At 46.1% G+C, this 122,507-nt stretch overlaps 4 protein-coding genes across 9 annotated transcripts; 2 read left to right on the forward strand and 2 right to left on the reverse strand.

The window, feature by feature from the left end:
* The first annotated feature begins 1,712 nt into the window (after positions 1-1,712).
* LOC134395476 (zinc finger protein 883-like) lies at positions 1,713-3,794 on the forward strand. Its single transcript, XM_063121638.1, has 2 exons — positions 1,713-2,832; positions 3,022-3,794. The coding sequence occupies exons 1-2, from the start codon at positions 1,713-1,715 to the stop codon at positions 3,792-3,794; spliced, it is 1,893 nt and encodes a 630-aa protein (XP_062977708.1).
* Positions 3,795-12,887: 9,093 nt separating this feature from the next.
* SH3BP5L (SH3 binding domain protein 5 like) lies at positions 12,888-23,591 on the reverse strand. 3 transcript variants are annotated; one of them, XM_063122130.1, is made up of 7 exons: positions 23,540-23,591; positions 20,666-21,309; positions 18,689-18,751; positions 18,025-18,153; positions 16,162-16,323; positions 15,514-15,687; positions 12,888-14,287 (listed from the first exon to the last, which is right to left on the reverse strand). In XM_063122130.1, the coding sequence occupies exons 2-7, from the start codon at positions 20,870-20,872 to the stop codon at positions 13,886-13,888; spliced, it is 1,137 nt and encodes a 378-aa protein (XP_062978200.1). In that variant the 5' UTR covers positions 20,873-21,309; positions 23,540-23,591; the 3' UTR covers positions 12,888-13,885. The 3 variants fall into 3 exon arrangements, with proteins under 3 accessions (XP_062978200.1, XP_062978199.1, XP_062978201.1); XM_063122129.1 differs by lacking the exon at positions 23,540-23,591 and adding an exon at positions 23,423-23,443; XM_063122131.1 differs by lacking the exon at positions 23,540-23,591 and adding an exon at positions 22,888-22,908.
* Positions 23,592-31,865: 8,274 nt separating this feature from the next.
* Positions 31,866-102,393, reverse strand: LOC134395940 (zinc finger protein 271-like). Of its 2 annotated transcripts, none has more exons than XM_063122224.1 (5): positions 102,206-102,393; positions 98,674-98,786; positions 93,808-93,840; positions 60,723-61,974; positions 31,866-35,311 (listed from the first exon to the last, which is right to left on the reverse strand). In XM_063122224.1, exons 2-5 carry the CDS (start codon positions 98,705-98,707, stop codon positions 34,582-34,584), a joined length of 2,049 nt encoding a protein of 682 aa, XP_062978294.1. In that variant the 5' UTR covers positions 98,708-98,786; positions 102,206-102,393; the 3' UTR covers positions 31,866-34,581. The 2 variants fall into 2 exon arrangements, with proteins under 2 accessions (XP_062978294.1, XP_062978293.1); XM_063122223.1 differs by lacking the exons at positions 31,866-35,311; positions 60,723-61,974 and adding exons at positions 90,330-91,280; positions 92,527-93,198 and having other exon boundaries at positions 102,206-102,372.
* Positions 102,394-107,651: 5,258 nt separating this feature from the next.
* Positions 107,652-120,391, forward strand: LOC134395921 (zinc finger protein 436-like). Of its 3 annotated transcripts, none has more exons than XM_063122181.1 (7): positions 107,652-107,681; positions 110,176-110,243; positions 111,602-111,722; positions 113,562-113,650; positions 115,100-115,226; positions 116,500-117,135; positions 117,747-120,391. In XM_063122181.1, the coding sequence occupies exons 2-7, from the start codon at positions 110,229-110,231 to the stop codon at positions 118,664-118,666; spliced, it is 1,908 nt and encodes a 635-aa protein (XP_062978251.1). In that variant the 5' UTR covers positions 107,652-107,681; positions 110,176-110,228; the 3' UTR covers positions 118,667-120,391. The 3 variants fall into 3 exon arrangements, with proteins under 3 accessions (XP_062978251.1, XP_062978249.1, XP_062978250.1); XM_063122179.1 differs by having other exon boundaries at positions 107,659-107,681; positions 111,596-111,722; XM_063122180.1 differs by lacking the exon at positions 107,652-107,681 and adding an exon at positions 108,135-108,191 and having other exon boundaries at positions 111,596-111,722; positions 115,106-115,226.
* The last annotated feature ends 2,116 nt before the right edge of the window (positions 120,392-122,507 follow it).

A 122,507-nucleotide genomic window follows, 5' to 3' on the forward strand; every position in this document is an offset into this window, starting at 1 on the left:
TACCGGGGCTCCTGAGTCAGCAGACTGAAATAGATTGGGATCCAGCTCTAAACAACAGTAAGGGTATTCTCCAGCACAGTCGAACCACTACCAAAACCGTTTATACCTACACGATTGTGTTTATTCCTGGTGTTTTAAAATATCAAGACACTCAAGTTAAAGAAAGCCAGATTCCAGCTGGACATCAGGAAAAACTTCCTGACGGTTAGAGCAGTATGACAACGGGGCCAGTTACCTAGGGAGGTTGTGGGCTCTCCCACCCTAGAGACCTTCAAGAGGCAGCTGGACAACCATCTGTCGGGGATGCTTTAGGGTGGATTCCTGCATTGAGCAGGGGGTTGGACTCGATGGCCTTGTAGGCCCCTTCCAACTCTGCTATTCTATGATTCTATAAGAATGCACAGTCACAAGCGTCTATCCTTTCTGTCCTTGGGCTATGAAGGAGGAGCTGAACTATAGATGGCCAGGTTGTAATAAGTACCCACGCGGCTTGGCATGTGGTGGAGGTGCTTTGATGGTTGGAAGAATTCACGTGATCAAAGAATGAGTAGGAAGATTTCCACTTGGCAACAAATCATGCAGAGCTTAACAAAGTGAATTCCCCCGAGGGCTTGAAATCCTATCACACATTGACTTGAAAAAGACTTTGTGTCATCGAAATGGAATTCTGCTGGTACTGCGAAGTGGATATACATGTTTGTAATTGCATATTGGTATTTAGTGTATTGATATGTATGTTTGCCAGTCTGCATTTTGAAACACCTAGAGTAAATGTACATAATAAAGGGGTTTGGTTGTGGTTGTGCTGAAAGAGATTGGTGACCAGACCAGCAACAAAAGAAAAAGGGGGCTCAGGTGTCTGCTATCCATGTGGGAATGGCTTTAAAAAACATACCGTGCGGTGGTTTGAACCATTTCGCAGATGGGGAAACTGAGCCAGTGGCAGGGGAGCTTTGCCAAGAACGCACTTAGCCTTTGGATCTTTCAAAGGAGCAACAAGTGGGGAGGATTGGCTGAGCACAGGAGGGCAGAAGATCACTTGGAGGGGACGTAGTCATGATGGCAACATGGAGTCATCCAGTTCAGAGGTGGTATCCCAGTAAGGGCCTGTTGCTGTGACTAACAGCATAGGAGGGTATTCATGCCCTGCCCAGGATCTTCCCGGAGGCCTCTGCTCACCATCCTGTTTCCTAGAGTGGCCAACAAGTTCAGCTTTCCCGCAGCCTGGTGCTCTTCAGATGTGCCAGACCACAACTCCTATGACTCCCAGCCAGCATGGCAATGCTGGCTGGGAACCATGGGAGTTGTGATCCAACACATCCAGAGGGCACCAGGCTGAGGGGAGGATGAACTAGACGGTCCCCTCTTCTCAAGCAGCAGGGTTCTTCTTAGGAGATGGCAGGCGGTGGGGTGGAGGAGGGTCAATGGGGCAGAGGGTGGTCTTAATAATGAGCAGTGATGTCAGGTCTTATCAACCCATGACAGCTTTTTCAATTCCCTTCTCCCAAGTTTCCTTTCCCAGACCTCAGGAGTTACTGGATTCTCTCGTTGTTCCAGCAGATGATGGGATGATGAGTGACAATGAGAATGGTAACAAAGACGAGGAAGGAGAGGACGAGGACGAGGAGGAGGAGGAGGAGGAGGTGCCACAGCAGGCTGGAGGAGGAGGAAGAGGAGAAGAGGATGGCGGAGGAGATGTCGCAGTGGAGAAGATGGATACTCAGCAGGACCCACCGCCAGAGAAGTCCAGGGAGGCCCTTGAGCCTGAGCAGAAGGCCAGCGATGAAGCCCCAGACCAGCCAGTCTTAGATGAGCAACCAAAGAAGCCCCTGGGGAAGAAGCAAGGCAAGCCAGTCCCTCACCGTGGCTTCAAGAAGTACTCCCCACGTGGCCACCATGGGCTGCTTGGCCATGCCGGCCGGTGCCACGATTGCGGCAAGGGCTTTGGTTTTGGCAAGCGCTCGCGGCTGCACGCCGGCGCCGGCGCGGAGAAGCCCTACAAGTGCGCCGAATGCGGCAAGTGCTTCCGGCTCAACTCCACCCTGGTGACCCACCAGCGGCGCCACACCAGCACCAAGCCCTACCGCTGCGCCGAGTGCGGCAAGAGCTTCAGCGTCGGCTCCGCCTTCATCCAGCACCAGCGCACCCATGTGGGCAAGAAGGGCGGCACCGGCCCGGCCCGGCCCTGCGAGTGCAACGTGTGTGGCAAGACCTTTGGCCTCCCTGCCCATCTCATCAAGCACCAAAAGCAACACCTGGAAGAGAAACCCTACAAGTGCGGCGAGTGCGGCAAGGGCTTCAACTGGAACTCTCACTTGGAGCGCCACCGGCGCATCCACACCGGTGAGAAGCCGTACGTCTGCGAGGACTGCGGCCGGGCTTTTGCCTGGAGCTCTCACCTGGACCGCCACCGGCGCACGCACTTCGGCAGCATCCCGGCGGCCGGCCCTTGCAAGTGCTGCATGGCGGAGGCGGCCGGGCCGGCTAGCAAGGCCAGCACCAAGCCCTACCGGTGCGACGACTGCGGCAAAGGGTTCAACAAGAACGCAGCGCTGTCCAAGCACCGGCGCGCTCATCACGCCGCCGAGAAACCCTACGTTTGCAAAGACTGCGGCAAGGGCTTTGGGCTGAACGGCGCCTTGCTGCAGCACCGGCGCACACGCCATCCGGATGACGCCGCCAAGCCGCACGCCTGCAAGGACTGCGGCAAGAGCTTTGCCTGGAGCTCCCACCTGGACCGGCACCAGCGCATCCACGCCGGGGAGAAGCCCTACCACTGCGCCGACTGTGGCAAGGGCTTCTCTCAGAGCTCCCACCTGGAGCGGCACCAGCGCGTGCATAGGAGCGCCGAGCGTCCGCCCTGCCGCTGCGCCGACTGCGGCTTTGCCGGGACCAGGCGGAAGCGCCGCCGCGGGACCTTGCTGCCCTGTAAATGCAGCGACTGCGGCAAGAGCTTCCTGTGGCGGCGGCCGGCCTGCCGGGAGTGCGGGAGGGGCGGGGGGGAGGGCGTGCGCCACCAAGGCACCCAGACGGGCGAGAAGCCCTACTCCTGCGTGGACTGCGGCAAGTGCTTCGCCCAGAGCTCGGCGCTGGCCAAGCACCGGCGCATGCACACCGGTGAGAAGCCCTACAAGTGCGAGGCCTGCGGCAAGAGTTTCAGCGTGCGCTCCAACCTGCTGAAGCACCAGCGCACCCACCTGGGCGAGAAGCCCTACAAGTGCGGCGACTGCGGCAAGGGCTTCATCCAGAAGTCGGACCTGACCAAGCACCAGCGCATGCACACCGGCGAGAAGCCCTACCGCTGCGAGGCCTGCGGCAAGTGCTTCAGCGTCAGCTCCAACCTCATCAAGCACCAGCGCATCCACCTGGGCGAGAAGCCCTACGCCTGCGGGGAGTGCGGCAAGGCCTTCATCCAGCGCTCGGAGCTCACCATCCACCAGCGCACCCACACCGGCGAGAAGCCGTACAAGTGCGCCGTCTGCGGCAAGTGCTTCAGCCGCAGCTCCCACCTCAACCGCCACCAGCGCACTCACGGCAACGACAAGGCCTCGGCCGGCCCTGGGGCAGCCCCCGCCAAGCCCGCCCCTCCCCTGCCCGCCTCGGCCTTCTCGGCCTCCTTTGCATCGCCTGGCCCCCTCCCTATGCTGCCCTCCTTCCCTTCTTCCTCCTCGCCCCTCCCCATCCCTTCTTTGGACCTGCCCTGGGCCCTCTCTTTCCCATCCCGGGGGTTCCCACACCCATCCTTCCCTTCCCCTGCCCCATCGAGTGCCCAGGCCCCTTCGCTGATAAACTAGCCCACTTCAATCCCTAACCCCTACCCCAAGGGTGCAGAACCTCAGACTCAGGGGCCACAGCCACCCCTCTGGGGTCCCCGGGAGACCACCCCATTCCCCAAACACCACCCGCTTTCCTCCAACCATTGATCGTGTGTACAGTCCCCCCCCCCATTCTGAAAAGTTGAAATGCCTCTCCTAAGGCAGTAAGAGCTTGAAGCTGATGCTGCTGGTGTTTGGGGGCATGTTGGCCCTGCCCCCTTTGCCTTTGGCCCCACCCACCATTGGACTCAAGGGCTTCTCTGAAATGGAATTTCAGCCTCCGGCTGAAAGAGCTTCTGCATCCCTGTTGTCCTTCCTTCTTACTTATAAACTCTCTCCTTCCATAGAGCCCACTTCACAGAGTACAGAGGCCACATGGGTTGCCCTTCCTGCATTCTACTCCAGCTTATTTGGCCATGTAACTCCCTCCCTATTCCTTGCATGCCCTGCTTGTAGACTTCCTGGAGGCCTCTGCTTGGCTACTATAGGAAACCGGATTCTGGACTAGATGGACCTTTGGTCTGGTCCAACAGGGTCTTCTTATGTTCCTTACCATTGTTCCTCCTGGCATCAGGAGTTTGGCTCAGCAGACGTCTTCTGTTATATTCTTTTCACCTCTTACCTCCACAGCCTGCAATTCTTGCTATGCCCCTGGGACTGCATCCACATTTAGGCTTGGTTCGCATGTCAGAACAACCCACAATAGTTTTCAATTATGGCTTGCCATGAATGAGGCAGTGTGCTGATGCTTGCTGTCTGGTCATTCCTGCCACAGGTGGGAACAGCAGCTGACCCCGAGTTGCTTAGCATTGCATCCAGACCCAGATCTCTGGCTTGTCTCTCTTCTGACGAGCCAGAGAAAGAACCCGTGGTTTGTTCTAGGGTTATTTCTCTGGCTTCTCAAGGGAGAAACAAGGCAGAGATCCATGATCGGACACAACACTAAACAACTCAGGGATGGATTTTTTTTTAAAAAAAGCTATGGGTTGTGGTGGCAGGCAAGCCACGTCTTCTCATTAATTTCAGTGAGTCATCTCTAAGTATGACTGAGGCCATGGCTAGACCAGGCCTATATCCCGGGATCGTCCCGGGATCATCCCTGTGCATGCAAATGACACACACGGGATCCCGGGAGCAGGCAGGGACGACCCCTCCATTTGCCTGGGAGAATCCTTAGGTCTAGCGAAGGACTAAGTCTGGATCCAATCCCTGGTTTCTCGTGTTCTTCCTTGGTTAGAGAAATTCTAGTTCCTTTGTTGTTTTTTACAACCTCACAGTTGCTGTATATCTTTTCATTTCCCTTCTTTATTCAGCACACTTGTAGTATTCATCCCTGTGAATTGCCTGTTTTTGTATCTCCTCTTTTGAACTCATTTTTCCCATTCACATGGCAATGCTGAATTAATTTCCTAGGTTTATAACTTCTTTCAATACACACACACACACAGAGAGAGAGAGAGAGAGAGAGAGAGAGAGATTCTCATACCTGACCTTAACCTTGCGTTCCTATGAATCTCTTGTTCTCCAGCAGTCAAGATTCTGCCCATCGTTATTGTGAAAGCTCTGCCTGAAACCATGGAGGCAGCATCTACAATATGCTCTCACATTTATGGGGGGAACGGAGCTTCTGTGCCTGGCTTCATACATGACCATTCTTCATGAGTTCCACTCTTGTTCCTAGAGCTCTCGCTAGCTCTCTGCCTGCCAACTCTTATTCAAGGCTGAGAGAGAGTTGGTGTGCATGTCAACTGAACAAATATGCACCATAAGAAAATATGAAAATAAGAATTTTGAATGCAGAATTAGGGTTTCCTTACTGCAGTTTTTTTTTAAAGTGTGATTAATTTCAACCATAGGCCTAATGAACAGTCCTGTATTATACTTTATTTTTGATCTTTCGATCCTTCACTATCAGCCAAGTAGGCAATCTTGCTTTCCTTCCATCTGCCTTCATACAGAGCCGTCCCAAGAAATTTTGGTGCCTGAAGCAAATATGCCCCCTCCCTTCACTGGCCCAATTCCATGTTCAGAGTCACCTGAACTGGCAATCAGGAATTACTTCCAAACTGGCAACTGGACAGCATCCTCCATTGCACCTGAGGGCAGCAAGCTAGCTTAGGGGGTGTAGGGGAGACCATGAGCCACACACAGCTTTGTCATCCAACCTCTCACCACAACTGCCCACCTCCTCAATCTGTGCCGCCTGAGGCAGCTGCTTCACTCTGCCTAATGGTATTTATGTGTCCTGCCTGTCCTCCAAGGTGGCATACATGATACTCCTCCTCTCCATTTTATCCTCACAACACCCGAGAGGTAGGTTAGGCTAAGTGTCACCTGGTGAGCTTCATGGCTATGTGAGGACTAGAACCTGGCTCTCCCGAGTCCCAGTGCAGCATTCTGTACTATACCACTACAATGCACTCTACATTACACCACTCTACACTGCACCACACTGGCTGGCCCTTTGGATTCATTAATGCACCATGTGCCACATCCTGTGCCCTCCCTTCCTCTATCACTTTTGACAGTTTATCCCAGTACCGGTCCTACATACTCCCCTTTCTTCTACTTTTTCTCCAACTCAATGGCCAAACAGATGCCTCTAGGAAGGCCACAAGCAGGACATGAGGGCAACAACCCTCCTTATTGTCATCCCCACCATCTCGCTGTCTTCACTCAGCAACCAGTGCTCCGTGCCATATTGTCCCTGAGGAATCATAGAATAGTAGAGTTGGAAGGGGCCTATAAGGCCACCGAGTCCAACCCCCTGATCAATGCAATAATCCACCTTAAAGCATCCCTGACAGATGGTTGTCCAGCTGCCTCTTGAATGCCTCTAGTGTGGGAGAGCCCATGACTTCCCTAGGTCATTGGTTCCATTGTCATGCTGCTCTAACCATCAAGAAGTTTCCCCTGATGTCCAGCCAGATTCTGGATGGAGGTTCCATTTAGTCACTGTGGCTCATAGCTGCTGACAAACTTTGGCTCTATGTATTTCTCTAATCTGCTTGTAAAGCCGGTTACACCAGGGACCTTCACAACATCGTGCAACAGTGAATTCCATAATATAGTTATAAGTTTTGTGCTGTTTTCTCTTTACTGAATTTACTACCTATTAATTTCCAGTGATGCGGGAGAAGAAGAAAAATGTGTCTCTATCCACAACATGCAGAATTTTATATACCTCTATCATGTGGCCCCACACAGACATCTTTTTCCTAAATGAAAAAAAAATCCCTCAAATGCTTCAGCGTTGCTCATAGGGGAAATTATTCCAACCTCTTGATTGTTTAATATAGCAATCTGTGCAGATTTACTCAGAGGGAAGACCCATTGAGTTCCATGAAACTTATTCCCAAGTAAGTAGGTATATGATTGCAGCCTAAAGAAATCAAAAGAGCTGTACAATGGGATACTGTCCCAACAAGGGTTTGAAAAATTAGCTCAAAAGAATACTGATTTCTCCTGCACATGTTTATATTCAGAGATGGTGAAAGAGTATATTTTAAGCATGGTCAACCTCTTGCTCTCAAAATAGAGATTTTGTGGAAAATATAAAATTCGCCTCATGCTGGGAAATTTGTGGGATCCTCTTGTATCCACGCAAGTCAGCAAATTGCCAGACAAGTGTTAGCATTAGATGCAAATTGTACATAACTGCAAAAAAAGAGGCACTGTACCAAGGTCATGCAGAATTCTTTCTTTTGGGAGCACTAAGGTAACCAGAATGCAAAAGAGGATAGGAACTCCGCTACTTTAATTATGGCATGTGAAAAGAATTTTTTTTTAACAGGGGCAGCTCTTCCGGGTGTACTGCTGCCCAAACAAATAAATAATTGTAGTAGCGTGTGGTTGTAAACATGAGCTGCCAAATGGAAGTTCAGCCAGGAAATCGTTTTCTGGCCTTACGCATTCTGCTGTCTCATCCTTCCTTTCCTCCCATCTGTGAAAAAATATTCACCTACCTTAGAAGATTGTCATAAAGGTTACTGTGATCATGTCTGCAAGACACTTTAAGCACTTGGAAGAAGCACTTTTATATAACACACTCTACATAGTACATAGGACTATGCAGTATATTATTATACTGGGGTGCGTGGGAGGGGAGCCTTAGGCTAGGGTGACCATATGCCCGGATTTGTCTGGGTTTTTGATGGCAAATCCGGGAGGGGGAGGGGAAATCCGGATTTTTTTTCAAAGAGCAGCTCTAATGGGAATTAACAAAAATGCTTATAACTCCGTCATTTTTTAAGATAAAGACATGAAACTTGGCACAATGGTAGCTCTTAGGAAGGGCTTTAGTCATACCAAATTTGAAACAGATCTGTTCATCCATTGATTTTTTTAAGGAATTTTTTAAAAATTGAGGTTTTAAAATTATTATTTTTTAAATTGTCATTTTTAAGGATAAAGAGATGAAACTTTGTACCATGATAGGATTTAGGTAGAGCTTTAGCCACACCAAATTTGAAACAGATCCGTTCATCCATTGATTTTTTTTAGGAATTTTTTTAAAATTGAGGTTTTAAAATTATTATTTTTAAAATCGTCATTTTTAAAGATAAAGAGCTGAAAGTTGGCACCATGATAGCTTTTAGGTAGAGCTTTAGCCATACCAAATTTGAAATAGATCTGGGGCCAGTAGCAAACCCTGTTAACAACAACAGCAGCTTGCAATGAGTGAAGATACAGTCAGAAAAGATATTTGAGGGGAGAATGTAACACACAGAATATAGCAAAAGCTTCAAAGTACAGAAAAACCTACAAAAGTAGGAATGAGTGAAGTTAATTTCAGATACATTGAATCTCTCACTTGTTCTTTATTTCAGTGATTTTAACATTAAGATGTTACGTAGAACAGATTTGTCTTAAATGTGTGCTGTAAAATCAGACATGTGACCAAGGCTATGTTCGGGTGGACACGCCCCCTTGGGGGCGACCATGTTGTCCTCCTTTTTGGTTTCCAAAATATGGTCACCCTACCTTAGGCCCTGGTGGCCAAGTCAGGCCTTCCTGGGATCCTAATCTGGTCCTCTGGGATTCCCCAGATGGCCACCACCTTCCCCTGGCTCCACCCCCTTTTCACCAACCACCAATGGTTGGGTGATATCCCATCTTCTGTAAAGTTTTTCCCCCTTTCGAAAAAGTTTGAAATGCCACTCCTGAGGCTCAGTTGCGGAGAATAAGAGCTTTTAAACTACAACATGGTGGTATTTTTAGTAGGTACTGGAGTCCTGTCCTTGATAGCAGTCTTTCCTTCCTTCTTTCCACAGAGGCAGCCATATAGACAGCAGGCCCTCTAACAAAAAAAGTAGGTGCTAGGCAGACGAGCCATAATTTTAAGTTTAATACTTCCCACAGCTGGAGCACAGATATGTTTTTTTTCTCTCATGGGCATCAGTAGGACCAAATCCAGCCAATGGATGTATCCAGCCAACCATGGCTCTCTAGCTTCATGGTTCTCAGCAGTGTAAAATTACTGGGGGGAGTAAAAGCTCCTTCTTGCCTCCCCTTTAATGTGTGTGTGTGTGTACTTGCTGGCTGATCTGCCCCTGCCTAGTCACTGACTGTACCCAGCCACTCATTGAATGGATAGTGCTGAAGGCTGATGGGACTACAAGTTACTTGCCATCCTCTTTGTTTCTCTTGGATCTCACCTAGGAAGTCTCATGGGCTGCTCTGGCCCTGACTCTTGCCTTTACTTTTAACCTGCTTCACCCCAGCTTGAATACTGCCAGCTGACCTGTCATTATTTTCCTATAACTCAAAAGATGAATCTCCCCACACTCACATGCACTTTGGGATGTTTTGGTATAAACTGCTTGATAACTGCCAATCTAATTCCAAAACAGCCCTGGAAAACGTTAGGCCTGGATCCATCCTCCTTTGGCATGTTGTTGTGAAGTTGCTGTTCCAGTGGCCTTATGCAGATGTTGTGTTCTCTTGATTCCTTTTTCTCCTGTGCTCTCTTTATTTCTTAACTTGTAAGCTCCTTGAGCCAGGATCAGGTCATCTTTTGGATTAGGTGCTGCATGTGCATTTTATACCTGGGGAAAGACTATAGAGCACATGCGTTACATGTGGAAGAACCCATGCATCTCCACTGAAAAAAGGATTGGGTAGTGGATAATGGGTGGGTGGGGGAACCTCTGAGTTCCCAGAGAATGACTGACAGTCAGAGCAAATAATGCTAGACTAGATGGACAAATAATCTTGTATAAGGCAGCTCCCTAGTTCCTGTGGCTGTTAGATAAACACCCATAAATAACCAAGTTGGTGGTAGTGTGGAAATGCCTCAGTAAGGAGCTATTTCAATGTCAAAGACTCCATGTAGGAAAACTGTACAAAGTGAAGGGATGGGGAGAAATTCTAGTACAACTTTTCCCTGTTTTGTGGAAAAGCCTAGAGCGCCCTCCTAACTAAATCTGGCTGTAGTGATTCTTGTTGATATTCAATTGTGGAGGATACATCATTAACCCATGCTCCTGTGTGGACAGCCCCACTTTCCCTCACTTCTCTTGGGCAGGATCTACACTACTGCTTTAAAGCGCTTTATAACAGTTTTGACAACTGTTGAGGCCCAGGATACAGTTGTCAAAACTGTTATAAAGCGCTTTAAAGCAATAGTGTAGATCTGGCCTTGAACTTTACTTTGTCCATATAGGTTGGCAGATGTGTGTGAGGGTATAAGAGACTCTGTCTGGTCTCTAGCCAAAAGTCCCTCCTTTGACATCAAGGAACCTAAATTCATTTGCCTTTTCTCTGAAATCCTTCAGCTGCTGCTGCAGTTGAACTTACACTTCCATTGCCTAGATGAATCAGGAAAAAAGGACTGTGAGGTGAGCATGAGTGGTGGTTACAAATGGTTTCCCTTTCTAGGCAGCTTTCTATCTTGAGCTTTTGGAGGCATTTGCCATTTCTTTTTTAATATAGCACTTTACAGTGCTTTTAAAAATGCTCAAAAAGCAAAAGTTTGTGTGGGGTGTGTGTGAGGGATGGAGGTCTTCCTTCAACAAAGCACCCCCCAGGACTACAAGAGGCCATTTGCCCCAGAGCATGCTGGGAATAACTGGTTCTCAGATTGTTCTTATTTTAAGACAGCATTCCTTTGGCATGAAGACAGAGGGAGAAAACAGCAAATTCCCACCTCATCCAGCCCATGAATGCAGGCAGATAAATATGGGCTCCACCGTAGTGAAATGTGAAGAAATAGCTTGGGGTGGCAATCAAATAATGTTATGTCAGTATGAGTCTCTGTATCATGGGAATGGCCTTTGTAACTGGGTTGTTGCAAGACATTTGGGAGGGGGGGGGAAGAACCAAACTGTTAAATATGTGAGCAGCTGCATTGTAAATATTGCTTCAAAACATTGTTTCACCCACAAGGAAATTGCCCTGTCCAAAGGAACTGTGGGTTAATATGTCCAATAATACATCAAAATTGGTTAGAACAATTTGCTTGAGGCACAATCCCCCATCATATCTTTGCCCTCTTCCAGGCTGTGCGTGTGAGGTAAGAGGCCTACTTCTTTGTTCATGAGGAAGATGGTGCCCCTAGTAAGACTGAAACATCCTAAAGTACCCTTGAGAGCTGAGCTCATCCACATATCCTATATGGGCACTAAAATGGCAGACAAATATCCACTCACACAATATGCAGAACTAACGACCAGTCCTCATCTGTGAAAGCAACGCTGGAAGGCTGCGGTGTTCATATGTCAATATCAGAAGGCAAAAAACAGTTCTATTACGATTCCTATGTTTTTCTCTTATATGCTTCTTTGCTTTTGTAACTCTCTGGTTGTCTGCTTGATCGACTTGGAAATGTCATTCTATTGCTTTGTTGAACAGTGTGCCTACATGGGCTTGGTATGCAATGGATTGAAACTTTGTGCATTTAATTATTATTTTCCTTTGGATAACCAAGGCATAACATTGGAAGTTCATTATACTATCAGTGCCGATTTAGACTCCTTTTGTGGGGATAATGGAAAGTGAAGGTGGTCTTTCAAGAAACAAGGTGGTTCCCTAAGAGAGAAGTGTGTGTGCACGGCTATTTCAAGAAAGCTCAATGACATTGGGGTGTTGTTCAATTTCTCCCCAAATTGACTCGTGGCACTGTTTTTTTCCTGCTGCTAACACAGCCAACTTCACAGGCGTATCATTATCAACAGCAATCCTGGGCCTGCCAGAGGCTGGCTGTAGCCATCTAGGACAGCCACGTCAACGTGCTAAAAAAGAGGACCAGACACACCAATTTGGTTTTGCAAGCTTATATGAATAGGGGCAGATTTAGCAATAATAATTCAGACAGAAATCTAATATATCTCACTGTAGTAGAGACGAGTGACAAAGTGACCGGTGTGTCTGCTCTGTCTGGTGCCCAGGTGCTCACTTTGGATGGGGAAGTTTAAGGGCCCCTCCCTGTGGTTCTTGCTCTTTAAACCAGATTTGAACTGGACAGCCCTTCAAATAGAGGATGCTTTTAAATAGATGACTGTCCTTTGACAGATCTTAAAGTACACAGTCCTCTGTAAAGTAGGGCACCTGGCCAGCCTACATGCCATTCCCTCCCTACAGAGGGCAGGGACATGGCTGGGTCCCTACCATTAAGGCAAAATGATGTGGTCACCTGAGGTGGTAGATGGCTGGAGGCAGCAGAGAGCTGTGTGCCACTTGGAATGCCCTGTGACTCCCCCCCCCCCCCATGCTAGCCTGCTGCCTTCAGGTGCAGTTCCCTTGCAAGTATTGAAGAAAGACTCGACTGTCAGTCATTTGGCTTTTGGACATGAGATGGGAAGAGCACCATTTTGTTCTTCTCCTCAGACAGCGACATGTCTTGGGCTGGCCCTCCTTGCCCGTTCATGGTCCACTCACTCAACACATATGGAAAATGTAAGGTGAGAGCTAATGAAGAGCCCCCCTCTCCCGGTCAATTGGTCACATGTCCCCCAAACCCACAACCGCACTTTCAGAACCACAGCCGGGGGGGGGGGGGGAACACATTGTTCCTTGATATACTTGGTCAAAAAGAGAGAGAGAGTGAGAGCGACTGAGAAGAAAAGACTCTCCATAGGGCATAAACTTTACTTTAAATAAAATACACAGCAGAAGCCGGTCATACAAACACGCATACACAGAGTCGCTATCAGGCTGCCTCGAACCCGCAACCGGTTCTCATCACAGCCGTTGTCCAGCAAACCTGTTTGAGAGGCAGGAGTTGCCACCATCCACAAAATGCTGGGAGCAGAGAGAAAGAGAGAGACTTCCCAGCCCCAACGTTTGCCACTTACTAGTGCAAATCACATCCCAAGAAGCACAGGTGGCAAACTGGGATGAGCCGAGTGGGCTAGGGAGGAACAAACGGCATACCTCTTGTTATACTGTAGTGTCAAGGCCCCGGGGAGGGGGAAACCAGAGTTCCATTTAAAAAGGCCATATTGTATAGCCTTGGGCAGTGGGGGGGGCAATTCAATGAAAGCGGAGTGGGGGTGTCGGATACAGTGACAGGAGCTGGGGAGCATCTGTACAGGAGCACCTCTGCAGCCCACTTGGTCTTGCCTTTCCCCAACCACCAACACAAAAACAATCATGTAAAAACAGCACATCGCTCCTCCTCGTTCTTGGCCTCCGCTCAGCTGAAGACGGTGGCACCACCAGCGATAATCCAGCAAGCTAGGAGAAATGTGCAAGAGTGCAGAATTACATCCAGCATGCAATGCTCCCGGGAAACAGGTGCATGCTGGGGGGGGGGGGGGAAATGGCAGCCTTACGGACTAAGAACAGTGGGGCTCAAAAGCCAACGTCTACAAGCAACTGGGGCCTGTATGAGCCCACCGTGCTGGTAGCAGGAGAAGCGTCCGGGAGCCGGGGTTGCACCAAAGGCTACACAGGGGGAAGGATCCCTTCAGATGGGCCAGGCCAAAGATGCTACATGACCCGCCCACTCAAAGAGCCGCCTCCCCCTGTGACTCCTCCTTGTGCCTCTGTTCCTGGCTGCCTCCCACTTCTCCAGAAGGACAGGCTTTAAAGGGACTGTGGCAGGAATATGGCAAGGGGGAGTGGGGATGTCAGAGGCTGATGCTGCGGTGGTGCTTGAAGGAGTGGGGCTGGGCGTTGCGCCGCTGCTCCCTCTCCTCCAGCTCGTCGCTGTTGAGGCTGGCGGCGTCGGACAGCCCCAGCAGGTGCTCCACTGAGTCAAACTTCTGCAGGTCGGAGGCGATGGTCTGGAAGCTGAGCACCGAGAGGGTGTCGGCAGAGGCAGCAGGCTCGGGAGGGAGCGCCATCCCTCCGTACATCAGCGCCGGGCTGGCTTCGGCACCCACCGGGGAAGCCCGCCGCCCGACCAGGCGCTGGAGCCGCCGGGCATGGATCTGCTCGCTGATCTGTTCCAGGTTCCGCAAGGCCACGGAATAGCGCATCTTGGCCTGGGCTACCTGCTGCTCCAGGGACGTTACCCTGGCCTTGTGCTCCTACATGCCAGAAAGTCAGAGGTGAGAGACACTGTTAGCATGGTTGACACTGCACCATCAACATGCATGGCGCTTTAAAGCAAGGGGCGGGAGCCGGATAGTTCCAGGAAGCAATCCAGACCTCCTGACATGATCCAGCCCCATCCTTGCTCTTTGCATGCAGAGGGAGGCATGGAGAAAAGCACCCAAGCAATGCCCGGAGGTGCAGAGTGGATTCAGATGGCAGCGCAAGGCCCCAACAGAGTCCTGGGCCAGCTTCCCTCCCTGTCCTCCTTTCTGATCGAGAAGTGAAACTAACTGGGCCCATCTCAGTTGCTCTCCCGCTCACTTCTGAGAGAGTACGGCTTCAATGAGCAGGGAGGGTCTCTGTGGGCAGCTTGATGGGTCAGATTTGGCCCGAGGGCCAGAGGTTCCCCATCCCTGCTTTAGAGAATACAAGAAGACAGAAACCTGCCTTGGGGAGCTTACAAGAAGAGAATTCAGCATTCGGGAAAATATAGAGGGAGGGAGGAAGGGAAGGAGGGACACCCACATGCATGGCTGACTGTGATCCACTGTTCCAAAGTCACTCCCTGCATTCTCTCAACTGCACACCTACACCTGGAATTCTGGACACCCGAGTTCCAAGGCTGGAGTTCCGGTGGATACAAATGGCTACCATGGAGACAAAAACATTTGCTCCCGGCTGGGAATGTTTTACACCGTCTCTCCGAATATGAAAAGGGATGCTTGACATTGGCAGCCACTTTCTAGGCAAATCCACAATAGTTATGATTTTTAAAGTTGGTTTTAAAGGAATTCAATTGACTATTTCATTGATTGTGTTGTTATTTTTATTATTATTAATTATTATTATTATTATTGTAAACCGCTTTGATTGGGTTTTTTTCAGAAAGTCAGTAAAGAAATGTTTTAAATAAATAAAATCATACTCTAACTAGAGTTGGAACTATGAGGCAGGCAAAATTCTCCAACTCCAAACCTGTGGAAAGTTTTCTGACCCCAAGTTCAAATTTTAGGTGTGGGTGTGTCTCACCTCCAGGAAAATCTGTGAAGTTAAGTGTTCCGATGTTCGCATGTGCTTCCTCGATCTCAGGGACAAACGGGAAACAAACACAGAACGATTGTACGAAGGTCAAGCTCTGCTCCCTGCAGATTAGGCCCGCTCCACAATGATCCCCACCTAGGGTGGGTTAGAGGCATGGGAATCAAGTTAGAGGCCTCACCTCGAGGATTTGGTTGAACTGAGCCTTCAGCTCAAAGTAGGGCTTGCTCTTCACAATGACCCGCTTCAAGGACTTCTGCAGGGACTGGACCTTGGCCTCAGCTTGCTGGCAGAGCTGGGTGACGCGCTGGTGCTCTCGCTCGCTGCGCAGCCGCTCCTCCTCAGCCTCGTTCACCTACAGGGAAAAGAAGGGAACAGGTCAGAGCCGAGGTGCCCTCTGTCCCCAGGAGCCCACACTGGGCATGATCTTCTGGTCCTCCTGGCCCGCTCTATGGCCGCTCTGGCTCCACCACCTAGGATGTTCTGAAACATGCACAGAGCTGCGAGTTGACATAACAAAGCCCAAGAGATGCCAGCTCACCCAAGGACACCCAGGAAGGTCTTGGCTGAAGAGGTATTTGAATCCAGCCCTAGTCAGCAGGTAGGCCTCCCTGAACAGTCTTGCAGTGTTTATGTGACTGCAGAATAAGAGGGATTTGGGTTGCAAGCATTGTGTCTAGACTGTTAACTTGTATCCCGGTTGCCCTGTCCTGCCCTCCCATATTCCCCACAACTGGTGGATTCTTCATCCAATCAGCAGAGAGGCGGCGGCACCATGTCCCATGCCAGATGGGACGGCCCAGGTCACCTCCCAGAACAGGGGCTTCACCTTGCACGTTGCGTGGTTGAGCATCTCCTGCCACGTGGGATCCAGCCGGTTCTTGTCCGCCATGACTCCCTGCTCAGCCACGAAAACCATCTCACGGGCCGCGTTGTGCATGCTAACTGCCCGTTCGTACCGCAGCGCGGCCTTCTGGGTCTCCTGCTGCGCCTGCCGGGATGGAGGGGAGGACAAGGTGTCAGTGAAACAGAAGCCCTAACGTTCCCTGCACGCAGCTGAGGAAAAGGACTAGGGGCCTTTGTGCCCTACCACACCCTCCCTTCCCCCAAAGCACCACCTTCTCCCCGACTTTTTCATACACACTCTTTATCCAGAGGGTGCATCTAAGAAATCGTTCTGAGACCTGGAACACATGATTGGGAGAACCAGACAGTGCAGCTCTTGCTGGGCTGAACCATTTCAGACTGCAGGCCAAAGGATGGGATCTTCGATTGCTATCCCACTGAATCAAGCTTCCTGCATATATAAAACTAGCAGGTCAGAGAAAAGTCTGGATAGGAACCCATCCTTTCCAACAGGCTAGTTGTGTATATTGAGGTTTCATTTTGGACAGGGGAGCAGTCAATCCTGTGACACCCCCCAACCTCGCCATCTCTGCTACAGTCCATGAACAGACACATTGACTGGGCTTGGATGACATGGCACAGCTTGTCGTGGGTTATTTACCCCCGCTCATGTCATGTGAACCCAGGGAGCATGGGTTATATGAGGGTTAAACAACCCTCACATAACCCATGGTTTGTTTAACCCTCACATAACCCACACTTGCTGGGTTTGCATGACATGACAACCCCCAAGCAGGAATTGCATAGTCAAAATGGCAGCCACATGCACCTTGCAGCCTCACCATGGGTTAAATAGCCCATGGCGGGCTAATACGTCATGCAAACAGCCCCATTCTGTGGGGCTCCTGGTGGTGAGTTTTCGTCTCAGCCTTTCTCCACACTATGAACAGGATACGTCTGGCCCTTTAAACCTGGAGCTGGATCAAATGATGCTGTTGCTAGGCAACCACTGAGCTTTTTAGGTTGCTCAACAGGTAAAGGAAGGGTGTGGCTATGGCATGGCAGCCCTAGTCCCCCTGCCAAAAGCAGCTCAAAACCCAAGTTCCTGCCAAAAAGGAGTCCCAAACCAACCTGCCTCCTCAAAATGTTTCACAAAACAGCTTAAGGACTGCTTATCCTGTGATGAGTTCAATGGAAAGAGAATCTAAACCCCCTGGGAAGGTCAGTGGCCCTCTTCCATCCCAGCATTAGTGGATCCAGCTGAATCCCTTTTAAAAATTGTACCGACTGGCAAATCTTATATTTTCAGGGTGTAGGGGTAAAATTAAATAGATAGTTTTTATTTTATAAACCACCTTAGGGGTCGCTGGAGCAGTAGTTCCCAACCTTGGGTGTCTGGATGTTGTTGAATCAGAACTCTCATCAGCCCCAGCCAACATGGTCAGTGGTCAAGGATGATGGGAATTGTAGTCAACACTCTCCGGGGATCCACTGCCCTGAAGGACCACGATATAAATTGAAGAACAACACCACACAAAGCAGCGCAGTTATTATTTTTGTTCTTACAGGGTGGAGGTAGGAAACGATTCATAAATGACCCAAAATAGGGCCAACGAGGGATGTGTGGGGCTGAAATACCCAGAATTCCTTGCTCATACAAAGAGAGGCTATTACATCAGGACAGTCCCTTCTGAGCCTTGATAACCACTTGGGGGCCTACTGCACGGAACGAGTCCAGGGGAATCCTGAACCCAAGCTCTAATCCTTTAAAACACCTTGCTCTAAGACGGCTGGGCCTAGCGACAGACTCAGCAGAGCAGTAGCGCAAAGGCAATGGCACGTATACCTCCTTGGCCAAGCGCCTGGCCTCGTAATAAGGGCGTGCTTTCTCAATGCAGTTGCCCAGCTGGGAGCCCTGAGCATTAAGCTTCCTGGCAGATTCCGACAAGATCCTTCGGTATGTGGTACGGGCCTCCTGTTGAAACCAACAGCACAAGCTAGGTCAGCGTGGAGAGAACAGCCCTCGTTTTAAAAATCCCGATTCTTGGTCGATTTGTACACTTTATGACGTCAGCAACCCCAAACGTCCTAGCTGGAGGGAGAGCAGAGAATTTCCCCACAGTGGAGCAGTGCTTACAAGCGCATTGCAGCAGTAGGGACAACCCTTTCCTCCCCCACCCCCTGCTCACTCTCGCCAGAGGGCAGCAAGTGATACGGCGTACAAAGCAGCGCTGCCATTTCCATTCCACAGATGTTGGCTTTGCGCAAAGCCTCACACAAACACATCCTAATCCAGCCTTCCCCGGCTTGGTGCCCTCACCAATGGGTCATACTGGCCGGGGATGATGGGAGTTGCAACCCCACAAATCTGGAGGGCACCAGGTTGGGAATGGCTGCACGAATCCACTAAGCAGATTGCTGGCATTGGGGAGGGAGGGAACGGAAGGCAGGGCGCGTTCGGAAGGAGACGGGAAAGCCCCAAGGGCGCGGGGAAGCGCGGCCTTACTCACATCCAGCTGCAGTTCCACGCGGTTGATTTCCTCGTTGGCCTGATTGAGGTGCTCCAGCTCCTCCTGCAGTCAGAAAGGCAGAGACCAGGGCTCATACAATCATCAAATAGTAGAGTTGGAAGGGTCCTATAAGGCCATCAAGTCTAACCCCCTGCTCAATGCAGGAATCCATCTTAAAGCATCCCTGACAGATGGTTGTGCAGCTGCCTCTTGAAGGCCTCTAGTGTGGGAGAGCCCACGACCTCCCTAGGTAACTGGTTCCATTGCCATATTGCTCTAACAGTCAAGAGACAGGCACCAGCAGAAGGGCCCATTTGGCTCTCATGAGCCCCACAGCCCTTTCTCAGCCAACTCCTCAACAGGGAGGGGCTGCACGTACTTCCGTATGCAGGGAGAGAACATCCTCTATTTCTCACCCTGAATAAGTGGTGGAAAATTGCATACAGCTGTTTGCCAGACATCTTCCATTCTGGTTAACAGATGCTAGCTTCCAAAATGATTTCAGAAGAATGGATGGAAAGGACGGAAGGGAAAGAGAGATGGCCAAGCTCACAATTTCAAACACACACACCCATCAAATATAGATTGTAGAAAGTCACAAAGTCTCTATACTTTTGGCTGGCCATATGTAAAGGAGGACAGGGCTCCTGTATGTTTAACAAGTATATTGAAAAGGGAATTTCAGCAGGTGCCGTTTGTATGCATGCAGCACCTGGTGAAAGTCCCTCTTCATCACAACAGTTAAAGCTGCAGGAGCCCTGCCCTCTGGTCACTAGTATAGCTCCTGCAGCTTTAACTGTTGTGATGAAGAGGGAATTTCACCAGGTGCTGCATGCATACGAACGACACCTGCTGAAATTCCCTTTCCTATTCAAGTGTTAGATACAGGAGCCCTGTCCTCCTTATCACATGGTCACCCTACTACCCTTATTTTATTTAAAACATGTGTAACCCCTCTTTTCTCTGAGGAAATTCATAACAAATAGTTAAAACAATGACATATGAGATCCTTTCTTGTTTTTTTTTCCAAGTTTGTAAAAAAGGATTTCCCAACCTTCCCCCCCCCCTTACAAAACCACAAGGATCAGAAACTTGCTGGCTGGGGAACGCTGGGAATTGTAGTACATTTTTTTCTGACTGAACCCGCATAGCCATTGCACCCTAAATGTGCTCCATTTTTTTATTCCATCTTTCTTCCTTGGGCAGTGTGAATGGGGTGAGCTCCTATTCACATAGACAGTAGTGCAAACAGAGCCGATTTGTTTCTACAGGGTTGCTATATTATGGCCTTTGGAGGAAGACGGTGCAGTCCAGGTGACTACACTATTTTGGGTTGGCCACCTAGTTCGGCCCAAATGCGTGGATGACAGAGTCAAACTACCGCTGCTGACCTTTGCTCAAAGAAATGTATTTCCTGTGGCAACTAGCCCGAGACCAAGCTAGCCCCCCAGCCCCCAACCTGCTGGGAGATTCTATGTCTGGCTAGTTGGTTAGCAATGACATGGCTTTTTATAGCAACAGGGCAAGGGGAGAGCCATGACAGTTCAACCAGTTCATGTTTGCCTTTTGTATACGGCAGGGGTGCACAACCTCAGGCCCGCGGGCCAAATCTGCCCTCTAGAATTCCTTGGAAGGCTCCGACCCATTTCCCCCAACAATGGGTTCCATGCATTCTTGACTTGTGTGTGTTTCCCAGTTGAAATGCATGTCCCAGGGCTTAGAAAAGAGCTCAAAATATGCTGGTAGTTTTTGGCCTCACCCTCTTTAGGCTTAGGCCCCACCCACCCCTGGAAAGGCGTCATCGAAAGTGTCTCTGAAATGGAATTTGGCTCTCGGGCTGAGAGAGATTCTGCACCCCTGGTATATGCCCTTAGAGTGAACCAGACTAGAAGCTCACATGTGGCAGTCATGGGAAAGATGCCTAGGCGTGCCCTCCAGGCCTACGCCATAAGGAAGAAAAATCTAGCTTTGTCTCACCTGGATGCGAGGGTCCAGCTCTTCCTCCTCCTCCTCTTCTTTCCGCTGGGGGATCTTGGCATCCCCACCACCATCACAAATCGCTTCAGGCACAGGTGTTCTCTGCTCCTCCCCTTCTTCAGTGGGTGTCCGCAGCTCCCCGGGAGGCGTCTGCCGCCCATCGCCCATGTTCATGCCCAGCACCAACCGCTGGTCAGAGCTCTCCATGCCAGGGCCTCCACCACCCCTCTGCAGCCTCCCTTTCTGGGTGGGTCAGCCTCGTCACAGAGATTCAGGCACCATTTTAATGCCAGGCCCATCGGCAGAGAGCTGGCACTGGGCTTGTCGGTTCACAAAGTTGCATTTGGCACATGCGGCAAAGGAAGGAGGCAGAAATTACAGCGACGGCCTGGAGAGCAATGGGGGCCCTCCAGGGAGGTCAGATTGGCTCGAAGTCTTTGGGCAACTTAAGTGCACTGGTCTGAAAGATTCCCTAGCTGAGGGAGGCACACGCAGCAGAGGTTCACTCACGGAGGGGGTGGAGAAAATTCCCCCCCAGGCATATCCTCCACCCCCCCATCCACTGCACACCCTTAAGGCACCTCTTCCAAGGCCGCGTCCAACAGCAAAGCCTGGAGAACAGAAGCAGCCAAGCATAGATGGGGCTGGATGGGAAACAAAAACAGGAGAGAAGTTTTAAAAAAATACTTTGGAAGAGGCAACAGAAAACAGACGTCTCATGTAGAGGTTTAACAACATTGGGAACACAATCAAACCCTGTGGGACCCCACAGGCCATGGATGGGCAATTTGTGGCTCTCCAGATGTTTGTGGACTTTAACTCCCATCAGCTCTCATTATTGCCTATGCTGGCTAGGGCTGGTGGCACTTGCAGTCCAACTACATCTGGATGGTCACAAGTTGGCCACCCCTGCCATAGGCCAAAGGGTGGAGCACAAGTCCCTCAGCACATCTTTCTGAAACCTACCTACAAGGAAAGGCCTGAGCCACCATGAAATGGTGCCATCCCCCTGTCTCCCAAGCCTCAGCCCTGCAAGATGGCCTAGAAGGATACCACGGCTGAAGGTATCAAAAGCGGCTGATAGGTCCAGCAGAACCAAGACATGCTTCCGTTTGCAATGTTACACCCTGGGGGTTGGCAAAGATCCAAGGGTCCAGTTGTCCCATAATTTGGTAGTGACATCTAGGAATTTTATTCAGCACTTTATTGATCTGGCACAGGAAAACATCTTTCTGACTCCTAAAAAAGGGATGCAAATTGCCACACTGTTGACTTGTTACAAATGGATTTTTTTCAGTGAATGGTTTTAGCTGGCTGACTCACTGGCTCCAGCAGTAAGAGATTGGTTCATAAAGCGTTGTCATAGTTTTTTTCTCCCTTTCTTCGGGTCATCAAGTGCTGTTACAATAGAAACAGGCTGCTGGAGGGGACAGGATAAACGTACAGCCTATCACAGGTTTTTTCTAGGGAGACTGTATGGCTGTACGTCGTGATCAATGTCTAGTAGCTGACTCAAACATTACAGCCCAAATATGTAGGCTGCAGAAACACACTCCCGCATGGAGATGGTTCCAAACAGGGACCATAGCTGTGTACGCGTGTGAGATATATATGCATGCGATGTGTGCGTGTTCTGGAAATTACCATTTCTAATCATGCTTAAACAATAAACAATTTGTCCCTGCCCATTACCAATTCTCTCCCACCCCAGATGCTTCAGTATCTGAAATGGAAAATCCACATTTTTCAGGTTCCTAGATGCCAGCACCCCATTTCCATGTGACTTAGACTCCCTGCTCAGTCCTGTTTCTACCACTTTTTATCAACAGCACACACTGTGTTCAGCTGTTCATTTATAGAGGGGCACATACATACAGCCTGCTACCTGGAACTATCAAGATATAAGCCAAATTAATTTCCAGGAACCATCACCATGCCTGTAACACAAGTTGCTTATTTCTTTGTGTTAGAGCTATGAAATAAAAACTGCATAAACTTCTCTTTATATGCCTAACGAAGAAGAGAATGGGCAAGCTGTACATTGCCTTCTGTGTCTAGAATTGATCCCCTGATTCCCTTTCCTCCCTGGGTTTCTTTAAATCCCTCTTCAAAGCCCACCTTTTACATGAACCCTTGGGTATAATCCCCCAGTCCTCATCCAAAACTGAAGGGAAGCCTAAACACGTACAATTGAACTGAGGTCATATCCACCTCCCATTTACCATCACTTCCATCTTCTTTGCATCCCTTCTTCTGTTATCTCCGCATACATCCTGATAAAATTTTAAATTGTAAGCTCCTCAAGACAGAGATCTATCCTTTTTTCTTATTACTCTGTAAAGCATGGGGAGATAACGGGGAACCTCTGGCTCTCCAGAAGTTGCTTGACTACAGCTCCCAGCATCCCTGACTACTGCCCGTCGTGCCTGGGGCTAATGGGAGTTGGAGTCCAACAAACATTTCCCCACCGCTGCTGAAGCACTCTATACGTTAATGGCACCAAATAATGATGATGATAGAATCGCATTTCATGTATCTGATGAAAGCTTATACCATAATACATTTGTCTTTTAAGGGGCCAACGGGATCTTTGTTGTTTCCGCTGCATCACGGGCTTGGAGACGAGGAGCGGAGGCTACAAGCCCAGCCCGTTGAGCTTTCGGGCTCGACCGTGGTTTTGAACCCGACCAGCCCCAGCCTAAAGCCCAGCGCCCTCTCCCCACCGCTGGGCCGCCCTGGCTCAAGGGTCCCGGCTACCTTTTGCACCGATGCCAACGGAATTCTCGTTTCTGCATTATTTTCCCGTTTCCCTGAGACGCTCCCAGCTAAATGCTTACAGAGAAGGAAGGAGGGGGGGGGAATTGTTCTATTTACCTTCAGCTCCAGTTGCAACCCTCTCCAACCCCAGCCCAAGCGGAAACGGAAATCTTGCGCCAACGAGAAGCCACCCTTCCCTTTACCTGTCCCTTGTCCGTACAACATGGCGGCTTCCTGCCATCCATCCATCCATCCAGCTTTCCCGTTTTGCGCATCACGCCGGGGAAGAGGGGAGTATAAAAGGGGTCTTCAGGGCTGCAAGAGATTTGCCAGGTTGCTCGTCGCTGAGATTTGTAACCACGAGTGAAAATGGGAAAATATTAGTCTTCTCCACGACGACTTGATGCCTCCCACTGGGAAGCGCCATACTGAGTTACGGACATGTAACAACCTGAGATTGAAATTGCTTTCGCGTATAAACCCGGCCAACTCCGCAAGATGGCCTCGTCTACGGAGTGGAAATTCCTATAATTATAAAACACAAACTGTAGGGAATATTTTCGATCTCTAACGCTGCAATCCTTAAACGCCCTGAGTTTGGTGGAATATACTTCCGAGTAGGCATGGTTTACGATTGCACTGTCAATGTTATAAGGATGCAATCCTATGCATGTTTAGTCAGAGAAAAATCCTACAACTCCCAGTATTCCCCAACCAGCCGTGCTAGCTGGGGAATGCTGGGAGTTGTAGGATTTTTCCTGTCTAAACAAGCATAGGATTACATAATCCTATGCATGTTTAGACAGAAAAAAGCCTGTCAGCATGTTTGGCTAGAGGAATGCTGAGAGTTATAGGAATTTTTTTCCTGTCTAAACATACATAGGATGGCACCCTAACTGAAGTTAAATTAGCCTGGATGACCAATTGCCAACGGATGCTTATCAATCATTTGTTAATCTCTAACCAATTTAAAAATATAAATAAATGTAATAAAATAAATACCATATTGTTTTTATGCTTTTAATTGTTTTACATTTTTGTATATCTGTTTTTAATGCTCATTGTTTTAAACTTTTGTAAACCACCCAGAGAGCTTCAGCTATGGGGCGGTATATAAATGTAATAAAATAAAAAAATATATAGTTGAGAAGGGAAAGAAACTTTCACATTGTAAAATTATTAAGTTTTTATGTAATTTTATTAAACTTTTATGTATATTTAGATGGTAGAAATGCAGGGTACAAATCAAATAAATAATATTTAAAATCACTGTTCATAGTTATATTTGCTTATAATCCTGTTTTCTAAATAAAAATGCACCCAAAGTGGAGTACAAGAAGAATATTATTACAAATACTAAAAAACAGTTATGAGAATGCTCCCCCCTCCACCCAACAATTTGCTGGTACCAGGTTAAAGCCTTTCTTTTTCTCATCAGACATTAATGTAGTATTTGATTAGGGTGACCATATGAAAAGGAGGCCAAGGCTCCTGTATCTTTAACAGTTGTATAGAAAAGGGAATTTCAGCAGGCGTCATTTGTATACATGCAGCACCTGGTGAAATTCCCTCCGCATCACAACAGTTAAAGCTGCAAGAGCCCTGCCTAGTGTGACCAGATGCAAAAGAGGGCAGGGCTCCTGCTGTTTTTGCTGTTGTGATGAAGAGGGAATTTCACCAGTTACTGCATGCTTAACAACGACACCTACTGAAATTCCCTTTTCAATACAACTGTTAAAGATACAGGAGCCCTGTTCTCCTTTCCATATGGTCACTCTACATTTGAGTTTTTCACTTTGATGAATGGATGGTGACATTTTGTTGGCTGTCTGGTGATATTGTATTAATAGTGTTTTAATAGTGTTTTGTAAGATCCCTTTGAGATGGGATAAAAATACTTCATATAATACCACCTGTCTGTCATGTGCCCTTGCCCTGGCTTCCCCACCTGACTTCCTGTGAAACTACCCAGATGTGAAGCCCTATATATACCTTCACTGCAATAAATGGATCTCTATGAGTGCCAGTCTCAAGTTATCAGAGAGGCTCCTCTGCACATACGCACATACACACACACACACACACACACACACACACACACCAAATATGGAAAAAGCTTTGGTCAGACCTCCATACTTTTAATTCATCACAGAATTCACATGAGAGAGAGAGAAGCCCTATGGTGAGAATTCTTTCATCTACAATCAATCCTAGACTCTACAGCCTATGATGCCTTAACAGCTGCAGACTTCCAAACTGCAGAAAAGACCCAGAAAAAGCTACACCACTTGGAAGTAGTCTTGTAGCCAGAAAAGTTGTGGTTGAAGACAGCTAGGAGTTCACCATGGCCAAGGGGAGTGAATCCAGAATAGGTAGAATGTAAATCCAGGTAGCCAATTTGTTTATAAATTATTAGAATGAATTAAAGATGAATAACACTTCTTCAAAATTAAAAATTACAAATGTAAATGAGAACACTTAGTGGTTACCTATTTTCTCAGTGCCTTTGCACAATCGACAGAACATGGGAAGTAGGCTTATTTCTTAGTGAGCAATTGAGTGTAATATTGCCTCCATACCTTACATTATTTTATGATTCAGTGACTTTCTTTCAAGGGGTCTAGGAGGTGAGCTATTTGTCTGCTGGGATTTGTGTCTTCCCGCCCAATACCACCTATGGATTTTTTCCCTTAGGAAATTGTAGATAGGTCAGTGCAGTATATAATGACAAACATCTTCCATTTCAATGATACTGTGTCAGGGACAGGGAACATGTCCAGCTCTTGTGAAAAAGTTCCTTACAAGAGTCCTTGGAGAATCTGGAGCAGTTGGAGGTGAGCAGGTCGTGATCTGGAGAATTTGAAATAGCTGTTTCCCAGAATGCTCTCCCAGGAAACTCCAGAGGGGAACATAAAGAGAGCCCTGCGGGATCAGACCAAGGATCCATTTGTCCAGCATTCCATTCACATAGTGGCCAACCAGCTGTCAACCAGGAACTCACAAACCAGACAGGAGCGCAGCAGCTGGTGTACATAAGCATTCTGCCTCCAATAACAGAGATAGCACATAACCATCAGGACTAGTAGCCATTGATAGCCTTCTCCTCCAGGAATTTTTCTAACTCCCTTTTAAAGCCATCCAAACAGGTGGCCATCACTGACAAAATGGGGGATTTCTACAAGTAATGGTACACCGCCATCTAGTGGCTTTATAATGAAACATATAGAACTTTCTGACAAAGAAAAAAAGAACCACGTGGAAAGGCATCTGGAAGCAGAAGCCTTGGAAAATCCCAGGATTTTAGCCTGGTGTAGAAAAGCTCTTTATAAAATTATTATTATTATTATTATTATTATTATTATTATTATTATTATTATTAATAATAATAATAATAATAATAATAACAATAATATTTTCAAAGCCATCAACACCTACGCAATACCCATCCTCACATTCTCATTCGGAATCATAGACTGGTCACACACTGAACTCAAAATAAACAGACTCTGTTGCACTGAACTCATGAAACACCACATGCTCCATCCCAATTCATGCAGTGAGAGAATAACAATCAGCAGGAAAGAAGGAGGAAGAGGTTTGCTGGACATTAACACAATTCATACCAAGCAGATAAAATCTCTCGGAGAATTCTTTCACACCAAAAACACCCCAATTCATAAAGCCATAGTAAAAGCAGATAAAAATTACACCCCACTCAACCTAGCACTACAAAATGAAGACCAAATACGACCACTCACACTAACAGAGAAAAAAGAAAAATTGGCACAAAAAGCACTACATGGGAAACATTACAGCATAATACAGAACCCACAGATAAACAAAGAACAATTGTATGAATGGCTTCGGAAGGGCAAACTATTTCTTGAAACAGAAGGATTCATACTAGTCATACAGAATCAAGTTATAGCAACCAAAGACTACCAAAAAGTATCATAAAAGATAAGAGTGTAACAGGAAGCCAGATTCCAGCTGGACATCAGGAAAACTTCCTGACTGTTAGAGCAATACGACAATGGAATCAGTTACCTAGGGAGGTTGTGGGCTCTCCCACACTAGAGGCCTTCAAGAGGCAGCTGGACAACCATCTGTCAGGGATGATTTAGGGTGGATTCCTGCATTGAGCAGGGGGTTGGACTCGTAGGCCCCTTTCCTACTCTACTATTCTGTGATTCTAACAGATTTGTACACCATTGGCTATGGAAGTTAAAGAACTATGGCAACAGGAAAAAGTTACAATTATTTCGTTAGTCAAATCATCACATCAAAAAATTTACAGAACACTTTCAGAAACTGGGCCTATGAAAATACATCCACACCAACATCCAGAAAGCAGCCATACTTAAAACATGTTCAATAGTCAGGACATTTCTGAATCAGTAAAAGACAGCATGACTTGGCAAAGCCCGTCATGTTCATCTGGAACAAAACGACACGAGCAAGCAAAAGGAGATAATGATTTTATTGGTTTTCCAAAACAAAATCAATCAAAAGAATGAAAAATAAAGTAAATAAATAAAAAGAAATATGTTGAATTTAAATAATCTTATTGACAGAGGGGGGTACATTTAATCTCTTTTTGTATTTTTCGCTTTGCTTTACAGACCAAATTATATGTAGAGTCAATGGGCTGCTTAGAAGTTATCTTTATCATTCTTCTTTATATCAAAGTTATATTTAGTTTCTTTTCCATAATCTGAGGAAAGGCTTTGACATATATTCCTGTGCTTGTCCCTGATCAGTATATGGAATAAAATCCTTACATGGTTGATAGAAGTTAGAAGTTTTGACTTTGTCTTTATCTAATTTTAGTTGGTATGTCAATTTTTCTGTCCTGTCTATTTGCCATAATTCCATATACCAAGATTTTAATGTTAGCAATTCTGCAGTTTTCCAACTTTTGGCTATGAGACTTTGGGAAGCCATCAGCATGAACTCAATTAAGTACGCAGATGTCACTTTTGCATTTGGTTCTTTCCCAATAGTTAATAAAGTCAATGCTGGTGTGACATCTATGGTTTGATGTGTAATATTTGCCATTTCTGAAAATAAAATGTTTCAGACTGTGACACAATTGAACATGCCCACCAGATATGAATATAAAACTCTTGCTGATAGCAGTTTTTTCAACATTTTGAGTTGTTTGTGTTGGCTATTCTTGCCAATTGTAGTGGTGTGATATACCATCTGTGTCACCATTTCAACATGCTCTCCCTGAGAGTTATTGATACAGTTTTCCTTAGTTGTGTCACCCCTAGAGCTCCGGCTATTGGACAGTATAGAAATGTAATAAATAAATAAATACTTTATCCCATAACTTTTGCTCTATTGATATCCCAATACCATCTTCCCATATTATTTTCAGCCCATCTGTGCTGAATGGCAGCATAAAAATGCTTAAATAATAAATATTTCAATAATTTGTGAATATTTTTTCGAAACCAATCCTTTTGTATTAACCATATTTCAATAATATACTTTCAAATTTTGTCAAGTTTTTGTTTGCACTTTGTTTTACTAAAGGATTTGTAATAAAATGATGTATTTGATGAAGGAGCATGCAATTCACTTGCATTCTCTGGAGCCTTTCTTCTAATTTTGTGACAGTAAGGGGGATTTTTTTTTCATAGAAATCGCTCATTCCACAAAGTCCTTTTTGTTTCCATTTTGTAATTGCTCTTGTTAATCTATAGAGATGAAATTTGGATGCAATAAATATGGAAGCTCTTTGGCTCACTTTGACTAGCCAGGCCCTCACGGCAGCCATTACGTGACTAGCCACATCCTCCATGGGAGCCATTTTGTAGCGGTGCCCATAGTAGTTTCTCAAATTCCCAAATGTGCCCTTGGGTCCAGAAAGGTTGGGGATCCCTAGTCTAATCTGTCATCAAGGTCCTAGATGGGCCAGGAAACAGACAGAATACAATTCAAGATGAAGTTCCATGGAGAATAACAGTCAGAGCCAGGCATTTCAGGACCATGGACAGATCAGTGGACTTTGTCTCACTGCCATCTGAGTCCTTGTATCCCTCCTGGACCAGATTATCCCTCTTGGGTTCCACCCCTTGGTTGAAGAGGGAAGATTTTTAAAGGGGCAACCCTCAAAGGTAGATCCAAACACTCCCATTGCCTTTCTGCCAATTCCCATCTGGCGTGATGCCTGCATCTGTGAGCAGGCACTGGTGCAGAGGGGTCTGGTCCCTCAAGTGGATCTGGCTCAGGAGGCACTGTCTCTGGGGGGGTGGGGGTGGTCCTGGCTCAGAGATCTGAAGCTTCAGGGGGTTGTTGTAGCTGGCAGTTCATTGGTAGGAACCACCAATCTGGAATTCATCTCCCCTGCCCACCACCACTCCAGATTCCCAATCTAGGCCCTCTGGTGTTCCCTTGACCACTGATCATTTCGTTGTTTCCCAGCTTTTGTTCGGTTTCCGCCCATTCTTAAAGGCTGAAATGCCTCTCCTAAGGCTTAGTTACTGGGAAGAGCTTTAAGCTACAACATGCTGAATTTTTGGCCCATTCCTTTTGCCTCTGGCTCCACCACCATTGGAATGCAGCTCCCAGGAGTATCTCTGATTGGTACTTGGCTCTCGGGCTAAAAGAGGTTGAACACTGCTGATCTAAGAGAACGTGCATATCAAAGACTACACATGGGAGACGGATGGCTACTTCATCTCTCACTTTATCATGAATTGGAAGGTACAGCACAAACCTCCTGCTCTGGCAGTCCTTTGCAAATTTCATCTACAGCCAGGGAACTGTTGGGTATTTCTCTCCCTGCCCCCCATTTAATCAGGTGATCATGAAAATCAAGCCAGGCTGTGAAATGCTGTGTTTGTTAACACTTCAAATACTGCAAGGCTCGTAATTGCTTGCATGGATTTTCTAGTCTTGTAATTTTTCTTACAACTTTTAAGGCACGCCTACAAGTGAAGTCCAACATGTGAAATCCAACATGACACGAGTGGAAGCCCACTCACATGCCTCTTCAGCTCCCCACTCCCAAAAATCTACTTGGGAAGGTCCACCAAACCCCTGGAGCTGATTTTGGGGCTGCAAGGTAGAGGGAGAATTGCCCCTTCCCTGTTCCATTGACGGGAGCAATTGGTGGAAGGTCTTGACTGAATTCCACTCATTATCTCCTTGCAAATGAAGGAAGCATAAAAACTGGGAAAGAACCCCAAACAGATAAAATTCCAAAGTGGTGTGAACAAGAACCTTAGTATCATAAAACCTGCATATGTATATATTTTGTTCAGCTTGAAAATGGATCTTTATTAATTGATCCCATTTCTTCTCAAATAAAATGTGCAAAATCTGTGCTGCAGACACTTTAATCAGTGCTTTGCAGGAATCGAAACAAGAAATGTTTTCATACTATTACTAACTAGGATTGCTGGTTGGCGGGTGTTGTTTTTCCTTTAGCACTGGCATGGCAGGTAGAAGTCCAACACTGCATTTTTCAGCACACAGAAATTTCACATGCTGAAAGTTTGTCTGTGATGCAGTTGTTGTTATCATTGCTATTATTAATTTGAAAAGCACTGCAAAAAAGTATTAAGAATATTACCAAAAACTTTCTGTTAGTTTTCATCTTTAACTGTTTAGGATGCAATCCTATGCATGTTTAGACAGACAAAAAAATCTCCTGCAATTTCTAGCATCCTTGCTGGTTGGGGAATGCTGTAAGTTATAGGATTATTATTATTATTTGTCTAAACAGGCATAAGATTGCACCCTCACTGGAGTATAAAGCATATTAATTCCCACCAAATATTTACGACATCCTCCAAATACCAACTCTTCCTACTGTCATCCCTCAGCTGAGGGGCATTACAATTGGGTTTGCTTCCGTGAGGTCACTGGAACGTGCTTCTTTGTAAGTGTGCTTTGCGTCAGGATGCTGTCTTACTCAGGACGACATGAATAATTAATGGGGAATACTTCCACATAGGGTTGCCAACTTTCTAATCAGCCGTCGCAGCTATGCCTTTAAAAGCAGCTGGATTTGCAGGTGTTAGCAGGTGACATTTTGCTCCATGCTGTGGAAAGCTCCCCAAGCTGATTTCTGCATACTGTACATCTATTAAAAAAAAAATAAAAGAGCAGGATGTTCTATTGTCCTGGTCAGTTGGCAACCCCACTGAGACACAGAAATCGAGCATCCAGAGGGGACTGTTACATCAAAAACAGAGGGTCTTGTGGCACCTTAAAACCACCAGATTTATTATGGTATCAGCTTCCGTGGACGTGAGTCCACTCCACCAGAGGCATGAAATGTAGATGGTAACGCTTAAGTGGTAGGAAAAGCTTCCCCTTGTTTAGATGCTCTGAGTCACGCTGTTAAAAGGCACAATAGCCGGGCTGCAAGCTAAAGGGAAATGCATTCAAACCACTCCAGAAAAACAGAGAGTATAACATTCTCGACTCGGCTGCAGTTGCTTTGGGTTTGCCTATTTTATTTTATTTTTGCTAAACAACAACAAACAAGGGGGATCCTTTCCCCCTGAGACAATCAATGGCAGTTGGCAAAGATACATCCCCATCCCACTCAGAGCCAACCTTCTCTTCACATTGCAATTATATCAGCGCTGGCGTCACTGGTGGGTATGGTTGGGTACCTGGCATGGGCCCAGACCCCAGCCAGGACCCTACTGACAAAAGGCCCCAGGAGTTGCTCCTTCTTTTCACTGTTGCAACCTCCTTGTTCACCTGCCTCTCGCTCTGGCCCACACCATAGTAGTGGTAGTAAGAAGGAGCCAAAGATGCCCCTTCCTACTTGCTCATTGGCTCTCTCCCTATCAAGTAAGCCAATGGTAGCAACGAGGAGCAGCAAGAGCAGTTGATGACAATGCAGCTGAGAAGGTAGATTTACTAAAGGAGGGGGGGGGGGCATTGAGGATGTCTTGCCTAAAAGTCCTCAAAAACCTGGAGCCAGTACTGCAAACAGTGGAGGCGGGTGGCTCCAAGGTCAGAGGGGTGGTGAATCCACTCCGGGTTTCAGTCACAACCTTAAAACACCTTGGATAGATCCTTTCGCGTTCTGCCTGAAACGGATTCACCACCCCACTGACCCTGGAGCGACCAGCTTCCACTGCCTGCCAAGTACACTCACTTGGATTTATAAGCACTTCGGGGAGGGGGTGGGGCTTAAGAAGCTCCAAATGATCTGCAAACCGTGTAAACCTGTCTCTGGTTCTTCCCAAGGGCCAAGCCATTGGTGTGATATGTGGATGTATATATCTTTCAGAGGCCTGTAGCTGCTAGTCTCCAGGTCCTCATCGAAGGCCTGGGCGGGGCCTCTGTTTCAGCCACTTGGTGTGGGCCTTGCTACAGGGTTTTGGAGTATCACTGTTCAAGGAGGTTTTAGTAATAAAGGAATCCAGCAAGGAAAAGACTCTGAAGTTATTGCCTGGTAGTCTAGGGGCAAGTGGCAGGCTGAGCAGGTAAGCTCACCCGTATGGTCCCTATGCCTGAGGGATACTACAATTGGCACATTCCCGTTTGTGGGAAGGGGAGGGGCGCTTTCCCACACCACATGACAGCAGTCAAAGCTCAAATTGCACAGCAATTGGAACATCTGAAGGCAAGTCTGCAGATTGTTAACAGGATTAGGTATTATTTCAAACCGGGCGCACCGACAGATAATTTGAACATGCAAAACTGCTGTTGAGAACCAGCACTTTATAGCATATTATATCACATCCACAGTTGTCTAACAACAACACTACGCATGTTTACTTGGAAGTAAGAACTGCTGAAACCAATAGGATTTACTGCCTAGCACAGCCTTCCCCAATTGAGTGCCCATCTGGAGGGCATCAGGATGGGAAAAGCTGCCCCCCCCTAGTGAGTTCAAGATTACAGCCCAAAGGTGAGGTTGGAGGTCACGAACAGCTATTCTCTGCTCCAGTATATCACAAGTTAGTCTTTGACTGAGAAGGCCTGTCTTCTTCGGTGTCTGTCTTTGCTGTAGACTTGTCGTGTAGATTTGGGCAAATCTGTGTTTCTCAAATCTTATTAAAGTTGAGAAACAGGGATTTCCCAACTAGTAACAGGGGCAGGGGTTTTTTTATAAGTAAGGGACTGTTCAGGCTGTGCCACATATTGTTTCTGCACAGTAGAATCGGCTCAGAGAAAGGACTAAGTTTTTATCACGAAGGCATCCGTCTTCAATTCCACCTCCTGGAAAAAGCAGCCATTTCCTGGGGATGCCCCTTAAAGAGCATTAAAGCAGGGTGACCATACGGAAAGGAGGACAGGGCTCCTGCATCTTTAACAGTTGCATAGAAAAGGGAATTTCAGCAGGTGTCCTTTGTATGCATGCAGCACCCGGTGAAATCCCCTCTTCATCACAACAGTTATAGATACAGGAGCCCTATCCTGTATCTTTTCATATGGTCACCCTAATTAAGGGTATCTCACACCTCACAGTCTAAGGTGGGGATAGGCAACATGGTGCCCATGGACACCAGTGCACCCCCAGTCACCAACAAAATGCCCTACCAACGGTGGTTGGTGGCTTTGATGTCAGTGGGGCGGTGAATCTGCTTCGGGTTTCAGTCAGAACTCTGAGGGAGCGATCCAAACTGCTTCAAACCTTGGCATACATAGCTCCTTTGGCAGTCTGACTTGTTCTGACTGAAACCCGGAATGGAGTCACCACCCCACTGACATTGGAGCCACCAGCCTCCACTGTACCCTACCCCTCCCACCTCTGTCTTGAACTCAGCCTTTTGGGCAGCTCTTATGTGTCCTTTGTGGCAGCCATTTTGTGGCGGCGTCCAGGACATTTTCTCAAACTGCCAAATGTGAGCATGGGACCAAAAAGGTTGCCTACCCACACTGGTCTAAAGGGGAAATTGACACGATGGGTATTTTAAACCTGATAGAAACACTGTGCTTGAGTTCCATGATGGACATTGGCAGCACAGTTACAAAAGCCATTGTTCAGAAAGCAGGAAATCTAGAAAGATGAACCATGTCCATACCACAAGGTGGCAATATAGGAGCACGTCACATCCCTGATCAGTTTTTGCTTCCTTTGGAGACAGTAAGTGGTGCAAGATGGTGAAGCAAAGGCTAGAAGGACAGATGGGAGACCTCCTCCTCACTGATAACAATGATAAAAATAAACCTAACTTTCAGTCTCTGACAGCGAACTGTTTGAGCACCTGCCTGGCATTTCTTTCTGCTGTGTGGATTTTCTGGTGTCTAGTAAGATGTGAATTCCTACTGAAGCTTTTCCCACATTCATGGCACTCATATGGCCTCTCTCCAGTGTGTATTCTCTGATGTTTGGTAAGACATGAACTTTGGCGGAAGCTTTTCCCGCACTCCAGGCAGGTATATGGCTTCTCGCCTGTGTGAATTCTTTGATGCAGAATAAAGTCGGAGACCCCACGATAGTTCTTCCCGCACACGGCACACAAATAAGGTTTCTCTCCGGTGTGAATTCTCTTGTGGACGACCAGGTGAGAGCTCTGGGTGAAGCACTCACCACACTCCCGGCACATATACGGCTTTTCCGCCGTATGGATTCTCTGGTGCCTGATAAGGTGGGAGCTGACAAGAAAGCTTTTCTCACAGACCGAACACTCGTAAGGTTTTTCTCCTGTGTGGATTCTCTGATGAGCCACGAGGTTTGAGCTGACGCTGAAACCTTTACCACAGACAGGGCATTTATAGGGCTTCTCTCCAGTGTGGATTCTCTGGTGAGCAATAAGGGTTGAGCTCTGAGAGAAGCTTTTCCCACATTCAGGGCAGGTGTAAGGTTTCTCCCCTGCATGGATCCTCCGGTGCTTCACAAGAGCAGAGCCATCGCTGAAGCATTTCAAACACACACGGCAGACGTAGGGCTTTTCCCCCGTGTGGGTTCTCCGGTGTCGTATAAGGGGCGAGCACCGCTTGAAACATTTCCCACAGTCGGGACACTTGTAGGTTTTTCTCACTTTGGGAACATTCTTCTGCGCTGCTGTCTTACTGAGGTCAATGGCGGTTTCTTCAAGATGGGAGGATTTACATTGCCTCTTCCGTGGCTGGTACGTATGCTGCATTTCTGGCTCGCACTGGCTCTGACGGCATTCTTCCTGATCCAGACTTTGAGAAATATCCATGTCAGATCTTTCCGGTAACACTTCGTGCAGCACCTCCTGTTTGGGACTTTCCTGGAAAGAAGTTTCCTCCTCACTTTCACTCAGCATCTTTCACCTGCTGGAAAAGAACAAATCCACACCTGAGGCATATTATATAGACTAGCCGTCTATATACAGTTGCAGATTCACATCCAGGACTCAACTTTAACCCCAACTTGTAACATGAGACTGGGTTTAACATTTTTCAATGTGTAAGTCCCTCTTTCTGTGGTGGTGGACAGCTCAATGAAAATATCCACCCAGTGTGCGGCCGCTGTAAAGAAGGCAAACTCCATGTTAGGCATTATAAGAAAAGGAATTGAGAATAAAATGGCCAGTATCATACTGCCCTTATACAAATCTATGCTATGACCACAGTTAGAATACTGTGTACAGTTCTGGTCACCACACCTAAAAACGGATATGACAGAGCAGGAAAAAGTTCAGAAAATGGCAACTAAAATGATAGGGGAGCATGAGGGAAGGTTACATCAACTGGGATTGTTAAGCTTGGAAAAAAGGAGGCTAAGGGGAGACATGATAGAGGTGTACAAAATTATGGTATGGAGAATGTGGATAGGGAGACATTTTTCTCCCTCTCTCAAAATACTAGAACCTGGGGTCATCCCATGAAGCTGATTGGTGGGAGATCCAGTACAAATAAAAGGAAGTACTTCTTCATACAATGCGTAGTTAAATTATGGAACTCACTACCACAAGATGTAGTGATGGCCACCCATTTGGATGGCTTTAAAAAGGGGTTGGATAAATTCCTGGAGGCAAGGGCTATCAATGGCTACTAACCCTGATGGTTGTGTGCTATCTCCAGTATTCGAGGCAGTAAGCCTGTGTGCGCCAGTTGCTGGGGAACATGGGCGGGAGGGTGCTGTTGCACCATGTCCTGCTTGTTCATCCCTGGCCGATGGCTGGTTGGCCACTGTGTGAACAGAGTGCTGGACTAGATGGACCCTTGGTCTGATCCAGCAGGGCTCTTCTGATGTTCTTATTTCTCTGTGTCACTTCTCAGGGCTACACTGCAGAAATGCTGGCTATTCCTTCTCCAGAGAGCAGTGGTTCTCTGTTTTGTGTGTGAACTGCTTGAAAATTGCTGGGGCTCACGGCAGACCATGTGATAAACTTTGGTTTGTTCTACAAATCAACGCACATACATAAATCATATTTTAATAACCATAGTTTTGCCTTTCTAACACAATGGATGCACCTGACTTCAGGACGGCTTTATCAACGTTATCTTAACTGGTAAATTTTTCAGGAAAAAGTAGTATTTTACTAATTTATTTATCTATTATATTTTTCATCCACGCAGTAGAGCCAGTGTGTTGGCGAAGGCGTTGGACTGGGAGTTGGGAGATCCGGGTTCTAGTCCCCACTTGGCCATGGAAACCCACTGGGTGACTTCGGGCCAGTCACAGACTCTCAGCCCATCCTATCTCACAGGGTTGTTGTTGTGAGGATAACATGGAGAGGAGGATTATGTATGCCACTTTGGGTTCCTTGGAGGAAAAAAGGCAGGATATAAATGCAATAATATATAATATATTCTCTGGGTTGATTACAAACAATTAAAAGAATAAAAACAACAACAATAGTTAAAATAAAATGCATCACAAAACAACAAACAGCACAGGGATAAATATAAAAATGTATATGAACAGCCACAAAAATCTAAAAATGAAGTCTTGAAAATGCTTGGGAGAGAAGGAAGGGCTTTGGGGAAAGGTAACAACGTAGGCAGCAGGCAAGCCTCCTTGGAGAGGTTTTTTAAAAAATGGGGCACCACCAATGAGAAGGTCCTCTCTCTTGTAGCCTCTCTCCAGCTTCCTGCAACAAGGGTACCTGGAGGAGGGCCTCTGAAGATGATCAAAGCGTCTGAACAAGTACATAGTAGACTTCACCCATTCTGTATTATGAAAATCACAGGGCCTTTGTTCTTCTGTGTGATAATCTTGCCCCTCAGTCAAAACAATGGACTTGATCTCCAACATCGGAAAAAATAAGTCAAGCGCAGGACTGAGTACAGATATTTCTTGGGTGATTTGAGGTAGATCATCAAGGGTAGCCTTCTCCAACCTGGTGCCCTTCAGTTATGTTGGGCTACAACTCCTAGGGAAGCGTTTCTGGCTCCCAATTTTTTTTAACAATAGCAACAATGTAAAAGCCTTTAACCTCTAAATTACCTTGCAGGTAATTTATTGTTAATTTATGAATATTGGGGCAGGGGTAGTGGAACCAGGAATGAATTATTGTGTGGAAGGATTTGTGAGCTTGGCTCAGGCATTGATCCTAAATTCCAGGGCTGAGCATGTAATGGTCAGAGGCACCCTGTTCCTTAACTCTCTTAGCATCTGCCCACTCGCTTGAGCCTGTAATTTGCAGCATGGGCTTTTTTTAGTAAAAAAACAAAGAAGAACCCTACAATAACTCCAGCAATTATTGATCTGTGAGCACCTGAAGCTGTAGAATTCTTGACACTAAGCAGAGTGTGGATATGATCAACTTTTCACGGGAGACCATTACAAGCCCTATACTTAAAAAAAAAAAAATCTACCTCAACCACACCCCCAGAGACACAGATGGAGCCTGCTCTGGATTTCTCACATTCCTGCCGCTGAGCTCCTCCTCCAGCAGTCCCATTGACCCAGCTGCTCCTCCTCCTCCGAGAATACACAAAGCCCTTTCCTTGCTGGGGCAGGATCGTAAACTATAAGGGGGACCAGGGCTCAAGCCACCCCGGGATTTTTTTTGGGGGGGGGGAATGCCCAACCAAGTAAAATCAGTAAGCTCACAGCCTGTCTGGCAGATTCCTCAGTCAGTCTGAATTGTTATGTGTTTGGGGATCAGTCTAAATTACCTCCAAGCAAACCTTGCTTCCTCTTCAGCTGCCCAGCAGATGTCTTTGCAAGACAAAAGCCACTCTCCTTTTGTGTCCCCTTCAGCCGTCCCCAGATTCTAGGACAAAAGGCTGCCCTTTTAGGAATTACAGTGTGTGTGTGTGTGGTGGCTTTTAAATATGTCTGAACAAACAATATATATAATTGTTTTACTATGTGCAGCACCACGTGCATTGATGATATAATAATAATAAATAAAATAATAATAATAATCACATCATGGCACAACCCAGCTACTATTAAACGCTTTTAGCTACCTAAACTTATGCATGTTTACTTAGAAGTAATTTCCAGAGAGCTCACTGGGACTTAATTATAAAGAATCTCCTTAAAACATTACGTCTTGACTAATGAGCCAAAAGCATATTACATGTCAGACATTTTCAGACTAAGCACAGGAAGAGAGTCTTGAGAATATGTGATATTATTACACTGGGTCATGGGGGAAAAGTTTGAAGAACACTGGTATGTTATATAGGATTACAGATGGTGGGGTCGTGTGTAAACTATCACAATATATTTAAAATGTAATATTTTTGTGGAGTACTTCTTATTTTAATATGTGGCTTAAACATTCTCGGATTCATTGTTGAAATATGGTTTCCAGAAATTGAAATATATACATAAATGTAAACAAATACGCCAAGCCCTTCTTTTCCAAATTAAGCCCCATGCCCCCACCCCCTCCTGGCTCCCGGGCCTCGAGTCTCCCTTTTCTCCAATCTCATTTACCTGGGATCCGGACGGGTCCAGTTGCTCAGGGGTTCAGAGCTGTAGAGTGCTAGTTTGGGTCCCCGTAACTCGATCGGACTCCGGAAAAGCCGGATTGGGGTGGCGAGGAATCAAGGTTGGGTAGTTTGGGGGAGGGGCGGGGGAGTCCGCTCCCCAAAAACCCGCGCCGAATCAACAACTGCTCAATCCAATCTGCTTCTCTGTCCCGTCAGCGCCTCGAACAGTTCAACTCCAAAACGCAGCCCAAGAAGAATCGATCGTCTTTTTGACCCACTAATCTGTTTATTCTCCCCACCACCACCACCACCTCGCCGCCACGCTCGCTCCTGCCCCAATCGTCAGCTCCCGCAGCAACTCCGCCCACTCCGGGTTGCTCCAGCCTCTTCCTGCGTGTCCATTTCCGATTCCACACGCGGCATCTGCAAAGCTCCCTCCGACAAGATCGCCTTTCGCTTGGCTGTGGAAGGATCCAGGCGTCTCTCACCTCCAAGCCCCACCGCTCTCATAAGAACATAAAACGAGCCGCGCTGGATCGGCCAGAGGGTCCATCTAGTCAAGCACTCTGTTCACACAGTGGCAAACAACCAGCTGTTGATCAGGAACCCACAAGCAAAACATGGGTGCAATAGCACCCTCCCACCCATGTTCCCCAGCCACTAGTGTACATAGGTTTACTGCCTCTAATACTGGAGGTAGCACCTAACAATAAAGGCTAGTAGCCGCTAAGAGGAATTTATCCAATCCCCTTTTAAAGCCATCCAAATCGCTGGCAATCACTACATTTTATGGAAGTGAATTCCATAGTTTTAACTATGTGCTGTGTGGAGAAGGACTTACTCTGTTCTGAATCTTCCACCAATCAGCTTCATGGGATGACCTGGGTTCTTGTATTATGAGAGAGGGAGAAAAATATCTTCCTTTACACTTTTTCCATACCGTGCATAATTTTGTATATCTGTATCGTGTCTCCACTTACTTTGTTTCCAAGCTGAACAATCCCAGCAGTTGTAACCTTCCCTCATAGAAGTGTTGTTCCAGAGCCTTGATAATTCTAGTTGCCCTTCTCTGCAACTCACCACTAGGCCACCATGCCTCCCCTCGCCATGCCTGACTTTGTATGACCTGTGAATTGTCCTAATAAATTGATTTCAGGTTTTTTCAGAGCTACTTGAGGATCGCCTGCTTTGTGTTCCCCTGGGCTTTTAACGTTGCCTGCATCTGAAAAATAGAAGCTCTTTCTAATAAGTGACAGGCGCTACAGTGGAGTTGACGAATCTTCCAGATGTTGTCAGACTCCCAACTCCCATCAACCCCAGCTAGCATGATTAATAGTCATGGATGATGGGGTTGTAGTCCAACTGGAGGGTTTCCCTGCCACTGCATATAGGAAAATCTCCTAGGCTAACTTGCTCTTGTGGCTCAGGCTGCAAATAGAAAAAGAGGCACAGGAGGAGGGCAATTTAAAAAAGAAAGAAAAGTAAACTATGAGTTTATGAGCACTTTTGGTTATTTAGTCAAGCTAACCAGAGTTTTTTTTTTAAACAAAACAAAAACACTCCTCTGGAGATTTAAAGACATAAATTGAGGCTGTGCTCCCATTGTTGGTGATGCTGTAGGTGTGGGGTTGGATTCCATGGCCTCCAAAGTCCCCTCCAATTCTATGATTTGTTATTATTATTATTATTATTATTATTATTATTATTATTATTATTATTATTATTTATATAGCACCATCAATGTACATGGTGCTGTACAGAGTAAAACAGTAAATAGCAAGACTCTGCCGCATAGGCTTACAATCTAATAAAATCATAGTAAAACAATAAGGAGGGGAAGAGAATGCAAACAGGTACAGGGTAGGGTAAGCAGGCACAGGGTAGGGAAAAACTAACAGTAGAAAGTAACAGTAGAAGTCTGCACAACATCAAGTTTTAAAAGCTTTAGGAAAAAGAAAAGTTTTTAGTTGAGCTTTAAAAGCTGTGGTTGAACTTGTAGTTCTCAAATGTTCTGGATTTGTGTGGTCTTTCCCTAAGGCAGCGGTGGGCCACTTTAGTTGGTTGTATGTGCATTGGCCTCCCCAGGACCCACTGCGGACTGGCATCCCTCCGCTTCCAACAGTGGCCTCATAGTTGGATTTGCACCTTTCCCCCAACAGAATCATTATTTCTGTAGAGAAACAGTTCATTAACACAATTCTGCTGGGAGACAAGGTATTCGATCCCCATGCACTTTGTTTCCCAACAGAATCACTGGGAATCTGGTAGCAGTGGCAGCAGCCATTGTGGTGGTAGGGGACCCAGCGGAGGCTACAAAAATATTAGGGACGGCGTGCATGTTGCCCATCGCATCCCTAGGGCAAGAGTTTCCCAATCTTAGAATAAAAACATGAAAATCTAAACAACCCTGTACTAAAATTATAAGGGCTCCTCCCTGACTCCCCTCAATTTTAGCAAAATCATGGCCACCTGTAGCCTTCTAAAACAGTAGCTGAAGGGGCCATTACAACAGGTTTGAGGTCAGACCCTTTTGCCCCCCCCACCCCACCCCCCCGTTGCTCAGAATATAAAGATGAGTACACCCAAGATGGATAACCATGGGGAGATCATCTTAGGCAACTCAAGGAGTGATCAATACATAGTAAGATAATGGAGATATTTCCCACGGCCTTCAGTACATGCATGTGGTGAAGTAAGGATTCTAATCCAGATTAGAGCCAGTTCACTTCACACAATATCTGGGGGAAATTTATTTATTTCATTTATATACCGCCCCATATAGCCGAATCCCATACCAGTGGTAAGGCAGTGGGGTCATATGTGTTTACTCCACTCCCATCTTGCATTCAGTGTCACATGACACCTAATCCAATTCCCTTAAAAAGATAAAGTAGCTCTTTGTTTTGCGGCACTTTGAAATAGGGATTGAAATACAGAAAGCACAGACTGTGAAAATTACCTTATTTACTGTGGCCATGAGAGATAACACAGCCATCCCTGAATTGTGAACTAATTAACACAGGTATTTTAAAAGCAACAATAGCACCTTTGTCCCTAGTCAAGCCACAGGCGATAGAGTTAACCTTCTTAATGAATGGTAGCTCAGCTGTTCTGAGTTGAAACAGCTACCTTAAAATCAGAGTGTCCTGGGAGGTTGAAGTGTCTTTGGATCTTGCCATTTCTGATATCATTTTGCATCTTTTAAAATCTATTTTAAAGTGTTTTATTCTGTTTTTATTTTGTTTTATCTTGTACACCGCTCTGAAATTTTCAATGGGGAGTGGTATATAAATATTATAAATAAATAAAAATCAGACTTATGTCCATTTATTCTTTTTTGTAGAGATTGTCCTGTTTGTTCTATATAGAATGCACTAGGGCGTGGCTGGCAAATGTCTTTGGGACACTCCTTTGGATTTTGCTACAACAGACTAATAAAGCTTCCCCTCCAGAAATTGTTTAAAAGGGAACTTCCCTTCTCCACCTATTTCCCTGTATTATTAGATAAGTGTCATTTGTTTAAATTAGGGATTCATTTATTTTAGGACACTTTTAATATTGGCTTTACTCCTGTACTTTTAACAACAGCCATGCATGCATATGGCAGGTGAAGCTTTTCCAGGCATAAAGTGATGGAGGGCTTTACTTTCTTAAATTCTACAGTTTATAAATATTTCAAGACATAAGAGCAGGGCCATTAAAAAGTGGCAACTCAACCTAGGGGATGACTGAATATTCCTATACCATTAAATAGATATCTCTTGCTCACTAAAGTCTTTTATACACTCCACAGCTTTCAATTTGTTAATCTTTTCTATTTTGCTTTCTTCGTGCTCCTACCCTTCAATTTTTTTATTTCTTTAAGTTTATTTGCAAAAGCAAATGGTGAAATGTGTGCTCACATCTGAATCTTGCATTTTTATTTATCACATGGACATCCGTGCTCCTTTTTACAGACAGACACACATCCACATCTTCTAGTGAACCCCTGTGAAGTAAATTAATGTACATTAACTACTGTTAATTCGTGTAATTTTTTTTAAAAAAATTATTGCATTTATATCCTGCTTTTTTTCGTTCAAGGAAGCCAAGGTGGCATGCTTAAGCCTCCTCTCCATTTTATTCTCACAACAACAACCCTGCGAGGGAGGTTGGGCTGAGTGTCTGTGACTGGCCCAAAGTCACCCAGTGGGTTTCCATGGCCAAGTGGGACTAAAACCCAGATCTCCCGATTCCCAGTCCAATGCTTTAGCCACTTTACCACAATTTCCCATCAAGAGCTTGTAACCAACCTTTAGTAATGAGCCTATGTTTTATCTTCCTTTTATCTGCTTTTCTCATAGGGGAAAAATCCATTTATCTGGAGGAAAAACAGATCCGAAAAGTAATTCTCTAAAGGTGTGGGTGTTTCCTCGCACTTTGCTCTGCATAGGTGTTGGGTGTGGGTGGGTGTCCTTGACATCTGCAATGAAGCTCTTCATGGATTCCCCCAAATCCAAGCCATAACATGGCATAGTAGGTATTTACATCCCACCTCCCCAGTTTTAAGAATCTACCCATTACACCACACTGTTTTTGTTTTTTATTTCTGTAACTTTAAGAAGCTCCCACTTAATATTGCCAATAGACAAGGCTCTTCAAGATAACCTCCCCACCCCACCCCGCTACCATAACCCCACCCAGGGGAAGAGGTTTATATAACTGACTCCATGCTGGTTGTGGCTCTCTTTTTGAAGAGCCCGAGGTAGAAGCTGTAGGCAGAAACAAGGAGTGGCTAAAACAGAAGAGGTGAGTGAAGCATTACATATTGTTGATATGTGATGCTTTAAATTAAGAATTTTTTTCAAAACCCTTTGACTTTCTTTTGTTGTTTATTTAGTATTTATAATACGGATTGATCATTCTTTCTACATATATTCTTTGGGAACTGTATGGCAATAATTGCTTTTATCTCACTTTCTTCCTTTTGTCCTCTTTGCCAATTTGTTTGTTGTTGAGGAATAATGGGTCATGGTCTCTTGTCTGACTCTGTGTTCTTGTTTCTCTCCATAAGGCCCCTCTCCCCCTGCACCTCCACACCTTAACACCTAGTGGAAATGGCAGTGTGGTGTAGTGGCTAAAGTCTTGGACTGGGAGCCGGGCGATCTGGGTTCTAGTCCCCACTCGGCCATGGAAACCCACTGGGTGACTTTGGGCCAATCACAGACTCTCAGCCCAACCTACCTCACAGGGTTATTGTTGTGAGGATAACATGGAGGGGAGGATTATGTATGCTGCCTTGGATTCCTTGGAGGAAAAAAGGCATGATATAAATGCAATAATAAATAGGTGCTTCTTTCTTTATTGCAACATCTCTCTGCAGGGGAAACGCCTATCTTCAGAGGTTGTACCTACTATGCAGCTGCTAGAGCAGGGGTAGTTAACTTATGGCCCTAGCGTTAGTTTGGCCTACAACTCCCATCATTGCTCTCCATAAACCCTATACTGCCTAGGGCTGATGGGAATTGTAGGTCAAACAGTGGTATAGCTAGAGCTGGACCTTGGACCAGGGCTCTGCAGCTCACTCACTCACTCACATACACACACACACACACACACACACCTTGCTGTATGGCCGCTGTTAAAGTATCAGGAGTAAAGCCAGTTCTAAAAGTTCCCTAAAACAAATGAATTCCTAAATCAAGCAAACCACAGTTATCTGATAATGCAGGGAAATAGATGGAGAAAGAAGTTCCCAGAGAACATGAGAAGAGCCATGGCGGATCAGACCAAGGGTCCATCTAGCCTGGCATTCTGTTCACACAGTGGCCAACCAGCTACCGGTGGGAAAGCCACAAACGGGACAGGAGTGCAACAGCAGCAGGTGATGAGGGCATTAGGGGGTAGCAGAAGCAAACTCCATTTTATTCCTGTAGACATGATGGCACTATTATTTAAGTGAGTTTAAATTGCAAAACTGTGCAGGCTCAGAGTTTTTCTTTTTTTAAATCGGGGGTTTGCAAACATTTAAAGAATGTGCAGGCAGAATGTCAAGGACAAAGGCAGGGCTGGTGCTACCATTAGGCCAACTAGGTAGCTGCCTAAGGCACAGAGCTCAGAGGGGTGCAGTACTGACCTTTAAGGGCCACAGTTTTATACAAATTAGCTGTTTTAAGAAAAAAAACATAATAAAAGGAAAATATAATAGTTCAGAAACTCTTCTTGAACAGCTGAATCAAAGTTGGCAATTTTTTTCGGTGTGTGTGTATGTAAGTAGCTCGCCTTCCCTAGGGCTCAAAATAGTCTGGTACCAGCCCTGGACAAAGGTATCGTCTAGAATTCCAGTTTGTGAATTCCAGGCGAAAGCCCCTCCTATCAGCAAGCACATGTGAATATATGAAAGTAGTACTTCACAACACATCCACACAGTCAGACTACAAAACAACAGAACCTTGACTCAGGGACAACCACAAGTCAGCATATCACAGGTACAAATCCTAAAAAGTTACCATGATGTCTTTGAAGGACTTGGAAGTTTCCCAGGCACCTTGCGTTTCAAACTGGATGAAATTGTGCAGCTGTGCAGCATATGCCATATCGACAGAATCGCAGGTTCATTAATCTAATGAGGCTTCAAGGACTCAAAGATACCTCAAATATGGCAGTTGATGATATACAGCCATATCAAACCACCTAAGCGATACACAGTTTTTATATTAAATGACTGATTATCTCAATTAACAGTCATTCAGGACTAGTGCTACTTTCATGTTAAGTGTTCTACATGTTTAGTTTGGGAAGCTATCCTTATGTTATTTATATATTCTTTCAACAAATATGACATTGGGGGTGTTAGAATAGATAGCAGTTCCATCCTATCAGAGGACTGCAAAGAGACTGGAAGCTGAACTCCAGTACAGAGATCATGAGGGAGGAGCCTGGGCAAACTCAGCCGATCTTGTCTCATTCTCAATAAAGCTTTAATCACAGCATGTAAGCCTCTGTTTTCTGTGGGCTAAGAAAGTTCTACTAAAGCATTGGTGAAGTTCTCCTCAGGTGTTCAGGTAGACACAAACTCAGAACATTTTATAAGTCATGACAATTTGCAAAGACTGATAATGTTAGAAAGCAATTTAACATTCCTGAATGACTGAATAATCAACAGCCTTCAGTTTGTGGGATAATGGTGAGATTGTCCCTCTGTTTTTCCAGCTCACTGTTCCCAGTGTGTAAATACTCCTATGACCGTCCACAGACACAGCAGTCATAAATCCAGGGCCTAAGATTACCCAGCTGCACTATTAAAACGAAACATCTGGAGGGCCACAACTCGCCCACCCCTGTGCTAAAGCCACGGGAGCCCGCGACATAAGCCATCTACAGCTGTTCTGTGGGAATATCGTTTTAGTTGTTTCTGCTTTTAAATTCTATACTGGTTTTAGCTTGATTAATGGCTTAATTTGTTTTTAGCTGTGTATATTTATTGTTTTATACGGCTTGTATGATTTTGTCTGTGTGCCGCCCTGAAATCCCAGAGATGTAGGGTAGGATGCAAATGTTTTAATAAATAAATAAATAATATCCTGGAGTGGGAGACAAGAACACAGCTCAGTAAGTCCCTCAAGGCCTGTGCAATCTCGCAAATATGGAGAGTCCCTGTTTCCCTGAAGGTTTGTTTGTTGCTATCTGCTTTTAGATTGTAAGCCTATGCGGCAGGGTCTTGCTATTTACTGTTTTACTCTGTACAGCACCATGTACACTGATGGTGCTATATAAATAAATAAATAAATAAATAATAATAATAATAATAATAATAATAATAATAATGCTGCATGTAAGGCATTGGGATGGGTTCTTTCTCCAAATATTTATTTGCTGAAGGGAATGCATTGTGTACATGTTGGAGGCACTCTGTTTCAGAAAGTAACCCTTGACAACTCAGCCTTTCAACTCCTGGGCCTTTACCAGTTATTTAATGGGTAGAAGCCTAGCAGGCAAAGCTTTCCAATTACCGTATTTCTTCGATTGTAAGACGCTGTCGATTGTAAGACGCACACTAATTTCAGTACCACCCACAGAAAAAAGCTTTGATTCTAAGAAATAATAAATGCACCTGCGATTCTAAGACGCACCCCGTTTTTAGAGATGTTTATATGAGGAAAAAAATTGCGTCTTAGAATCGAAGAAATATGGTACTTGATCAGTGTTGGGAAATGCTTCACCAGCTGGATTTCTGCCTACCTGGCAGTTCTTAAAGATACAGAAGCCCCACTAGGGGAAAATATATTACCATATCTTGTACTTTGTTTACTGGTTTCTTCTTTCTTTCATTCTTTCTTTCGTTCTTTCTTCCTTCCTCTTGACATAAGGGTCCTCTCCTCCTATATTTCAGATGACAATGGTGGACAGTAGCAATGAAGCAAGAACCCAAGGAAGTGATAAAGTCAAGGCTGAACCTGGTGTTCTTGCCATAGTCCAGCCAGTCCAGAAGAGCTATCAGTGCCTAGAATGTGGGAAAAGCTTCCGAGGAGGCCCAAGCCTGTTAATTCACCAGAGAATCCACACAGGCGAGAGGCCGTACCAGTGCCCAAAGTGTGGGAAGAGCTTTACCCAGCAGTCAAGCCTCACCATTCACCTGAGAATCCACACAGGGGAGACCCCCTACACCTGCCCTCAGTGTGGCAGATGTTTCCGGCAGAGTTCCAACCTCCTCAAGCATAAGCAGCTCCACGCGGGGGTGAGGCCTCACCTGTGTGCTGAATGCGGGAAGTGTTTTGCGCAGCGCTCAAACCTCCTCATCCATCAGCGCATTCATACGGGAGAGATGCCCTACCTGTGTGCTGAATGTGGGCAGACTTTCCGCCAGCACCGGAGCCTGCTGGTCCACCAGCGATTCCACAAGGGGAATGGATCTGGCGGCCATGATTGCCCCGAGTGCTGGAAAAGCTTCACGCAGAGCTCGGACCTTGTGAAGCACCTGAGGGTCCACACCGGGGAGATGCCCTACAACTGCCTGCACTGCGGAAGAAGCTTCCGGTACATCTCGAACCTCAATCGGCACAAGAGGACACACACCGGGGAGAAGCCCCACGCTTGCCGGCAGTGTGGCGAATGCTTCAGCCACCTGTCTAGCCGGAATACGCACGAGAGGATTCACACGGGTGAGAGGCCTTTTGGCTGCGCCGAATGTGGGAAGATGTTCATTTCCAGCTCAAAGCTTGCAAGGCACCTGAGAACCCACGCGAAGCAGGACGCCTACAATAAGTGTGGGCAAAGCTTCTGTCACCACCCAAACCTCGTTAAACACCAGCGACTCCACAGAGCCCTGAGCTCCCATTCGAAAAGGGAAGGGAAGTGGAAGAGCAAGGCGGTTTTGCTTGATTGAGCTCTTTGGCCCTACCTGCTCCACCAGGTAACTTAGTGAGTGATTGCCCCACTGGTTTCATCTGGTTCTGGTGGTTCTCTCTGCCCTGGGACTTCCAGTTCAGAGAGCAGAAGCAGGGATATTTCAGTCAGAATTCTCAACACCTGCCCCCATCTACAGACCCCTAGATTAGCCTTCCCCAATGTGGTGCCCGCCAAATGTGTCAAACTACACCTCCCAGCATCTCCAGCCAGCATGGCCAATGGCCGTATTGGCTGGAGGACATTGGGCATTGTAGTTCAATGGCCATACTGGCTAGAGGATGCTGGGTGTTGTATTCCAATGGCCATATGGCTGGAGGTTGCTGGAAATTGTAGTCCCACATCTGGAGGGCAGGAATTTGGGGAAGGCCACACTAGATTCTTTGGAGGGAGCCACAACTGTTAAAACCATTGTGAAACCAATATACAGTCGTGTGAAAAAGAAAGTACACCCTCTTGGAATTGTATGATTTTACATATCAGGACATAATAATAATCATCTGTTCCTTAGCAGGTTTAAAAATTAGGTAAATACAACCTCAGATGAACAACAACACATGACATATTACACCGTGTCATGATTTATTTAACAGAAATCAAGCCAAAATGGAGAAGCCATGTGTGAAAAAGTAAGTACACCTTATGATTCAATAGCTTGTAGAACCACCTTTAGCAGCAATAACTTCAAGTAATCATTTTCTGTATGACTTTATCAGTCTCTCACATCGTTGTGGAGGAATTTTGGCCCACTCTTCTTTACAACGTTGCTTCAGTTCATTGAGGTTTGAGGGCATTTGTTTATGCACAGCTCTCTTAAGGTCCCATCACAGCATTTCAATCGGGTTGAGGTCTGGACTTTGACTGGGCCATTGCAACACCTTGATTCTTTTCTTTTTCAGCCATTCTGTTGTAGATTTGCTGGTGTGCTTGGGATCATTGTCCTGTTGCATGACCCAATTTCGTCCAAGCTTTAGCTGTTGGACAGATGGCTCATATTTGACTCTAGAATACTTTGGTATACAGAGGAGTTCATGATGACTGCAAGGTTCCCAGGTCCTGTGGCTGCAAAACAAGCCCAAATCATCATCCCTCCACCACCGTGCTTGACAGTTGGTATGAGGTGTTTGTGCTGATATGCTGTGTTTGGTTTTCGCCAAACGTGGTGCTGTGCATTATGGCCAGACATCTCCACTTTAAGTCTCGTCTGTCCCAAGGACATTGTTCCAGAAGTCTTGTGGTTTGTTCAGATGCAACTTTGCAAACCTAAGCCGTGCTGCCACATTCTTTTTATAGAGAAGAGGCTTTCTCCTGGCAACCCTTCCAAACAAACCATACTTGTTCAGTCTTTTTCTAATTGTACTGTCATGAACTTTAACATTTAACATGCTCACTGAGGCCTGTAGAGTCTGAGATGTAACGCTTGGGTTTTTTGCAATTTCTCTGAGCATTGCAGGGTCTGACCTTGGGGTGATTTTGCTGGGACGTCCTCTCCTGGGAAGATTGGCAACAGTCTTGAATGTTTTCCACTTTTGAATCATCTTTCTCACTGTAGAATGATGGACTTTAAATTGTTTGGAAATGGCCTTATAACCCTTCCCAGATTGATGGGCAGCAGCAATTGCTTCTCTAAGATCATTGCTGATGTCTTTCCTCCTTGGCATTGTGTTAACACACACCTGGATGCTCCAGACCAGCAAACTGAAAAAACGTTGGCTTTTATAGAGGTGGTCATACTTGCTGATGATCAGTTAATCATGCGCATTTGATTAGCAGCACCTGTCTGCTACTTAGCATCTTAATTCCTATGGAAGCAGTAAAGGTGTACTTACTTTTTCACACATGGCTTCTCCATTTTGGCTTGATTTCTGTTAAATAAATCATGACACGGTGTAATATGGCATGTGTTGTTGTTCATCTGAGGTTGTATTTATCTAATTTTTAGACCTGCTAAGGAACAGATGATTGTTATTATGTCCTGATATGTAAAATCATACAATTCCAAGAGGGTGTTCTTCCTTTTTCACACGACTGTACGTATGTAATGTAGACATAACTGGTCATGGTGACTGGGTGCTGGGGATGGTAAAACGGTGCAGTGCAGGACAGGCTGTCTGCAGTCCGCCTCTACTACAGGCCCATCTCTAACACTGGACATGTGCCAGTGGTTTAACAGTGAAATAGAATTATTTGCCCCCCTCTCCCTCTCTCTCTCTCTATATATATATGAGAGCCAGTGCGGTATAGTGGCTAAGGTGTTGGACTGGGAGTCGGGAGATCTGGGTTCTAGTTCCCACTTGGCCATGGAAAACCACTGAGTGACTTTGGGACAGTCACAAACACTCAGCCCAACCTACCTCACAGGATTGTTGTTGTGAGGATAAAATGGGGAGGAGGAGACGGATATTGGGTTCATTGGAGGGAAAAAAGGCGGGATATAAATGCAATAATAAATAAATATGAAGAGCCCTCCTGGATCAGACCCAAGGCCTACCTAGAGCAGCATTCTATTTCTACTGTGGCCAACTAGATTCCCACCAGCAGGGCATAAATGCAACAGCACCCCACGCTCCACTGGTCTTCCCCAGCAACTTGTGCTGTAGCAGTGGACTTCCAGTACTGGCAGGGGGTTGGACTAAATGGCCTTGGAGATCCCTTCCAGTTCGTAGGGCTCTATGTTTTAAGATGGAATGCCTGCCCGTAGATCAGTGGGTTGACCCGGAGACTGGTGGCTTCGATGTCAGTGAGGTTGTGAATCTGGTCCAGGTTTCTGTCAAAACCAGTCAGAACTCAAAATCGTGGGTGGTTCCTTTAGAGTTCTGACAGGTTCCAACTGAAATCCAGAGCAGATTCACTATCCCACTGACATTTGAGCCACCAGCCTCCACTTCCGGTGGACCAAGTCTGGTCTGCATGGGGTTCCCCAGATGGCCACCTTCCTTAGCCACATCACTTTCCCCCATCTGCCCATCATTTGATGGTTTCCCGGATTTCCCATGACTTTCACTCCATTCTAAAAGCTTGAAATGTGTCTCATAACTTTTAGCTACTGGAAGAAAGAGCTTCAAGGTAAAATATGCTTGGATTTTTGTTCTTTGGCCCTGGCCACCACTGGAATGTGGCTCCAAGACCTCCTCCAAAATTTAATTTTGTCCTCAGGCTGAAAGAGATTCGACATTCCTGCTATAGATAGATCCAGCAATGTAATTCTTATGCTCTTCTCTCTCAACAGATGCTCTGAAGAAGAATCCTAGGAAGACGTTTTGGATTTTGCAGGCCTTGGAGTCCCCCTGCCCCATCCCATAGCACTTATGATAAACTTGTTTGTAAAATGGATACCTGCCTCCAGGCAGGAATTTAGTGAAGAGAGAACATTTCTTACGCTACTGAGAACTAAATCTGAACTAGAACTATTCTTTCTGTCCTTATTCTATTTTTCATCCTAGTTCTGCATCTACTGTTGCCGAGGATGATTTCGGCTCAGGAAGAGTCTCTGCCTTATTTAAAAGCTGGCTGGCTGCCGGTTATTTTCTCTGTATGTGTTTGTTTTCCCACTGCAATAAATATCGAGCTAGTCAAACGGCATTTGTTTTCTTATTGGAGCGATCGAAACTAGAGAAACATCATACATGTTCTTGTGGCGGTGTGTGTGTGTGCATGCGTGTAGCAGCCGCCGCCAGAGGTAGGGAGGGACAGTTTCCATCTTTTGGGCTAAATTGGCCTGCTTCTAGAACAGGGGTGTTGAACCTCTTTCAGCCCGGGGCCCGAATTCCATTCGGAGAAGCACTTGGGGACTGCATTCCAATGGTGGGTGGAGCCAAAGGCAAAAGGGGAGGGGCCAAAAATACCAGCATGCTTTAGCTTAATGCTCTTATTGCCAATAACTAAGCCTGTGTTCAACCTTTTAGAATGGTGGAAAGAACGCACAAAAGCCAGGAAGTTACCAGTAGTTGGGGGGAAGGGGGCATAGCCATTTGGGGAACTGTGGGTGGGGGGACTGGATTGGGACACCAAGTGGGCCAGAGGTTCTGCACCCCAGCTCTAGAATGTCTCCTGGAAGAAGAAACAGGAGGGACCCCTAATGTCAACTGAGCTACTAGTATGAAATAGAATTTGGGGTTGCTCCCCCTTTTCTTCATTCCGGCCCAAAATATATACTGCAGACTGGGGTGAGTGGGTGGGGATCCAGGTTCTGCCTTCTGTTGACAGAAGGGCTCTGTTCATGAAAGGTGCCTCTGTCAAATTTTTAGGGATCCCCTCCCTGTACACCACTGTTCATCTCACTCAGCAGAGTCCCCTTGCCCTCTAGGTAGCATTTTCAGGGGGCTACCACAAGACCACCACCCATACCTGAATGGCTATTTTCAGGGATTTGGAGGAACTGAGGCAAAGAGCAGTGACAAGAGATGTAGCACCATACTTCTTTCCATAGAAGTATGATTGGAGTAGAGATTACAAACCTTTCAGCACCAGGTTCAAATCTCTTTATTTGCCCAGGCATTTTAATTTATTTATTTATTTATTACATTTCTATACCGCCCAATAGCCGAAGCTCTCTGGGCGGTTCACAAAAAGTGCTGGTCTGTCAGTCTTCCCTATCATTAACAGCCTCCAAATCTGTTTTGATTGCTGTTCTTATCACGTTGTTGCATTTTATTTTGGCATGGTTTGTTTTATACCACCCTGGTATCCGTTGGAATGAATATTTAAATAATTTTAAAATTAAAATATTTTAAATAAATAACTACAAAGGTTTTCTAAGAGATTGCATTAAGACTGCAAACCTCTACCCACTTACCTAAGAGTTAAGTCCCATTGAATTTAATTGAACTGAGTAGGCATATATAGGATTGCCATGTTAAACAGAAGTGATTTAAAAACCAAAGATGGCTTTGGATAAAATATGAATTTTGATCAATAACTTATGCATTTCAGCTACTGAATTTGGTAAGAGTAAGGAAATCAATTCTGCTCTCCAACCTAGTGGCCTCCAAATGTTTTGAACTACAACTCCTAGCATTCTTGAGCACTGGCAATGCTGACGGGGGCTGATGGGAGCTGAAGTCCAAAACATTTGGAAGGCACGAGGTTTTTTTTTTTGGTTGTGCTAAATGGTTCAAGTTTTTGTTGATACTTTGAGGATTTTGGCTGAAAAATAGAGTATAACCAACTCCCTGGCTTATACCATAGAAACAAATAACAGTATAGCAAAGAATTGCTTCTTAGGGCACAACCCTTGCATTTTTAGACAAAAAAAAAAAACCTCCTGCATTTCCCAGGCAGCATGGCTGGCTGGGGAATGCTGGGAGTTGTAGGACTTTTTTCTTTCTAATCATACATATGATTGCACCCTTAAAGAATGCAAGTGTAAACTAGTGGAATACATAAAGTTCAACTTTCTTTCCTTTTAAGTTTGGACAGATGTTCTCAGGTAACAGACAAACACCAGAAATACATTTTAAACAAACTTTATTGACTATCATAAGAAACTGGAGTACAATAAATTCAAATTGAAAGCTCCAAGTCTACAGGGATGATAGATTAAGAAATAATAGGAATACAGGTAGAAGAACAGTAGACAAGAGATATAACAAAACTGACCGATAAACAAATTAAAATGAAAGCTTAAGGTAAATCTAATCCAGATGGAAATTAAGAATTTCTCCACCCCCACACATAATACTACCTTCTTTCAATTCAGCTGGCCAAGCTAAAGAGAAAGTACAATTCTGATCAAACTAACATTTTTGGATCCGTCTATACAGAAGGAAAAGCATTACTTTTGTTGAAGTTCACAGGCAACTCAGTCATGGCTAGCTATGGGCTCATCTATTATTGCCAGATCAATAAGTGTGTGTCCAGGTAAACTACAAGAGAACTTCAGATAACCACAGATAACCTAGCAAGATTCCCACATTAACAGGTGTTTGTCCATCTGGGTAGGGGCCATAGCTCTATGTGATAGACCATGTGTTGCATGCAAAAGGTCTCAGGTTCAATCCCCAGTTTCTCCAGATTGGGCAAGGAAAGTATCTTGCCTGAAACCCTGGAGAGCTGCTGCCAGTCAGTGTTGACAATACAGAGCTAGACGGACCAATGGTCTGACTCAATAGAAGGCAGCTTGCTATGGTTCAACCTTTTCTTAAACCTGTACACCATCTTGGATTTTGCACTTTGCATTCAGCTTTGGCCAACTGAGCTTAACCTCTATTATCTATAAAGAAAGACACAGGATTACATAGTGCAATAGCAGGTTTACAATAAGAAGGTGGTTGGCTGCTGCCAACAATTCTACCTTTGATGGCAGTGTGGCATAGTTTAAAAAAAATGGCAGATTACTTGTAAAAAGTTAAAAGCATAAAATTTTCTGATTCAGATTCTGTTCCAGTTCAGGTTCAACTGTGACTGAAATTGTCCTGATGGAGGCCAATAGAGATTTGGTTTTGCACCCCTGAACCAGTTCAGTTCCAGTTCACACGGGAGAATTTAAATATTCACATTATAAATGCTGATTTGTATAAGCAGTGGAGTGATTACTATCACTATAGTATTGTACCCTAGCATTAATACTAGATGGTTCAACATACATACTAGCTAGAAAAACTGACACCATCCACATGGAATTGGAACATAACGAAGAGGGAAATATGAAATTAACTTAGAGGAAGTGATACATCAATATTGGATTCTTACATGAGGCTGAAGAAATATAACATGATGGGAAAACACACACTTCTTAAAAAGATGCATCCAGTCTCTTACATACCTTCCAAACCCCAAGCTACTCTTCGTATTATCTCCCTCAGCACTTGGACACTGGGAAATAATTGCCTTGTGAAATTCCTTGCACCTTATAGGCCTATTACCACAGATAAAGCCTGTGAAGGAACTAACTTTCTAATAACCAGTGCTACACATGTATCTTTAAGGCTTAACCTGTGCTTAAAGTTTAAGCAGATTAGCAAGGATTTTTTTTAATAGTAACTTTAGCAGTTACAGAGATTGACGGAGCACTAGAGCATCAGGATGTAGTACACAGAAACACTGTTAGCTCCCCCTTCCTCCATCCAGCTGTTTATCTTCAGTCTGTGGCTTAAAGGCGGCATGTTTTTAGTGGAGGAAGGTTTGAAAATAGCCTCCAACCTGCTTCCCTCTCTCTAACAAAGAGCAAAGCAATCAGTGAAAAAGTCACCACAGACTAGAGATGTGAAAGCCTGGTTGGGGGGGGGGGGAGACCTGGAAAAATTCAGGGGAAAAAATACCAATTTCCCCCCACAAGGGGCATTTTTTATTTATTTCTGGTGAAAAATTGAACAGCTTTGAATTATGAAATATTTTCTTTTAGAATTTAACACAAGGCATTTGTATATTGCTACCAAGCCTTTACTCCCCTACAAATGATTTCTAAAAACTATGTAATAAGTATACTTTTATAGAAAGACTAGAGATGTAAACTGTCTGTAAACAATGAAGCCATGGGGGGAAATGTTATTTAATCCCCTCTTGAAGATTCTCAGCATAGTTATTTCTTCCATTTCTTATTCAAATTATTGATCCAGTGTATATTTTACTGATAAAACACTGAGATGTTAAGAACATAAGAGAAGAGCCCTGCTGGATCAGACTGAAGGTCCATCTAGTCCAGCACTCTGTTTACACAGTGGCCAACCAGCTGTCGACCGGGGAACAACAAAGCAGGACATGTCATGCCCAGTTTCCCAACTTGTGAATATCATTACTATGGAAGAAAATGTACATTTTTGACAATTTGGGTTTTTGTTCTACAAAGCCTTGTTTCTGGACATGTTTTCTTCTGCCTCTAGTTCTTCCTGCTTCTTCTGGCTTCTAGGATGCTTCAGATGCTTCATAGAATCATAGAATAGTAGAGTTGGAAGGGGCCTATAAGGCCATCGAGTCCAACCCCCTGCTCAATGCAGGAATCCACCCTAAAGCATCCCTGACAGATGGTTGTCCAGCTGCCTCTTGAAGGCCTCTAGTGTGGGAGAGCCCACAACCTCCCTAGGTAACTGATTCCATTGTCGTACTGCTCTAACAGTCAGGAAGTTTTTTCTTGATGTCCAGCTGGAATCTGGCTTCCTTTAACTTGAGCCCATTATTCCGTGTCCTGCACTCTGGGAGGATCAAGAAGAGATCCTGGCCCTCCTCTGTGTGACAACCTTTTAAGTATTTGAAGAGTGCTATCATGTCTCCCCTCAATCTTCTCTTCTCCAGGCTAAACATGCCCAGTTCTTTCAGTCTCTCTTCATAGGGCTTTGTTTCCAGACCCCTGATCATCCTGGTTGCCCTCCTCTGAACACGGACTGCCTGCTGAAGTTCACTCTGGTCAGTCATAAACTAGGAACCTAAAGTACATTATGTATAACTTGGTTTGGTATTTTAAACTTTTAAACTACAGTTTCTTCAGACAATAACAACAAATTTACTGAGTTCACTTTTTAAGGTTTTCAAATATAATGATAATTTCATGAGCCAACCAAGTTAGACATAACATGACGTTAGGAACATAAAAGCTGCTTTACATTCCTAAAGTGGCCTACCTCAACCTGGTGCCCTAGAGATGTTTTGGACCACAATGCCCAGCATTCCTGACTACCAGCCATCCTACCTGAGGCTGATAGGAGCTGAAGTCCAAAATATCTGGAGGGCACCAGGTTTAGGAAGGCGGTCCTAAAGCAACAGTGACTTTCAATCTATAAAGAGCTTATTTTTCAATTTCAATTCCCCCCCCCCAAAAAAAACAGGGAAAGAATCAGCCTTTTCCCATGGCTTCAACATATCAAGAAATTTTACATCTCCACCCCAGACTGAGCATTCCAAATTCATTCTGATAAATGTACCACATCATTTTTGTCAAATCCTTATTCTGAACCGTTAATTTGATTTACTCATTTTTAAAATTGTTCTGTTCCAGTTTGGGATCAAATAGGGTTTTTCAAATTGTGTTCTAAGTTTGGTTCCAGTCTTGGGGGTTTCTGGTTCCATTTCCTGGTTATTCACATTATAGTAGATATAGCAGGATATAGATTGATTTGCATGTCATGATAACCCACCATTTAAAAAAATTTTGCCTGTAGGCCCCAGATAACGAGTCAATGTGCTAGTTTGTTTACCGTTAAGTGAAAACAAAGAACATTGCCAAAAAGCCAGATTCATAACCTATAGATTGCTGTTGCCCCAGCACTCTGGCTCATTATCAATATCCCACATTTAAAAGAAATATCAATCATGATGTGGAAGACGGGCCATTTTCATCTAAACCTGAGTGCTTTTTAACAGTGACAGAAGTGGGGCCCAGCAAGAGACAGGTGCTTTTTCGTGTGTGTGTGGCCAAAATGCAACTGAGAGTATCACCCCATTCCACTACCCATACCCCTGGAGACTGCTTTTTTATGGTTTTGTACTAACCTCCTGGGGCTCATGATTTGCTATATGTGGATAAGCATGTTACTGATAGCATAGCACTATTTGCAGCAGCAGAAAACGTTAATAGGCTTCTTGTGCAGACCATAGGAAAACACTGTAGTGAAGACCATCAAATATAGATGGTCATAAAGACATCATGTAAAATCTTTGTTTATTACCAGTTTTGCTCAGCATTTGTTTCAGCATGTTTTTCTCCCCTCCCACCCCTCCATTGGCAACCCCTTTTTTTGCTTGTCTTGTAACTATACATTTGTAATGACCTGTGACAACCTTGTAAATAAGACCACAAAAGTTACTAGCCTGAAAGAAGAGAACAAGACTGGCCTACCATGAGCTGGCAAAGAGGGGTCACGGAGCTCCTCTAGCCGTCCACCTTGTTCCTATGCAGGTACACAGAGAAGGCACTCCGCCCCTTCTCCACCAGACTCCATGCTATTCCTTGTCGTTGGAAGCTACCAGACAAACACTTCAAATACAAAGCTGACCAATGATTTGAAATTCCACGGATGGGCAACTTGCAGCCCCTCCAGATGTTGTGGCCCACAACTCCCATGATGTCTCATGATTGGCTCTGCTGCCCAGAGCTTCATGGGAGTTGTAGGCCCAAACATCTGGAGGGCCACAAACTGCCCACCCCTGGCTTAAACAAAGACATTGGCCGACAGATGTCATGATCAACCTGCGAGCTGCTTCCAAACTGACAGTGCAATCCTATATACGTCTACTCAGAAGCAAGCCCCATTGTGTTCAAGGAAACTTACTCCTACTTCACCTTACCCCCCAAAGGTGGAACAGTTAGCAAACATCTGAGACATCAGGACAAGAGAAAAAGATTATAGGAACAATACAGATCAGCAAGGGGAAGGGATCAGTGGAGGACTACAAGGGAAGAGAGTCAATGTTTATGTCGTATTCAAAGAACCATATTAAATTTCCTATGCCATACTAGGGTTTTTTCTATATTTGGATTGAAATTCATTGGAAATTAATATTCCTAAAATGCACCTTGACATAAAAACAAATGGACATGATTCTTCTCTGCATGGGTGCAGAGAGGAAGAGCCAGAGCCTAACAAAGCCCAGCTGTTCTCCTTCTCCCTGTTCAGCATGCGCACATGCGCACCTTGCACGGCTACAGTACTGAGCCATCAGAGAGAATAGGTGGCCTTTGCGCTCCCGTCTTCTCCATCCAGCCCTCCATTCTCTATCCTGTCAAAAACATGAACACTCACGCTTGTATTCCTGGATGCAAAATTACAGGAAAGTAGATCTGCAGATGTTTTTGACTTCAATGCTCAGCATTCCTGACCCATTGATCCTGTTGGCAGGAGTTTCTGGGAGTCAAAGCCCCAAACACCTGGAGATCTACCTTCTGCCCAACCCTGGAGTAGAGGGGTCAGCTTAGCTGGGAGACAGAAGGCACACACAGGTCTTCCTTTCTCCATAACAGACAATAATGGTGCTGCCACATGTGTCCCTCTGCTCATGCTGAGAAAATACAGGGAGAAACTGAGGCCCTGTTATGTCCTATAGGGATTCCTATAGGGAAATGTCTTGCCTTATAAATTAAATTAAATAATTTTATTAATGACTTAAAGCTCCACACTATCCAACTAAAATACTTTATTACATTGATCGCAATAACAAAAAAGTCACACAAACTCAGGATAACCTGATAGAAGATGGCAAAAAGCAGATAATCTGTGCTTGCAAGGAGAGTCTGTGTCCATGCCTAAAGTAAACTGTTTTAAGAGCCCTGGCTTCCCCATCAGGAACAGAACTAAGGGCCTGGCTGTTTTATATTGTGAGCAACACAGCCGGGGGGGGGGGGGGGGGAGAGACATAACGTGAAATAATTATTTTGAAAAGTCCATTACAATAAGCAATTATTATGAGCCAACATTTTTTTCTTGCTTACTTTGTCATTCTCAGCCAATCCATACAGACCATCACTCCCCCATTTTTGTTTGCTTTATGTTGCATTTTTTCCTTAAAGGTGTACACCCACCACTACCCCATTTTTAAAAAATACTTCCCAACTGCCCAAAAGAAGGAAAACAAATCTAGGAATTTCTCATCAAGAATTTTCAACACCCCCACCAAACTAATATTTCCTGGGATTCCCTTTGGGGAAGCATGAGGACTAGACAGTTATTTAAAAAATGGCTTTTAATTTCGATATGACTGGTGGTACTGTGCCATGGCCCAGGAGGCCTTGCTGTTCCTTCTGGTGGCGCACACTTGCTCAGATACGCACAATGCAGAAGGCAGCTCAGAGACTCCATAATTTAGTTCGTACGAAGCTTATCCGAGCCTCCTCTTTAAAACTGCCCAAGTGCGCCTAATTAAAGTGAAAGGAGGATCCCCTGGTACTGTTTACCACTCCGTTACTGGAAAGGTGTTTCGCATCCAGCCCAACTGCTTCTCAGCTCTGCGTACCGAGAATCAAGATGGGCACTCCATTTTTATCTCCCCCAAATGGGTAACTTGAGAACCATCACTGAGGACAAACTGACCAGCACTGGCAAGGCCAGCCAGAGGCGTAGGGCTGCTGCTCTGCTTAGGAGCTGGGGCTTCCTTCTCCTCCTTCCCCCAGAGGCGTTCGGGTGCTAAGGACCAGGTCATTGTTACAGGCGATGTGTCGGTTTCCGAAAAGGACGTCCCAAGACTCCCGTCCTTAACGTGGACTCTCTGGTGGGACACGAGCCGCGAGCTGCGCGCAAAGCACTTCCCGCAGTCAGCACACGTGTAAGGCTTCTCTCCTGTGTGGATCCTCTGGTGAGTGACCAGGTCGGCGTTAATCCGGAAGCTCTTCCCACAGATGTGGCACTCGTAAGGCTTCTCGCCAGTGTGGATCCGCTGGTGCTTGATGAGGTCCGAGCTGTAGCTGAAGCTTTTCCCACAGATGCCACAGGGGTAGGGCCTTTCCCCCGTGTGGACCCTCTGGTGGCAGATCAGGTGCGAGCTCCGCTTGAAGCCCTTCCCGCAATCAGGGCATTCATAAGGCTTTTCCCCAGTGTGGTTCCTCTGATGGGTCACGAGGTCGTAGTTGACCCGGAAGCTCTTGCCACAAATGGAGCACTCATAAGGTTTCTCACCGGTGTGGACCCTCTGATGCCTAATAAGATGTGAACAGTCCCGGAATCGCTTCCCACAGATCCCACAGGGATAGGGCCTTTCCCCAGTGTGAACTCTCTGGTGGGATATCAGGTGTGAGCTGCGGGTAAAGCTTTTCCCACAGTCAGAGCATATGTATGGTTTCTCTCCAGTGTGGCTCCTCTGGTGGTTGACCAGGTCATAGTTGGACCGGAAGCTCTTCTCACAGATGATGCACTCGTAGGGCTTTTCCCCCGTGTGGACTCTCCGATGAGACATGAGCTGGGAGCTCTGGGAGAAGCCTTTGCCACACTCCAGGCAGATATAGGGCTTCTCTCCCGTGTGGACTTTCTGATGGGCAACCAGATCAGAGCTGAAAAGGAAGTTCCTCCCGCACTCCAGGCAGGAAAAGGGCTTCTCGTCCGTGTGGGTCTGCATGTGGCCTACCAAATCCACTTCCTGGCTGAAGCCTTTTCCGCAAACTGGACACGTGTGGGGTTTCTCTTCTTTGTGGACTTTCTGATGCTCAACAAGGCAGGAGCTTCCATTAAAGCATTCTCCACAAACGGGACAGATGTACTGCGTCTGTGACAGGTAAGTGCCCACAGTTTCGCTCCCTGGGGTACTTCCATTGATGGCAAGGGATTCATTCTCCGGTTCTGGGACAGCGCTTGTAGGCTCCGTCTCCGAGCTGGTCTCGCTGATTTCGCCTCCCTCTGGTTCAAGGTCTGGGGAGGTTTGCCCCTGGCAACTTTCCAAGGGCATCTTGTGTAGTTCTGCTGGCTTAGGGTCTCCCTGCTGAGAAGTACCCTCCTCTTCCTCATTCACCATCTTTTCCCTTACTGGACAGAAAAAGAATCCACATTGTCATTAGCAGTATTAATAAGCATTCTCATTGTGCTTTCAAGTTTTTACTTCATATTTAGACACAGTAATCCTAATAATCCTACAAGGTAGGTGAGTATTAATATCCCTGTTTTGCAGATGGAGTGGGAGAGGGCTGGGAGGATGGTGGCTTGCCAAAAGCCACTGAGGGAGTTTACAGCAGAGATGACATTTAAGTCAGGGACTTCCCAATTTATAGCTCAGCCACTATGCTATACCAGCAATTAGCTTTGTACTGGGAGAAGAAAGTGGCCACTTGCAAAACAGGACGAATGCTTGTTACATGCTGCACTAACGGACAAGCCCTATTAGTCTATTGCAGCAAATATAATGAAGAAACTTGTGGCACTTTAAAGACTGACAGATTTGTTCTCCTCAGTTGGCATATATACACATACAGAGAGAGAGAGAGAGAGAGAGAGCAGCAGCAAATGGCAATGAAATGCAAGTAGCACCATCTGCAACAATTATATGTAAACTTAAGATAAGCAAATTTACCATTCACAACAGCAGTAACACTGTTGGCCCAGTTTTGCTATGTTGCTTAACAGTTGTTGTGGGACAGAAAACCATTCTCTCTATTCAAGCCTAAAATGAATATCATCAAATTTCTTGATTAATTCTAATTTCACAATTTCATGCTGGAGTTGCCCTTTGAAATACAGTTTGATTCTATTCATTTCAGCTGGAATAGAGACAATGGTTTCTCGGCCAACTATTTATTTATTTATTTATTTATTTAGAATATTTATATACCGCTCCCCACTGAAAAATTTTGGAGCGGTGTACAAGGTAAAATGAAAATAAAAACAGAATAAAACAGTTAAAACAAAATTTAAAAAGAAGCAAAAATCAGAAATCCAAGGCTGCATGTTAAAGAAAGGCTTCTTGGAATAAAGATGTTTTCAGGAGGCACCGAAAGGAGTACAAGGTTGGAGCCTGCCTGACCTCCAGAGGCAGGGTATTCCACAGGAGGGGCGCCACCACGCTGAAGGCTCTTCCCCTGGTGGACTCCAATCGGAGGGTGGATCTAGGTGGAACCACCAGGAGCAGGCCCTCGGATGACGTCAGTGACCAGGCAGGTTGGTAAGGGAGAAGGCGCTCTCTCAGGTATCCTGGTCCCAAGTTGTTTAGGGCTTTGTACACAAGTACAAGAACCTTAAACCTGGCCCGGTAGCGAATAGGCAGCCAATGAAGTTCCCTCAGCAGAGAAGTTACATGCTGGAAAGGGGCAGCTCCAGACAACAGCCGAGCTGCAGCATTCTGCACTAGCTCCAGCTTCTGGAGCAGCTTCAAAGGCAGCCCCACATAGAGCGTGTTGCAGTAATCCAATCTTGAGGTTACCAATGCCTGCACCACCATGGTCAAGCTATCCCTGTCCAGGAGAGGCCGTAGTTGGCGAACCAACCGAAGATGGTAAAAGGCACTCCGAGCCGTGGTGGCTACTTGAGCCTCCAACGACAGAAATGGGTCTAAGAGCACCCCCAAACTACAAACCTGTTCTTTCAGAGGCAGAGCAACCCCATCCAGAACAGGCAATGAGCCTGTCTCCCAGACTCGGGAACCTCTCACCCACAGGGCTTCCGTCTTGTCAGGATTCAGTCTCAGTTTATTGGCCCTCATCCAGCCCATTACTGAGTCTAGGCACTGGTCCAGGACCTGCACAGCCTCACCTGATTCAGTTGTCACAGGGAGATAGAGCTGCATGTCATCAGCGTATTGATGGCATTTAGCTCCAAATCCCCTAATGACCGCTCCCAACGGCTTCATATAGATGTTAAATAACATTGGGGACAAGATGGTGCCCTGCGGCACTCCATAGCTCAATTGCCAAAAGGCCGAGGACTGGTCACCCAATGCTACTCTCTGAAAACAACCCCGTAGGTAGGACCGGAACCACTGTAACGCAGTGCCTCCGATGCCCATTCCACAGAGTCGATCCTTGTGTCTTAGAGTACAATCCTAGAGATTGCACTCCCCTTCGAAGGAAGCCTCCGATCCTGGAGGCTTCTGTGTATCCAATACCCTTCCATGCTGCTGACAGCTGGGTGGGAGAAGCAATGGAAGTGATTTTTGCCACTTTCGTCTTTTTATATTTTCTCCCTTTAGACAGGCTTTTGACCCAGTCTAGACACACTGGAGAGAGCTGGAGAGGTCGTAGGATTTCTCATATCCTGGCTTCTCTCTTCCCACCCCACCCACTGAAACGCCCCTTCCTGAGGCTGCCAACACCACATTTGCAACCAACACAGTTCCTTCCGTCGCAGCTGCAAGGGAAGTGGGGGATCAGAATTCAGAATCCCCCTTCTGACACTGTAGCAGTGTCTAAGACCTTGGGAGAGGAACTCTGAATTACGTTCCCTAGGACATTCCCCCAGGGACCACAGGATGGCTGTCTCCATTAACATAGCAAAACTGGGATAATATGGTTATCACCAGTTCCTGTTTTTAGAACTGGGAGGATGGGGGAAAATGCTCCCCCGCTGCTCCAACTTGCCCCTGGCGTTCTCCAACTCACGCCCGGCATTCTCTTTTTGAGGGTGGGAAAAGTGCCCCTTTGCAAGAGGCAGGCAGCAGCAGCAGCATTAGTGACATTGGAGGTGGAGGAGGAGGAGGAATATCCCCAACTCCTTCATTATTGCTTGAAACCACTAGCCCGCTGATGGACCTGTCTCCAGACCTCATAGACGAGGTCCTCAGCACAGTGGAGGGGCAGGAGGAGGTCCTCCAGGATGTGGGTGATGAGGAGCAGCAGCAGGCTGAGGCTCTCTCCCCAGTCTCATCCAACCCCTCTTCCGCTTGGCACTTCCAAGGTGACTGGTTCCAGGGGAAAGCAGAAGGCTGCTGCTGCTGCTGCCACTCTAAGCTCTCCATCTCCCATCCCTACGAGGGTTAGGCAGGCAACCCTCGAGGACATGGGGTGGGGGAAGTATGGAGCCACAAGATGGTGTTTTCCAACGCCCACCCAGATCACCACGTGCATCAGTGAGATGGTGGCGTTGGACGACCAGCCATTCAGCCTCATCGACAACGAAGGCTTCAAGAGGCTGATGGCGTTTGTGGTTCCATACTACAAGCTGCTGTGTCACACCACCCTTAGCAGGCGGGTGGTGCCTTCCCTGTACCGTTCCTGCAGGGAGTTAGTGCTGGGTCATCTGTGCCAGGCAGAGGCACGGATGGTGCACTTCACCTCAGACATTTGGTCCACCGAGGGCGGAGTGCACGCTTACCTGTCCCTGACGGCTCACTGGTGGGCAGCCGTGGGGCAGGAAGTATCCAGCACTAAAGGGACTGGCAAGGAGGGCTACTGCTGGGCCCTCCTCCATACGCACGGGGGAGCCAACATGGTGAATGCGGTGTGCGATGGCGGATTTGAGGGCGTCTGCTGCATCGCGCACGTCTTGAACCTAGTGGTGAGGGATGGCCTTGGAACAGGCAGCAAGGCCAACCTCAGTCCCCTGGCAATCCGTAACCTCCTGGAGAGCTGTAGAAAGGTGGCAGGGCATTTCCACCACAGCGTCAACAGCAGCCGATTGCTGCGGGAGAAGTAGGAGGAGTTGAATCTCCCACAGCACAGGCTAGTGCAAGACGTGGTGACATGCTGGAACTCCACCTACCTCATGCTGGAGCAACAGCGTGCCATCCACGAGATGTTCAGGGTCAGGGACATTGGCGTCCATCCAGCACTGGGCAAGCAGCAGTGGGACGCCATGTCCCAGCTGGTGGTGGTCCTCAAGCCGTTCCTTGAGGCCACCGAGTCCCTGAGCACTAGCTCTGCCCTCCTCAGCCAGGTGATCCCTGTATGCAGGCATCTCCAGAAACAGATGGGCGAGTTTCTGGAGTACAGGGATCCCGTCACCAGCAAGCGCTTCGAGCCCGAAATATGCAAAGCGGTGACTAGGCTGAGGGATGGCTTGACACGGAGGCTGGACCCCATCCAAACAGAGAGGGTCTACACGTTGGCAGCCATGTGTGACCCTCATGTGAAGGATGGGCTTTGTGGGCCAAATACCAGGCAGCACTGGGTGGAAATGCTCGTGGGCCAAGTGCGGGCGGCATGGGCCAAGAGGGTGGGGCAGAGTGAGGCAGAGAAGCAGGCCACCACTCCCCACAGCAACAACACCAGCAGCAGCCTCACCTGTATCCCTCCCAGCAGGAGCACAGGCCAGGGGTATTGGGCACAGGCTCTGCACGCTATGGTTGGGCAGAGACCCGCCCCAGCAACCGGCCAGGATGACGCTGCAACCACCGTGCAGCGTTACCTGGAAGAGTCCATGGAGGACTGCTCCATGGACCCCCTGGCCTACTGGTCATCCCGCCGCCAGATTTGGCCAGACCTGTCGCGGGTGGCCAGTGATCGACTCAGCTGCTCACCCACCAGTGTTCCAAGCGAGAGGGTGTTCTCTATGGCGGGCGACATAGTGACCCCTCACTGCTCTCGCTTAGAGCCGGACTTGGTGGAGCAGCTGGTCTTTCTCAAGGGCAATCTGCCCCTGCTGAGATACCCCACCCTCAAGCCCTCGTGGGAGTGACAGGCAGGCTCCCCTCCCTTTATTCCACCCCTCCTTCGGTTGGCAGGCAGACTATAGTTCAGGCAAGCAGGCTTTTTCTTTTTAAAAGTTATTATTATAATTATTATTATGATGATCATATCCTTAGCATTTTTATTATTTAGTGGCTGCGTTTCAGTTCACAAAATCAACTCTGAAGCAAGGAAGCCAAAGGAATCATTTGATTCCTCTTTCAGTAAGGCGATGCCTTCTTCGTCTTACATTCAGGCAGGCTGTTAGTCAAGTCAGGCTGTCTCTTCATTATTACTACCACAGTAGTCACAGGCAGGCTGAATCTTCCCCTAAAGCAGCATACTTCATGCCTGGTGGGTATGAGCCTCTGCCAAAGCTGTAGGCAGAGTTCGTGACAGTGTGTGGGTGTGTGACTGCTCACACTGCAGAAGCATACAAAAAGTGAGGGCAAAGCAGCACCACGCTACACGCCCGGCTGTGGTTGGGTGAGATGCAAGCAGGGGGCAAGGCAATGCCTGGCACCACCACCAGTAGCCAGGCTGCCTCTCCTGCTGTAAAAATCAAACAGGCCAGTCGTGGGCTGGGTTGGAAGCAACACCAGCAGAAGCAGCAGCAGGCAGAGGTTCTTCTTTTGGCTGCTGCATCTCTGAGCATAGTTCCTGACGGTCAGTTCAGTTGGGTGCTCCTGTCTGGAATCATGGCTTCGAGAAGCTACCTCACACTTCAATTCATGCAACTCATTGACTTCACCTGTGCTTTGGCATTGGGTTGCTGTTCTCCAACGGGAATTGGAGGTAAACTCCAGCAGTCCACTGGTTGACCTTTGGAGACTTTCTGCAAGCTCCCTTGACAGAAGACACATGGCACGTCCACTGTCCAACGTAGGCTGTGAAAATCAAACGGGCCTTCACCAGCACTTTGTTGTCCTACAGCAACTGGAGGTAGACTCCCGCAGTCCACTGGTTGCCCTTTGGAGAGTGCTGGTTGAGGATTGATTTTTCCAGGTCATCCGACACTTCCACTTTTCACAGTACTGGAATGCTATACAGGTTGATCATCCAGCAACGTTAATGCTCCAAGCCAGTGTGGTAGATGGCTGCATCATCTTCCACACTCAAAGTAACTGCTTCAATAACCTGTGCAAAGTAACAGCTCCTTTGTGCCCGCCTGTCAATACCTGCCTGTGCCCGCCTTTGCCCACCTGCCCGGGAGCCATCCTTGTGGGGTAGCTGGATCTGCTGGGACTGACTTCCCCAGAGATCTATGGCTTACCTGTGCAAAACACCAGCTCCTTTGTGCCCACCTGCCAATGCCTGCCTGTGCCCGCCTCTGCCCACCCGCCTGCCTGGGAGCTGTCCTTGTGGGGTAGCTGGATCTGCTGGGACTGACTTCCCCAGAGATCTATGGCTTACCTGTGCAAAGTACCAGCTCCTTTGTGCCCACCTGCCTGCCAATGCCCGCCTCTGCCCACCCGCCTGCCTGAGAGCTGTCCTTGTGGGGTAACTGGATCTGCTGAGACTGACTTCCCTAGAGATCTGTGGCTTACCTGTGCAAAGTGGTCTTAGAAAGTGCCTTGTTATATTGTTATTTTCCCCAGGATACACCTGGGCACTTACAAAAAGGGAGTGTTTTCTTCAAAGTACAAGAGAAAGCTCAAGAAGTGGGAGAAGATATTGCTAAAGCTGAGGTGAAAGAATCAAATTATAGATGCTTTTGTTCCATGCTAGTTCTTCCTTTGTTGAAATGTTATTCTTTTATTAAGCTGCTGTTTTAGGGATTTTTTTTCATTGTCCTTGAATTCCACATGCCATGTAGTTTTGTTCTCAGTGTGTCAACAGTCCTAAGTAATATCATAAATTTCTGTTTAATAGAATTAAACAGAGGGCATGTCTAGATGAGGGTTTATCCCAGGGATCGCCCCAGGTTCATCCCTGTGCATCCATGGATGCCGGGGGCAGGGAGGGATGCTCCCTCCCTTTCCCCGGGATAACCAGGATGGCTTTAATCCCAACCGCGCGGGACGTGTGGGTAGCCGTCCCGGTTTCGTCCCGGCTCCTCATGAGTAAATGCGAGGAGCCGGAATCCGAGCATGGGGCACAGAGCTCTTCAGGAGCTACGTGCCCATTGGGGTTGGGGGGAGCAGGATCTTTTTTTAAAAAAAAAATCCCCAGATTTACCTTTTCAATGGAGCGCTCGTGTGCCCATCTTCAATTAAAAAACAAAAACAAAATGACGGGCACGATGTCATGCGCCGTGTGTGGACTGAGGGGGAGGATCTCGCGATCACCATATCGTGAGATCCTCCCCCTCCTCTACCTAGGTCTAGACACGCCCAGAGTCTAGTGATGGCTAGTGATGCTTGGTCCCCCTTGTTGACTTATGGTGGTGTCAAATTGATACAGTACTTCCCCGAAGATAGTTAACTCAAAATTTTATACCTAGTGAAAAGCTGAAAGCTAGATGTGTTTTAATCTTTTGCATTATTTTTACAGTTAAAGTTTCTGATTTGAAAGATTCTGCTATTTTTCTTTTGTTTAGAATATTTCATTAATAACTAGTTCTAATTACCAATAGTTTGGTTACAGTCAAACCACAAAACCAGTATATTGTTATGAAGCATAATCATTACTACTTTTATTATGGCTGTTTTTGAGAATGCTTGTCTTGTAAATCTTTGTTTAATAGAGAGTCTAGTGAATGCCTAGTGCCGCTTACAATTGTGTCAAATTCTTAGTATACTTCTCCAAAAATTGGGCAAACTAAAGTTTTGTAATCTTTACAGCACAATCTTATGCATATTTATTCAAACTTAAGTCCACTATCTTCAGTCATTCTTCCAGGTATAGGATTGCAACCACATAGAACAAGATGCTCTGTGTATTTGAAAAAGCCTGAAAAGGGGACATTTTTTATTCTTCTTGCCTGAAACCTGGAACATTTATTTTATATAACCAAAGCTCTCTGGGTAGGTTACATAGAATGTACCTCATAATAACAACTAGCACTCCTGTATGCAACAGACCAAATCAAATGTGACAAGATGCAGGAATGTGGGTGTTCCTTTTCGCATACACAAACCAGCCTAAAATGGAATGACCGGGGGTTCGCCACGGCAACTAAGGCCTTAGATAGACCTCCCTTTTGTTCCGCGACAGAAGAGGGAAGATCTCGCATTGTGATTAACGCGAGATCTCTCCTCCATTTACACGTAAGGTGCGACGACCTCAGGAAGAGAGGCGTCGTGCCCGCCACTTTTTAATTTTTAAAAGAAGATGGAGTGCATGAACAGTCGTGCACAAAGGTAAGGTTTTTTTTAATTTTAACTTAATTTCCCTGCTCCCCCCACCCTACCCCCAATGGGCGCAGCACTCCTGAGGAGCGCTGCGCCCCGTGCACGGCTCCGCAGCAACTGGCCACACGCTCCACGGTCTCAGCCTGGGACCACGGAAAAAGCGCCCCCAAAGTAGAGGAGGGATCATCCCTCCCTGATTCTGGGATCCCCTGTGCGTCATGTGGACGCATAGGGTCGATCCCGGGGTTCACCCCGGGATAAAGCCCGGTCTAGCTAAGGAAGATAGATGCTTTTGAACTGTGGTGTTGGAGGAAAATTCTGAGAGTGCCTTGGTCTGCAAGAAGATCAAACCAGTCCATACTCCAGGAAATAAAGCCAGACTGCTCACTTGAGGGAATGGTATTAAAGGCAAAACTGAAGTACTTTGGCCACATAATGAGAAGACAGGATACCCTGGAGAAGAGGCTGATGCTAGGGAAAGTGGAAGGCAAAAGGAAGAGGGGCCGACCAAGGGCAAGATGGATGGATGATATTCTGGAGGTGACAGACTTGACCTTGGGGGAGCTGGGGGTGGCAACGGGCGACAGAAAGCTCTGGCGTGGGCTGGTCCATGAAGTCACGAAGAGTCGGAAGCGACTGAATGAATAAACAACAACAACAAGCTAAGGCCTAAGACTGCACCCTTATAATAGGATAAAGAGGTGTGGGAGTTGCTCCTATAAACACTTTTAATAGATTCATGGAGGAGTGTAAGTCCATAAATTCTGTGTGGGCTTGGTAGCAAAACCCAGCCATTATTTCTGGTAGGCAACAGAAATTATCTGAAAAGGCTTCTGTGCATGTGCTTTCCCTTTACACTGAATAACTACATTTTTATCCTTCCCCGTTCAGAATTCTTGAAAAAGATAGATGGCAGGGTACCTTCACAGGCCTCAATGCTAATTCATACTTGTATTTTTTTGAAATTAAACTCTGTCTTACCTTTTGTGTAAGTATACTGCTATAGTATATAGGGCCAAACTAGCTTTGATACTATTCATACAATTAGCAATTGCAGGAAGTTTTGACAGGTGTGGGCCACCCAAATTGGATAGGTGCCCTGGTATGGGGCCTTTAATACTTTCCTCCCTGCTGTGGTCCCAATCCAGATAAGGGGGCTCATGCATGCTATTTTAGTCATAAGGAAAGCTCCTATTGGCATCACTGTCTATATGCCTATAGTCTTCCTCCTCAAGTTATCTAGTTTTGTTTTTCCCAACTACTATCCAGCAGCTCTTCACACACACCCCTCCCAATTTCCACCACTCGCTATAAGCAGGTTCTCTGCATCATACCTTCTCCGTAGCGGCACCCACCCTCTGGAAAATCCTCCCTCGTGCGGTTCGGTAGGCGAAGAATATAACATCTTTCAAATGCCTCATGAAAACACATCTTTTAAGACAAGCTTTTCCTGGAGTATGGCTTTTCCTGCTTTTATATGATATTTTTTTTAAAAAAAAAAGTTTTAAATTTACCTTTGTATATTATGGTTTTAATTGTAAACTCCCAAGAGAGCCTTGGCTGTTGGGCATCATAAACATCTAAAAAATAAATAAATACCTTCTAAGGGCTGCAGTTGACCCAGAATACAGCCCAGTACAAATCTCTTTGTAATATTAGATCTTAAAAGGCCATGTATACAAAAAAGAGGTCTTCTTTAACCTTTTCTTCCAACATCCCTTTCTTGTAGCAACTCACTTCTTCACAAATTAAAGTCATCTTCTTATTAAAATCAGGCCTGGGGAGGACAGAACTTCTGGTGCTGGGTGGTCCCTGACTACCAAGAGCCATTTTCTTGTTTTGTGGGAAGGGCAAAAGGCCACTGGTGGAGGCAGCTCTTTATTTGCAGCTGTGAGCATCTGGGGAGATTGTGGGGAGGGAAGGAACATAGAGAAAGGATTGGAAAAGATAGTGAAACTGGAGAGCAACAGACTATGAGGACACCCACAGATGCAGAAAGTAAAAGGTCTGATGGAATAAAAAGGCACTGCCATGCCCTTGCCTAATCAGAGGATTGTGGGGTGTGGTACCTTTAATGACAAAGCAGCAGAGGTCGGTCTGGCAGCATGATTTAGCTGCTCAATAGGTAAAATGTCAGCAGTTAAAAAAGAAAGAAAGGAGAATACAATAGTTCCTTGTTGGATGCTGCACCCAAATTCTGATTGTCAGAATTAAGTTCATGTTGCAGCGGTTATGATCTTATTTGTGGACTTCTGCAGAAGGGAATTTTGAGTAGCAGTTAGGACTGAAGCCATGTTTGTCCAATGCAAGCTATATTTATCCTTCTCCGTGAGCCCCTGCCAAAGGAAGTGAAGCAGGTGGCTACTAGGAGGGCTTTCTCTGTTGTGGCACCCCGGCTGTGGAACGAGCTCCCCAGAGAGGTTTGGCTAGCACCTACACTGTATTCTTTTCATCACCAGCTGAAGACCTTTTTATTTTCTCAGTATTTTAACACCTAATTTAACTTAAATTTAAATTTTGCTGTTTTAATTCTGTATTTTAATCCTATATCAATTTTTGCTGTGTGGTTTTATCCTGGTTGTGCTTTTTATATTGTATTTTGTATTTGGGATTTTAGATTGTTGGTTGTTTTATTATGTACCCCATGGTTTTAATTTTTGTGAACCGCCCAGAGAGCTTAGGCTATTGGGAGGTATAAAAATGTAATAAATAAATAGTAAGTACCAGCTCCTTTGTGCCCGCCTGCCAATGCCTGCCTGTGCCCACCTGCCTGGGAGCTGTCCTTGTGGGGTAGCTGGATCTGCTGGGACTGACTTCCCAAGAGATCTATGGCTTACCTGTGCAAAACACCAGCTCCTTTGTGCCCGCCTGCCAATGCCTGCCTCTCTGCCCTCCTGGTGCCTAAGAGAGGTATAGATGATGGGCTTTGTGGTTTAACCCCATCAGCCTCTGGCATGCTTGCTCCCAGTGCTACAGGGGCATAACCGTCTGCTGTCTCTCCTCCTCTGTTCCCACCTCACAGGGCCGGGTTTTGTGTGTGTCTTGCTTTAACTCAGGTGATTAGTCCTTCCTGCGCTCATTAGACTGCCAAGTAAATTTTTGAAGTGAGGAAGGTTTATCTTTAATAATACTCCCCAATTCATGGCATGTTGGGATTTCCTTTGAAATGGTCATGAATAGGAAAGCCTGCAACTTAAATCCCTGAGATATTTGGATTTCTGAAAATGGGGTGGAGGATTTTCAAAAATTCCCAGAAAATCAGTGGAGGCTTCCAACTAGGCATGAAGGTGGATACGTGGATAAGCTGTCATGGTGGCGATTTTGAAGTTTCTAATGTGAAAATTGACGGAGTTCTATCATGGGACTTGAATTGGGGTGAGTTAAAAGGGGGGGGAAATTGCCAAAAATCAGATGATGGGATTTGCTTGAAACCTGCCATGAATGTGGATCTAGATGGCATCTGTGAGGGTGCCCACTTCCAAGTTGGTATCTGTAAAAATGTCAGCGTAAATCCCATTTCTGAAAATGAGGTGTCGGATTTTCAAAAATCCCCCCAAAATCAGGGGATGCTCGGATTTGCTTCCAACTGGGCAGGAATGTGGATACATGGATAAGCTGTCATAGTGGCGATTTTGAGGTTTCTAACGTTTACAGTGATGGAGATATCGAAAGGGGTGTGAATTGGGGTTAGGGGGTGATGCTTAAAAAATCACCAAAAATCAGGGGATTATGGAATTTGCTTGAAGCTTGCCATGAATGTGGCTCTAGATGGCATCTGTGAGGGTGCCCACTTTCAAGTTTGTATCTGTAAAAATGTCGGAGTAAATCCCATTTCTGAAAATGGGGTGTCGGATATTCAAAAATTCCCTGAAAACCAGGGGATGCTTGGATTTACTTGAGGCTTGGCATGAATGTGTATACATGGATAAGCTCTCATGGTGCCAATTTTGAGGTTTCTAACATTAACAGAAAAAAAGTTATAGGCGTTTGGATTTCAATGCAAGTCTATGGGGGGAAAACGGAGCTCCGATTTGGATCCGGAGCTCTGTAGTGAAGCGAAGCAGACCATAGGTGGTTCGACACGGAGCGGACCCGATCCGGAAGTTGCGAATCTGGAAGAGAAGTGGTTCGGGGGGTCCGTGCACAGCCCTAGTAAAGCTGGTTTCTAATCTTGTTAAGGAGGAACTTTGATTAGTCTTCGCTGCGGCTAACATCACTGCTGACATAATGCTTAATTGTTAAGGCAGAAGGGGAGACTTTGCTCCAGAGGAGCCCAGAATCCTACAAATTTCTCCCCATCTCTTCAGAGCACCCTTCTGTTACATCTGTACTGGCTCAGAGGGCTGGAATATGTACTCAAGGTCACTTAAAACATTTTAAGCACTCTTTTGTACCACTGGGAGTACTTACACATCCAGATTTTGTTTAAAGGAGTGAAGGCCACTGCTTGCTTCCACCTGTTTTCTTTCCATGTGCATAACCACTACACAGTGAGACTTCCCTCTCCAACCATTAACATGTTGGTTGTTTTATTATGGTTTTAACTTTTGTGAACCGCCCAGAGAGCTTCGGCTATTGGGCGGTATAGAAATGTAATAAGTAAATAAATAAATAAACCATGAGGACTAGGAACTTGCTTGTAAAAGTGAAGATCTACGCCTGAACTAAAGGTAGGGTCCTTCTTATGCCACTGAATCTTTCATGGGACCCAAGCACCAGAGTAAAATGGTGGCTGAGGATACGTGTCAAGAAACTCTGGATTAAATTTGGGCAAAAAAATCACAGAATTGTCATTAAGCAAATCCCTAATTCTTTCAGTGGCAGTCGTCATCTGCAACATGGGGGAGAAATGATAAAATGGGCCTACCTTACAGGGTTGTTGTGCAAGGACGAAGGTGGAAAAGCTACATAAATACTTAATATTATTGTTTTTTTGAGGGCGAGGAAATTCCTCTGAGCCGGGGCAGAAACATCAGAATTCTCCTCAGATCCTTTGTTCGGATCTACCCGTTTTAATCCTGGCAGGAGCCTTTTGCCGACAGGAAAACCCAGATGGAAAACCAACCAAACACGAGGCTCACCCAGAGCAAGAGCAAAGGCTGGCAGGAGATTGGGAAGCAGAAAGCCCTGTGGAGAGGGATTAGCCCAGAGGTCAGATGATAAGCAGCCCTGCAGCCAGCCAGCCAGCCAGCCTGCGTCTCAGCGCTGATGGCCGCCCAGCAGGCCCACCGCAGCAGCAGCACCGTGCCCGAGATCCCGGCTACTCACCAGCAACGGGGGCGAGAGGAGGCGCGCCGCTGCGCCCTGAGAGATTCCGAGCAAACAGCTCCGCTCTCCCCACCGAGCCACCCCTCCTCCGAGGGCCAGTGAGCCGCGCCAGCGCCGAGTGAGGCTGCAAAACCCACGCAGGCAACCGGACGCTCGCTCGCTCGCTCGCTCTGCCGCGGCGGCTCAGGGGTTACTGCCTGGTGGCCGAGGCCCGCCTGTGCAGCGCGAGAGGCTTCGATCCCACCCCAGCCAGCCAATCGCGGGCAGCCTCCTCGCGTCCGCAGGGAGCTGAGTCAGGCGCAGGAAGCGCCGCCTGCGAGACGCTCCTCGGCCCAAGAGCGCCGCCTCCGCAACCAGCAGAAAATAATCCAGAGACCTCTGGCGGCCCCCAGGAGCAAAGCCGTTGCATGGGCGCTTCCGTCACGGGGGCGGGCTGGAAGTCCGGTTCAGGCCCCGATCCTTGGCCTCAGGGGTGGGCAGAAGGACGACTGCCAGATTTTTTTGTTTTTGGACTTCAACTCCAAGCACGCCTGACGAGGGGCCATGCTGGCAGGGACTTCTGGGAGTTGAAGTCCAACAACAAGAAATCTGGGGGGTCGATCATCTGCCCGCCCATGTTTTGCATTACACCAGCTTTCCCTAACGACTCAGCCATGGAAACCCACTGGGTGACTTTGGGGCAGTCACACACTCTCAGCCCAGCCCACCTCACAGGGTAGTTGTTGTGAGGATAAAATAGAAAGGAGGAGGATTATGTATGCTGCCTTGGGTTCCTGGCAGGAAAAAAGGTGGGTTGTAAATGCAATAATAATAAATAAAATAAATAAAAAGTCACACAGAGGAGGGCCAGGATCTCTTCTCGGTCATCCCAGAGTGCAGGACACCGAATAATGGGCTCAAGTTACAGGAAGCCAGATTCCAGCTGGACATCAGGAAAAACTTCCTGACTGTTAGAGCAGTATGACAATGGAACCAATGACCTAGAGAGCTGGACAACCATCTGTCAGGGATGCTTTAAGGTGGATTCCTGCATTCAGCAGGGGATTGGCATTATAAGCCCCTTATAATTGGCATTATAAGATGGCATTATAAGCTCCTTCCAACTCTATTCTATGATTCTATGACCTCCCTGCCCCCACCCCCACTTATATTTGTCTAATCCCTGTTTACTAACACGGACTAGCCAGCGAGATCACATCACGCCAGTCGTTTTACAGCTTCATTGGTTGCCAGTCCAGGTCCCGGTCCAATTCAAAGTGCTGGTACTAACATACAAAGCCCTAAATGGCTTGGGGCCAGGTTATTTGAAGGAACGCCTCCTCCCATATGTACCTGCCTGGACATTAAGATCATCCACAGGGTCCTTCTCCGTGAGCACCTGCCAAAGGAAGTGAGGCAGATGGCTACTAGGAGGGCTTTCTCTGCTGTGGCACCCTGGCTGTGGAACAAGCTCCCCAGAGAGGTCCGCCTGGCACCTATACTGTACTCTTTTCATCAACAGCTGAAGACCTTTTTATTTTCTCAGTATTTTAACACCTAAATTTAAACTTTGCTGTTTTAATTCTGTATTTTAATCCTATACCAATTTCTGCTGTGTGGTTTTATCCTGGTTGTGCTTTTTATATTGTATTTTGTATTTGGGTTTTTAGATTGTTGAATGTTTTATTATGTTCTTAATGGTTTAAATTTTTGTGAACCACCCAGAGAGTTTTGGCTATTGGGCGGTATAAAAATGTATTAAATAAATAAAATAAAGATAAATAAAGTAATCTTAAAGCCAGTGGCCATTGCCCCACCTTGTGGCAGAGAATTCAATGTTACTTTCTACTGTTAGTTTTTCCCTACCCTGTGCCTGCTTACCCTTCCCTGTACCTGTTGGCATTCTCTTCCCCTCCTTATTGTTTTACTATGATTTTATTAGATTGTAAGCCTATGCGGCAGAGTCTTGCTATTTACTGTTTTACTCTGTACAGCACCATGTACATTGATGGTGCTATATAAATAAATAATAATAATAATAATAATAATAATAATAAATTCTATTTTGCTGTAAGAAAAAGTACTTTATTTTGTGTCTCATGAATCTACTGTCCATTTGTTTCACCAGAGGGCCTCGAGTTCTAATATTCTAAGGGAAAATAAATAAGAAAACATCTCTTGATCTATTTTCTCTACACACTTTGCATAATTTGAGAAACTTCTATTATGCCACACTATATTTTTTATTTCATTTAAATAAATAAAAATTATCTCTCAAAATACCCATACAATTTTTTGTTGGACCCTTTATTTGAAGTGTATTAAATCAGCTATACGTAGTCAACAGGCAGCTAAAGACTGCAATTACAGATTGATAAGTAAAATCTTGAAAAATGGACTGTCATAATATGCCATAATAAATTTGTTATGTCTCCAAGGTGCCAGAATTTATTTTATTTATTACATGTCTATGCCACCTAAGAGCAGAGGCTCTCTGGCTCTTTCTTGTTTTTGCTGGAACAGACTGAAAGACACGTCTTCTCCTCTGGAAAGAAGGATTAGTGACCCATGAGGGCAAACACGCTCTTCACGTGCTCAGAAGCAGTCTTTAACACGAACTACTTCAAGCAGGTGCTAAGACTAAAGTGTGGCACCGAAACACGCTGTGCTAAATCCACCAAGCCTGTACATAGTTTTAATTGTTTTAACTGGTTTTAATGTTTTTCAGTTCTGTGCAGGTTTTTAGCTTATTAATGGTTTAATTTGTTTTTAGCTGTGTATATTTATTGTTTTATATTAGTTGTCTGATTTTATCTGTACCCCGCCTTGAGATCCTTGTGATATAGGGCAGGATACAAACGCCTTAATAATAAATAAATGTTGGGGCTAAAGCCGGCTTCAAGCAAAGATCTGCTTACATCTCCGCCCGACACCCCAATATTGCTTTCCCCCCCCCAGATATTAGTCCTCCCTCACGCAAGTTCTTCTCCCCACCCCTCGCTTTTCCCCTAAGACGGGCAGCACTACCTGTCAAACTCCCTGACCTATTTTGCATAACGGCGGCCCAGGAGCGTTACCTCAGCAACCCCCAGCGTTGCAGCCTTTCCGAATCCCCATTGGTTGCCAGTGCCATCAAGCCTTCTATTCCTCTGGAAGCTTCTTGCTGGGCGGGGGAGAAGGGGCGAACATATACCGACACGATTGGTCACAGCTCCGCCGAGAGCGACGTGATTGGTCGGACTGGTTCTGGCGGGGTTCAAGCTCGCTGGAGGCGATTCGTGTTTACTGACGAAGATGCGAACGTACAAAGCGCGCGGTTCGCTTACCAGCGGAGCTCCTCAACGCGTCGCTGGGAGCGTGTCGGACAAAGCGCCTGCTCCAGGCACTTCTGCGTCGGAGTTCTTCAGCATGACGAAGTGGAGAATGTTGCCAACGACTAAAGCACGACGCGCACCATGCCCAGCTCTTGGCTTTCACCGACACCGAGCGCCTCATGGAGGATGCAGCGAAGAACCAGGTGGCCATGAATCCCAGCAACACCATCTTCGACGCCAAACGCCTCATTGGTCGCGAGTTGGATGACTTCACAGTGCAGCCTGATAGGAAGCACTGACCTTCCCGTGTGGTGAGTGAAGCTGGGAGGACCAACAAGGTACAGGTCGAGTACGAGAGTGAGAGCAAGACCTTCTTCCCTGAGGAGATCGCCATGGTGTTGAGAAAGATGAAGGAAATTGTCGAGGCTTACTTGGGTTGCAAAGTGCGGAGCGCTGCCATCAGTGTGCCTGCATACTCCAATGCTTTTCAACTGGTTCATAAAATGATCTGGAATTCATAGAATAGTAGAGTCGGAAGGGGACTATAAGGCTATCGAGTCCAACCCCCTGCTCAATGCAGGAATCCACCCTAAAGCATCCCTGACAGATGGTTGTCCAGCTGCCTCTTGAATGCCTCTAGTGTGGGAGAGCCCACAACCTCCCTAGGTTATTGGTTCCATTGTCGTACTGAATTAGGAGTGAGCAATGCAGTGGCCAAGTTGGCTGATGACAACAAATTATTTAAGGTGGTTAAAACAAAAAGGGATTGTGAGGAGCTCCAAAAGGATCACTCCAAGCTGGGATAGTGGGCATCCAAATAGCAGATGTGGTTCAATGTAAGCAAGTGTAAAGTGATGCACCATGGGGCAAAAAAAAACAACTTCAAGTATAACCTGATGGGATCTGAGCTAGCGGTGACTGACCAAGAAAGAAATCTTGGGGTTGTAGTGGACAGCTTGATGAAAATACCAACCCATTTGTAAAGAAGGCAATTCCATGCTACACATAATTAATTGAGAATAATCTAAGAAAACTAAGAATTGAGAATAAAACTGACAGTATCATACCACCTTTATTTAAATCTGTGGTGCGACCACACTTAGAATACTGTGTACAGTTTTGGTCACTACCCCTAAAAAAGATATTGTACAGCTGGAAAAAGTGCAGAAAAAGGTAACAAATGATCAAGGGGCTGGAGCATCTCCCCTATGAGGGAAGGTTACAACAGCTGGGACTGTTTAGTTTGGAAAAAAGGATAATGGGAGACATGATAGAGGTGTACAGAATTATGTATGGTGTGGAGAATGTGGATAGGGAGACATTTTTCTCCCTCTTTCATAATACGAGAACCCAGGGTCATCTCATAAAGCTGATTGATGGGAGATTCAGGACAGATAAAAGGAAGTACTTCTTCACATAGTGCATAGTTAAACAGTAGAATTCACTACCACGAGATGTAGTGATGGCCACCAATTTGGATGGCTTTAAAAGAGGGTTAGATAGATTCCTAGAGGCGAAGGCTATCATTGGCTACTAGTCCTGATGGCTATGGGCTACCTCCAGTAGCTGAGGTAATAAGTCTGTATATACAAATCGTTAGGGAACATGGGTGGTAGGGTGCTGTTGCACCTGTGTCCTGTTTGTGGGTTGATGGTTGGCCATTGTGTGAACAGTGCTGGACAAGATGGACCCTTGGTCTGATCCAGAATTGCTCTACTTATGTTCTTAATGGTACCCAGCACCAAGCCACCAAAGATGTGGATGCCATCACAGGCCTCTACATACTGCACATCATGAATGAGCCCATGGTCACTGCTGTCACCTAAAGATTGGATAAAAACAGCAGCGGCGCTGAAGAGAAGAATGTGGTGATCTTTGACCTTGGTGGCAGCACCTTTGATGTATCCATCTTGACCATTGAAGATGGCACCTTTAAGATGATATTACTGCTGGCAACACTCGCCTGTGTGGGAAGAACCTTGATAAGCACATGTGAGCCACTTTGTAGAAGAATTCAAACACAAACATAAACGTGACAGCTGGTGATCTTTGTCTTTCTCTGTCTAGCTGCAGACCTCCCAACCTACCTGCTCTTCACGGACATTCTGTTGTACATCATTCTCTCCAAATCCAGTTCTTTCCCAGTCCCACTGACCAACACAGCACCCTTTTCACAGGACCAGGTGTATGTTCTCCCCCTTTTCTAACCGCTTCCTAACTGCCCCCCCACCGGCCATCCTCCTTCCCAACATTCCATTATTGTAGCACTTGCCACAAAAGAGCACAGGCAAAAAGAACAAAGTTACAGTTACTAATGATAAGGGCTGCCTCAGCAAGGATGACTGACTGTGTGGTTCAGGAAGCAGAGGATGAATCCAACTGGGAAAGGGTGGCCTCCAAAAATGCCCTGGTGTCCTATGCATATAACATCAAACAAGACTGTGTAAGATTAGAAGCTGAAAGGGAAGACTGGTGAGCAGGTCAAACAGGGTGCTTAGAAGTGCCAGGAGGCGATCAGCTAGCTGGATCGCAACCAGATGGTTGAAAAGGAAGAGTTTGAGCACAAGCAGAAGCAGCTGGGGAAGCTTTGCAATCCCGCCATTGCCAAATTATACTAGGATGCTGGAGCTGCAGGAGCTGGTGCTCCAGGTGGTGGACCCACCATAGAAGCACTGGATGAAACAGTCATGGACTGGCCTAATAGGAGCAGTTGCTACTTGCTCTTCTGATTTCTTGATTCAGTCAGAGCCATTGCTGGAAGGATTTTCCTGTGGTGGTGTAAGGGAGGATGCATTAACTTACTCTCTACTTTAATGGGAAGCACAACCAGCTTAAAGTTTGTTGCAAACAATGTTTATCTTAGTATTTTTTTTATTCTTTACAGCACCATGAACACTTGATGGCGCTATATAAATAATAGTAGTAGTAGTAGTAGTAGTAATAATAAAATAATAATAATAATAATAATAATAATAATAATGCTAGTTGGTGGGTTTTTGTTTCTTTATGCTGACTATTTTTAAGTACCCACCTGAGCACTACAATTGAGGGGGGACATTTCCAGAGAGCATGGAAATAGTTAAATATACAAAAAAGGTTTACATTTGTTTTGCAACTTTTTTGGTCTAGTTATTTTGAAATTTTGGTAATAGAAGTTACTCTTCTTTCTCTTTCTCTAAAAATATGCTTTTCATGAGATGTGATGGTGTCAAATATGGCTTTAACTTGATATTACAAACTCTAGTAGAAAAACGGTCAGGCATTTTTACTTTACAAAACTGAAATTGATTGTTTTCTTAAATGCCTTAATGATCAAGATGTACTGATTAATAAAGAGGCTACTACCTTAAAAGAAAAGGGAAGGGGTGGTTGGAATTCTGTTGAAGCTTTCATCTAAGAATACCACTAGGTATAAATTCAATAGTCAAAGCTTTCTATCACTGCATTTCTGTGCTGGGCAGAATTTGCAAGTTAACTATCTGTTATGTAATTGTTAAAGGAATATAAATCCTATCAGAAAAAGTGGCAGCCCTGTTTTTACTAGTTAACTGCAATTAAATCTTGTATTAGCTTAATTATCTGTAAAACTAAGCGCTCCAATAGGTTAAAGATTTGGCACACTCACCATCTGATCTAGTGCCATAAAACAACAGCCCACTGACGGGACTAATTTCTGCTTGCTTTAAAGTCAAAAGTTAACTCCTCTCAGAAACCAGGGAAAGGAAAGAGCCTCTTTACAAATAATAATAGGGGAGCCTTCTTCCTAATTATTTTTGCTGTGTAGTTAAACCATATGTTTGTATATGAAAGTGGAAATCTATTTACTCACTAAGCAAAAAAACCCCTAGTTTACAAAATGACATTAAGGCTTTTAACCATGCACCCAAAAGCAAGGAAATCGTGAGCTAAGGGTCACAAGCCTTAAAGCCACAACCTCCCTAAGGAGGCAGAAACCGCAAATGAAATTCTCATTGACCCAAAGCACTGGACACATTTAAATTTTTGTATATTTGCTTACAAGAGTGCAAATCTATTATTTATTATGTTCATATGCTACCTTTTTTCCTGTCCTGGAAGTTGGCAGCATAGGTGGGTTGCCGGGCAGTCTCTCACTGATCAGACTCAGGCCTGCATAGTTTCAGCAAGGTCGCTGCTTCCTGCCTGCAGCTCATGCGAGACTTCCCGTATACGTGCAAGAATCTCCTTACAAGTCTGAATCCCCAGATTCTTGTACAAATACATGAAGTCTCATGTGCCACTGTTAGCCCTGGCCTAATTATGTTTGCATGGAAGTAAGTCTGGTTGGTTCCCATGAGCTTTGATGTCTAAGGAATTGTGTATAGGCTTGCGACCTGTTCTGGTGAGATTTAGTGCTGTTGCTAATACCAGGATTTTGGCGCTAATATACCCAACAGTTTCAGAAGGGATGGACTGATGCTGCCAGGCTTTTTAAAGTGTTATCTTAAAAGTAGGGTGACCATATGGAAAGGAAGACAGGGCTTCTGTATCTTAACAGTTGTATTAAAAAGGGAATTTCAGCAGTTGCTATTTGTATGCATGCAGCACCTGACAAAATTCCCTCCATCACAACAGTTAAAGGTGCAGGAGCCCTGCCCTCTTTTGTATCTGGTCATGTTAGGCAGGGCTCCTGCAGCCTTAACTGTTGTGATGGAGAGAATTTTGCCAGGTGATGTATGCATAAAAATGATATCTGCTGAAATTCCCTTTTAAGTACAACTGTTAAAGATACAGGAGCCCTGTCCTCCTTTTCATATGGTCACCCTACTTAAAAGGAGTTTCCTCTTGGGATGGGAGAGAGGAGAAATTAGATTTCATTTACCAGAAATCTTTCATATTTGGAGCTGAGGATACAAAGCTCTTTTTAAAAGAGTGAGGAATATATTACAGCAGCTCCAGGTTTCTTTCTGCCTGGGCTTCATTCAAAGTGCTGATCTTGAATTTGAAGCCCTAAATGGCTTGGAGCCAAGAAAAAAAAGTCTCAAGGACCACCTACTCCTTTATAAGTCTGGCCACCAATTAAGACATTCAGATGCCCTTCTAAAGCAGACATCCCCAACCTAGTGCCCTCCAGATGTTTTGGACTTCAAGTCCCATCAGCCCCAGCCAGCATGGCCAACAGTCAGGAATGCTGGGGGTCGTAGTCCAAACCTTCCAGAGGGCACCTGGTTGGGGAAGATGGTTTTAAAGCTAGGCAGGGGGCTACCAGAGAGATGTGTTTCTGAGGAGATCACTCCCACTGCCATTTCAAGGATAGCTGAGCACCTTGATTCTAGAAATGTCCATTTTGTATGGGAAGGTGAATCAAGCAGAGGCTTGGGAAACCGGGGCACTAATGGGCACTTGCAAGTTAGGTGAATGTGGGTGTGCAGGAAACTACATTGCTCTCTCTCTGATGTGCATTATAAACCAAAACTTAAAAAATACTCTAGAATTAAGGACTGAAATCTATCTTTTGCCATAATTGTTTGGGGCCTCTGAGTGATTCTCATGAATTTCAGCAAGGGAGGGGGGGGATGGCTATCTGGTAAACCCCAGAGGGCCAGCTTTGGCCCGTGAGCCTGGAGTTCTCCTGAAAAAAGGGGGCAGTTGTCCTTGAGAAGTCTAAACCAAGTCTAAACTGTCCACACATTCAGGCTACGGGTTATTAACATAGATGGTGGTGATATTAGCTCCGAAAATACAAGATGTGTCTTGTAAACTGTCCTAGAGTTGGAAGTATGGACTCCTGTTTCTGACACCATAGACTCCTTAAATTTCTGGGAGTCCCAGCAAACCACTTGATATGCTTTTTTGTTCTGCAGGTCAGAGCATGAATATAATTTATAGTTGAATAGCTGTAGCCTAGTAATCATAAAAATACCATGTGGTATTCTCAACTGTTCTGCAAGGCTTTCCACTGATCGCCTAAATGAAGTTGGCAAACCAGATGATCTAGACAATCAACAGCACTGCAATTTTGTTACTTTATGAAGATGAGGGTTACAAACACTCACTATCAACTACAGTTAAAGGTGTACAACATTTTACATTCAACCCTACATTGTTGTGAGATAGTTTAGAAGAATCCATGCAAAGAACATCCACTCTAATGTAGATTTAAATGATGCTGCATGTATTCCCTGGGGTGGAGAACCTGCGGTCCAAGGGCCACATACAGCCTAGTTTCATGTGGACCGTGGATCACTTTGCAAACCCTGCCCACCTCTGGCTATGACCACACCCACTCCTGCAACACAGGTTGAAACTGACAGGTTTCAACCGAGGTAACACAGACTTTGACCAGAGAAAGGTTCTCCACAGTTGGAGAGTGGACAGACACCAAGGAATAATCTGTTTGGAATGACTAAATCCTTGGGATTGTGTTTTAATCTAAACAGGCTACATTCTCAGGCTTGATCTATACATCCAGCAGATTGGGATGGAAGAGATCTGAGGCAGTATAATGGACTGGAGTACTTCAGAAATGCAGCTGTGGAGTCATATTTTTGAGTTGTCCCCACTGTAAAAAAGCTCCCCACAAACAGTAAACTATCCCATCTGGGAGGAAAAGGTTAGCATAGTCTTCTCAGGGATGTGCTAATTTTGGGGTTTAACTTTCAGGAAAGTTAAGAAAAAACAAAACATTCAAAATCTAAATGCCATCTGAAATGATATGGTCCAGAAATTCCCATAACTGCAGTCTACTTGCTCATTCTGCTCAGGTGCATGTTTCAGTAAGGACTTGACAGCAATAAAAATACACACCCAACCAAATTAGAAAGAAACAGTTTCACCTAACATAAAATCCATGCTGTCTGGGAAACTGCAATCCTAGACACACTTGGGAGCAAGTTTCACTGAATTTATTGGGATTACCTAAGTAAACATACATAAGATTGTGTTGTAAAGTCTGGTCTAACCATGCAGAAGAATGACAAGGTAGAATTCTGGACTGTGCAACCCGAGGCTGCAGCTGTTTTTTAATACTCCCCAGGTAACATACTCCCATAAAATTAAAACTAGTAGCACATCACAGAGAAATGTGTACATAGAGGTAGGCATATATATACTTGACAAACCACCATCCCAAACCAGGTGAAATGATCAATGGGTCACAGTCATCGCTGAATAAAAGCCCAGTAAACTATAGGTTTTGTCATCCTAACTTCCTGTGTATGAAAAGTGGCAAAGTCCTTTTTATTCTCCCAGGACTTTAAAAACAAAATGAAACTCCTGCTTTATTTTTCAGCTGCATTTTTAAAACTATTTTATGTGATTGTTGCTGCTTCTAAATTCTTTTAATGTGTTTTATTGCATTGGTTTTTATTATGTATGTTGCCCAGAGAGCTTCAGTTATAAGTCTCACAAAAAGAAATAATAATAAGACAGAATGGTTAAAGTTGTAATTTATACACACCAACGTTGTCGTCTTTTAGGTGCCCGTCAGATTAAGACTGTTCTCTATGCCCAGGCATTTGATGGGCTTCTTAATTCAGTTTTTATCAGGTCTTGCTATTCCGTTGTTGATTATTCTTAGCTGTGTTAAATTGTTTTAAATTATTTGTATGTTTTAATCCCTGTTGAGTGATTTTCTGAAAAAGCCATCTAATAAAAATAAAATAATACCACAGTGAAGCAAAAGGAAGTCACCAACCTATTTGAAGTCTTTCAGGCTGTCAATAAGCAAGTCAAGAGTTAACATCCCATAATTATTAAAATGCCATGATGCTGTGACCCCATTGTGTGCAATTCTGACCACCCCCACCTATATCCTTCTATATCAAGAATGATATAGAAAAGTACTTTTGAGATGATACAAAGGGGAGAGTCATTCTCTTAAGTACGTGTACAAGCCAAACTAGATAAAAGGGCAGACCAGTTTATTTAAACACAGGTCTGCTCCAGTCACATATAAAGGGGGGTGAGATCCTCAGAGTAATAAGGGCACGTTGGTGAGGGTAGGGCTCATCTCCTCCCAAGCACTTTTCTTCTAAGCTGAGCCCCAATATTAGAAGTGAATGTGGCTGGGAGAAACACACTCAGCAGAGGTGGGGAAAGCTCAGCTCCCCCAACATGAACGTCCTTGTTTTAAAAATTGGGTCTCCCATATTCTTTGTCCAGGACTGGGGCAGCCCTGCATCTGAATGAACAGGTCTGTTGCCATCGTGTCTCGTTTGGTCCTTAAGCAGAGCTATTTGGTTTACAAAAGACATGGCTGAACTAACAAGAGGCGTGATCCCTGGAGCACAGTGGAGAGCACTGAAAGAATCATGGCCACAAAGTCCACAAAACACAGGGTGTTGCCATTGCAAACAGGAGGCAGTAGGTGGAAGATCAACAAAAGCAGTACTCCAGAAGACAACACATTTTTAACCTCTGAAATCTATCACCAGAGGAGGCTGTGATGATAACCACAAGCATAAACAGCTCTTTAAAGGATTAGGGAAATGCAGACGGGAGCAATCTCCTGATGTCTGCTAACCACAACCTCCATTTTCAGAGATGGCTCAATATCAGGGTTGAATGCTGCTGTCATAGCCTGTTGTGAACTCTCACCCCAAAGGCTTCTCCTCCTCCCTCAACCGGCACCACCACCAGCCATTCCAGCAGGCTGCAACAGAGAGATGAGAACAAGAGCAAGGCCAGTCCACCAGCCCGACAGAAAGACTATTTCTTTTTTTCTTCTTCCCTTCCCATCCCTTTTTCCTTGTGTGTTCTGTCTTTTTAAGACTGCATGCCCATGGACAGGCACTCTCGTTTTACTGATTACATGCAGGGCTGGCCCTACCATGAAGGGGTAAGAAGCAAACAGCAGGCAGGGGAAGATGGCAAGAGTGGCACTCTCCACCTCTAGGACCTCCTGCTTGGTCCTGGTGGCTGCCTGCAGGACCAAGAAGCAGCAGCTGCCCACTTACTCGCCCCCTCTCCGGGCCAGCCAGTTTTCTTTAGTATGGGCCCATGCGCTACCTGTAAAGTCTTTCTGCCTGCAGGAACTGCACAAGGTTGGGCAATTGTGAGACGCCCTGGAAGTTCCAGGATCGCAGTACTTTGCCAGATGCGCAGGGACTGCGTGGCTCCTGAAGGCAGAAAGACCTTGGTCATGGAACCGACCCGAGAGGAGGCAACCCTGGACTTAATCCTAGGTGGTGCTGCCCAGGACCTAGTACGAGATGTAAATATTGTTGAACCAATCGGTAACAGTGACCACAGTGCTATCAGATTCAATATATACTTAAGTGGGAAATTGCCCAGGAAATCCAACACATTCACACTCAACTTCAAAAGAGGAAACTTCTCTAAAATGAGGGAACTAGTGAAAAGAAAGTTGAAAGGGGGAATCAAGAGGGTTAAATCCTTGGGAAATGCATGGAGCTTACACAAAAGCACAATAACAGAAGCTCAACTAAAATGTATTCCACAGGTTAGAAAAGGTAGCACCAGGTCCAAGAGGTCACCAGCATGGTTAACAAGCAGTGTCAAAGAAGCTATTGTAGAAAAGAGAGCTTCTTTCAAAAGGAAGTCTTGCCCAAGTGAGGAAAATAAAAGGGAGCTCAAGCTGGCACAAAGGAGATGCAAGCAAGCAATAAGAGATGCAAAAAAGCATTTTGAAGAGCACATTGCTAATAATGTCAAGCCCAACAATAAAGAATTCTTTAAATATATCAGAAGCTGGAAACCAGCTAGGGAAGCAGTTGGACTGTTGGATGACAATGGAGTTAAGGGAGTACTAAAGGAGGATGGGGAAATTGCAGAGAAGCTGAATGAATTCTTTGCATCAGTGTTCACTGCAGAGGATACAGGACAGATGCCTGTGCCTGAACTGATGTTTTCAGGAAGGGAGTCTGAAGAACTGAGGCAAATAGTGGTGACAAAAGGTGAAGTTCTCACCCTTATGGACAAATTGAAAGCAAATAAATCACCAGGCCCAGATGGCAACCATCCTAGAGTTCTCAAAGAACTCAAATATGACATTGTGGACCTCCTCACAAAAATAGCCATCATGTCTACAGAGCTCAGAGGACTGGAAGATGGCCAATGTAACATCAATTTTCAAAAAGGGATCCAGGAAATTACATGGTTAGCTTGACATCTGTTCCAGGTAAATTGGTTGAAAGCATTATTAAATACAAAATTGGTAAGCATATAGAAGGGCAGGTCCTGCTGAAGAAGAATCAACATGGCTTCCCCAAAGGCAAGTCCTGTCTCACTAATCTACTAGAATTCTTTGAGTGTCAACAAACATGTAGACAGGGGTGATCCGCTGGACATTGTTTACTTGGATTTCCAAAAGGCTTTTGATAAAGTCCCCCACCAAAGACTCCTGAATAAACTTAGTAGACATGAAATAAGAGGAGAGGTCCTCTTATGGATCAGTAACTGGTTAAAGAACAGAAATCAGAGAGTAGGAATAAATAGTCAATTCTCCCAATGGAGGGAAGTAAATAGTGGGGTCCCACAGGGATCGGTATTGGGACCAATTCTTTTCAACTTGTTCATAAATGATCTGGAATTAGGAGTGAGCAGTGAAGTGGCCAAGTTTGCCGACGACAACAAATTATTTAGGGTTGTTAAAACACAAAGGGATTGTGTTTTAAAGGAACACAAAGGGATCTCTCCAAGCTGGGGGAGTGGACATCCAAATGGCAGATGCGGTTCAGTTGTAAGCAAGTGTAAGGTGATGCACGTTGGGGCAAAAACCCCAACTTCAAGTATAACCTGATGGGATCTGAGCCGGCGGTGACCAAACAAGAAAGAGATCTTGGGATTGTGGTGGACACAGCTCAATGAAAATGTCCACCCAGTGTGCAGCCGCTGTAAGGAAGGCAAGCTCCATTTTGGGCACTAGAAGAAAAGGAATTGAGAATAAAACGGCCAGTATCATACTGCCCTTATACAAAGCTATGGTGCGACCACACTTAGAATACTGTATACAGTTCTGGTCACCACACCTAAAAAAGGATATGATAGAGCTGGAAAAAGTGCAGAAAAGGGCAACTAAAATGATTAAGGGGCTGGAGCATCTCCCGTATGAGGGAAGGTTGAAATAAACAATCCCAGTTGGTGATTGTTTAGCTTGGGGAAAAAGGAGGCTAAGGGGAGACATGATAAAGGTGTTCAAAATTATGCATGGTGTGGAGAATGTGGACAGGGAGACATTTTTCTCCCTCACTCAAAATACTAGAACCCAGGGTCATCCCATGAAGCTGATTGGGGCGAGATCCAGCACAAATAGAAGGAAGTACTTCTTCACACAGCACATAATTAAATTATGGCTCATTACCACAGGATGTAGTGATGGCCACCAATTTGGATGGCTTTAAAAGGGGGTTGGATAAATTCCTGGAGGCAATATGCTATCAATGCCTACTAGCCCTGATGGTTGTGTGCTATCTCCGGTATTTGAGACAGTAAGCCTGTGTGCACCAGTTGCTGGGGAACATGGGTGGGAGGGTGCTGTTGCACCATGTCCTTCTTGTTCATCCCTGGCTGATGGCTAGTTGGCCGCTGTGTGAATAGAGTACTGCACTAGATGGACCCTAGGTCTGATCCAGCATGGCACCTATGTTCTTACAGGCAGCATGCAAAGCCATGCTAGGGAAAGTAAGCTGGCTGATCAGCAGGGTCTGGAGGCATGGTGTTTGTGTGTGTGTGTGTGTGTGTGTGTGAGTGTGAGAGAGAGAGAGAGAGAGAGAGAGAGAGAGAGAGAGAGAGAAGCTGCTTCTTGGGGTGGGGAGGAGGTAGATGTACAGGGTTCCGGCTTCAGGCCTGCCTTTGGCCAGGGCTGAATACCTGTTAGCCACTTCAAGGGCCCTTTTCGCTGAGGAACGTGATAGAAAACTTTAAATAAAATAATAAATGTAACTTCCTTGTGATATCCAGTTGACCTAGCACAGCAGTCCTTAAGGATCTTAAAGACACTATTGGCAAAACACATGTTGAACAATTGGGAACAACAGTGCAGCTTTATTACTTTTAAAAGATTACCTTCTTACAGGTACCTGGCAATGTGTTAAGTGTATCTTTTTTTTAAAAAAAAACTTTTACACTTGTACATCAAACACTGCATTCCTCTGGAAACAGGATGGAAGGAAAACTAACGTAGGTACACTAAAAAAAAAAAAAAAAACCCAATAAGAATACTCTAAATGTACATTGCTGGCAGCCATTTCCACAACGTTAACGTTGTGGGGAGACACACATAATGTGGTGAGAACACGTCCTAACTATGCAATAAGAAAGGCAATAAGAAAAGCAATATATGTTGTAACAAGAACAAAGAACGGCTGGAGGGATGGTTTTCACAATGAGACTACATATGCTGGGCCTCTTCATCTCTCCGTGGTTTCATTTCATCCGCTTCCTGGGAGAGACGTCTCCATTGCTAGTAGCAGACTGCTGGGAAGTGAACGCAAGGCTGGAAGGGGAGGGGCAGGGCAGCTCTTGACCATTGGAGGAGGTGCCCCCTGTATGCATCATGCTAGGGCCTGGGAAGTCGTAATACTGCGAAGGGTACGGTGGGCTGTATGACGTTCTACCCCGTATGTCTTTCATAACTTCCAGTATGCCCTGCAATACACTCGTCTGGCTGCTCAGCTGCTCCTTCAGAGTTTGATCGCTCGATTCCAGCGCGCTGACGAGCCGGCCAATGTCCTCCGCGCTCTGCTCCATCTCGTCTTTGCGGGCAGCGAGATCCTCCTTGTAAGCACGCTCAAAAGAAGCCACCTCTTTGTGCGTGAGGTCGGACAGTGTCCGGACAAGTTCGCTGGTGGCCTGGGAGGTGACTTCCATGAGCTCCTTCAAGGTGTCCCCCCTCCGCTTTCTCTGCCGGCAACGAAGGTTCCGCATCCGCTCGGCGGCGGTCAACGGCCGAGGGCGCAGGTTGGGCGCTGGAGGAACAGACACCAGGAAATGAGCTAAATAAAACAATGCATCATGACATTTCGAACAGACTGAAAGGGTATACTCCGCACAAAAAATCCAGATTTCATACCAATGCAAGCCTATTCGTGTGAAGAGAGCAGACAAAATCTGCAACCTGAAGGCATGACTGAAATTATGCAGGTGGTCAAACCTTTGCCTATCTTGAACAACGTTATGACCTGGTTCGGACGACACAGCAGCCCACTGTGGCTTAATTTACCCACAGGGGTTGTCGCATCAAGCTCGGCGCCTGTGGGCACCACTTTTGCATGGCCTCAATTGGCGCCTGGCTTTCTGTGGCCTGTTGGGTTGTGCAAACCCAAGCAGCAGGGGGTGTCTGAGGCTTTGGCAACCCTCAAACAAGTCCTGCTGCCTTGATTCACATGACACAACAAGCCACGGTAAGCAGGGCGCCATGCAAAAATGGTGCCTGCGGGTGCCTGGTACAACGCAACAGCCCTCACGGACAAATTAAGCCATAGAGGGCTGTCATGTCGTGCCAATAGATCCATTCTGTTAGGCAGAGAACTCAAGCTCCATCTCCTAACCTGTGCAATCCTGCTCAGCCTTTCTTGGACTTCTGAAATTTCACCAGATGTTGTTCCAGTCTTCAAGTACTCTCTTTCAAATGAAAAGGGCTAGAGCAGGGGTGGGGAACCTCAGGCTTGTGGATCAAATCCTGCCCTTCCAAGGTCCCAATTAAGCCCTCCAGGGTTCCCAGATTCCACCCCCCCCCAACTACCATTTGTTTGGTGTTTTTCCAGTTTTAGTGCAGTTTTCCCTCCATTCTGAAAGGTTGAAATGCCTCTCCTAGGGTTTAGTTACAGGCAGCGTGAGGAAAGGAGCAATCAGCCACCAAGTCAAAATAGGCTGGTGTTTTGGCTATAGCCCTTTTGGCCTTTTGCCCCCAAGAGCTTCTCCGGAACTGAATCCAGGCCTTGGGCTGAAAGGAATTCCCTATCTTTGGGGTGGGGGGAGCAAGATATTTGATTTCCACCCCAAACCCCTCGATGAAATCTGTGGCTCTAATGACAACAACCCATTGCTCTGTGCTCAAAGATAGGAACACCTCATTAACGCACCCCTCTCCCTGCCCCAAAACTATCCAAAGAAAGAGGGCTCAGAAGTCCGTGGGTGGCTGGAACAACAAGACGACATTCTAAAAAAGCCCTTCCCCATCACAGACACCCTGCAGGTCCACACAAAACTCACCGGAAATGGAATCATTGGATGGCAAAGGATCTGTGGGCGTGCCAGGGCCAGCACTCCCATCCATGGATATATCAGAGTTTGCTGCTGGAGACGCCACTTGGTTTTCCATGTTGGCTTCGCTGTGCTGTGATCCAGCCGATTCAGGCAACAGTAAACAGTCCCCGTCCGGCTCTTCAAAAGTCCCCTTGTCACTCTTTCCTACTGACAAAGGCGGCTCATAGGGATCCTGCGTTTCCCTGTGCTCCCGGCGTCGACGGTCCACAGGCGGCCTTGAATTGCTCCCTGAGAGCCGTGGGACAACCAGGTTTTGCTTGATGCAAAGAAATCGATTGAGTTCTTCATAATATGGCCACACGCGCCGCCCGTGACCAGCGTTGCTGTTCCCATCCACGATCTCCTTGAAGCCACGGCGGAGCACCTTGGCCCGTTCGCGGCATTGCTCCCAATCCCTGTTGTACCCCCGGGCTCGCATCTCGTCCGCTATCCACTGGAACTGGGCAACGGTGCGATAGTTGGACGCCAGGGCACTCTGGACAGCATCGTCGCCCCACACCTGGATGAAGGCCCGGGTCTCCTCGTCAGTCCAAACGGGCTGCCGCCTCGATTTCGTGGCGGAGGAAGAGCCCTGCGAAGAAGCTGCCATTGTGCCATGATTCGGCATCGGCACCGTCTCTGGAAGGGTATCAGATAACATGGTGTGCTCCAGGGATGACACGGTGATACTGGCAGCAGGAAATTTTTTAAAATGGCAGCAGGAAACCTTTCAATGGATTTGGGTGCAGTAAAAGGAGCACTAGTGGGGAGGGGGGGCGTAACAAAGAAGCTCCTAACGATAGAGTGCGGATAGAGAGATGGGACGCTCTGTACAATGCACTCTATGATCACGCTGGCAACTCCCCCGCTGAGACATGTGCATCTCACACAAACGTTACGAGAGACACGCATCTCGCATCTTTGTTCCCGCAAGTTGGCCTGCAAAGAAAACACGTGTAACCTCAAGAACATGACACGGGAGTTTGCATTCCGACATGCGAAAGAAAAGATACGTGACAACGGTGCCATACACGTGTCTAGCGTAACGTGTGAAGCAGACTTAATGTTCCATCCCTCCTTAATCTCCACTATTCTAAGACCCTCACCGGACCAAAAAAAAAATTAAAATTAAAAAGTTAAGTAAATTGTGCATAAACTATTCCAATCACATAATTGTTTAAGAGCAGATTCCGAGATTCACTTGCCTTTAACCTCACCTGATTGACATGCAAAAGAAGAATTACTCACCTGTGTAGCTGCCATCTGTTGAAATGTAGGCCGCTCAAGGAGAAAAGAAAAACAGACAAAATTAGAGGCAAAGACTTAAGAGCCAGAGGAACATACAGGTGGGAGAATACGAGGGGCCGTGGCTCAGTGGGATAAAGCACCTGCTTTGCATGCAGAAAGTCCCAGGTTCTATCCCCGGCATCTCCAGGTGTCTGAAACCCTGGAGTGCCGCTGCCAGTCAGTGTTGATAATACTGAACTAGATAGAACACGGGGCTGATTCAGTATAAGGCAGCTTCCTACGTTACTGTGACCAAATGTCATGAAGAAAGGGGCAATCAGCCACTCAGTTCACAGAGCAACCACCCCATGAAACTATGAAGGTTGGAAACATGCCTCTTAAAATAAACAAAACAAGATTCTTGAGAATTCAGATTTTATACCACTTATCCAACGAAACCAAAGTTAATGAACACAAACAACCGAGGCTCTTTAGAAATGAAGCAAAGTAAAAAGTCTAGCTAGAATGTGGTGGTAGGGATTTTCCTGCATAACTGGAATTCTGAATTCAGTGCCAGAAAGGAGTCACAGTATACGGTTTGCTTGGCTGAGCAAACTCGGAAGTATTCCTCAATCCAAACACACACTCTTCTGTTCGTGAGCAGGTGCCATGACACTTGACTGACTGAAATCCAATTCACACACACACACCTCCTAATGAGGTACCATGATATTAAGCTCTTCTTCCTGAGAATTGTGGGCTCACTCCATTTTAAAGGGAATAGACTTCTGTTGATGGTAGGCAACAGGCAGTAGCTGCTCATTTATGAAACGTAAGCACCTCCTTCTGCCCCTACAGATAACCAGGAAGGGAAACTCCAAGGTTGTATATTTCTCCATCTACCCCAACCCCACCTTTGTAAACCATCTATGGACCACAACGCCTTACTGACAATCATGAGGGTACCCGAGACATGATAGCACTCTTCAAATACTTGAAAAGTTGTCACACAGAGGAGGGCCAGGATCTCTTCTCGATCATCCCAGAGTGCAGGACAAGGAATAATGGGCTCAAGTTACAGGAAGCTAGATTCCGGCTGGACATCAGGAAAAACTTCCTGACTGTTAGAGCAGCACGACAATGGAAGCAGTTACCTAGGGAGGTTGTGGGCTCTCCCACACTAGAGGCATTCAAGAGGCAGCTGGACAACCATCTGTCAGGGATGCTTTAGGGTGGATTCCTGCACTGAGCGGGGGGTTGGCCTTATAGGCCCCTTCCAACTCTACTATTCTATGATTCTATGATGACTAACGCAGATGCACAGAATAAAAAAAAATGTTGTGGATGTGTAACTTCTATGGACTTATTTTCAAGGCTGCCTTCAAGCATACTCATTCTAAACTCACCTTTGCTCTGCAGTCCTAAGAAAAGCAACTTCTCAGATGCTACCATCACGGGTCATTCATCATGTAATGCAGGACTGGGCAACTTCTAGTCCTCCAGATATTTTGGCCTACAACTCCCAGCAGCCCTAACCAGCATAGCCAATGGATCATGAGAGTTGAAGGCCAAAGCATCTGTAGGGCCTCCAGTTGAACACCCCTGCAGAGAAATGGCTCTGTCCCCTTTCTATGTGCACCAGTAGGGTCTGCCTCCCTTGCTAACAAATGGGAGCAGACTCCCCTTCCCAGCACCTGTCAGAAGGGGGAGTTCACATATGGGAAAGCAGCTGACACTAGAACAAATAGGAAGGGGTCTAACATTCTGATGGCCTTCTCATGAAGGCTAGAGTCATTCTTTAAAATGGGGGCGGGAGAGAAAACACTCTCAGTTTGTCTCCCATGTTCTCCATTAAGACTTTTACTGAGATTGCAGAGATTTAGTTCAGGGCTTAAACTGAACTGTACAAACAGTGCAGGTGTGTAGGAAAAAAACAGTTGCAGCAAAACAACAACGAAAAAGGGAAAGGTTCTCTGCCATGGTGGACAGCTGCTGAGTTTTGAAGTTTCATCTTATTCTCAAATGAGCACATGTGAACCTTAAGCAGGCCTACCAGAAGCAAAGCTAAAGAGTTCCAAGTTGAAAGCTGAGGAAAGAGAAACGTAGGACAGAATACTGACAGGTATGAATCTCACTTGCTGTGGGAGAGAGAGAGATAGCTAGAGGCTGGTGTTTGCTCCCTATCAGGGAGAACAAGAAGGGTCAAAATGTTTCAGCCAACATCATTGAATGGCATTTAGACCTTGGTTGAAGAAGAAAAAAAAGCGCTTCTAAACGAAGTGAGAGTCAGTGTGGTGTAGTGGCTAAGGTGTTGGACTGGGAGTCGGGAGATCTGGGTTCTAGTCCCCACTCGGCCATGGAAACCCACTGGGTGACTTTGGGCCAGTCACAGACTCTCAGCCCAATCTATCTCACAGGATTGTTGTTGTGAGGATAACATGGAGAGGAGGATTATGTACGCTGCCTTAGGTTCCTTGGAGGAAAAAAGGTGGGATATAAATGCAATAAAAAAGTGCTCTAGCTGCTCGAGTCTCAGTCATCATACCTGAATAGATGCTGGGCAAACAGATGCCATCTGCCTTGATCTAGTGGTAAAGTTTTATTCCTTGCATGAAAGTTACCTTCAAGATGTTGGCAATAAAGGACAAAATTCTTTTAAAAAGTAAAAATATGTTATTATTTTAGTCTTTGCTGGGCAAATCTTCAGTGTAATCCTCAGGGTGATGGGGAAGAATGCAATGTGGTTTATTGCCCGGTCAGGACAAATGGTTAGAGGAACCAAAGGATGCAAGCAGGGTACAACTCCGGCTGCTATGCAGAAGCCAGGAGCTGCAGTAGCCAAGGATACCCAAGTATAAGAAACATGGGGGCCTGAAAAAGGGGCATTCACTTCTGCCTCTTTAAAAAGGGGGGTGACATATTCCACCCATCAGCAGATCATTGGGATTTGCCATCCACTTTAAAAGTGCCTAAAGTAGGGGAGCACAACTGAGCCACGCACCCTTGCCAAAAGTGCTGCTGAATTTGCTACGACAGCATAAAAGCACAGTGATTCTGCAAGGAAACATGGTACATGGGGGAGCGTGCGCCTTGTTTGCGAGGAGATGCACACTCCCTGAATGCCCTATTTCTTGCAAAATTGCAATGCTTTCTGCCACCACCTCAACTTTGGCGGCGGTAGGGAGACCGCAAAAATGGCACTGTATTTACTGTGTAGTTTTAGGGAATCAAGTGGGACCCTCCCCTCTCAAAGTGATTTCAACAGGTCAGGCAGGTTCCAACAAGTTAAAGAGATGCTTCAGCATCCTGTTGATTAGCGGTGCTCCTGTTCTCCAAACTCTTCCAATACGTTCCATGAAATTGACTCTTAGAAGTTAGAATTCATAGGGGCCACAAGATAGTAAATCCAGCCTCATGCCTTGAACCCCCTAGACTTAAATCAGCATTAGACCTTATAGACACTTATTCAGTGTCACACAGGGAAGTGACAGACCCATATCTGGGTTTGGTCCACCGTTAATCCATCTGTGCCTCCCTCTGAAATATTCCTCTCTTTCGCCGTTCTGTCCAGCTATTGGCTAAATGGGCAGCCCAAGATGAAACAATGGTTTAGAGGCTGGAAAGTTTTCCCACTCACAGGCAAAGTCCATATTTGTGTGGTCAAGGGGTGAAGTGGTGGTGGTGGGGTCAAAAGTGCAGTAGATTCTATCCATGAAGATGGCAGATCCATAGCAAGCAAGTGAGCAGTCAGAACACAGCACCCCAGGGAGCTGGATATGGAAAGGCTATTAGACCAGGGCCACCATGCCTGTGTTTCACATCGCTTCCATTTAACAAGGTGGAGCACAAGAAGTCATACTAAGTGCAACTGTTACAGTGCAGTTATTGTGCAAACAGATCTTGCTAGCATACAGAGTATGCCAGAGCCACGGCTCCTGGCATCGCCTCCTTCTGTACCGCACCTGGGCAGGATACCAGCACATTCTGAATGTTGGCACAATATGGGTTGCAGGGACTTGAATGCGCATAGGCAGGGCTTGCAAAGCTTCAGCTGCCTGAGCTCCAAGAAATATAATGGTGGCACCCCTGAATTAAATAAAGCACTGAACCTCCCCGCTCCTCTGCGCCCCTAAGATCTAGTGCCAACTCCCAGCAACTCAAGGGTCCCTTCCAGGAAATCTGAAAGCATTCTCCAGCCCTTCACACCAGAGCTCATGCAACAAATTTATTTATTTATTTATTACATTTATATACCGCCGCATAGCCGAAGCTCTCTGGGCGGTTTACAAAGAAAAGCACATGGTACACATGCACATGGGGGCAGGGTACACCATCAGCTTTGGGGCAACCTGAGTACACTCTAATTCAAGGGATCTGATGCATCGTTTCACTTTGTCCAATTTCTGCACTTCATGCTGTCAGAATTCTTTGGGATGTATTGATCCCCTGCCAATGCACATGGCTGGCAGGGATCTTTTAGTCCAAGAACAGATTGTGTAGTCTTTATGGCTGGCTCTATCATTTCAGAGAAGGGGAGCCTGGGAGATGGTTCCTGTCTTTTCCCTACAGATACATTTCCAATGCTCTCAGTTTCTTGCTACAGCATTAAATCAGGAGTGTGGGAAGCTGTCATGGAAACGCACCCCTTGAGACCATCCTTTTAGACTGAAGAGCTTGGAGTGACCCAGCAAATAACAAAGTGAGGAAGAACCAGTCAGGGCACCAACCTGAACTCACTGAAACAGTGGCTTATACTTACAACAGGTCAGCCGGGGGTGGTCACAGCAGAAGGCCCATATCTACTGCAGGAACAATTTCTAAACACTCCAATGCAATGTAAGCATTCCAAGTCCTGAGACTTCACAGTGTCAAGGAAGAGATCCTTACCCAGGGAAGCCACATCCTCGCCATTCTCCTCCATGATCTCACTTGAAGCCCTTTCTCACTTCCCCACCTCCCACTCCGAGCTTGTAGCCAAGTCCTCAAGAAGTGTCCGGTCCCTGCAAGAGACAACAGAAAAGACCAGTTAAAAAAAAACCTCCGACCCAGCCGCCATAACAAGGCATAAGTGGTGGAATCAATATCACCATGAAACCTCGTAGAAACGTGAGTCGAGTTTAGGTGGGAATAGGGAACTCACTCCCTTTGACATAAATACAAAAGCAGGAGGCACTACACCACCTAAGAAATGAAGGCTGCAGTCCTAAACACGCTTACCTGGGAATACGGACCACTGAAGATAGTATAACTGGCAACACAAGCCTGGGCTGGAACTAGTTGTGACTGTGACACATGATTGTCAGCAGGGCGTTGTCTGTTAAAGCTTTTGCCACAAACAAATTAGCCTCCAAGGACTGTTAAACTGCTAAGCACCTTCCTAAGTATTGAGAATAAAACTGCCAGTATCGTACTGCCTTTACACAAATCTATAGTGTGAATACGCTTAGAATACTGTGTACAGTTCTGGTCACCACACCTAAAAAACGGATATTATAGAGCTGCAAAAAGTGCAGAAAAGGGCAACTAAAATGATCAAGGGGCTGGAGCATCTCCCCGATGAGGGAAGGTTACATCAGCTGTCCCAGGTTTAGCTTGGAGAAGAGGAGGCTAAGGGGAGACATGATAGAAGCTGACAAATAGAAGGAAGTACTTCTTCAGACAGCACATAGTTAAATTATGGAATTCACTACCACAAGATGTAGCGATGACCACCAATCTGGATGGCTTTAAAAGGGGGTTGGATAAATTCCTGGAGGCGAAGGCCATCAATGGCTACTAGCCCTGATGGTTGTGTGCTATCTCCAGTATTCGAGGCAGTAAGCCTGTGTGCACCAGTTGCTGGAGAACATGGGTGGGAGGGTGCTGTTGCACCATGTCCTGGCTTGTTGATCCCTGGCCAATGGCTGGTTAGCCACTGTGTAAACAGAGTGCTGGACTAAATGAACCCTTGGTCTGGTCCACCATGGCACTTATGTTCTTAAGTATGGGTTCTATTTACAACTAGCAACACAACAGTAGCAATGTTAAAACTTTATGGGTGCAATCCTAGGTGTGTTTAGAAAAAAAAGTCTTACAATTCTTAGCATTGCCAGCCAGCTATGCTGGCTGGAGAATGCAGGTAGTTATAGGGCTTCTTTCTGTCTAAACATGTATAGGATTGGATCTTTATACTAATTTCTTAGAATTATCAAAGGCCCTCTAAAATGCAGATATTCACAAGTGCATAATACATGAAATGCACATGAGAATAGGAGATATGCAGAGATGCCATATAGTTTAATAAAAAGAAAAGTATGAGGACAATGACAATTGTTCCTGGTTGAGTTTAATTTTTTCCTTGCTTCATATTTTGCCAAGTCTGATTTATGTATTCTGACTCCTATGATGACCTAAACCTCGCCTCTGCTTATATTACAATACACATTACAATATAATCCTCACTTGAGCAATCAGCTGTTTTATAAATATTACAGTCTCAGCATATAAACGTAACCTGTCATCAGCCAGTAATGCAATAAAAACAGTGTATGTTTTGGCCTGCTCAGTGCCAACACACCTCACGTCTCCTGCTATAAAGTCCTGCTTATCTAGTACCAGTCAACAGATATGACCCTAATAAAGCTATCTGTGTTTCTCTTAATTCCTTTAATGCTAGTCTGTTGAAGTCACATAAAAGAAACAGGCTCTGATGTTCATCAAAACTTTACCTACATCGGGGCTTTTCTTTCCCTATTTAAAGCAATGCGTCTTTTATTCCCACCCACTCGCCATACCCAGAACTCTCAAGTGCTTTTTCCCATTTCAGCTAAGGGGGATTCTAAAATTAACATCTCTTACAGAGCAAAGTTCTGGGGCAATCTGATCTCTCAGACAAAGATACACTTTTAGTCTCAGTTAATTCAGTATTTAGGTCTCTTTTCATATCAGGCTGTATTACTAGTTAAGAAGCCTTTAGAATCAAATCTTCTTTCTAGGATACCCTAGAACTTTTTGTATTCTTGCTGCTGCCAGCTGATGTGACTACGTTCATCTCTGCTATGAACTCCCTAGACAGGCAACCTTAAGCAAGCCATATTTTCTCAGCTTCACTCACCAACCCCAATCTATAATGAGAAAAAAATAAGACTGACCTACACTAATCAGTTCACTGATGCAAGGATGTCTGTGCTATCACCCAAGAACTGTTTTGCAAATGGCCACAGTTAACAAGGCAATTCTCACCATCTGTACTTTCTATATTTCCATTGCCTCTGATCTCACTGATTACAATCCCCCTCATAGTCTATACCTGTAACTCAACATGGCACTTCAGGCATGTACCTGCTGTAACACTTCATGCACGCTTTTGCCATAACAAAAGGGTTAGTCTTTATAGTGCCACAACAAGACACTTTACAGGGCTGCCGTAAGGATCCCTTGAAGATCCGTGCGAGCGTTATGGGCTGTATCCAATATTAGCCTGATTTAGAGTAGATCCACTGAAATGGATGGGACTTCAAATTAGACACGACTAACTTAACTCCTACTTGTTTGAATGGATCTCTAAGTAAGACGAACACTGCACACTAACCAATGGCCTGGTTCAGACAACACGCTAAACCATGCTACTTAACCACAAAACGGTTAAGGGAATGCATTGCATTCCCTTAACCATTCTGTGGTTAAGCAGCACGGTTTAGCGTGTTGCCTGAACCAGGCCAATGTGAGCCTCGCTTTTGAACCCCAGTGCCAGGCTCGGAAAGTCCGTTTTGCAGCCCAGGGCTTTTTCTCATCTCTGCGTAGCGGACAGTGGAGCCAATAACCAGGGGAAAAACATGATGCCAGGGCATGCAACCATTGCAACGGTTATTATGACTCACCCCCCACTCTTCCTTCCCCCCCCCCCCCCACGCGCGAGAGGAGAGAGAGGAAGAGAAGATGCGCCTCTAAAAGCCGGAAGTGGCTGCTGCGGTACCAAAACACACACACACACACAGCCCCCATCCTGGGGGGCTCCCTCGTTCCTTCCTCCCTGCAAACCCTCTCCCACTTCCAAGCCCCGGTTGTCACTCTGAATAAACATAACCTGTCCTCTGTACTTTGTCTGTCACAGAGCCATCGAAGGAAAAAAAGAGAGCAGGTGGGTGGGGGGAGAGGGGAAGAGGTCGGTTCCCCTCCCCTCCCTCCTTTCTTAAGGCCCCCCCTCCACGCCAGGACAACCCGGCTCCTCCCAAAGAGACAAAGGCGAGCCCACCGCAGGGCCTCCCTGCTCACAGCCCCATATTGCCCTGGACGGCCTCGCCTTCCAACCCCACCGATGTCCTGCACTTTCCTACGAATCGTTTGGGGAGCGGGGAAGGGTGCCGCTTCTCCCTCTTCTCTCTCACCCACTCTCCCCCCCCCCCAACCCCGGTCAAAACAAACACAACATAAAACTTGCCCGCCGCGATCTCCTTCGCCTGATCAGGGCTCAATGGCCGCAGCAAAGTCTGGAGCCGGATCCAGCCCCCTCCCCCAGGCAGAAGTCCCCTCCTCGGGCGGCAGCAGGGAGAGCGCTCGGCAGCCGAGGCCTCTTCTCGGGTGGCAACCAATCCCAATATGGTGGCCGAGCAGCTGCCGAGACCGGATGCTGTCGGCGATTCGGGCTTGGGAACAAAGAAAGGGCGCGAGAGAGGAAGCCGGAGGGGGAGCTTCCCTTCCACATGATCAGAGCCCCCTGGTGGTCACAGCCCAGGAGACAACAAGGCAACACAATGAGAGAACACACACACACACACACACACACACACACACACACACACACACACACACACACACACACACACACACACACACGCGCGCGCACATCGCTTGCTCTTGCTAGATGGGTGTCAGGATGGTTGTGGCACAATTCTTCAAAAAGCTTCCGCTATGGAGTGGTACAGAAATGTAATAAATAAAGAAATAAAAAAGCACACCATCTTTAAATATATATATCAACTGACTAGTGGGAGCACTGATCCATTTAGTTTTCACAGCAAGAATACTGGGGTGGGTTGCCATTACCTTCCCCAGGGATCGTATTTAGTCTGACCTCTCTGCCATGACCTTCCCGTCTTGGGTGTCCCTTCACGGTTTAGCTCATGGCATCCTTGAGGTGCTCAAGCTCCAGCACCACGACAAGGTAACGACAGACATGACCTTGGGGGAGCTAGGGGTGGCGATGGCCAACAGAAAGCTCTGGCATGAGCTGGTCCATGAAGTCATGAAGAGTCGGAAGCGACTGAACGAATAAACAACAAAAGTGGGAGCACTATGCAGGAAAAACAGCAGAGAAGCTTGTGGCATCTTTAGGGCACAATCCCATGCAAGTTTAGACAGGGGGGGAAAGTCCTACATAAGAACTGTAAGAAGAGCCCTGCTAGATCAGACCAGGAGGGAATCTACACAGCGTACTGAAGGCGCACACAAGCGCCTTCAGTGCGCCCCCAAAACGATTGTGTAGATCCTGCCTGAAGAGACGCAGGAAGAGGCGGAGGAGGAGCCGGCTGGGGAATCCGGCCACGTCCTTGCTGCCGCCGCCCACTTCCCTGCCGGCCTCGTGCTGGTAAGTAAGGTAAGCAGAGCCACGGCAGCGGCAGCGGAGAAGGGGCTGCTTGGCCCGGACCGGCGGAGCTGCTGCTGCTGCTGCTAGTGGAGGGAGGGAGGGAGGCGGCCCGGGCCAGGTCTCCTCGCTGCGCTTCGGGGGGCTTTGACCGGGGGCAGCAGGAGGCCGGCGGGGAGGTGGGCAGCGGCGGCGGCAAGGACGCAGCCGGATTCCCAAGCCGGCTCCTCCTCCGCCTCTTCCTGCGTCTCTTCAGGCAGGATCTACACAATCGTTTTGGGGGCGCACTGAAGGTGCTTGTGTACGCCTTCAGTACGCTGTGTAGATTCCCTCCAAGGCTCCATCTAGACTACTTCAGCACTCTGTTCACACAGTGGCCAACCAGCTGTTTGTTAGGGAACCACAATCGGGTCAGGGGTACAACAGCATCCTCTCACCATTGATAGGCTTCTCCTCCAGGAATTTAGCCAGCCATGCTGGGAGTCATAGGACTTTTTTTTCTGACTAAGCAGGAATTGGATTGAGCCCTAAAAGACACATTTATTATGGCATACTTGTTTACAAACCTGCCTCGTGTGGCGCAGAGCGGTAAAGCAGCAGTTTCTGCAGCTGAAACTCTCCCCATGGCCTGAGTTCGATCCCAGCGGAAGCTGGTTTCAGGCAGCTGGCTCGGGTCGACTCAGCCTTCCATCCTCCTGAGGTTGGTAAAATGAGTACCCAGTTAGCTGTGGGAAAGGTCATAACGTCCGGGGAAGGCAACGGCAAACCACCCCGCTATAAGGCCTGCCAAGAAAACGTCAGCGAAAGCTGGCATCCCTCCAAGAGTCAGTAATGACTCAGTGCTTGCACGAGAGGTTCCTTTCTTTCCTTGTTTACAAATCTTAAATTATAACAATATCATTCATTCTATCAACTGATTGGTGTAAGTGTAAGGCTTTTTGTGCTACAATGGAAAAACACTTGTGGCACCCCAAAGAGTAACACTTTTGTTGTGGCATGTGTTTTCATCAGCCACCTATCTCCACTTGTTTCTTCCCATACTTTCAGATCAGAGAATCAGCAGATACTGTTCTCCATGATACTGTTCTCACCATTTGAGGTAAGGCTGGTGGCTAATGACGATTGGGCTTTTTCAGTGGTGGCACCCTGGCTTTGGAATGTTCTCAGAGAGGCTCACCTGACAGCCCCTCTGATGAATGTCTGGTACCAGGCAAAGACCTTTTATTATTTTCCCAGGCATTCTATTTTATGTTATTGATTCATTCAAGTTTCCCAGAGCAGCTTATAATCAACATCATAAACATAAGAACTTAAGAAGAGCCCTACTGGATCAGATCAAGGGTCAATCTAGTCCAGCACTCTGTTCACACAGTGGCCAACCAGCTGCCCACAGAAAACCCACAAACAGGACATGAGTACAATAGCACTCTCCTGCCCATGTTCCCCAGCATCTGGTGTATATATGTATACTGCCTTGGATACTGGAGGTAGGTCATAGCCATCAGGACTAGTAGCCATTGATAGCCTTCTCAAAGGAATATCTTATGCATATTTTTTGTAAAACTAAAAACAGCAAAAAGCAATTCCCACTCCACATCTCTTACGCAACCAAGCCCAGGGGTGCGCAGCCTAATTGGCCCCAAGGGATACATGTGATGCTGGCTCGGGGTGGGGTGGGGTGAGGGGCCACATGCACATGTGTGCATGCACACACACGTATACAGACATGTACACAATGCTTGTGATACAAATAGATCTTTTCTCTCTCCTAGCAGTGGCAGGGAAAGGCCCATCTGTATGAGGATCTCTGGGGGAGGGAAAGAAAAATACAGACAGTGGGGAAATTGGCAACAGCAGTGGTGGTAGTAGTGGATTTAGTGCAATAGCTGGGCCAGGGCAGCTATGTACCTTTGACCTAGCCTGGCAAACAGTTCAGGAGAACTCAAAAAAGCTTGCACAAACTTTCATGGGATTTTGTATTTATAAAGGTATTGCCTAACTGTGTATTTTGGATGTTATTCCTGGATTTTGGATCTTACAAAATGAATGTGGGTCTTGGATTTCTCTTGACAACTGACTTTCTGTGCAGAATCTCCAACCGTTTACCGCCCTAGTTTGCATATGACAATGATAAGTTGTGAAACCCATTACGCATCTTTTCTTTCAGGGGTCCCAGGCTTTCAGATAAGGTGTAATTTTTTTACATCTCAAACATCTCCTCCCTGACCATATAGACAAACAGTCAAAGGTGATTCCTGGGCCCCTTATCAAGATCTTTGCCAACAAGACTTCCACAGGGTAATGAGCTCATTTATTTGCCTGGTTCAAGATATGAGCTCATTAACTGAAACAGCATTTGGAAGATGCATTCATTCCGATCACTAGCCTGGATATGAGAACCATAGCTAATGTAGGTAGCCAACTGGAACCCAGGTTGGTTTGATTAGATTCTAAGCTCCCAGTCTTCAAGACAAATTATTTGGGTACTGTGGAGGGTCACTGGAAAAGGCCACAAATGACACATTAATCTTTGAGGATCTTGTCAGAAGCAGGGTGCTTAAGAATTCTACCTCTGCATGGGAATACTGATAGTCACTACAATATATCAGCCGTTTGTGCCCAGACCATTAAATACAGGAAAACTGAATGTTTTGGGCCATTTGCTACAGCTTTCAGTTCTTTCAGTTCCTTTGTATGTTTTGGGACAGTCTATATTGAAGTCACCATTTTCACACATGGGTAGAAACAAGCAAACGAACAACAAAATGCAAATACCCATGAGTCTTTTTCACTGGGTATTTTGTAAATTAAAATATGCCTGTTGACACAGACAATTGCTTAAACAAATTTAGCTGTGAATCCACTTGATCATGTAGACCGCATTTAACCAGTTTGTTAACCAAATATCATAGAGGAACTTTGTCACATGCTTTGCTGAAGTCAAAATAAATGGTGTCCACAGCATTCCCACAATCCTCTAAGCTAGAAGTAACCCAGTTAAAAAGAAATGAATAGAGTGGATGTGGAGATTTGTTCTGGACAGATTCATGCTGGCTTCTACTTATCACTACATTGCTAGCAAGACACTTGGAGACTGACTACTTTCTAATCTGTTCTACTATCTCCCCTAGTGACAAAATCAGATTGACCTGACTGTAGTTTTTCTGATCACATCAGCCTAGCCTAGCTTTCCCCAACCCCCCACCCCAGATGTGTTGGAGTTTGACTGCAACATGTTGGCTGAGGGAAGATGAGAGTTGCAGCACAAACATCTGAAGCATTGATGACAAGGGTTGGGGAAATGCTGCCCTAGCAGGAGACAGTAAAGTGCAGCTGAATAATTTTTAATTGCAGCTATTCTGTATTGTAGACAACCAGATCCATTGAGAAATTAAATGTCTTTGATAGGCCTTAAAGGCACAATCCTAGACAGAAAGAAGTCCCATAACTTCCAGCATTCCCCAGCCAGCCATGGTCACTGGGAGATGATGGAAGTTGTAGGATATTTTTCTGTCTAAACATGCACAGGATTAAGTGGAGGCTGGCAGCTCCAATTTAGGTGAAGCTGTGTATCCAATCTGGGTTTCAGTCAGAACCGGCCAGAACTCTAAAGGAGCTATTCAAGGTGCTGAACCCTATCCCCAAACTAGGCACAACACCTTGGATAGCTCCTTTAGAGTTCTGACTGAAACCCAGCATGGATACACGGCTCCATCGAAATCAGAGCCATCAGCCTACACTGATAGGATTGCACTTTAAATAACCCTCGAGGATAGTAAAGAAGGCTATACATTTTAAGGTGCAATCCTATGCATGGACAGGAGGTGGGGGGAGAAACTTCTACAACTCCCAGCATGCCCCAGCCAGCATGAGGCATGCTGGGAGTTGTAGGAATTCCCCCACCCCACCCCGACTAAACATGCATATGATTGGGCCCTTAAAGAAATAAAGGTGCACGCGCTCGGCCTGATTTAAGTCGGTGCGAGACACAGCGACTGCGACTGCAAAACAGTGCCACGCGTGCAAGGGGACGGCTGGCCAGCAGAGGCCGCTGCTCTTCGCCAAGCAAGAGCCCGGTTGCAGGCCTCTCCTCTCCCTTCCTGCGCTGCGGACGGGTTACACCGAGCAGAACTGCAGCTGTACCGTCAAGCAGGAGATTTGCAAGAACCATTTTAGTTCCAGCCTGCCTCGATGACCAGGGGAGGCCGGGGTGGGGGTGCGCTGTGACGTCAGCCTGGAAGCAGCCCCTGAGTTCCTCGGTTGCTGCGATTTGTGGCAGAAGAGACCCAGGTAAAGGGGAGGGCGAGGCCCCTGCACTGAGAAGCTGTGAAAGGTAAATATTCTGCTCGATATTTTCCACTTGCGGTGGTCAGTAGCATCTCTTCCCGTCGACACCGGCAAATCTATATTGCGGCTATGGTCTCGGGATAATGGGGTGTATGGGGAAGGGGTGGGTTGGAATTATGCCCCCTTTTATTCCATAAATGCTTCAACTTTAAGATTGCTGCCTTTTTTATTATAGGGCCACTACGTTAAGGGTGAGTCAGCTGAATTGCAATCAGAAATCGGGTGGGGCAATAGGTTATGGGGCGTACTGAGTAAACGGCTCAACAGACAGACCTGACATTTGGCAGTGTAGAAGAGATGGGCTTGAGCATGGCCTGTGTTGATTTTGAAGTAGAAAAGGTAAGAAATGACATATTTATAGGAGTTTGAAGAATGTTGCACTGGAGCCCTGCTTGTTGGCCAGTGTGTGAACAGAATGCTGGACTAGATGGACCCTTGGCCTGATCCAGTAGGGCTCTTCTTGTGTCCTTAAGAATGCTCACCAGCAGTTTGGCACGTATTGTCTTGATTCCCCCCCCCCAATAAATTTACATGGGGTTCACTTTGTAATAGCATTTCTCCATTCGTACAGTATCCTTTGGGAAACATTCAGAAGTTTCAGGACAGATCAAAGGAACTTCTTCACACAACGCATACTTAAAACTATGGAATTCTATATCACAAGATGTAGTGATGGCCACCAATCTGGATGATATTAAAAGTGGGGTAGATAAATTCCTGGAGGAGAAGAATATCAAAGACTATAAGGCCATCGAGTCCAACCCCTGTGGGAGTTGGACTCGATGGCCTTGTAGGCCCCTTCCAACTCTGCTATTCTATGATTCTATGAATGTCTAGTAGTCTTGCTAACACCAGTTGCTGAGAAATATGGGCAGGAGGGTGCAGTTGCACCCACTTGTGGGTTTCCTGGTTGACAGCTGGTTGGCCACTGTGTGAACTGAATGCTGGACTAGACAGACCTTTGGTCTGATCCAGCAGGGCTCTTCTTATGTGTAGATAGTATGTGCTGTGTCCTGGAAGAAGTGTAAGATATTTGTAGGTTTTGAAAAATGTATGCGCCAAAAAACTCCATGTATGATGTCGTTCTGGTGGTAGTGCACTATTAGTCCTCGTTCTCCACGGTTGAAGTAAGATTCAACTGCCAATCCGGTCAGCCTCTGTATGTGGAACTGGGGGTGGGGTGCCATCTTGTTCTTTGCCTCAGGCAGCAAAATGTCTTGAGCTAAACAGCTCAGTGACCGAGTGCATCCTTTGCATGCAAGAGTCCCAGGTTCAATCCCCAACATCTCCATCTAGAATCACAGAATAGTAGAGTTGAAAGGGGCCTATAAGGCCATCAAGTCCAACCGAATGTAGGAATCCACCTTAAAATATCCCTGACAGATGTCTGTCCAGCTGCCTCTTGAATGCCTCTAGTGTGGGAGAGCCCATGACCTCCCTAGGTCATTGGTTCCATTTTCGTACTGCTCTAACAGTCAGGAAGCTTTTCCTGATGTCCAGCTGGAATCTGGCTTCCTGTGACTTGAGCCTATTATTCCACGTCCTGCCCTCTGGGAAGATCAAGAAGAGATCCTGGCCCTCCTCTGTGTGACAACCTTTCAAGTACTTGAAGAGTGCTATCATGTCTCCCCACAGTCTTCTCTTCTCCAGGCTAAACATGCCCAGTTATTTCAGTCTCTCTTCACAGGTCTTTGTTTCCAGACCCTTAGGGCTGGAAAGATTCTGTCCTGCCTGAAACCCCGGAGAGTCACTTGCATTGGGGCGTTAAACATTTCCTCTAGCTTCTGGTGTGATTGTTTGATGTGCCGCTTTCCCCACCTTGGTGCTCTACAAATCCCATCAGTCAGTGTCAACAATATTGGGCAAGTTGGATCCATGGTCTAACTCAGTGTAAGGCCGCTTCCTATGCTGTTATGCATCCTTGTGGGCCCTGTGCACAGAGACCAGGCCCCCCGATCAGGGGGGACAGGGTTGCAGTGCCCCCCAGATGCTGTATGTACTGTAGCTGTGAATGCCAACCATTCTTCTATATAAGAGAAACTACAGGCTTCCGCTGCAAAGCCTCCTCCCAGCCCTTGGGACCACAGCTCCATAATGAAGCTTTCCTCTGCATTATCTACTAGTTTCTGCTTCTTGGATCTGCTAGTATGTTACAGAATGTTGGGAAGTGTCTTTGCTCTGTCGATTGCGCAAAAGGCTCATTCAACTTGCATTGGGGCGTTAAACATTTCCTCCAGCTTCTGGTGTGATTGTTTGATGTGCCGCTTTCCCCACCTTGGTGCTCTCCAAATCCCATCAGCCCCAGCCTGCATGGCCAATTGTCACAAATGCTGGGAGTTGTAGTCCAAAACATCCAGAGGGTGGGGAAGGCCGCAAGATACTAATGTGGGGTGGGGTTAGGGCTCACTGAGATAATGGGATGTCAAGTCACAAGATGTGATATAGACAAAAATCTCTTCTGTAATGTCTTGCCCTGACAGGTAACAGAATTCCATCTTGGCTTCCTTAGCCACCATTTTGTTCTTCTAGAACCATGGAGCTCTCCCAGGTAGGCCATTTTCCAGCAGTGGGTGGGTTTGTTTTGTGGTAAAGCAAGAAATACATAAGTGGTGAAAGAAAATGGCTGCCTCATTGCTTCTTTTCTCCCTGTGAAAGGGAAACACGGGGCATCAAGGGCAGCTTGGCTGGAATATAGGATGTATAGTACACTCCAAACCTCACCCAGGTTTTAACTGTCATGGCTTCTCCAAGGAACCTTGGGATTTGTAGTTGGGAGGGGGAGCTAAAAATGCTGTTGCCTTAACTTGTGACCTTCCAGGTGTTTTGGCTTATTAATTTCTCAATCCTCAACATTGTCTAAGTTGGCTAGGGCTGATGGAGGTTGTCAGCCAACACATCTGCAGGGCCATGGGTGGCCCATCCCTGCCTTAATACTTCCACAGGGGAATAAATCCCAGGGTTCTGAAGGTATAGAGAAGGAGGCCATGTAATTCTGTAGTCTGCAGCTTTGTCCTACTGAAACAGAGCATTAGATGGGCCACCTAGGAAGCAGTGGAGATATTTCAATGCCAAACATTTTAGGTGTTAGTTACAATGTTGGTGGAATGTGATTTTCACCCACCAAAGCACTGCTAGAAATTTGATTTACGGTTGCCATCCAACCAGAAAGAAAAACCAAAACTGGCATGGATGTTTTAATATAAAAGCCAGAAATGCTCAGAGGGGCTTTTACACACCCACCCCTGTGCTGGTTGCAAGTATATTTTATGGAAAAGCCAGAAACATTGGCTGATGCCAGGTTGTTGGTTTTTAAAAAGTGGCATTAGTGTAATTTTCATTTTCTGTGCATGCTTGAACTGCTTTGCCCATATATACATGTGCACTAAGATTCCAATTGAGCTATGTCCATACCCGCCCTTCAGTGAGCATGTTGAGATGAGGGAGGCAGAATAGCAGAAAACCTGAAAGAAAAAGGAGGATGTGGCAGCAGACCAATGTGGCCGTATGAATGCAGCAGCTGTGGGGACTGCTCTTGCGCCCGCTTCCCTGTGTGGCTCCTTCCCCCAGTGGTAGCAGCCAACTGGAGTCTTATCTCATCCTATCTGCCAGCTATCAGACACAGGAGTGCAGAGAGAGCCACTCTTGTTTGGGCCCCTTTGGGTTCCTCCGGAACAGTTGTCTCCAACTTGGTGCCTTCCACATGTGCTAGAATACAACTCCCATCTTCCCCAGCCAGAAAGGCTGCTTTGGAGGTTTGCCAGGCTCCACCCTTGGACCCATTCGAGTCCCTGAACATTTGCCAGGCAGGCAATGATGATTTTCGCGATTCCCCAAGGATTTGGCATTGCAGGATTGTGGTTGGGGCTTTTGTTGGGGAATTCAAGGTGCCGACTCTTTAAGTCGCAGGTGGCTTTTGAGGAGGTGGCCGTGTATTTCTCGGAGCAGGAGTGGGCCTGGCTGGATGCGGACGAAAGGGCCCTCTACTGGGAAGTCATGCAGGAGAACTACGAGCACGTGACTTCGCTGGGTAAGCATTCCTCCTCCTGAATTACTAAGCACTTGGGGTAAAATCCAATATGAGTTCAACTTAGAGTAGGCCCATTGAAATGAATGGGACTTACGTTAGTCATGACTGACTTAAGTCCCATTCATTTCAATGGGTCTACTCTAAGTTGAACTTAGGTTGGGTTTTACCCATTGGCTTCTTAGATGCACACAGGTACCTGTTAAAAGGATCTGATGAAAAAAGAAATCTGATTTCATATCACTCTGGATTTTCTAAAACAAACCATAGCTTTACATTTATTTTACTATATAGCCCACTTCATTATTATCCTGCAGGGCGGGTAAGAAACAATGGTGTAAGCCAAACAAAAGTATGTATTTTTAAGGGTGCAATCCTATGCATGTTTAGACGGAAAAAAGTCCTACAGCTGGCTGGTGAATGCTGGGAATTGTAGGGCTCTTTGCTGTCTAAACATGCCTAGAATTGCACCTTAAATCGCATCAATGACAGTATAAATAATCCATATGTTGATACTTTGTGGAGTGAAGAAAAGTTTCTGTATTTTTTTAATATATGAAATAGCTTTTATATATGTATGTTATCTATTGAGCACCTCCAAACCACTTTGGGATTGGGTTATTAATAACTTTCTCAGCTTTTCAAAGTTTCTTCGAACATCTGGTCTGATTGTTCAGTTAATATCTTACTGGGTGGGTTTACACAATACAACAAGCCAGAGTATAGATTGAATTGTGGCTTGTCATTGAATCATAGGTTGTTGTGTTGTGGGGTTGTTCATAGTTAGCAAACCATGGTTTGTTAGCACAGCTGAGTTCACACAACACAACAACCCACAATTCCCTGCCCACTGAGATTTAGGTGATAGCTCCTCCCATCCCCCCCCCCCCCCCGGCTATCTCCTCAGTGACTGCTGTTTCTCTGCCATTGCTGACAGTGGGGAAACAGCGATCTTCAGTGAAGCCTGGTGACTCCAATTTCAGTGGGGCTGTGTATTTATTCTGGGTTTCAGTCAGAATCAGCCAGAACTCTAAAGAAACTATCCAACGTGCTGAACCCCAGCCTTAAAACAGGTTCAGCTCCTTGAATAGCTCCATTGGCCATCTCAGAAGTGAGATTCGGGGTGTGTGGTTGGAAAATGCTTTAACGTCTCCCCCGCCCACCCACCCCGATTTTCACAAAATTGGCTGTTGCTCTGCCATTGCTAGCACTGGGCTAATGCTATGTATAGGATCCAAACCTCAAAAGCCTGTGAGTGTAACACAAGAGTCAATGGAGAGTTCTACTGTGATGTTAATAAATGTTTATTCAACTATAAAGATAACAATAGTATATGTAAATCAGCTATTACTGCACTATCATGAACACTTCAAAGAGGTGCAAATGAGTGTTACAGCACAATTAACACAAGAATACACATCCATTTACAACATACAGTTAATGAAATTACCAACAAACTGAAACAACAATCACCCACTACCGACTCACATAAATCCACTGTGTGAACAGACTACTGGATAGGATAGATCCTTGGTCTGATCCAGCATGGCTCTTATGTTCTTAAAGAACAGTGACAGAAGTGAGACTGGGGGTGTTGGGAGGGACTTTAATCTTTCCCACCCCAACCTCCTTGGAGTTTGCAGTTCCTCTGTCACTAGCAGCAGCGGAGAAACAGCAATCTCAGAACTGAGACTGGTAAGGAGGTTGAGAGAGATGGGGAGGGGAGATTCAATGGCAGAGGTAGCAGGCCAGGGTACCTATGGGGGAGTACACCCGAGGCCTTGCAGGGCTACTTGTGCACCTACCCCTTGTGTACACTGACGCCTCTTCTGTAATCCCCAGGGGTCCTTTTCACCCTGACAGACAGCAAAATTTCATGTCGGATTCCTCTGGCACCATCCTGTTCTTCCAGCACCATGGAGCTCCCCGAGGTAGGCAGTTTTCTGTAAGTGGGCCTGTTCTGTGGGAGGGCAAGAAACACAAGAGGTGATGGACAATGCACGTCTCCGTTATATCCCTTTTTTACCTATGTGAAAGAAATTGAGACTCCAGGGGATGCTCAGCTGGGAGCTCGGGTTACGTAGTGCAAGTGTACTGTGCCCTAAGTTTGTACTGTTTTAGCTGTCATGGCTTCCTCAAGGGACGCTGGGATTTGTAGTTGTGAAGGGCGAGTTGGGCAATTTTCCAGGAACATAAATCCCAAAGCTCCGATTGAAGGGAGAGGAAAGTCAGACGTCATGTCAGTTAATCCAGCATAAATCTTTAGTCCTCAGTTAGGTCTTCATTACAAATTGAGTCCCGTTCCAAAACTTACTTACTTATTTATTTATTTATTTACAATATTTATATACCGCTCCCCATTCAAAATTTCAGAGCAACAAGATAAGATAAAATAAAAACAGAATAAAACACTTTAAAATATATTTTAAAAGAAGCAAACTGAAATGTGAAAACTTGCTGAAACAAACTATTTAAAGGTTGCCTAGGAAGTGCAGGCATTTTCTCAGTTCCGGGTACTGAAGACGTTTCTCACACAGTGTCAGTGGAAAGTGATGTTCACTGCTGGAAGTTCAATTAAGCTTTGCCAACCAAACAGGGGTGGGGTGGGGTGGGGTGGGGTGGGGTGGGCGACATCCCAGAAGGGGCTTTCCCCCACTCCGTCTGTACTTGGCTACCAAGATATTTTGTGGAAAAGCCAGAAACATTGGCCGACGCCAGATTTAAAAAAATAAAACAAAAGTGTGATTAGCGTAATTTTCATTCAGTGTGCGTGCTTGAACTGCTTTGCCCATATATACTACGTTTCCAAGAGCTGGGTCCATAGCTTCCCTTCAGTGAGCATGTTGAGATGAGGGAGGCAGAATAGCAGAAAATCCAAAGGAAAAAGGAGGATGTATTGAGCAGGGGGTTGGACTCGATGGCCTTATAGGCCCCTTCCAACTCTACAATTCGATGATTCTATGTAGCAGCAGGCCAATGTGGCAGTATGGATGCAGCAGCCATGGGGATTGCTCTTGCGCCCGCTTCCCTGTGCGGCTCCATCCCCCAGCACTAGCAGCCAACTGAAGTCTTATCCCATCCTATCTGCCAGCTATCAGACACAGGAGCAAAGAGACCACCGCTCTGGTTTGGGGCCCTTTGTGTTCCTCCGGAGCAGCCGTCTCAAACCTGGCTCCATCCGCATGTGTTAGACTACAATTCCCATCATCCCAGCCAGGCAGGCTGCTGTGGAGGTTTGCCAGGTTCCAACTTTGGACCCATTCTAGTCTCTGGACGTTTGCCAGGCAGGCCATGATGGTTTTCGCGATTCCCCAAGGATTTGGCATTGCAGGATTGTGGTTGGAGCGTTTGTTGGGCATTCAAAGTGCCGACTCTTTAAGTCGCAGGTGGCTTTTGAGGAGGTGGCCGTATATTTCACGGAGCAGGAGTGGGCCTGTCTGGATGCAAATGAAAGAGCCCTCTACTGGGAAGTCATGCAGGAGAACTACGAGCACGTGACTTCGCTGGGTAAGCGTCCTGACGCCTCCTTAAACACCTGGGCTTCCCAAATGTACAGAGGATCCTGGTAAAAGGATCGGATAAACATGTGTTGCTTGAAAAGAAACACGGCTCCTTCTCTCTCTTGATATTCTAAACGCTGAAATGTGTGATTTTCCTATATAGCCTTCCTCATTCCCATCCTATGGCTCAGGGCAAGTCAGGAACAACGGGCATGAGCCAATCCAAGTTATGCAGTAAGTCACATTGATGGCACTGCACATGATGATGCTTTATGGAAGGAGGGAAGGTTTCCCTTTTTCTTACGTGGTTTTAAGTCAAAAAGGATCTATAGCAGCGGTGCAGAACCGAGGGCCAAACCCAGTCCTCCGTGGTCCCAATCCAGCCCTCTGGCAACCCTCAGAAGTCCACCTCACCTTCCCTGGCCTCATCCCCTTTTCCCCAACCGCCACTAATTTGGCTTTTGCCCACTTTCCCCACATTTTAAAAAGCTGAAATGCTTCTGCTAAGGTTTAGTTACTGACGGTTTGACCTGCTGGTATGCTAAAAAAAATTGTCCTGGCATTTTATTCTGAATGTGTTTTTATCTGTTCTCTTTTATTATATCTAGGGCACAATCCTAGGCATGTTTAGACAGAAATAAGTCCTACAACTGCCAGTATCTTTCAGCCAACCATGATGGCTGAGGAATGCTGGGAGTTGTAGAACTTAACTCTGCCTAAACCTAGATAAGATTGCACCTTTGTTTATTTATTGATTTAATTTCTATCACACCTTTCCACCAAAAGTGGCAGTCAAGGCAGTTAACAACAATAAGGCCAAGATTTTTTTTTTAAAAAAAGTTAAAATTTAATTTAATTTAATTAAAAATAATGTTTAAACTAAATTAAAAAATAAATTTTAATTAAAAATTAAAAGCAAATAAATTGGAAGCTCAATTACAAACACATTTTCTATATCAAAAGATATATTTTTGTTACATTTTTTTCAATTTGCTTTATTGCTATGTCTGTTATTTTAACTGTGGTGGTATTATTGTAAGCTCCTTGGGGCATTTGTCAAAGTGGTATCGCAGGCAGCAAGTCTATGGACACCAGTTGCTGGAAAACGTGGGCAGGAAGGTGCTATTGCACCCGTGTCCTGCTTGTGGTTCCTGGTTGACAGCTGGTTGGCCACTGTGTGAACAGAGAGCTGGACTAGATGGACCCTGGTCTGATCTAGCAGTGCTTGTCTTATGTTCATCGTTCCTGCCTCATTGTCTAATGTCTGGAATCATTCTTAGCAGGTGATAGTTCCCTACAAGCAAGCCCCAAAGCTACAGAACGACATGGGAGTTTGCTGGGCAGTTCCCAAGAGAAGGACTCTCTAAGCCCTAATGCTTGTAACAATAGCCACAAGCCAGCAAGGCAGCAGGAGAAGAAGCCGGTGGAGCAGCTTGGTGGAATGACCCCATTCAAAGGAAGCAACAAGGCTGCAAATTGTCCTCCAGCTGAAGTGGGAGAAAGGAAGGATTCTTGTCCCAAGTGTGGGAAAAGCTTCTGTCACAAATCAGCACTCACTGCACATCTGAGAATTCACACAGGAGAAAAGCCCTATCAATGCCAGGAGTGTGGGAAAAGCTTCAATCAGAGTTCAGCCCTAACTCAGCACCAGAGAATCCACACAGGGGAGAAACCCTACGTCTGTCTCAGTTGTGAGAAAAGGTTCAGTCAGAGTTCAGCACTTACTCAGCATCAGAGAATTCATACTGGAGAGAGGGCTTACACATGCCTTGACTGTGGGAAAAGCTTTGTTTACCAGTCAGCCCTGATTCGGCATCGGAGAATCCACACTGGAGAGAAATGCTATAAGTGCCCTGACTGTGGGAAGGGCTTCAACCAAAGCTCCAACCTTATTACACACCGGAAAATTCATACTGGTAAGGCAGCATCACCCACTGTCCTGTTCAGGGCTGTTTGACCTTTAGTTATAAGAAATAAAACCAACTGGCAGGGCACTTGATAGACCACTTTAGAGCAGCCTTCCCCAGCCTGGTGGTCTTCAGTTGTATTGGACAGCAACTCCCATCAATGGACCTGTTCAGACAACATGCTAAGCCATGGTTAGGCCACAAACCCTTTTGCAGCAAATGGTTAGTGAACGTGTTTAAACTGTGGTTATGTATCCACCATGGTTAGGAATGGTTCACACAACATGCTAATGTTTAGCTCAAAATGCTTAACCACCAGGGCTTAGATTGTCATCTGAACAGGGTCATTCTCAGATGCTATGGTCATAGCAGATGGGAATGATAGGATTTGCAGTCCAACACAGGCAGAGGCTTTTGTCACCATGTACCTCAGTTCCTTTATCTGGAGATGTCAGGAATTGAACCTAGGACCTTCTGCTTGCAGAGGAGGTGCTCTATCACCAAGCTGTATTGGTCACTAGATGCCTACCAATGTTTTAGGGATTTGCAGTTTCTAGTACCTACATTTTACATTCTTTGCTTTCCCCTTTCTCTCTGTCTGTCTGTCTCTCATCCTACAGGTAATGGGACAGTTTGTGGGAGTGAGAAGAAGAATCCCCAGCCAGAAGCTCGTGAGAAATCAAAACCACCTGGAACAGTTTGCAAAACAGTTCAACAAATGTGTCCTCGCAATCCTCAGTTGGAGAAAGATCTTCAGAATGGGGGAGGTGTGGAGAGAAATCCTTTAGAGAGAGGTCAGGATCCACCTCTTGCTAGCACAGGCAGTTTCATATCTCAGAAGGACTTCACAATAAAGACAGGGGTCCGTAGGTTTAAAAGGCCGCTCGTGTGTGATGACTGTGGAAAGAACTTCAGATACAGCTCCCATCTGGTGAACCACCTGAGGATCCACACAGGAGAGAAACCCTACAACTGCACGGACTGTGGGAAAAACTTCATTCAGAGCTCAGCCCTCAAGAGGCACCAAAGGAGCCACAGAGGCGACAGGCCCTATCAGTGTGCGGATTGTGGGAAAAGCTTTAGTCGGAATTCGCACCTGGCCAAACACCGGGGGATTCACACTGGAGAAAAACCTTACGAGTGCCTTGAATGTGGGAAAAAGTTCAGTGTTAAAATGAACCTGGTGATTCACCAGCGAATCCACACAGGAGAGAAGCCGTATGCGTGCTTGGAGTGTGGGAAATGTTTTAGTCAGCGGGCCCATTTCATTATCCACCGGAGAATCCACACAGGCGAGAAGCCTTATGAATGCCCTGACTGTGGAAAAACCTTTCGTGTGAGCTCACACCTTGTCACACATCAGAGAATCCACATGGGGAAGACTTCGTTCATCTGTCCTGACTGCGGGAAAAGCTTTAACGGTAGCCAACAGTTTATTCAACATAAGAGGGTCCATACCACTCGAGAGAGCTGTCAACTGCCCAGTGTAGGGATATCTATTAAGATTGAAGGCAGTAACTACAGCCCTGAAACTGATTAAGTGACCTTCTGGCTGTATTTGGTTAAGGCAGGGGTCTCCACATTTAAAGCTTTGAGAAAATGTTGTAGAGGCTCTCACAAAATGGCTGCCATGGTGGGCGTGGCCAGTCACAAAATTCCCCAAAGGCAAACTAATGTGACTAAAAGAAAAGTAACTTGCTTAAGAAACGAAATGTCAGGCGAGTGGGAGAGCTATCATTTCAAGCCTCCATCACTGCCTGGTGATATCACACCTCCCCAACTCGGATTTTTCCTTTTCTAAAAATGTCTCAAATCTGTTCTTGGAAATGAAGTGGGTGGTGGAAGCCAGCACGTCGCTTTGCAGCAGGCCAGCCTCTCCGTTGTTGTTGTTTTTTTAAGCGCTTAAACAATTTCTAAAAATAAAGATCAAGAGAGGCAAGGGGCCTGATGTGTGCCAAGAGAGGGGTCCATAGGCACATTGGTACCCACAGCCACCACATTGGATGCCCCAGGCCTACGGCAAAGAAGCCTTTACCAGCCCTCTGCTAGAAGTGCAAATTGTTAGATGCTTTCTGTGATTAAAGCTGAAATTAAGGCGGATGGAGGGGCAATTTTTACTGCCAAGTTCAAACCCTTGTAGCAGCTGAGAGCCAAATATAGTAGATTGGTTTTATACTGTTGTTTTATACTTTGAGTGTTTTTAATTTTTGTGAACCACTCAGAGAGCTCCGGCTATTGGGCGGTATAGAAATGTAATTAATAAATAAAAAAATAAAATAAAATAAAATAAAATTGGGCGCTGGACTTGGCCTGGAGAGAAGAGCTGGTTTCATATTTCATGCTCTGCTTTGGAGGCTGTTGGTGACTTTGGGCTGATCATGTCAGCCTAGTCTATCTCACAGGGTTGTTGTGAGGATGAAATGGAGAAAAAACTTTTATAGAGCCACCCTGAGTTCTTTGGAGGAAGGATGAGATAGCAATACAATAAACTAACAATGAATCAAGATGGTGAACTAGAGGCACAACATCAGGCTTGAAAACCATCAAGAGCGCCATCAAAAGAAAAATGGAACTACAGACCCAGACATCAGCTTCCTCAGTGGACTATCATGAGTGCTGCACTCTGCAAGCGACAGAGAATATAAAGGAGGCAGAGGCAGCTGGCAGCATGCAAAGAACGGCCCTTCGTGGGATTGAAGAAAGTGGGGGTGAACTTATGGGGTTTTCCCTAAGACCAGTGCCAGAGCTTTCACAAGACATTTTCCTGCCTGAGGCAAAAACCAAGATGGCACCTGCTCCCTTCCATGTACCAAAGAAGAGAGAAACAAGTCTAAGGGGACACATGATAGAGGTCTACAAAATTATGCATGGTGCGGAGAATGTGGAAAGGAAGACATTTTTCTCCCTCTCTCAAAATACTAGAACCTGGGCTCATCCCATGAAGCTGATTGCGGGGAGATCCAGGACAAATAAAAGGAAGTACTTCTTCACACAGCGCATGGAACTCACTATGAATTATGGAATTATGGAACTCACTACCACAAGATGTAGTGATGGCCACCAGTTTGGATGGCTTTCAAGGGGAGGTTGGATAAATTCCTGGAGGTGAAGGCTATCAGCCCTGGTGGTTATGTGCTATCTCCAGTATTCAAGGCAGTAAGCTTGTGTGCACCAGTTGCTCGGGAACATGGGTGGGAGGGTGCTGTTGCACCATGTCCTGCTTGTTCATCCCTGGCCGATGGCTGGTTGGCCACTGTGAACAGAGTGCTGGGGCCCTTCCGCACGTCATCCCCAGAGCGCATCTATTCGACCCCAGTGCACTCTGAGGACGATCATGTGACTTGCCTGTAAAAGAAACGACGATGAGACATCCTCGGCGCTGCCGCCGCCGCCGCCGCTACCCAGCTTCCTGCTCCCCGCCCGGGACGGATAGCTTGGCGGAAGAAGGCGGAGGAGAGAGTGGAAGAAGCTCTCTCCCCCGCCTTCTTCAAAACAAGCTATCCGTCCCGGGCGGGGAGCAGGAAGCTGGGTAGCGGCGCTGGCGCCAGCAGCGCCGAGGACGTCTCATCGTCATTTCTTTTACAGGCAAGTCACAGGATCGTCCTCAGAGTGCACTGGGGTCGAATAGATGCGCTCTGGGGATGACGTGCGGAAGGGCCCTTGGACTAGATGGACCCTTAGTCTGATCCAGCATGGCTCTTTCTATGTTCTTAAGTCCTCAGGATGCAAAAAGATTTATTGTACAAAGCCCGGCGCATTTCAGCCTGTGTCCTTTCAAAGGCCACAGTTTTATATTGTTGTTTTATACTTGTTTTATACTGTTGTTTTATACTTTGAATGTTTTTAATTTTTGTGAACCGCCCAGAGAGCTCCGGCTATTGGGCGGTATAGAAATGTAATAAATAAATAAATAAATAAATATAGGAGACAGTTTGTTGCTAGAAGAAAATCTGCAGACATCTTGAAAAAGGCCTTTGAAAGGACACAGGCCAAAATGCGTCGGGCTTTGTACAATAAAACTTTTTGCATCCTGAGGACTTGTTTCTCTCTTCTTTGGATCCGAACTGCGTGCTTTCCTCCTTTGTCCCCCCCTTCCATGTACACCATCCAAGTGGATTGAGAGATGAATCTTCCTTCAACAAACGGCAGCAGGACCTCAGCTACCACCACAGCTGAGGGCATTGGGCCAAGTTAAGGGGCTCAAGAGAGAAGCGGGGGTGGTGGTGTTGCCTGAGGTGGTGCTCTCACTCTGCCCAATGGTAGGGCTGGCCTTGACTGGTAGTGCACTGCTTTTTATTTCTTTTTAGATTGACTACATTTTGGGTTTACTCCCTGCAATTGAAACAATAAGTCAAGTTACCATTCTCTCATTCATAAGTTGGATTCAGAAACTCCCCATTTAATACTGCTAAAAGGAGCTATGTTACCCCTCTCTGCCATCTCAACAAGAAGGAAATAGTAATTCTAAATTTGTGGAAAACAGGCCAGTAGTCCTATTGAGTCTGATTCAGGGCCCCTATATTCTCTCAAGTAATCTAGAGAATAGACCTTTAGCAGGAGAGGTTCTTAGAGATGACGTTCTAGGAGTAGATTCTGTTTAAAATCTTATAAGTTCTGGCTCTTTTGGCTTTTTAAATGCTATTTTTGTTGTTAAGGTGCTGTTGTTTTATGCATTTACTTTGTTTTTAATGATTAGATTATTATTTTGCCTTGTTTTCTTTGCTTCTGAGTGACTCCATTGGAAGGGGAAAGCGGGTTGTAGATTTTATCATAAAATAAAATTTATTTTTAAACTTGTTACGTTATTTCAATGTGTTAGTAGACCTACTTTTTTATTATTTATTGCATTTCTATACCGCCCAATAGCCGAAGCTGTCTGGGCAGTTCACAAACATTATTATGTGTGCTGAATCCTCCCTGCTCCCCACCTTGGAATGAGTCATGAAATGCTTTCATACACATATGAGAGCCAGTGTGGTGTAGTAGCTTGACTGGGACTTGGGAGATCCGGGTTCTAATCCCCACTCAGCTATAAAGCTCACTGAGTGACTGTGGGCCAGTCACTGTCTCTTGGCCTAACCTACCTCAGAGGATGTTGTGAGGAGAAAATGGAGAGGAGGAGGGCCATGTAACACCCCGCTCCCTTGGGTACTTTGCAAAAGGAAAAAGGTGGCCTATAAGCCAGCAAGCCACATGTGACCCATGGCTACTCCCTACGTGGCCTGTGGAGCCCCATTGTCTCCCACCTATTTTTCCTGGCCTCCCACGTGATCTACCGTTACCCTGGGTGGCAGGAAGCAGATCAGACTGTCACTAGGTTTATTTTATTTTATTACATTTATATCCCAGCCCATAGCCGAAGCTCTCTGGGCGGTTTACAG

The sequence above is a fragment of the Elgaria multicarinata genome, chromosome 3 (assembly GCF_023053635.1).
Source record: "Elgaria multicarinata webbii isolate HBS135686 ecotype San Diego chromosome 3, rElgMul1.1.pri, whole genome shotgun sequence".
NCBI classification, from domain to species: Eukaryota; Metazoa; Chordata; class Lepidosauria; order Squamata; family Anguidae; genus Elgaria; species Elgaria multicarinata.

What these genes read in the sequence shown, in the direction of transcription:
- LOC134395476 (XM_063121638.1), top strand. Translation starts at nt 1,713, where the DNA reads ATGGATACTCAGCAGGACCCACCGCCAGAGAAGTCCAGGGAGGCCCTT. An exon ending in CCACCTGGAGCGGCACCAGC is followed by an intron (nt 2,833 to 3,021) that starts GCGTGCATAGGA and finishes TGCGCCACCAAG; the next exon opens with GCACCCAGACGGGCGAGAAG.
- SH3BP5L (XM_063122130.1), bottom strand. Translation starts at nt 20,872, where the DNA reads ATGGAGAGCTCTGACCAGCGGTTGGTGCTGGGCATGAACATGGGCGAT. An exon ending in CCAGGCGCTTGGCCAAGGAG is followed by an intron (nt 16,324 to 18,024) that starts GTATACGTGCCA and finishes CCATCCCGGCAG; the next exon opens with GCGCAGCAGGAGACCCAGAA. An exon ending in AGTTCAACCAAATCCTCGAG is followed by an intron (nt 14,288 to 15,513) that starts GTGAGGCCTCTA and finishes TCTGGCATGTAG; the next exon opens with GAGCACAAGGCCAGGGTAAC.
- LOC134395940 (XM_063122224.1), bottom strand. Translation starts at nt 98,707, where the DNA reads ATGGAGGAGAATGGCGAGGATGTGGCTTCCCTGG. An exon ending in AACAGATGGCAGCTACACAG is followed by an intron (nt 61,975 to 93,807) that starts GTGAGTAATTCT and finishes TTTTCTGTCCAG; the next exon opens with TAAGGGAAAAGATGGTGAAT. An exon ending in CTCGTGTCCCACCAGAGAGT is followed by an intron (nt 35,312 to 60,722) that starts CCACGTTAAGGA and finishes ACACCGGAGAAC; the next exon opens with CCACACGGGGGAAAAGCCCT.
- LOC134395921 (XM_063122179.1), top strand. An exon ending in CGAGCACGTGACTTCGCTGG is followed by an intron (nt 115,227 to 116,499) that starts GTAAGCGTCCTG and finishes AATCATTCTTAG; the next exon opens with CAGGTGATAGTTCCCTACAA. An exon ending in ACACCGGAAAATTCATACTG is followed by an intron (nt 117,136 to 117,746) that starts GTAAGGCAGCAT and finishes CTCATCCTACAG; the next exon opens with GTAATGGGACAGTTTGTGGG.